Source organism: Stomoxys calcitrans, chromosome 3 (genome assembly GCF_963082655.1).
Source record: "Stomoxys calcitrans chromosome 3, idStoCalc2.1, whole genome shotgun sequence".
Lineage (NCBI taxonomy): Eukaryota > Metazoa > Arthropoda > Insecta > Diptera > Muscidae > Stomoxys > Stomoxys calcitrans.
In genome coordinates, this window is record NC_081554.1 from 178,131,686 (window position 1) to 178,262,144 (window position 130,459).

The 130,459-nt window shown below is 38.4% G+C and overlaps 2 protein-coding genes across 19 annotated transcripts; one reads left to right on the top strand and one right to left on the bottom strand.

Moving 5' to 3' along the window:
- The first annotated feature begins 18,088 nt into the window (after positions 1–18,088).
- Positions 18,089–28,223, top strand: LOC106087034 (UPF0430 protein CG31712). The gene is made up of 5 exons (XM_013251911.2): positions 18,089–18,532; positions 18,640–18,696; positions 18,760–18,960; positions 20,905–20,988; positions 27,427–28,223. The coding sequence occupies exons 1-5, from the start codon at positions 18,221–18,223 to the stop codon at positions 27,592–27,594; spliced, it is 822 nt and encodes a 273-aa protein (XP_013107365.1). The 5' UTR covers positions 18,089–18,220; the 3' UTR covers positions 27,595–28,223.
- An 8,700-nt stretch (positions 28,224–36,923) lies between these two features.
- On the bottom strand, positions 36,924–119,598 carry LOC106091193 (uncharacterized). Of its 18 annotated transcripts, none has more exons than XM_059364565.1 (9): positions 119,486–119,597; positions 119,062–119,159; positions 70,133–71,435; positions 63,798–64,012; positions 54,563–54,837; positions 54,361–54,497; positions 52,309–54,274; positions 38,748–38,948; positions 36,924–38,617 (listed from the first exon to the last, which is right to left on the bottom strand). In XM_059364565.1, the coding sequence occupies exons 3-9, from the start codon at positions 70,417–70,419 to the stop codon at positions 38,531–38,533; spliced, it is 3,168 nt and encodes a 1,055-aa protein (XP_059220548.1). In that variant the 5' UTR covers positions 70,420–71,435; positions 119,062–119,159; positions 119,486–119,597; the 3' UTR covers positions 36,924–38,530. The 18 variants fall into 18 exon arrangements, with proteins under 18 accessions (XP_059220548.1, XP_013113095.2, XP_059220547.1 ...); XM_013257641.2 differs by lacking the exon at positions 119,486–119,597 and adding an exon at positions 119,344–119,459; XM_059364564.1 differs by lacking the exon at positions 119,486–119,597 and adding an exon at positions 119,298–119,314.
- Positions 119,599–130,459: the final 10,861 nt, after the last annotated feature.

Consider the following 130,459-nt stretch of genomic DNA (forward strand, 5'->3'; position numbering starts at 1 on the left):
TTTCTCGCCATTCTCAAACGGGTGCGAACCTTTGCTGCAACAAGGTAATGTTTCGATTCTATATTCGGTCGACCGTACATCCAACACGCTGGATGAATGCCTTCCATCTTTTACAACTTGATCAATTTCGGTTTTCGTGTTTTGATCGGGAGACAGCCATGTGGCTTTCTGAATTTTCTTATGTTGAAATCTGGTGCCACTAACTACCATGTTTTCAGCCTCAACCCATTGCTGGACGTTATCTCGTGGTGAAGGAGGAAACTTTCCGACTGTTGGTCCAAAGGAGTCTTCTTTCCCTATCTTCGCATTAAAATCTCCCCGAAACGATTTATTATCATGGGCGGGGCAGCGGTCATATTCTCTCTCTAGGCGCTCGTACACAATGTCCTTGATCTGCTCGTCCTTATCTTCCGTCGGAGCATGGGCACAAATAAGACTGATGTTCAAAAATTTTTCTTTTATGCGGATTGTAGCTAGCCTCTCATCCACCGGAGTAAAGCTGGAGACAAGCTGTTTCAGTCTTCGACTAACCACAAATTCACATCCAAATTCATGCCTCGTGTCATGGCGCTTTAGTGTAGTTCGTCACCGTTTGATGTTGTTGTGAGGCCATTCCCAGTCCGTCGTTTTCTCTCACTATACGCTTGTAGAAAATATCCTTGTCTGCTCGTCTTTGTCTTCTGTCGGGGCAAAGGCACAAATAAGCCTGATGTTGAAGAATTTGCTTTTATGCGGATTGTAGCTAGCCTCTCATCCACCGGAGTAAAGCTGGAGACAAGCTGTTTCAGTCTTCGACTAACCACAAATTCACATCCAAATTCATGCCTCGTGTCATGGCGCTTTAGTGTAGTTCGTCACCGTTTGATGTTGTTGTGAGGCCATTCCCAGTCCGTCGTTTTCTCTCTCTAAACGCTTGTAGAAAATATCCTTGTCTACTCGTCTTTGTCTTCTGTCGGGGCAAAGGCATAAATAAGCCTGATGTTGAAGAATTTGGTTTTTATGAGGATTGTGCCTAGCCACTCATCCGCCGGAGTAAAGCTGGAGGCATGGTGTTGCAATCCCCGACTAACCACAAATCCCCAGCCAAATTCATGCCTCGTGTCATGGCGCTTTAGTGAAGTTCGTCACCGTTTGATGTTGTTGTGACGCCATTTCCGGTCCATCACACTTCCTGTGAGGCGGTAATATCTGCCTTGTACTTCTCCCATACATCCGCCAATGCGTATACTGCACCTTCTCTATAAAGAGTCGGGACATTTCAGGTGCAGGTATGCAAATAATTGTCCTTTTTTAGTTTTTTTAGTGGGTCGTCAACGTTAGGGGAGTCCGTTCTTAGTATTCTTTTGTTTCTGTGTTATTGGCCCAGCGACCCAACCGCATGGGTTTTTTGGGATCGCACGAGTTTCCCTCGAAGTCGAGATTCGCTAGCTCTAATATCCGACACACGCCTCTAGCCACTCCTAACCTGGGAAAAGACGCTGATGGCGGCAATTGTTTATTTAAAGGCGCCAATAACCCGCCTTGTCATCTCGAGTATCATTGGCACTCAGTATTTAAATATGAGCCAGTGCCACCTGACACCTCACTGAGAATCTCCTCTCAAAAATCACTGACTGCCCGCAGCTACATTTACAGCTACTCCGCATAAAGACGAATATTTCCACTATTCGCAACCTGTGGACGGGTTCGGTAACTTTCAGCTAAGATTCCTGTGATAACGATTGGTTTACCCAAAAAGTAATTGCGGATTTTTCATATAGTCGGCGTTGACAAATTTTTTCACAGCTTGTGACTCTGTAATTGCATTCTTTCTTCTGTCAGTTATTAGCTGTTACTTTTAGCTTGCTTTAGAAAAAAGTGTAAAAAAAGTATATTTGATTAAAGTTCATTCTAAGTTTTATTAAAAATGCATTTACTTTGTTTTAAAAAATCCGCAATTACTTTTTGGGCAAGCCCATATAAACACACCTTTATGTGAAACAAATAATTTTTCCCTGTAGATAGTACTCTTAAAATCCAAACTCTTTTCGTTTCTTCTTCGGTTTCAAATGATTGTTAGTCTGTACCAAAAAACACACTGCAGACAACACTATCTGCAGTAATAAATCTTATGCTACACTTTATACCTGAGGACATCATGCCAAATCAATTTAATCGGACAATTCCTTTGTTCAATAAGCTTTTGCAGACTCTGTGCTATCCTTCCCAGGATAACACATTATCTTGGGCGCTATTTGATGAGAATTATCTCTATTCTTGGTAGATTGATATTATTTCTATTTCTGCGGAGAATAGGAAGACCGTCGAACTTCAGACAACAATTCGACATCACAAATCTTCACCATCTTAATTTTCAAGAACAAATAGGCCTTACTAACCTAATTCTCCGTCCCTGTTTCGTTGCGCATGCGCACCTCCTGCATATATCGACACTCACTCACTCACACATTATCGAGTATTATTGGCGATTTCGATGTTGGAGGAGAGATAATAATCTTGCTACGGTATGCCTTGCTTTGGAGGTTTCTTTCATTCCTTACCAAACGTAAAAAAAAAAATCGAAACAATTTCTGCGCCGTCATCGTTTGCACAGTCACTTCAATTGGATCAAAAACAATAAGCCGCCACCGCGGCCGCAGCACAAACCATCGAACGCAAACGAACGAACGACCTCGCTCAATTGCTAGCTCGCTAGCTCGCTCGCTTGCCAGCTTAGAGTTGCAGTAATAATTATTATTGGATACAAAACCTCCCCACAAATGAAGAAATAATATTCGACTAAGCTCCAAAATGTCTAACACAGCAAGATCTCTTAATGGACGAAATAAAAAAAAAACACAACAACAACACTCCAGTGCGAAAACATCAAATACCAAAAATTTGGAGAAAAAAAAAACTTAAGCACCGGCACTGGCTATCCAAAAGTGATAAATAATAAAACGTCCACAAACACATAAAAAAGTACTAGTAAAAGTGCTGGCTAGTCCAGTCTGCCCTCACCAAATTTACCAAATGCGATTAGGAAACACTTAAAATGCCAGTGATGGGGCAAAAGGGGTCCTTGTAACCACTTCTTCTACTTTGAATTAAAAATTTTAAAATGTTGCCATAAACCATTTTACAAAAATTAGAAATTTTATAAAAATTTATTTTTAAAAGACAAAGGGCGGACCCTCCTCCATACCTTCATTTTCAAAAATGCCAGATCTCGGAGATCGGTGCACCGATTTAAGCGTAATTTTGCATGCTCCAAAAACACGAAATTGGTACCAAATTTTGGGGTCCAATCATCTGGGGGGACGTCCCACCCAAAAACCCACACGAACGGACATGTTTACCGATTGGGACAATATCGATATCAAATCAAAGGTATTTAAGAGTAGAGTTCGAACTTGGCATTAAAATGTAACCATAAGTGCCACGGGGGTCCCCCACCCAACATGACACTTTTACCGCTTTGGGCTTTCAAATGAAAGAAATTTAAAAGTAGAGTACAAATCTGACATACAAATTTATTCCTTGGTAGCTGAGCTGAGGGGCCTCCCCATCTCCCAATATACCCCAGCAGGACATATTTACCGATTGGGAGAATATGGATATCAAATGATAGGTATTTGAAAGTAGAGTAAAAAGCTGATATAAAAATTTATTTCTTGGTGAATTAGGAACATGTAGATTGCGACTATAAAGGACTCAAATAAATTGTCTTTTGGAGGCCAATCAGGATAGAATAGGACAGCAATAAAAGGTCTTTGACAGTAGAGTACATTTTTATACCCACCACCGAAGGATGGGGGTATATTCATTTTGTCATTCCGTTTGCAACACATCGAAATATCCATTTCCGACCCAATAAAGTATATATATTCCTGATCAGCGTAAAAATCTAAGACGATCTAGACATGTCCGTCCGTCTGCCCGTCTGTCCGTTGAAATCACGCTACAGTCTTCAAAAATTGAGATATTGAGCTGAAACTTTGCACAGATTCTTTTTTTGTCTATAAGCAGGTTAAGTTCGAAGATTAGCTATATCGGACTATATCTTCATATAGCCCCCACATAGACTGATCTGCCGATTTAGGGTCTCAGGCCCATAAAAGCCACATTTATTATCCGATTTTGCTGAAATATGGGACAGTGACTTGTGTTAGGCCCCTCGACATCCTTTGTCAATTTGGCCCAGATCGGTTCAGATTTGGATATAGCTGCCATATAGACCGACCCTCCGATTTAGGGTCTAAGGCCCATAAAAGCCACATTTTTTATCCAATTTCGCTGAAATTTGGGACAGTGAGTTGTGTTAGGCCCTTCGACGTCCTTCGTTAATTTGGCCCAGATCGGTCCAGATTTGGATATAGCTGCCATATAGACCGATCCTCCAATTTAGGGTCTTAGGCCAACAAAAGCCACATTTATTATCCGATTTTAATGAAATTCGGGACAGTGACTTGTGTTAGGCCCATCGACATCCTTCGTCAATTTGGCCCAGATCGGTTTAGATTTGGATACAGCTGCCATATTGACCGATCCTCCGATTTATAGTGTTAGGCCCATAAAAGACACATTTGTTATCCGATTTTGCTGAAATTTGGGACAGTGAGTTGTGTTAAGCCCTTCAACATCCTTCGTCATCCGATTTCCCTGAAATTTGACACAGTAACTTATTAAGCTTTTCGACATCCGTGTCGTATATGGTTCAGAAACAGGAGGACCCGTATCCTGAGTGGTGCCTTTGGAATATGATTTTGAATGTAGATAATCAATACAAAAACAAGTAAAAGCGTGCTAAGTTCGGCCGGGCCGAATCTTATGTACCCTCCACCATGGATCGCATTTTTCGAGTTCTTTTCCCGGTATCTCTTTTTAGGCCAACAATGGATTAAAGAAAATAATTGCTATACTAATGGAGCTATTCAAGTTATGCTCCGATACGGACCATAATCGAATTAAATGTTAGAGACCATAGTAGAAGTCAGCCAATTCGAATAAGAATTGCGTCCTTTAGGAGTTCAATTAGTAAATTAGCCGATCGGTCTATATTGGAGCTGTATCAGGCTGTAGACCGATTCAGCCCATATTTGGCACGTATACTGAAGATTATGGAAGAAGCCGTTGTACAAAATTTGAAATTGGGTAATAATTACGCCCTCTAGAGGCTCAAGATGTCAAGATCCAAGATCGATTTATATGGAAGCTATATCAAATTATGGGCCGATTTGAACCATATTAGGCGAAGTTGTTGAATTACAAAACACGTCATGTAAAATTGCAGCTAAATCTGATATTTGCGCCCTCTAGAGGCTCAAGAAGTCAAGACCCCATATCGGTTTATATGGCAGCTATACCAGGTTATGAACCGATTTGAACCTAATATAGCACAGTTGTTGGAAGTCACAGCGAAACAAGTCGTGCAAAATTTCATTCCAATCGGATAAGAATTGCGCCCTCTAAAGGCTCATGAAGTCAAGACCCAAGATCGGCTTATATGGCAGCTATACTAGGTTATGAACCGATTTGAACCTAATATAGCACAGTTGTTGGAAGTCATAGCGAAACACGTCGTGCAAAATTTCATTCCAATCGAATAAGAATTGCGCCCTCTAGTGGCTCATGAAGTCAAGACCCAAGATCGGTTTATATAGCAGCTATATCAAAACATGGACCGATTTGAACCGTACTTGGTACAGTTCTTTGAAATTATAACAAAACACGCCGTGCAAAATTTCATTCCAATAGGATAAGAATTGCGCCCTCTAGAGGCTCAAGAAGTCAAGACCCAAAGATCGGTTTATATGGCAGCTATATCAAAACATGGGCCGATTTGAAAAATACTTGGCACAGTTCTTTGATATTATAACAAAACACGTCGTGCAAAATTTCATTCCAATCGGATATGAATTGCGCCCTCTAGAGGCTTATGAAGTCAAGACCCAAGATCGGTTTATATGGCAGCTACATCAAAACATGGACCGATTTGAATTATACTTGGTACAGTTCTTTGACATTATAACAAAACACGCCGTGCAAAATTTCATTCCAATCGGATAAGAATTGCGCCCTCTACAGGCTTATGAAGTCAAGACCCAAGATCGGTTTATATGGCAGCTACATCAAAACATGGACCGATTTGAATTATACTTGGTACAGTTCTTTGACATTATAACAAAACACGCCGTGCAAAATTTCATTCCAATCGGATAAGAATTGCGCCCTCTAGAGGCTTATGAAGTCAAGACCCAAGATCGGTTTATATGGCAGCCATATAAAAACATGGACCGATTTGAACCATACTTGGTACAGTTGTTGGATATCACAACAAAAGACGTCGTGCAAAATTTCATTCCAGTCGGATAAGAATTGCGTCCTCTAGAGGCTCAAAAAGTCAGGACCCAAGATCGGTTTATATGGCAGCTATATCAAAACATGGGCCGATTTGAACCATACTTGGTACAGTTGTTGGATATCATAACAAAAGACGTCGTGCAAAATTTCATTCCAATCGGATAAGAATTGCGCCCTCTAAAGGCCCAAGAAGTCAAGATCCAAGTGCGGTTTATATGGCAGCTATATCAAAACATGGACCGATATAGCCCATTTACAATCCGAGCCGACCTACACTAATAAGAAGTATTTGTGCGAAATTTCAAGCAGCTAGCTATACTCCTTCGAAGGTTAGCGTGCTTTCGACAGACAGACGGACGGACATGGCTAGATCGACTTAAAATGAAATGGCGTTCATTCGTTCAGATCGAATATATATGGGGTCTCAGACGAATATTTCGAGTAGTTACAAACAGAACGATGAAATTAGTGACCCCAATCCTATGGTGGAGGATATAAAATATTTATAGTAAAAATTCAACGAAACATTTCTGATACAAAATGTTGGCCAAAATATTCTATTGGGTTGCCCAAAAAGTAATTGCGGATTTTTTAAAAGAAAGTAAATGCATTTTTAATAAAACTTAGAATGAACTTTAATCAAATATACTTTTTTTACACTTTTTTTCTAAAGCAAGCTAAAAGTAACAGCTGATAACTGACAGAAGAAAGAATGCAATTACAGAGTCACACGCTGTGAAAAAATTTGTCAACGCCGACTATATGAAAAATCCGCAATTACTTTTTGGGCAACCAATAAATGGCAATGAAATTTTTTATCTCCTTAACATTTCCTCATATGTTTTATTTCTACGCCACTGCCAGTGGTCATTGCAAATCTTTGGGTTACTTTTTTTTTCGATTGAGTTATTTCCATTAAGCAAGCGGTTGGCCAACAGGGCACGGCAGTTGATTTTGGTCTACAATTGACTTTTTCGTGTGTGAGCGACTTGTATCTGTATCGAACGACCGATCGATCGATTATTGTGATCTAATTAATCATCTTCACAAGTATGTAGGAGATTTTAACATAGGGAGAGGTAAAAACGTTCGCAGACAGTAGGTATTTTTTTTTTTTTGTTTGAGAGGGTCTTTAAAACCAGCTAATCGTTTGACATGTTATCGGAGATGTGATAAGCTCCCCCACCACTACACCTCTACTCCTGGGCTCATTTAAATGGCTTCTATCACAACAGAAATTAAGCTGAAATCAAATTGGGGGAGAGAGGGACTGAAAAAACTGTCATCTGTGTCACAAATCCGGGTTAAGCAGAATGTAATTTGGAAACTGTAGGTAATTGTTCGAGTGTGAATATGGAGGAAATTGATGGCTGAGGGTGGGGCGATCGATTTGTGACAGTCAAACAAAATACCAAAACAGACTACGGGTCTGCAGCCAAAGCTGCCACTGTTGGCGATTCAATTCACTGATCGATGTCCCCAAAATGTGAAATGTGTCTCCATGTCTGTCCCTTGTGAGTAGTAGCACTTTCAGTTCTTTTTTTTTTAAATTTGGACTTTTGCCACCATTACATTGCCTGTTGCCTCCAAATTGTGAGGGGTTTGTTTCTTGTAAAAATTATGATAGTGCCACCACGGGTGCGTAGATAATTGTCCAAATTGATCGATTGTCTCGATTCAATTGTCAGGCTACAAGAAAGAACTTAATATGCGTACAAAATGTTTGTCCATTGTGGCTGTTTGATCGGCGGCTGATCGCTTTCCAAGTATTTGTCATAATACGCGTGCGCATAGTTTCTTCGAAACAGGTTAACAATGTCCAAATTGATAGAAACAAAAATACAAGAGAAGGCGGGCAGGGAGAGATAGAGAGGACTATGATTATGGTCTTAGACGACAAATATGCGCATTTGCCATAATTGCGTGTTATGTCAAAGACAATGGCAAAGAAAATACCTGGTTGAATTCCTTGCTAAAGACTTTTACTTTTTTTTCGGCAAATATTTAAATGACTGGGGAATTTTTGAAAATGCGAAAATAATTGTAGGCTTAAGTAAGGCATACAACAAATATGGTTGCAAAACTATGTAGCCATAGCAACATTTGTTGACTATAAATTGACGCATATCCCCATGTGTCCAGTGAAGATGCCAAAGGTCGTTATGTTCTTTTCTCCCACTTTGTTTTGTTACGGTCTAAATCTGTACACAATAAATTTGACTTCCTTCCGACGGCATTTGTTCGTCCATCCCACATGTTAATAATTCGGATTGCAATGCCATGATAAGCTTTGTAGTTTGTTTGTTTAAATAGACAAAACTCTGGCTCACAATGACTTTCTGCCCCATCATCAGTTCTTAAAATCTATCATCGGTCTTTCGGAATCTAATTGTCATTTTTGGGGATATAGTTGTCGTCTATGGGATCATATGATAGTATATGGCGAGATTAAAGTCGATTTTGTGGACGTTAAGGTAGTCTTTGGGCACCTAAAAGCGTCTTTGGGCACCTTAAGGTCGTCTTTAGGGACCTTAAGGTCGTCTTTGTGGACATTAAGGTCGTCTTTGGGGACCTTAAGGTCGTCTTTGGGGACCTTAAGGTCGTCTTTGGGGACCTTAAGGTCGTCTTTGGGGACCTTAAGGTCGTCTTTGGGGACTTAAGGTCGTCTTTGGGGACCTTAAGGTCGTCTTTGGGGACCTTAAGGTCGTCTTTGGGGACCTTAAGGTCGTCTTTGGGGACCTTAAGGTCGTCTTTGGGGACCTTAAGGTCGTCTTTGGGGACCTTAAGGTCGTCTTTGGGGACCTGAAGGTCGCCTTTGGGGACCTTTAGGTCGCCTTTGGGGACCTTTAGGTCGTCTTTGGGGACCTTAAGGTCGTCTTTGGGGACCTTAAGGTCGTCTTTGGGGACCTTTAGGTCGCCTTTGGGGACCTTTATGTCGCCTTTGGGGACCTTTAGGTCGCCTTTGGGGACCTTTAGGTCGCCTTTGGGGACCTTTAGGTCGCCTTTGGGGACCTTTAGGTCGCCTTTGGGGACCTTTAGGTCGTCTTTGGGGACCTGAAGGTCGCCTTTGGGGACCTTTAGGTCGCCTTTGGGGACCTTTAGGTCGTCTTTGGGGACCTTAAGGTCGTCTTTGGGGACCTTTAGGTCGCCTTTGGGGACCTTTAGGTCGCCTTTGGGGACCTTTAGGTCGCCTTTGGGGACCTTTAGGTCGCCTTTGGGGACCTTTAGGTCGCCTTTGGGGACCTTTAGGTCGCCTTTGGGGACCTTTAGGTCGCCTTTGGGGACCTTTAGGTCGCCTTTGGGGACCTTTAGGTCGCCTTTGGGGACCTTTAGGTCGCCTTTGGGGACCTTTAGGTCGCCTTTGGGGACCTTTAGGTCGCCTTTGGGGACCTTTAGGTCGCCTTTGGGGACCTTTAGGTCGCCTTTGGGGACCTTTAGGTCGCCTTTGGGGACCTTTAGGTCGCCTTTGGGGACCTTTAGGTCGCCTTTGGGGACCTTTAGGTCGCCTTTGGGGACCTTTAGGTCGCCTTTGGGGACCTTAAAGTCATCTTTGGGGTCCCCAAAGATGACCTTAAGGTCGTCTTTTTTGGGGACCTTAAGGTCTTCTTTGGGGACCTTAAGGTCTTCTTTGGGTAACTTAAAGTCATCTTTGGGGTCCTTAAGGTCGTCTTTGGGGACCTGAATGTCGACTTTGGAGACCTTAAGGTCTTCTTTGGGGACTTTAATGTCGTCTTTGATGTCTTGATGACCTTAAGGTCGACTTTGATGACTTTAAGGTCGTTTTTGGGGACATTAACCTCAAAGTCGTCTTTAGGGACCTTAAAGTCGTTTTTGGGACCTTCAGGTCGTCTTTGGGGACCTAAATGTCGTCTTTGGGGGCCATAAGTCGTCTTTGGGAACCTTCAAGTCGCCTTTGGGAACCTTAAGGTCCCCAAAGGCCTTCTTTGGGTACCTTAAAATAATCTTTGGGGTCCTTAAGGTCGTCTTTGGGGACCTTAAAGTCCTCTATGGGGACCTTAAGATCGTCTTTGGGGACCTTAAAGTCATCTTTGGGGACCTTAAGGTCATCTTTGGGGACCTTAAGGTCTTCTTTGGGGACCTTAAGGTCTTCTTTGAGTACCTTAAAGTCATCTTTGGGGTCCTTAAGGTCGTATTTGGGGACCTTAATGTCGTCTTTGATGACCTTAAGGTCGACTTTGGGGACCTTAAGGTCGTTTTTGGGGTCATCTTTGATGACCTCAAGGTCTTCTTTGGGGACCTTAATGTCGTCTTTGATGACCTTAAGGTCGACTTTGGGGACCTTAAGGTGTTTTTTGGGGACTTTAACCTCAAAGTCGTCTTTGGGGACCTTAAGGTCGTTTTTGGGGACCTTAGAGTCATTTATGGGTACCTTAAGGTCTTCTTTGGGGACCTTAAAGTCATCTTTGGGGACCTTAAGGTCGTCTTTGGTGTTATTGAAATCGTCTTTGGGGACCTTACAGTCATCTATGGGTACCTTAAGGTCTTCTTTGGGGACCTTAAAGTCATCTTTGGGGACCTTGAGGTCGTCTTTGGTGTTATTGAAATCGTCTTTGTGGACCTTAAAGTCGTCCTTGGGAACCTTAACATTGTATTTGGTGACCTTAAGGTCGTCTTTGAGGACCTTAAGATCGTCTTTGATGACTTAAATTTGCCTTTGGGGACCTTAAGGACGTCTTTGGTAATTTAAAGTCGTCTTTGGGGATCTAAAAATCGTCTTTGGGGATCTTAAAGATGATCTTTCTAGACTAAAAGATCTTCTCTATTCGACTAAAGATCGTCTTAATTGACCTTCTGACGTCTTTGGAGACCTTGGGCCATTAAGATCGTCTTTGGGCCGTTAAAGTCGTTTTTGGGAACCTTAAGGCCTTCTTTGGGAACCTTATGGTCGTCTTTTGGTCACCTAAACTCCTCTTTGGGGACCTCAAAGTCATCTTTGATGACCTCAAGGTCGTCTTTGGGGATATTAATGTCGTCTTTGATGACCTCAAGGTCATTTTTGGGGGACCTTAAGGTCGTTTTTGGGAACCTTAAGGTCGTTTTTGGGGACCTAAAGGTCGTTTTTGGGACCTTTAAGTCGTCTTTGGAGACCTGAAAGTCGTTTTTGGGACCTTCAGGTCGTCTTTGGGGACCTGAAGGTTGTTTTTGGTGCCTTCAGGTCGTCTTTGATGAACTTAAGGTCGTTTTTGGGGGACCTTAAAGTCGTTTTTGGGAACCTTAAGGTCGTTTTTGGGGACCTTAAGGTCGTTTGTGGGACCTTCAAGTCGTCTTTGGGGACCTTCAGGCCGTTTTTGGGACCTTCAGGTCGTTTTTGGGACCTTAAGGTCATCTTTGGGGACCTTAAGGTCATCTTTGGGGACCTTAAGATCATCTTTGGGGACCTTAAGGTCGTCTTTGGGGACCTTAAGGTCGTCTTTGGGGACCATCAGTCGTCTTTGGGAACCTTCAAGTCGCCTTTGGGAACCTTAAGGTTGACTTTGGTGACTTTAAGTTAGTCTTTGGAGACCCAAAGGTCGTCTTTGGAGACCTTAAAGTCGTCTTAAGAGACCTTAAAGTCGTCTTTAGAGATCGTCTTTGGAGACCTTAAGGTCGTCTTTGGGGACCTAAAGACTATCTTTGGAGTCAATAAGATCATCTTAGGAGACCTTATAATCGTCTTTGGTCGTCTTTGAGGACCTAAAGGTCATCTTTGAGAACCTTAAGGTCGACTTTGAGGACCTTATGGTCGTCTTTGATGACTTAGGTTCGTCATTGAGAATTTAAGGTCGTCTTTGGAGATCGTATCTATTCGACTGAAGATCGTCTTAATTGACATTCAGGCGATTTTGGGGACCTTCGGGACATTAAGATCGTCTTTGGCGACCTTAATGTCGGCTTTGGGATTTAAATGTCGTGTTTGGAGACCCTGAGCCTCTATAGAGCGCAATTCTTATCCAATTTGGCTGAAATGTTGCGCTGTGTTATTCAACAGATGTAACAAGTATGGTCCAAATAGGTCCCCTATGTAGTCCCCTTAGGCCTACTGCGGGATCTTTCGATTATACTTCTTGAGCCTCCAGAAGGCTCAATTCTTATCGGATTTGACTGAAATCTACTATGAGATCTTCAATTACATGAAACAGATGTGCCAAGTATGGCTCGAATCGGACGCAAACCTGATATACAATAGCTCCCATATAAACCAACTTCCCGATTATACTTCTTGAGCCTCTATAGGGCAAAAATTTTATCCGTTTTTGCTGAAGCTTTCACAATAACTTCTTCTATGATCTCCTACATGGTAAAGCCCCCTTAAAACCGATTTCACAAAAACAATTCTTGAGCCCGCAGTTTTCGTCTGAGTTGGCTGAAATATTGCACAACGACTTCTCTTACGATCTTTAACATACGTGCTAAACATGGATCAGTCTATAACCAAATATTGCTTCCACATAAACCGAACTCCGGTTTTACTTCATCAACCCCTATAGGGGGCAATTCTTATCTGAATTGGCTGATGACATAATTATGCTCTGGAACATCTGAGCTATGTATGACCCGAATCGGGCCATAGCTCCAGTAGCATAGCAATTTGTATCCATTATACTTAGTTTGCTATAAAGAGATACCGAGGAAAGAACTTGACAAATGCGATCCATGGTGGAGGGTATATAAGATTCGCCCCGGCCGAACTTAGCACGTTTTTACTTGTTTTAATTTTTGGCAGTATTTGGCATTTCATTTTAATTTAATTATTTAATTTTAATTCTATTTATTTTTCATAATAATTTCTATATTCTATTTTCAAATATTTATTCATTTCGTTGAATAAATTTGCAATAATTTACCAATTATTATAAATTTTTCGAATAGACCAAATGATTAATACGGAGTGAAATACAACACAATGATCTAAAATCCGATAGCATGGTATTTAAATTGCCAACTGCATACGAGAAACCAACAAAAATTACTATAGCAATATGAAGTACCCTGTGTTGGCACAAAATGCACTAAAAGAGAACAGATATGTCATGGAAACAGTATGAAATTCAAGTTGCGAATCGCAACATATAATTTTACTTATCATTCGTTATAGGTTTATGTAGCTTTACATTTTGTATTAAATTGATTTTGTTTTGTGATTTTTCTTGTAATTAAGAATAATTAGGTTAATTGAAATTAGATTTACGTTGTTTATTTACTAATTCACTTTTTATTTTAACGAAAACACTAAATGATTAACATATGTTAAAATACAGCGGTATTATTTGCACATCTAGCTACAGCGACATCTATATGTGAAATCTTAACGAAAGTTCTGATTTTCAGAAGCACCCTGTGCTAGATAAAGCTAAGACAGGGTTGTTTTGCTCCTACCAGCTTTTAAATAAACCAGAGATGTTTCGAACAGCATCCGCTCTCAGTAGACAGAGTTGTTTGGAGAGACATCGACTCTGAGTTGCCAATCACATATTTCTTTTTTTTCATTTTAAATTATCTAGTATTTTCAAACAATATAACGATTATAACTTAATGTTGTGACCACGAGTTTACCTTTAAGTGAAATATAAGATTTAGTGTTATGTTTTAAAAATGCTTAAGGACTGTATGCACCTTTGGCAAAATGTTCGTTGCGATAAGAAATGCGTTGACATAGCAAAGCAAAATTTTCGTTGCCAAAATCGTTTCCGAAATTTTCGCTTGCAGGTACGCAACTCAAATGAAATTTTCTTTGCTTAATAGGGCGACATAATACGCATTAGAGAATTTTTGCTTGTAGCTACAAAGGAAAATGTATGTTTTGATATGTCCAGGATTCACTAATAGAAGGTTGGATCACTTGCGAAAGTGGCTAGGCCCCATGAACATCATTACGGATGTCAAATCTGACGATTGAAAATGTCATCAAACGTAAACAAATAGTAAATGTAAAAAGAGAACAAGCTGACATCCTCAATGCCACGTAATGTTAAAAATTAAAACAAAAATGTGTATGTCGGCTGATCGCTTGGCTTAACCTTATTCAGTTCCTGGGTCCATGCAACGTGAAATAATTATATTTGCAATTAAAAAGATAAATTTCAGTTCATATAGACTTTATAAGCGAAATATGTTTAACAATCGGGCACAATTATATATCAATATTTGTTGCCAATTTGTAGTCTAAACAACTATTTTCCAGTGAAGACATAAATGTCTTGCCCTTAACCGAATATTTGGCTAGAGGTGCATAACCCGCTTTATCAAGAGGTGCATAACCCACTCTACCAAGTAACATAATGCGATACCTACCTAGGAAGACCATAGCTACTCTGCCTCACTGAAAATCCGGATATTGTAGCAAACTAAATTCGTATCGTTGGAGGTCAGACGATGCCGTGCCTTATAAAGGGTGATTTTTTTGAGGTTAGGATTTTCATGCATTAGTATTTGACAGATCACGTGGGATTTCAGACATGGTGTCAAAGAGAAAGATGCTCAGTATGCTTTGACATTTCATCATGAATAGACTTACTAACGAGCAACGCTTGCAAATCATTGAATTTTATTACCAAAATCAGTGTTCGGTTCGAAATGTGTTCATTCACCGTAACGTTGCGTCCAACAGCATCTTTGAAAAAATACGGTCCAATGATTCCACCAGCGTACAAACCACACCAAACAGTGCATTTTTCGGGATGCATGGGCAGTTCTTGAACGGCTTCTGGTTGCTCTTCACTCAGGATTCACTGAATAAGGTTAAGCCAAGCGATCAGCCGATATACTTTTTTTTAATATTTGGCAGTACTTGGCATTGAGGATGTCAACTTGTTCTCTTTTTACATTCATTCTTTGTTTACGTTTTCTCCTATATGATGACATTTTCAATCGTCAGATTTGACATCCTTAATGATGTTTATGGGGCCTATCCACTTTGTGTTTTGCATGTGACCTAACCTTCTATTAGTGAATCCTGCTCTTCACTCCAAATGCGGCAATTTTGCTTACTTACGTAGCCATTCAACCAGAAATGAGCCTCATCGCTGAACAAAATTTGTCAAAATTTCGAACCGAACACTGATTTTGGTAATAAAATTCAATGATTTGTAAGCGTTGCTCGTTAGTAAGCAGGATTCACTAATAGAAGGTTAGGTCACATGCAAAACACAAAGTGGATAGGCCCCATAAACATCATTAAGGATGTCAAATCTGACGATTGAAAATGTCATCATATAGGAGAAAACGTAAACAAAGAATGAATGTAAAAAGAGAACAAGTTGACATCCTCAATGCCAAGTACTGCCAAATATTAAAAAAAAAGTATATCGGCTGATCGCTTGGCTTAACCTTATTCAGTGAATCCTGGTTAGTAAGTCTATTCATGATGAAATGTCAAAGCATACTGAGCATCTTTCTCTTTGACACCATGTCTGAAATCCCACGTGATCTGTCAAATACTAATGCATGAAAATCCTAACCTCAAAAAAATCACCCTTTATCTGCCCTATTTACATGTCCGGAAAAACCATATAATCTAAGTGCAGTATAACCAATTGGACTTCCAGCATGAATTGATTTGTATACATACAGCGATCGTACCTACAACAACAATGATTTATGGAAAATGTTGAAAGAAGAAAATGGAAATGGAAATAGGAAAGGCCAAAACACAATGAGCGCGTTGAGCTTTGGTTTTGAGCGTTGCATTGCAAAAATGCAACTCTGCACACAAAAGCAACTCGGAAAAATTTAAAAATTTTCAACTTTGACGCTTAAAACCGAGCGTAATTCGGTGTTTACACACTTGAAGTAGTGTTACTGGCCGTCAAAGTTAAAAGTTGTTTAACTTTTGCGAGCAGGATTCACTGAATAAGGCTAAGCCAAGTTATCAGCCGACATAAAAGTGTCATACCCACCACCATAGGATGGGGTTATACTAATCTAATCAATCCGTTTGCAAAACCTCGAAATATTGATCTGAGACCCCATAAAATATATATATTCTTGATCGCCTCGACATTCTGATTCGAACAAGCCATGTCCGTTCGTCTGTCCGTGTGTCGAAATCACGATAGTGGTCGAACGCAGTGGTCGAATTTTGCGCAGATACTAAATATTGATGTAGGTCATTGGGGATTACAAATGGGCAATATCGGTTCGGATTTGGATATAGCTCCCATATTAACCGATCTACCGATTTGAATTCTCGAACCCCTGGAAGCCGCAATTTTCATCCGATTTGGCTGACATTTTGCACATAGTGTTCTGTTATGACTTTCAACAACTGAGCAAAGTAAGGTCCGAATCGGTCTGTAACCTGATATAGCTCCCATATAAACCGATCTCCCAATTTGACCTCTTGAGCCCCCGGAAGCTGCAATTTTTGTCCGATTTGACTGAAATTTCATGTTCTGTTATGACTCCCAAAAACTGTGCCAAGTACGATCCAAATCGGTCAAGAACATGATATAGCTCCCATAAAAACCGATCGATAAATAAAATGACCCAAGTGTCTTGTATAGTGTAACCTCCGTCTGTCGAGATGTGGCCTTGTTTTTAAACTGCTTGCTTAATCCAAAGTAGCATCTGTGTAGGGCAGTCTCCACACTCTTCGCATTGGCATGCTACATTTAAGCAGTTCGCTGTATGTCCTACTCTTTATCATGATATCCACAATGCGTTCCATGGTTTTGAGTAGAAAGGACGTAAGACTTATAGGTCTGTAGGCCTTTGGTGTCGCATAACGTGCCTTGCCGGGCTTGGAAATACACACCCCACTTGCCTCCTGCCAGGATCGCTGATTGACACAGAACGTGCTACGGAATCAATAAGACTTCCCCTGTGCGTGTTTCTAGGTGGAGGTGACGTGGGCTGCACGGTGACAAATGCCCTGCAGCCGAATATTTCGTGAAACAGGATGTTCCTTACACTTGAATTGAGGAACCATGACTTCGGATGCTGGCAGAAGTCGTGGACTGGTCGTGCAACGACAGGTTGCGTAGCGCGGGATGCAGGGAGAGATACTTTAATGCAGGATGTGCAATGGACCTAGGCACGTTGTAAGGGCAGTGTACAGCGCTGGAGTTTTTCTAGCGGATAAATTTTCTTTTTGAATAATAAAAAATTCATTAAGAAGAAAAAAAATTCTTACACCCAAATCAAATGTAATTTCAAATCAAAATAAATTTGTTGCCATTTCTTCTTTTTATCTATAATTGTCGTTAACTGAACAACAAAAATTTCACTAAGAATTTTTAAAATCAAAATAAATTTGTTGTTGTTTTACCGACATTTTATTTAACGATATCGGTTCGATAAAGAAAAAAAGTGGGAATCGCACCACTGATCTGTACAAGGCGGATTTGACAAGGAGGTCGCAGGCGAACAGCTGTTAACAGCCGGACGTTATTTAGATGTCAGATTTTTGTTTGCATTCTCTTTGTTATCACCTTCTTTCTCGCATATTCTCTACTCATGTACGCACACAAATCTCTTTGTGTGTATTGGCAAACCGTCGATCAGCTTGATGGCAATATGGCTCATTGCACCATAGATTTGTGGTTGTTGTACAAATGAGACCACCTTTAATTGTTTCGCCATGAGGTCTGTGTATATTTTTCGATATCTGTCATTCAAAAAATCTTCACATGTAAAGCCACCATTGCGAACCACTATCAATTTAAGCAATGTTGCATTTTCAATATCAGCGCCATCTATTAAACCTACCCGACCAGACAAACTATCCATCAATCGTTCATTGCGTCAACAATCGATATTGGGTTTTAGAAGAAAAGGCCTTTGCAAAAATTTATCTCAGAACACATCCATGAGTGTAGAAAAGAAAAACATTTTGTTTAAAATTTTATAAAGAAAAGTTATCATTAACATCTCCAACACAATGGGTTCCCGGTCACGTAGTCCAACGCCCAAGCGGCGGCATCACAAAAGTAAACATAAAAAACGCAGTAAATCACATCACAGCGAAAGGAAACGAGAAAAAGATTCTGAGGTATACTATGAGTATGGCCAGGGCAAAAAGGAGAGCAGGGATAGGGAAAGGGATAGAGAGCGTGAACACAATCATCATCATCATAGGTCCAGCAGGAAGAGATCATCTTCAACGACTTCCACGAGTTCATACACAGACAGTGATTCGCACAGCCATAGAAGTAGTCGTCACAAAAGAAGCCGCTACAAGAAACTGGATGAGGTAAGAGTCCTTTAGGACTGATGGTTGATTGTAAGGGATTATGTAAATATGACAAAATATGTTGGGGAAATGTGAGATTTATATCATGTCTCTCCGTATATACTCAGGTGGAACGTTTGGCCGAAATGGAAAGACAGAGAAGGCAAAAGGAAGCCGAACAGAAAGTAAGTGTTGTTTTGTTTAATAGACTGCCAAGGCTTTTGTTTATTTGTAATTGTGGCTTTTAGATAATCGAAGAAGAAGCATCGAAACGCATAGAGATGCTTGTGAAAAAACGTGTGGAGGAGGAACTAGAAAAGCGACGAGACGAAATCGAGCAAGAGGTTAAGCGTCGCGTTGAAGAAGCCAAAGCAGAAATGGAACGCGAAATGATGCTCGAATTAGAGCGTAGGCGTGAGCAAATACGCGAAGAAGAACGCCGCAGAGAGGTAGGTGCTCGTTTTCAGGGATTTAGTAGTAAACTTGGAGCTCTTGTGTCATCATATCTACTCCAAGACTTCATTGAAAACAAGAATAACCCAAAAACTTTTCATATTCCTTGCCATCATCAACATTATACAGCCCTCCCCAACCCCATCCCCCATCCAAAGAAATCCCATTAAGGAAAACTAGTTTCAGTTCCTTTATCATTCCATATCCTTTACATACCCTTATCCTTCTTCTATTTAAATCCTACCACTCTGCCAAACTCTACCACTGTATCTGAGATTTTTTTGTATGCAAAACTATCTTTGATTTTTTTAATTACAAATTTATTTTTCCATAAATTTTGATTTTTGTTTGTGTGGAAACTCGCCGACGAGTTTCTGCAAAATCAAAACAAAATAAACTTTGTGTGGGCTGTAATACTCAGCTCCTACTCCTGGGAGAAGGAGAATGTGCTCCACACATACACGCACACACAAAACCAAACATACAGTTACTCACACTCCAAAAGAATAAGCCTCTCAACACTACAACAAAAAAAAAATAAACAAACACACACACACACACACGTACTCTATCTGCTACTACTACTACTACCACTACTACAAATGATCACAAAAATATAAACTCAAAAGCGAAAAAAAAAGAAAAACAAGCTTAAAAACGCTTTAATGTAGCCGTCAAGAGACTAGACCATGTGTGGACTTTGGAAGTAAGTTTTCAATTTAGCATCATCAAGGCAACCGAACGTACAAACGAACGAAATCAAATCCCAGAGAAAGGCGCTCGCTCCAAAAACTGTAATACCAGCATCTTTATTTTGTAGAAATGCACGCGAATATTCGGTCAACCATACCACACATAAACTAAAAAAAAGAAAAAATATGATCCAAAAAATTGGCATTTAAAGGAAAAGTTGTTGTTCTCGAAATCAAAAAAAAATCATCTAAAAGCTTAATTTCCATAACAATTTGTTTTTGTTGGGCATTTTCCTTTGTATCAATCAAACGATCCTTAAGTGAGGTTTGCTTTCAAATACCAGAAAACCCAGAAGAAAGAACAGCAATAATTGCACCGCTGCGGCCCGCCTCTTCTTCATATATTTAAATGAATTCTCTCTCTCTATATATGAAGCTCATCATCCACCTCTTCTAGATCATACAAAACGATATATTCTATCTAAACCACTTGAATATTTTGTATCTCGAACTCTGTTGTATCTCTTTTTTTTAAGTTAAATGACCATTGTTGCAATGTTCTGTTGTTGTTGTTAATTGTTGTTCAAAATGACATGTTTAGAGTAACTTACTTGTAATTAACATGTACATACCACTACTACTACATACTATTTTGAAATGCAAAAGTACATATTGGAAACGCGGTGTTGAAATAAATGATTGTAAGTAAAATTTTGAAATTTAAATGGATTAAAATGAAAAAAATCAAAAAAAAAAAAAAAAACCAAAAACACACAAAATGGCAATGAAAACATTCTAATATTAATAATAACCTCAAAAAGCCACAAAAACAAAAGAACTCTATCTCTCTCAAAAGAACATTTTAATATTATTATAATTTTTTTTTAACTATTAACAATTATTATCACCAAATAAAAGCCATGAGTATTTGTTTAGTGTTAAGTATAACTATCTTCATCTATTGTTTTTTTTTTTCTCTCTCTCTATATATGTATTCAACTATGTGTATATACAAATTAATATATTTGCCATTAGCCAACGTAAAAAGCCAAAGAAAAAACCCAAGGGTGCTCCCTATGTACTTTCAAAAGCAATTTCCCATGCAATGAAAATTGAGAAATAAATCAATTTGTTTTATTTTTTTTTTTTAGTTTAGTTTCAATTACAATAATGATAAGCTTTTAATGATTTTGTAACTCGAATGCTCTAAATGCTTTAATAACATGCCATCATTTCCCTAATTTATAGGAAGAGGAGAAGAAGAAACGGGAGGAGCTAGAAGAAATTTTGGCTGAAAACAATCGCAAAATCGAAGAAGCCCAGCGTAAATTGGTAAGTTGTTTAAAACATAACCTAAATAATTGAAATCTAGAATATTATTGGGTTGCCCAAAAAGTAATTGCGGATTTTTTAAAAGAAAGTAAATGCATTTTTAATAAAACTTAGAATGAACTTTAATCAAATATACTTTTTATACCCTCCACCATAAGATGGGGGGTATACTAATTTCGTCATTCTGTTTGTAACTACTCGAAATATTCGTCTGAGACCCCATAAAGTATATATATTCTTGATCGTCGCGACATTTTATGTCGATCTAGCCATGTCCGTCCGTCCGTCTGTCTGTCGAAAGCACGCTAACTTCCGAAGGAGTAAAGCTAGCCGCTTGAAATTTTGCACAAATACTTCTTATTAGTGTAGGTCGGTTGGTATTGTAAATGGGCTATATCGGTCCATGTTTTGATATAGTTGCCATATAAACCGATCTTGGGTCTTGACTTCTTGAGCCTCTAGAGTGCGCAATTCTTATCCGATTGGAATGAAATTTTGCACGACGTGTTTTGCTATGACATCCAACAACTGTGCCAAGTATAGTTCAAATCGGTCAATAACCTGATATAGCTGCCATACAAACCGATCTTGGGTCTTGACTTCTTGAGCCTCTAGCGTGCGCAATTCTTATCCGATCAGAATGAAATTTTGCACGACGTGTTTTGTTACGATATCCAACAACTGTGCCAAGTATGGTTGAAATCGGTTCATAACCTGATATAGCTGCCATATAAACCGATCTTGGGTCTTGACTTCTTCAGCCTCTAGAGGGCGCAATTCTTATCCGATTGAAATGAAATTTTGCACGACGTGTGTTGTTACGATATCCAACAACTGTGCCAAGTATGGTTCAAATCGGTCCATAACCTGATACAGCTGCCATATAAACCGATTTTGGGTCTTGACTTCTTGAGCCTCTAGAGGGCGCAATTCTTATCCGATTGTAATGGAATTTCGCACGACGTGTTTTGTTACGATATCCAACAACTGTGCCAAGTATGGTTGAAATCGGTTCATAACCTGATATATCTGCCATATAAACCGATCTTGGGTCTTGACTTCTTCAGCCTCTAGAGGGCGCAATTCTTATCCGATTGAAATGAAATTTTGCACGACGTGTGTTGTTACGATATCCAACAACTGTGCCAAGTATGGTTCAAATCGGTCCATAACCTGATATAGTGCCATATAAACCGATTTTGGGTCTTGACTTCTTGAGCCTCTAGAGGGCGCAATTCTTATCCGATTGGAATGGAATTTCGCACGACGTGTTTTGTTGTGATATCCAACAACTGTGCCAAGTATGGTTTAAATCGGTTCATAACCTGATATAGCTGCCATATAAACCGATTTTGGGTCTTGACTTCTTGAGCCTCTAGAGGGCGCAATTCTTATCCGATTGGAATGGAATTTCGCACGACGTGTTTTGTTATGATACCCAACAACTGTGCCAAGTATGGTTTAAATCGGTTCATAACCTGATATAGCTGCCATATAAACCGATCTTTGGTCTTGACTTCTTGAGCCTCTAGAGGGCACAATTCTTATCCGATTTGAATGAATTTTTGCACGAAGTATTTCGTTATGATATCCAACAACTGTGCCAAGTATGGTTTAAATCGGTCCATAACCTGATATAGCTGCCATATAAACCGATCTTGGGTCTAGACTTCTTGAGCCTCTAGAGGGCGCAATTCTTATCCGATTTGAATGACTTTTTGTACGAAGTATTTCGTTGTGATATCCAACAACTGTGACAAGTATGGTTGAAATCGGTCCATAACCTTATATAGCTGCCATATAAACCGATCTGGGATCTTGACTTCTTGACCCCTAGAAGTTGCAATTATTATCCGATATGCCTGAAATTTTGTACGACGGATCCTCTCATGACCATCAACAAACGTGTTTCTTATGGTCTGAATCGGTCTATAGCCCGATACAGATCCCATATAAATCGTTCTCTCTATTTTACTTCGTGAGCTCCAATGGGCGGAATTCTTATACGAATTGGCTGAAATTTTACACAGGTCTCCAACATATAATTTAATTGTGGTCCGAACCGGACCATATCTTGATATCGTTTTAATAGCAGAGCAACTCTTTTCTTATATCCTTTTTTGGCTAAGAAGAGATGCCGGAAAAAGGACTCGACAAATGCGATCCATGGTGGAGGGTATATAAGATTCGGCCCGGCCGAACTTAGCACGCTTTTACTTGTTTTACACTTTTTTTCTAAAGCAAGCTAAAAGTAACAGCTGATAACTGACAGAAGAAAGAATGCAATTACAGAGTCACAAGCAGCGAAAAAATTTGTCAACGCCGACTATATGAAAAATCCGCAATTACTTTTTGGGCAACCATATACTACAGCTTAATGCAAATTGCAAATTATGCCCATGAAGGAAAAGGGGCAAACTTGTCACATATCAATGAGTGCAGTCCGATTCAAGTTTTAAGCTCAATGATAAGCGACCTCCTTTTTATAGCCGTCACACTGCGGCACACCTCTTTGGAGAGAAGTTTTTGTATGCCATATTACTTTACGAATGTTGCCTAGCATTAGGAGGGGAATATCTACGCTGAAGTTTGTATACCCTCCACCATAGGTTGGGGGTGTACTAATTTCGTCATTCTGTTTGTAAATCCTCGAAATATGCGTCTAAGACCCCATAAAATATATATATTCGTGATCGTCATGACATTTTACGTCGATCTAGCCATGTCCGTCCGTCCGTCTGTCTGTCGAAAGCACAAGGCAGCAGGAGCCGATGGGTTACCGCAAAGTAATTGCGGATTTTTTAAAAGAAAGTAAATGCATTTTTAATAAAACTTAGAATGAACTTTAATCAAATATATAATTGTCATTTTGTTCGAGAACCTTTTGCCATCTTCCTGGCAAATTTTGTATTCCACGCTCATAGAACTTCTGGCCGTTATCTGCAAAAAACTGAACCAAGTGCGATTTTATAGCCTCATCATTGCCGAAAGTTTTACCATTTAAGGAGTTCTGCAAAGATCGAAATAAATGGTAGTGTGATGGTGCAAGGTCAGGGCTATATGGTGGATGCATCAAAAGTTCCCAGCCAAACTCACTCAGTTTTTGGCGAGTGACCAAAGATGTGTGCGGTCTATCGTTGTCCCGGTGGAATATGACACCTCTACGATTGACCAATTCTGTATTCAATTTGTCCAATTGTTGACAGTCAACATTCGAATTAATCCTTGGAAGCAGCTCAAAATATACCACACCCTTCCAATCCCACCAAACAGACAGCATAACCTTCTTTTGGTTGATATCAGCCTTTTAAGTGGTTTGAGCTGGTTCACCATGCTTGGACCATGATCGTTTTCGACTAACGTTGTTGTAAACAATCCATTTTTCATCTCCAGTTATGATTCGTTTTAAAAACGGATCGAATTCATTGCGTTTAAGGTGCATATCACAAGCGTTGATTCGGTTTGTTAAATGTATTTCTTTCAATACATGTGGTACCCAAATATCAAGCTTTTTCAACAGTCCAACACTTTTTATGTGATAATGAACGGTTGATTTTGGTATATTTAACTTCTCTCCTATCTCACGCTCAGTTACATGACGATCCAATTCGATTAATGCTTTGATTTGGTCATCAACAACTTCATTTGGCCGACCTGAACGTGGCTCATCTTTAAGTGAAAAATCTCCAGAACGGAATTTGCGAAACCAATTTTGACACTGTCTTCCTTTTAAGGCTTTATCACCATACACATCTCGTAACTTTTTAACTTTTTTTTTCCTTTACGGAAATAATAAAGTAAAACATGACGAAAATGCTCCTTTGGCTCCATATTAAAATTGACGCCAAACAAACAAATGTAAACAAAATTTTGCGCACTTTTTTTCTAAAGCAAACTAAAAGTAACAGCTGATAACTGACAGAAGAAAGAATGCAATTACAGAGTCACAAGCCGTTGAAAAAATTTCTCAACGCCGGCTATATGAAAAATCCCAAAAATACTTTTTGGGCAACCTAATATTGTTTCTTCTGGTATAATGTCCCTGCACGGCACGGGATAGCTGTGAGCACCACACAGGCTGGAACATTGAGCCCCAATTTGTGTGGTGTTCATTGCTGTCACGAGAAGCTTAGCTGCGAACTACCAGACGCATCCACAGTGGAAGGCTCAATACGGAGTAGCTGCAACGGCAGTCGCTTACGATCAGCGGTAACGAGGTGAGAGTCTCAGTGATATGCCGGGCGGCACCGGTTCTTGCAGAAATCCTGAGTGCCTATGGTGCTCGGTATGACAAGGCGAATCATTGGCGCCTTTAAATAACCAATGACCAATAACAACAACCAATTCGACAATTCACCCAAGTCATCATTAATATATAAAATAAACAGAAGGGGCTCCAATACAGACCCTATACAGCACTCTGCTTCTTACATTAAGAACTTCACTACAATTACCATTCACGCAAACCATTTGTTGTCGGTCATATCAATAAGAATACAACAAACAATATGCACTACTCGAGAACTGATGAAGGTTCTGCAATTTAAATAACAGCTGACCATAATTCACACTGTCAAAAGCTTTTTCCAAATGCAAAGACAAGAGAACACAGAACCTGTCGCCATCCAAATTATTCCGATTGCAATCAGCCCAATTTAACGTTTGGCTTGACTTGACTTTGTATTTTCTAGTGCATCTGATAAAACGGTGTCCAGAGTTGATCCATACGTTTACCCAGAGGGTCTTTGTTGTTATATTCGTCGACACCCAACGAAATACTGTAGACCTAGGTGTAGGTTTAGCTAAATTTTAGAAAATCTAGAATTTATGATTTAAGGCATACTTATCTCAAGTGATGTGGTCGCTTAGGGGTGTTGATTTAAACCAGGGATCCCGAGCGCATACCTATTTTCCGATCCGCTCCGACAAGTTTTTTTTTCGCCCCGCTCCCGCTCTTGCCCTTAAATTGACTTTTTATTTTTAAAAATTCTTCTTGTACATACCGTGCCCTATGAAGTGATATATTAACTTTGTCATTACGTTTACAACATCAAGCAATATTCAACTCCGATTGTATGTATTCTTGATCGCCGTCTATATCGGGCTATATTCCTGAGCCTCTAGAGGGAGAAGTTCTTTGGCTGAAATTTTGCAAACCGATTTCTTTTATGACCTCCAACATTTTTGTAAAGTAAAATCTCAATCGGTCCATAACCGTTTATCCCCCATATAAACCGATTCCCGATTGTACTTCTTTTTGGGTGAAGTTTTGCATAATTTTTCCTAACACCTTCAACTCACGTAAAATCCGACCTCCCGATTTTACTCTCTTAGCTTCTAGAGGGTGTCATTATTAATTGATTTGACCGAAATTTTGAACAGTGATTACTACTATAACCTCCAACATCGATGCCAAGTATGGTCTGAATCCGTGTCTATTGCTCCTATATAAACAGATTATCCGACTTTACTTCCTAAGTATATACCGGAAGCAATTCCTAACCAAATTTTAAAAAACAAGTAAAACTCATTAATTTCAGCCGTGCCTAACTTTGGATACCGATCCGTTATGGTGGATTCATACCCAACTTCAGCCAAACTTAAGACCTGTTAACCTATTTTTTTCTATTAAAACTAATGTTAAAAAAATGTTTCGATATTTTATCGATTTTTAAAATTTAAGTGGCGAGAATGCCGATTTTGTTCTTCAGAAGTTGATTTTCTTCCATATTAATCTGGCAGCCTGACCACTGATTGTCCGCGAATGCAGTTACAGCTACTCCACTCGAATGCTATGGAGCATTCCACTCGTGACAATGATGACCACCACACAGATAGAAGTTCAAAGTTCCAGCTCATAGTTATCCCGTGCCGAGCAGAAACCTGGTTCCGAAAGTGTGTATTCGTGCGCTACTTCAAATCCTTTTCATTTGAGCTACATATTGCCATGGTCGGTAAATATCTCCGCCCAAACACTTGGCCCTACAATTAGATATCGGATTCGCTCTCTCCTCTCACCTTTTATTTGAATCCCATATTGTCATGAATGGTTTTTATAACCATTTGGCAAATTTGAGGAGAGGCCCTCCCGCGCACCCCACTCCAAACTTGGGTGCCAAATTATTTGTCTTTAGGTTACTATTAGAGAGCAAAATCAAGATTCATTTGAATCGCACCATCCATTTCCGAGATCTGGAGTATTTGAAAATTATTGTAAGGCGGAGGGTAGCGGCCGTATGGGACGCCATGTAGTCCGCTTCTCTCTGCCGCTGAAAAAACATTAACTATGGTATCACAAAGGACTAAAAATTGTTTATATGCGTCTATAAAAAACTGCTACCATTACTGAACCTATTTTAGTAGTTGAGACCCCTTTGCGTATAAAATAATATGTTATATCTCAAAATATTCAACTTTTTTTTTTGTTCTCTTTTTCAGGCTGAGGAACGTTTGGCCATTATTGAGGAGCAACGTTTGATGGACGAAGAACGTCAGCGTATGCGCAAGGAGCAAGAGAAACGAGTCAAGGAGGAACAGAAAGTCATTTTAGGGAAAAATAACTCACGACCAAAACTTTCATTCTCATTAAAACCAGGCGCCTTATGAGTTTTTTCTGTTTAGTTGTTTATTCGATTTTCATTATTTTTTTCGTTTCGTTTCCATTTCAAATGTTGTTCTAACGTGTTTTTAAGTTCTTTATTTTTTCCTTTTTCTTCTTTTCAGTTTTAGTTTCATAGGTTTCATAATGTTTAAATTATAAAAAGATTTGACATAATTTTTTCAAATCTTAAAAAAAAAAAACAAAGAAGATGCTTTCTTTTTGAAAATTAAGAAGAAGAAAAAAGATGCCAACTTGTATGTTTATTTTGTTTATATTTTTGCAATTAGAAAATTTTGCATGGAAAATATATTTCTGTGTAAATATAAGGCTCTAGGTAATTAAGACATCCAAAACCAATTGATAAACATTGACAAATAAGCCTGGGTCGTCTTCGAATAACAGTTTTTTTTAATTAAAAAAATATTCCTTTCAAACAAAAACATGAAAAAATTGAGATTGAACTTTTTTAGTCTGAATAAATGAAATCGATTCCAGCATGGGAAATGAAGAAGAAGTATATTTGTAATTAAAAAATTGAATATTTAATTGTAGCAATCAGCAACTTTTGATAATTTCTCACAATAAACATATGAACAATCGTTTTTTAAACACACATTCTTAAATCAAACATAAACTATGCAGAGTTTTATTTAAGCGATTTTCCTAAATTTTTTGAGATTTTGGGGCTGATAACGAATTAATCTTACTTTTGCCCTACGAGTCTTAGTTAAGGAGATATCACCATTTTAAGTTTCTCTAAAGAATAAATTTTTTTGGCTGATTTTCATAAATTATTTAAATTTCAAACTGATCACGAATTAACCCTTGGAAAGAAAAATTTAATTTTTTGACCGATTTTCATAAATTTTTTGAATTTTTGGAAGTGATCACAAATTAACCTTAATTTTGCTCTACGAGGCTTAGTTAAGGAGATATGGCCATTTTAAGTTTTGGTAGGAAAAATTTAATTTTTTGGCCGATTTTCATAATTTTTTTTATTTTTGGAAGTGATCACGAATTAAACTTAATTTTGCTCTACGAGGCTTAGTTAAGGAGATATGGCCATTTTAAGTTTTGGTAGAAAAAATTTAATTTTTTGGCCGTATTTCATAAATTTATTGAATTTTAGGAAGTGATCACGAATTAGCCTTACTTTTGCTCTACGAGGCTTAGTTAAGGAGATATGACCATTTTAAGTTTTGGTAGGGAAAATTTAATTTTTTAGCCGATTTTCATAATTTTTTTGAATTTTTGGAAGTGATCACAAATTAACCTTAGTTTTGCTCCACGAGGCTTAGTTAAGGAGAAATGGCCATTTTAAGTTTTGGTAGGAAAAATTTAATTTTTTGGGTGATTTTTAAAAATTTTTTGAGGCTTAGTTAAGGAGATATGGCAATTTTAAGTTTTGGTAGGAAAAACTTACCTTTTTTGTCGATTTTCATAAATTTTTTGAGTTTTTGGAAGCGATCACGAAATAACCTTAGTTTTGCTCTACGAGGCTTAGTTAAGAAGATATAGCCATTTCAAGTTTTGCAAGGGAAAATTTAATTTTTTGGCCGATTTTCATAAATTTTTTGAATTTTTGGGAGTGATCACGAATTAACCTTAGTTTTGCTCTACGTGGCTTAGTTAAAGAGATAAGGCCATTTTAAGTTTTGGAAGGAAAAATTTAATTTTTTGACCGATTTTCATAAATTTTTTGAATTGTTGGCAGTGATCACGAATTAACCTTAGTTTTGCTCTACGAGGCTTAGTTAAGGAGATATGGCCATTTTAAGTTTTGGTAGGGAAATTTTAATTTTTTGGCCGATTTTCATATTTTTTTTAATTTTTGGCAGTGATCACAACTTAATCTTAGTTATGCTCTACGAGGAGATGTGGCCATTTTAAGTTTTGGTAGGAAAAATTTAACTTTTTGGCTGATTTTCATAAATTTTTTGAATTTTTGGCAGTGATCACAACTTAATCTTAGATTTGCTTTTCGAGGCTTAGTTAAGGAGATATGGCCATTTTAAGTTTTGGAAGGAAAAATTTAATTTTTTGACCGAGTTTCATAAATTTTGAATTTTTGGAAGTGATCACGAATTAACCTTAGTTTTGCTCTACGAGGCTTAGTTAAGGAGATATGGCCATTTCAAGTTTTGGAAGGGAAAATTAAATTTTTTGGCCGATTTTCATAAATTTTTTGAATTTTTGGAAGTGATCACGAATTAACCTTAGTTTTGCTCTACGAGGCTTAGTTAAGGAGATATGGCCATTTTATGTTTTGGAAGGGAAAATTTACTTTTCCAGCCGATTTTCATAATTTTTTTGAATTTTTGGAAGTGATTACGAAGTAACCTCAGTTCATCTCTACAAGGCTTAGTTAAGGAGTTATGACCATTTAAGGTTTTTCAAGTGGAGTGGCTTTATGAATCATAAGAAACCCCAATATTTTTAATGATAGTACTTTTTTGTTTATTTTGAATTTCATTCGTTTTTTTTTCTCATATTTCATAATTTTTTTTTTTGTTGTGTCTGGTTTGGTTGTTTGTTTTGTATTTTGATTACAATACATGTAGTATGTATAATAAATTTTATTTAGTGCTCTTTCCTACCAGGCGAGCTATTTATGAAAGCTAATATTTATATGATTTATGCTATAGAAGAAATTAGTATTTTGTTCATATTATGATTTTTTAATATTAAAAATTTCTTAGATGGGCAATTGCCTTAATTCAGTACCATGCTTCCAATATATATATATCTATGTATATATAATTTTTTAAGCGCAAAAGAAAAATTTTATTATTCCCATTATTATTTATATTAGACAATCAGTGGAGTTTCATTAACGTTTTACAGTATATTTTTGTTTAAAAAAATGCACATCGACTTATGTAGTGTTTGCTTTGTTTCCTTGCAATTGGTTTCGTGACCATGATCATATTTGCTTAAAGATTTTTCATCTATTTTTTCTAATTTCAAAAAAATTTTGATACGTATAAAAATGCGATTAAATTAGTTTTTGTTATAGGTTACTTAGATTGATTAGTTTTTTGTTTTGTTTTTGGGATTTTTTAGACTTATTTAAATTGTTTGCCAATCTTTAGAGTAATTGCACTTGTTTTTCTTAGGGTTGAGGCTTCTTCTTTCAGCAAAAGAGGAAAATAGTGAAGAGCCAAAAAGGTATGTTAGTAGAAAGGCTTGGCTAGCTGTAAGCAAGCCTTAATTTTTCTGTGTAGATTATTTAGCATTTTAGCTCTGAATCAGTTTTTGGTTTAGCCTAAGTAAGAGGGTAAAAAAAGGCCATTTAATTTTTAAAACTTAAAGTTAAGTTGAAAAAAAAAAACTAGAGAAAGAAAATCAAAATTAACTTCAATTAAAGGTACATTCCTCAATAAGGAAAACCATGTTACATATCGATCGATCAATAACTATGGGATAAAAGTGGGACTTAATTCATAATGCATTTTAAAAACAACAGTAAGGAAAGGCAAAAGTCGGGCGGTGCTTTCCCAACCCTGTTGGGTATAGTTCCCAACCCTGTTGGGCATAGTCCCCAACCCTGTTGGGCATAGTTCCCAATCCTGTTGGGAATAGTTCCCAATCCTGTTGGGAATAGTTCCCAACCCTGTTGGGCATAGTTCCCAACCCTGTTGGGAATAGTTCCCAACCCTGTTGGGAATAGTTCCCAACCCTGTTGGGATTAGTTCCTAACCATGTTGGGATTAGATCCCAACCCTGTTGGGAATAGTTCCCAAACCTGTTGGTAATAGTTCTCGACACGTTGGGAATAGTTCCCAACCCTTATGGGAATAATTCCCAATCCTATTGGGAGTAGTTCTTACACCTGTTGGGATAAAATCCCAACCCTGTTGGGAATAGTTACCAACTCTGTTGGGAATAATTCCCAACCATGTTGGGAATAGTTCCCAACCCTGTTGGGAATAATTTCCAACCCTGTTGGGAATAACTCCCAACTCTTTTGGGAATAGTTCCCAAACCTGTTGAGAATAGGTCCCAAACCTGTTGCGAATAATTCCCATCCCCGTTATGAATAGTTCCATACCCTGTTATTAATAGTTATCAAACCTATTGGAAATAGTATCCAATCCTATTGGGAACAGTTTCTAATCCTGTTGGGAAAAGTTCCCATACCTGTTGGGAATAGCTCTCAACCCTGTTGGGAATAGTTCCCTAAACCCTTCGGGAATTTTTCCAAATCTGTGGGAAATAGTTCCCAACCGCTTTGGGAATTTTTCCAAATCTGTTGCCAACCCTGTTGGGTATAGTTGCCTACCCCGTTGGGAATAGTTCCCAACCCTGTTGAGAATAGTTTCCAACCCTGTTGGGATTAGTTCCCAAACCTGTTGGGATTAGTTCCTAACCATGTTGGGATTAGATCCCAACCCTGTTGGAAATAGTTCCCAAACCTGTCTGGAATAGTTCCCAACCCTGTTGGTAATAGTTCTCGACACGTTGGGAATAGTTCCCAACCCTTATGGGAATAATTCCCAATCCTATTGGGAGTAGTTCTTAAACCTGTTGGGATAAAATCCCAACCCCATTGGAATAGTACCCAATTCTTTTGGGTATAGTTCCAACCCCGTTGGGATTAGTTTCCAACCCTGTTGGGAATAGTTCCCAATCCTGTTGGAAATAATTCGTATCCCTGTTAGGAATGACTTGCAAACCTATTGGGAATAGTTCGCAATCCTAATTATATACGGGAGAGATACATATGGTAGTTACTAAGAAACATATTTTTCGCCTGGTGTTAATAATGGTGCATTGGAGCGTGCGGGGTTCAGCTATTCTTTTTTATAAAAATGAAATTATTATGCTTTGTTTGTTTTTTCCGAGTAGACTCAAGAACGGCTGAACCGAGTTTTGGGCCCTCCGTGAAAATAGGATATTTCACCAAGTTTCCCAACGCCAGATCCCGAGGACGGATTCATCGATTGAAATTTTTTATACCTCCATATGATAACACAAATTTGTTTTAAAAAGTTGGGGTCAAATAACTGCTGGGGACGCCCTACCCCAAGTCTCACAAAAACGGGCATGTTTACCGATGGGGACAATATGGGCATCAAATGAAAGGTAATTGGAAGTAGCATACGAAACTTATATTGAAATTTGGGGCCGATTGTATGTATCAATTGCCAGAGGGCCCATCCCATCCCAAAAACCATCCCTATACGGACATGTAGGCCGTTAGGAATAATGTGGGAATCAGACGAAAGGTACTTGATAGCAGAATACGAAAAATTTAGGGCCAATTCCCAGGAGGGCCGCCCCATCCCAAAAACCACCCCCAAAAGAACATTTAGCCCGATCGGGACAATGTGGGACTCAAACGAAAGGTATTTGAGAGTAGAATACGAAACTTATATACAAATTTTGGTTAATCCCGCATGGTTGCCCCATCCCAAATTTATGCTCCAAATGAACATTTACATCAAACGGGATAGGGATAGGGATTTTAATGAAAGATATTTGAAAGTTAAATACGTTTATAAATTATTTTCAAATTAACACATGTCAAAAGGGGGCCACAAACATAGTCAGTATCGTAAAGAACACTCCAATTTGCCTTAAATATTCAAACATTTTATCGATAGAATGGTCTCGGCATTTAATTTTTTAGATTAAACTAACTTCATGGCAAAACAAAACAGAGTAGTTCTGGTTTAATTACGTTCCGGCAGATGCAGTCGCCTCAACTTCTACAGAGCAAGGATTTATGCCGACATGCAAGATGTTTGTCCTCATTGTGGCCAGGGACCCCACGGCACACTGCACCTATTTAACTCCCCAGCCCGACCCACTCGACTCAGACCCAGTTCCCTCTGGACGCACCCCATCGCAGAGTTCCTGAGTCTGGACACTCAACAGAATCAAACAGACGAAATATAGAAGACATCAAACTGCAACTGCAAATAGCAACAACAGCATCGCCGCAAAATCATTGATATTTTTATACCCACCACCGAAAGATGGGGGTATATTCATTTTGATTATTCCGTTTGCAACACATCGAAATAGCGAGTTCCGACCCAGCAGAGTATATATATTTCGGATCATCGTAAAATTCTAAGACGATCTAGCTATGACCGTCTATCTGTCCGTCAGTCTGTTGAAATCACGCGACAGTCTTTAAAAATAGAGATATTGAGCTGAAATTTTGCACACAATCTTTTTTGGTCCATAGGCAGATGGACTATATCTTGATATAGTCCCCATATAGACCGATCTCTCAATTTAAGGTCCTGGGTCCATTAAAGGCGCATTTATTGTCCGATTTCGCCGAAATTTGGCACAGTAACTTATGTTAGGCTTTTCGACATCCATGTCGTATATGATTCAGATCGGTTTATTTTTAGATATAGCTATATAATATAGCTACTGCACTTATTAGTATTTGATCCAAATCGTAACATATTTCGATATAACTGCAATTGGACATAAGGTATGCAATTTTCACCGGATTTTGATGAAAGGTGGTTTACATATACACCAGAGGTGGTGGGTATCCAAAGTTCGGCCTGGCCGAACTTAACGCCTTTTTATTTGTTTTGGATTCAAGAAGTCATGTCGGGATATCGGTACATAGGGGGCCTATATCTCCATATTGACCTATTCGAATAAAACTTCGCACTGGTGTTAAAAGTCTTAACATTGGATTTTTGGCCAAATTTCAATCAAATCAAGTGAAAATTTAGACTTCTAAGGGCTGACGAAGTCAAATCGAAGGATCGGTTTATATGGAGGGGCTAGCCTGTTTATAGACCGATTCAGCTCATACTTAACATTTGTGATGGAAATCATAACACAAGTCTTTCATTAAAATTTCATCCAAATCAGATAAAAGTTGATGCTTCTACGGGCTGAAGTAGTCCAATCCGAGGATCTGTTTTAGTGGGGCCCATAATTTTTTTAAAAACCGATTGGAATCGTACTTGGCATGGATGTTGAAAGTCATGACACAAGGCGGCTTTATCTTTTTATAGCCGGATTCGGATCAAACTTAGCATGTATGTTGGAAGTTATAACTTAAATTCTAAATTTCAACCAAATTGAATGCAAATTGAGGCTTCTAAAGGCTCAAGAAGTCAAATCAGGGAATCTGTTTATGTGGGGGCTATATTTGCTTAAAAACCGATTGGAATCGTACTTAGCATGGATGTTGAAAGTCATGACACACGTCTTTATTCCAAATTTCAGCCAGATCGGTTAAAAATTGGGGCTTCTAAGGGCTCAAAAAGTCAGATCCGGGGATCGGTTTATATGGGGGCCATATCCAAAACTGAACCGATATGGTCCATTTGAAACACCCAACGACCTATATCAATGTAAAGTATCTGTGCAAAATTTCTAGCAGCTAGCTTTACGCGTTCGACCGCTATCGTGATTTTGACAGACGAACGGACGGATGGACGAATGGACGGACATGGCTAGTTCGATTTAGAATGTCGAGACGATCTAGATCAACATTTCCAGGTGATACAAACGGAATGACTAGATTAGTATACGCCCATCCTATGGTGGTGGGTATAACAAACTGCTACAACAACAACAACAATATCGCCGCAAAATCCTTGATATTTTTATACCCTACACCACCACTGTGGTACAGTTTGTGCATTTGTTTGCAACGCTACGAATGAGAAGAGCTAGACCCATTGATAAGTACACCGATCGACTCAGAATCATTTTCTGATTCGTTTTAGCCATGTCCGTCTGTGAGTCCTTGTATTATTGTAATCAAAGTACAGGTCGTATTTAACGTCCAATCGTCACAAAATGTTTGCACTTAACACTTTTTTGTCTCAGGGACGAAAGCTATTGATTTTGGTAAAAATCGGTTTAGGTTAAGATATAGCTCCCATATATATGTATCGTCCGATTTGCACTTAAATGGGCGTAGTAACTACAATTTTGGACCGATCTTCACAAAATTTGGCATGAATTGTTTTGTTACTGATTTTAACATATCTGCAAGATTTCATGAAAATCGGTTAAAATTTAGATATAGCTCCCATATATATGTATCGCTCGTTTGGCACTTAAATGGCCGTTCTAACTACAATTTTCAACCGATCTGCACAATATATGGCAAGGATTGTTTTGTCATCGATCTTAACATATCTGCAAGATTTCATGAAAATCGGTTAAAATTTAGATATAGCTCCCATATATATGTATCGCTCGTTTGGCACTTAAATGGCCGTTCTAACTACAATTTTCAACCGATCTGCACAATATTTGGCAAGGATTGTTTTGCTGCTGATCTTAATATATTTGCAAGATTTCATCAAAATCGGTTCAGATTTAGATATAGCTCCCATATATATGTATCGCCCGATTTGCTCTTAAATGGCTGTAGTGACTACAATTTTCAACCGATCTGCACAAAATTTGGCTTGAATTGTTTTGTTATTGATCTTAACATATATGCCGGATCTCATCAAAATCGGTTCAGATTTAGATATAGCTCCCATATATATGTATCGCCCGATTTGCCCTTAAATGGCTGTAGTGACTACAATTTTCAACCGATCTGCAAAAAATTTGGCATGCATTGTTGTGTTAATGATCTCAATATATATTCTAGATTTCATCTAAATCGGTTCAGATATTGATATAGCTCCCATATATATGTATCGCCCGATTTGCACTTAAATGGCTGTAGTAACTACAATTTTCAACCGATCTTCACAAAATTTGGCTTGAATTGTTTTGTTGCTGATCTTAACATATATACAAGATCTCATCAGAATCGGTTCAGATTTGGATATAGCTCTCATATATATGTCTTGCCCTATTTGCACTTAAATGGTCGTACTAACTAAAATTCTCAACCGATCTGCACAAAATTTGGCTTGAGTTGTTTTGTCATCGATCTTAACATATGTGCAAGATTTCATCAAAATCGGTTCAGATTTGAATATAGCTCCCATATATATGTATCGCCCGATTTGCCCTTTAATGGCCGCAGTAACTACAATTTTCAACCAATCTTCACAAAATTTGGCATGAATTGTTTTGCTGCTGATCTCAACATATCTGCAATATTTCATTAAAATCGGTTCAGATTTAGATATAGCTCCCATATATATGTATTGCCCGATTTACCCTTATGTAGCCGTTGTAATAACAATTTTTAATCTATCTGTTCGAAAAAAGTCGGTTCAGATTTAGATATAGCTCTCCTATACTTATATCTATTGCCTGAATTTATATTCTTAGGGTAGGTGTAGGTCGTATGTATAGTCGGCTCCGCCCGACTTTTGCTTTTTTTACTTGTTTTCTATAAAAAAAAAATTGAAAAAATAAAAATTTCATAGAATTTAAGATGTCTTGCAAATAAATTTTTATTAATAAATACAAAATTTACTAACTGAACAGTTCAAATTCATCATATAACTTAGAAGGACTGTTAACAAAAATCAATAAATAAATAAATAAATAAATTAAGCCGAAAAAAATAATAGTAAGTTTTGTTTTGTTTTGGTTTGAAAATAAATATGTATGTACTAACATAAACATAAATCGATCGATACTTTGAATGCATTTCAGTTTAACATTTCATACAAACTCACTATAATCGAGGCTGTTCGGTTCATTCAACAACTTCTGCATTATAATGATCACATCATGAATGGGTGACAAGGTTACGATGACCAAAATGTATGGATGGAGGGCGATTGTTAGACGAATTTCATATAAAATATTTATATATATGTAAGAGTGTGTATGTATGTAGGTGTATGTGTGTAGTACGTATGTTCATGTTAAGATGTAGCATAGAGTAGTGTAGTATGGTGTAGTTGTATGTTGTGGCTTCAAAAATTGATTTTCTCGTTATTTTTGAATTTGAAAAAAATCTAATTTTGTTTTTTTTTTTGTTTTTTTTTTTTATTGAAAATTTTTGCTAAATCGATATACTAGATCTTTTAGAAAGTATATAAAATTCGTTTTAGATTTTTTGTTTGTTTTGCTTCTCTCTCTTTCATTGATTTGTATACTAAATCTTCGCAAGATAAGTCAAGGTAAGTGAGTGGGAGAGTGGGAGAGGTTTAGAGCATTCTCAAAATGAAATGCTTCTATACTTGTTTTCTTGCTTTCCTTTGCCGAATTATAACAAATTTTGCCTATATGTGTGTTGAGTTTTTCAAAAAGAGGGGGTTTTGTTTTGTTGTTTTTTTTTTAATTTAAAATTAAAATATATACAATGTACATATTATATTTTTTTCTAATTTCCCATATGTGTTGTTTTTTTAAATAACAATTAATAATTTAATAAGTTTTTCAAGTTCTTTTTCTTGTGTTTGACAATTTTGCAGTCTAAGTATTTGAAGTTGGTTTTTGTTTTTGTTTTTCTTTGTTCTTCATGATTTTTTTTTTAAGGGGGATTTTTACAAATATTTACTGCAAATGCTAAATAATATTTATATAGATATATTTATTTATATTTATATATATATGTATGTGTGTTTGTATTGTATATATAGTATATATAAATATAAAATATTTTTTTTTATTTATTTTATATTTAGAAAAATAAATAAAACATTTGTTTAAATTCAAATGATTTACAAAAAAAAAAAATAGTAGTAAAAATAATGGAGCCCCATTCTCTACTCATCAAGCACCCTTTTCTTTCAGTGTCTATGTAAGTTAAAATTTTTTTATATGTATGCATATAGCAGTATGTAGTGGTTGTCTGTTTGTATGCTTGTGTCTAAAAAGGGTGTTTCACTAAAGACCCCTTGACTTGGGTTTTGTTGGCCTTCGATGATGATATCGATGTGGAGCTTCTCCATGGCTAAGAAAAACTGAGTCTAGTCGAAAAAAAGTTGTATTAAAATTTTGCATATTCTGCAACTTTGTCGTCGTCTGTCTGTGCAACAATTGGGTTGTAGAAGGTGGCTGTGATGGCGGCGTAAGTGTTCGCTATGTCAGCATTTTGAAAAAGATTATGGCCAATATGATATTTACAAAAAGCACCAATAGCACCAACTGTTGTCGTGAGAACCAATCCTGAAATATGGCAAAAACAAATGAAAAGAGAGAGGGAGAGATATAAAGGAATACAGAGAAAGAAAATATGTTCCAAATTGGTGGTTTATCTTTTTCCCGATATTGGTTTTTCTTTTATATTTTAACTTACTTTTACTTGTGGACTGACGAGATATAACAATGGATTCGCTTTGAGCTTTTCATTCATTTCGATTTGTCGTCGTACCGCTTCGCGTCTAGCTGAGCCCAAAGCGGATACCTCTTCGCGGCTCATAGCCTCTGTAGCACGTGGCAGTTCTTGGACATCGGGCAAAGATTTTTTACGTTGCAGCGTTACATTGATAGGAACGCTCTGAAAAACAAAAAAAAATTGTCATTAAACATTAAAGCACAAAGTTTTTTAAAAAAAAAAAAAAAAAACAAAAATGATAAAAATTTTGGTTTTGTCAAAAAAACGGGCAAGAGTTTTATGGAGACCACCGTAGCGCAGAGGTAAGCATGTTCGCCTATGACGCTGAATGCCTGGCTTCGAATCCTGGCGAGACTATCAGAAAAAATTTTCAGCGATGGTTTTCCCCTTCTAATGCTGGCAACATTTGTGAGATACTATGACATGTGAAAAATTCTCTACAAAGAGGTGTCGCACTGCGGCACACCGTTCGGACTCAGCTATAAAAAGGAAGCCCCTTATCATTGAGCTTAAACTTTGATATGTGAGAAGTTTAACCCTGTTCTTAAGTGGCAAAATTTGTATAATACGGCCAAACGGAAGCAATAACAAATTGTTATTGCTTTTTACTTAAGCATCCGTTATTTGTGTGAATGCAATGCCCTGTGAGAAGTTTACCCCTGTTCCTAAGGGGCAAAATTTGCATAATACGGCCAAACGGAAGAAATAACAAATTGTTGTTGCTTTTTACTTAAGCATCCGTTATTTGTGTGAATGCAATGCCATATTCTGAGAACAAGAGATAAGTGAGAGTACAAAATGGAGCTGGTAGATGTGCGAGGCGAAGGTTGTTGTGGGGGTGTTATATGCGTGGCCCTATTTTCTATGGAGTAGAGTCAAGTGCTTAAGATGAGTCTGCACTACTTACTCTTGTGAGTCTGCACTACAAGACAAAAACAAAGTAAAAAGGCGTTAAGTTCGGGCCGGGCCGAGAGAGTAAAGAAGGGGCAGCGGAGAGGGTTAGGTTCAGCTAGTATACATATGCCATATGCCAACCAAACCCTTTGGAGACGTTGTTATAAAACCTCTCATTCAAAGGAATGGCTTGCAACTGAAACAGGCATGGGATCTCAATGTCGTTGTTGTTGGATACCCTCCATCACGGGAATACATGTAAACCACCTTTCGTCATAATCCTGTGAAAAATTCACAATTTATGCTCCCATAGCAGCTGTATCGAAATATAGTCTGATTTGGACAAAATTCTGCACGGACATTGAGTCGTCTAATAAGTACAAGTCATTGTTTAATTTTGTAGAATAAAATATTGATCTTTTGATCTTTAGCTTTGATCTTTTAGCCATATCCAAATATAGACTCATCTGAACCATATACTACAAGGATGTCGAAAAGCCTAACATAAGTGATTGTCCCAAATTTCGGCGAAATTGTACAATAAATGTGCCTTTTTGGGGCCAATACTTTAAATCGAGAGATCGGTCTATATGGCAGCTATATCCGAATCTGGACCGATCTGAGTCAAATTGAAGAATGATGTCGACTGGCGTAAAACCACTCACTATCCCAAATTGCGGCTGAATCGGATAATAAATGCTCCTTTTAAGGGCCCAAAACCTTAAATCGGGAGATCGGTTTATATGACAGCTATATTCAAATCTGAACCGATCTGAACCAAATTGCAGAAAGATGTCGAATAGGTAATACAACTCACTTTCCCAAATTTTGGGGAAGTCATACGATAAATGCGCGATTTTTATGGTCCCAAAACCTTAAATCGAGAGATCGGTCTATATGGCAGCTATGTCCAAATTTGAACCGATCTGAGCCGAATTGAACAAGAATGTTGAAAAGCTTAACACAACTCACTGATAAAAATTTCGGCGACATCGGACAACAAATGCGACTTTTATGGGCCCAAAACCTTAAATCAAGAGATCGCTCTATATGGCAGCTATATCCAAATCTAGAGCGATCTGGGCCAAATTGCAGGAATATGTCCGAGGGCCTTACACAACTCACTGTCCCAAATTTTGGCAAAATCGGACAATAAATGCGCCTTTCATGGGCCCAAAACCTTAAATCAAGAGATCGGTCTATATGGCAGCTATATCCGAATCTGGACCGATCTGGGTAGAAGGGACTAACGCAACTCACTGTCCTAAATTTCGGTGATATCGGACAATATATGCACCTTATGTGGGCCCAAAACATTAAATCGAGAGATCGGTCTATATGGCAGCTATATCCAAATCTGGACCGATATGAGCCAAATTGAAGAAGAATGTTGAAAGGCCCAACACAATTGACTGCCCCAAATTTCGGCGAAATCGGATAATAAATGCGACTTTTATGGGCCCAGGATCTTAAATCGAGAGATCGGTCTATATGGCAGCTATATCCAAATCTCGACCGATCTAAGCCATACTTAGCATATATTTAAGATGTCATGGAAAACGTCATTTACGCTCTGTAGATGTTCAAGAAATATACACGGGAAGTCGGTTTATATGGGAACTATATCAGATTTTAAACCTATTCTTACCATACATGACAAATTTCAAAATTTCAGCCAAATCGGAAAAGAATTGCGCCCTCTAGATGTTCATGAAGTTTAATCAGGAGATCGGCTTATATGGGAGCTATATCAGGTTTAAAATCTATTCGGACCATACTTGACATATATGTTTAAGGTCACAAAAAATCCATAATGCAAAATTTTAGCCAAATCGAAGAAGAATAACGACCTCTAATGCTCAAGAAGTATAATCGGGAGATCGGTTTATATGGGAGCTATATCAGGTTTTAGACCTATTCGGACCATACTTGACATATAAGTTAAAGGTTACAAAAAAAGCCATTATGCAAAATTTTAGCCAAATCGTAAAAGAATAACGACCTCTAAATGCTCAAGAAGTATAATCGGGAGATCGGTTTATATGGGAGCTATATCAGGTTTTAGACCTATTCGAACCATACTTGACATGTATGTTAAGGTCATAGAAAAGGCCATTGTGCAAAATTTCAGGCAAATGGGATACCACCAACGCTCTCTATATACTCAAGAAGTATAATCGGGAGATCGGTTTATATGTTAGCTATATTAGGGTTTGGACCTATTCTTACCATACTTGACATGTATGTTTTATGTAATAGAAAAAGTTATTGTGCAAAATTTCAGCCATAACGGAAAAGAATTGCGCCCTCTAGAGGTTCAAGACAAATTCTGTGGAGATCGGTTTATATGAGAGCTACATCAGGATGTAGACCTATTCGGACCATACTTGGCACATCTGTTAAGTGTCGTAGATAACGTCATAGTACTGAATTTCAGCCAAATCGGGTAATAATTGCACCCAGTAGAGGCCCAAAAAACCAAATCGGAAGATCGGCTTATGTGGCAGCTATATCAAAACATTGACCGATTTGGACTGCCACTCTCACCTAACCTAACCTAGATATAGCTCCCATTTTGTACTTAAAGGGTAGGTGTAGGGTACTATAAAGTCGGCACCGCCCGACTTTTGCCTTTCCTTACTGGTTTCTTTCTTTAATAACTTTTCTTGAGAGCTATATTTCTATCGTCGGTAAATAACTTCTGTTTTGGAATGTTTTGAAGACTAGGCGACTTGAGAATTTAAATACGCAGCTTGGTTTATATGGGAGCTATAATCATTTATAGACCTTTTTAAATCATACTTCTTGTGTATGTTAGAGGTCATAACAAAACAACAGCCAAATCGTATAAAAATTGCACCGTCTCGGGGCTTAAAAGGTCAAATCGGAAGAAAAGGTTAAATATAGTTCGATTTGATACCTCTTCAGCTCAGATGTTAGAGAGGCTCATACAAATCATCTTTCCAAATTTCAGCAAAATTGGGTAATAAATGCGCAATTATGGACTTTAGACTCAAAATTGGATCGGTCGATCTAGCAGCTATTTCGAAATATAGTCCGATTTGGATCAAATTCGTTTTAGGTCATCGGAATGCATAGTACAATCATTGTTTCATATTTCATCCAAATCGGATAATAAATGCGTCTCTTTCCATACACTCAGCAGGAATAGAGATAGACGTAATAATAAGTATACGGATGAACTCAAAATCTGTTTCTGGTTCCATTAAGCTATGCCCGTCTGTTCTGCCCATAATTCTTTTTATACAAAGTGCAGGATGCAATCTTCATCCGATCGTCTTCAAATTTGGTACCGGCACCTTTTTTTTTGTGTGGTGACGAAGCCTATTTAAATTGGAAAAAATCTTTTTATATTTGGATATGGGAATGCAAATTTGCCAATGCCAAGGAACAGGGGCAAACTTCTGACATATAAATGAGTGCTTTCCGATTAAAGTTTTACCTCAATAGTGCGACACCTCTTTGGGGAGAAGTTTTTACATGGCAAAGTACCTAACAATTGCCGCCAGCATTAGGAGGGGATAATCAAAGCTGAAAATGTTTTTCGGATGTTCCCGCCAGAATTCGAACCCAGGCGTTCAGCATCATAGGCGGACTTGCTAACCTCTGCACTACGGTGGCTTCCATGGTGGTTTGTATGACGAAAGGTGGATGACATATATACCCGAGGTGATGGGTGTATGACATTTTTCACATAGTGTTCCGTTATGACTTCCAACATCTGTGCCAAGTACGGTTTAAATAGGTCTATAACCTGATATAGCTTCCATATAAACCGATCTCCAGATTAGACTTCTGGAGCCCCTGGAAGCCTCAATTTGCATCCGATTTGGCTAAGTTTTTACATGTAATGTTCTGTTATGACTTACAACAACTGTGCCAAGTACGGTCCGAATCGGTCTATAATCTGATATAGCTTCCATATAAGCCGATCTCCAGATTAGACCTCTTGAGCCCCTGGAAGCCTCAATTTATTTTGTACGGTTCAAATAGGCCAAGTACGGTTCAAATAAGTCTATAACCTGATATAGCTTCCATATAAACCGATCTCCAGATTAGACTTCTGGAGCCTGTGGAAGCCTCAATTTTCATCCGATTTGGCTGATTTTTTACATGTAATGTTTTGTTATGACTTCCAACAACTGTGCCAAGTACGGTCCGAATCGGTCTATAATCTGATATAGCTGCCATATAAGCCGATCTCCAGATTAGACTTCTTGAGCCCCTGGAAGCCTCAATTTGCATGCGATTTAGCTGAATTTTTGCATGTGGTGTTCTGTTATGACTTCCAACAATTGTACCGAGAACGGTCCAAACCGGACTATAACCTGATATAGCTCCCATATAAGCCGATCTCCAGATTAGACTTCTTGAGCCCCTGTTGTGACTTCCAATAACTGTGCAAAATAGGTTTAAATCGGTCTATAACCTGATATAGCTCTCATATAAACCAATTTCTAGATTAGACTTCTGGAACCCCTGAAGGCCCCATTCCAAAATCTATGCTAAGTATGGTTCATATCGGTCTATAACCGGATATAGCTGCCATATAAACCGATCTTGGGTCTTGACACTAGAGGGCGCAATTCTTGTCCGATTTGACTGAAATTTCGCACATAGTGTTTTGATATCACTTCCAACAACTGTGCGAAGTATGGTCCTAATCGGTCCACCTTCTCATCCGATCTCCCGATTTCACTTCTTGAGCCCTTAATCGGACTATAACTTGATATAGCTGCTCCTCCGTCCTTATTCATTATAGTTTGTTTGCCTTAAAACAGATACTGCGCAAAGAACTCAACAGATGCGACCATGGTGGAGGGTATATAAGATTCGGCCTGGCCGAACTTAGCACGCTCTTACTTGTTTTTATTCCAATGGCACATTTAAAATTTCCCTAGAGATAATTTTTGCATAACTTAAAACATAATTAATAATCAACCTCTGTAGGGGGGTCCACAATCCAACTCTCGGATGCTCTGCGGGCCAATAAAGCAGGTGAGAACATCAAATCTTCTTCATCTTCATCGGGATACCACTCCATGGTGTATGTTTTTGTTTTTTAATTACAATCAGTTAATAATATTTTTTTTCAAAATTTAAAATTTGTTTAAAATTTTTGCAAAAATTGCATAACTTTTAAATTTTATTTATTTTTGTTTTTATTGTTATTCACAAAGACTTTTTCTCACACAACACTTGCATGTATGAACACTTGAATAGTTTGAATGTCTGGTTTTGTGGGATGACTAATAAAAATTCAATTTGATTATTCCATCAGAATTCCATTACATGACCTTGGGCGTATTTGAGTTTATATTTATTATTAATTTATGTTCTATTGCCGTTTTGGTGGCTTGGTTTGGTCTATAAGAGGACACACAATTGCTTCCAAATGACACCGCTATTGTTGTTAACAAATTATTGAAATTCTTGCTTGTTTCCGTCGAAATCATCGAATAGGAAAAAAAAATAAATCTTTTAAAAATAGGTTGCTAGTTGAGATCGACTAAGAGCAACAACAACAACAAAAACACAACGAAAACACTGAAAACAAACAAAGTGGGAAAAAAATCCTCAACCAAAGCACATTTCTAAGAGATGATCTTTAATTTTTTTTCATTGTGATGATTTTAGCATTAATTTTGGCCAAGAAACGGAATTCTAAAAAACCCCCATAAGAAAATTTATTTCAAATAATATTTTCTTATGTCGCCAAGTTAAGTGAAGAACAAACGCGAAAAGATGATGGGAGATACAACAACAAAAAAAACTGTGGGGGTTATTGACAATTGCGTGCGGTACACTCGGCCTGAGTGAGTGTGTCTTTGCGTGTGTATGTATGTGTGGAACAAGTGCTAATTTGATTTTTTTGCCGATTTTCGAGGATGTTTTACAATTCGCGTATGTTTACAAACTAAACTTTCCTAGTGTTAGCCATCATTTCGCCATCCTCTTCAAGAGTTAGGTGACAATTTTATTTCATTTTTTTTTCAGACAAGAGACCGACCACCATATGGAAATTTCAATGTTTCATGTTCGAAAGAGTTTAAAGAGCATGGCTCTCTAGGGGTCTCACTTTGTTAGTGTTGGTTGGCGCTTTCGCTCTCTGCCCCATCTCTCTCTCTCTCTCTCTGTTTCGCTCTGATGAATTGTGGCAGCGTTGTTTTGTAGCTTTCCATTTTCCACTTTCCATTTTCGAAAATGCCAAGCAACAAACACTTGTGAACGATTCATCCGTTTACCAAGCATCTGGGATCTATTTTTAGGATCTCAACCAATGAACACTGTGCTCTCATTTTCTTATCTCTTTATTTTTTCATGCTCTGAGTGCGAATGTGTGTTTTCTCCCCCTCAAGACTCATATTGAAAAATAATGATGGACAACCATTCAAAATTGCAAGCTTTTTACATGGAATTATGCAGATGCAGTCCAAGTAATGGAAAAAACGAGAAGAAGAACCAACGCGTAGGAATAGAAGACCTGTAAACTCCTTAACCATGCATATGGCATATGACTGGGCTAGACTCAGAGGTCTCAATGTTCACACAGAGAAGACTGAAATATGCCTGTTCACGAGGAAGACGAAGGTGGGTCAATTTAAGGCACCACGTTTCCTCAATAAGACGATTTCGATATCTGACAAGGTCAAATACTTGTCTTGGACAGGAAACTGAATTGGAAGTGTCACATTCAGGAGCGTACAGGAAAAGCTCACAGATTTTGGGCATTATGTAGACGGGCCGTAGGCTCGAAACGGAGCCTCAATTCGAGGATATTCCACTGACTCTACAGGAGCGTGATTAGACCAATACTTACTTACGCCTCAGTAGTTTGGTGGACTGCTATGGAGAAAATGTGCAACATAAGGACCATACAACAGGTTCAGAGAACATGTTGTCTTGGCATAGGCAGGGCTATGAAGACCACGCCCACTAGGCCACTGGAGACTATTCTAGATATCCGACCCATTGACATATAGACTAAGTGTGAGGCAGCCGTTGCGGCTATGAGACTTAAGGCGATGGGGGAATAGATTGAGAATGGACGTAGCATACCAGAACATCGCATGCAAAATCGGTTATGTACCGATTCGAACCGGGCTTGGTATTGTTGTTAAAAATCATAATAGAACACTAAAATCAAACCAAATCAAAATCAAGAAGTCAAATCGGGAGATCGGTTTATATGGGAGCTATATCAGATTATAAACCGATTCGGACATTACTTAGTACAGTTCTTGGAAATCATAACAGAACACTACATGCAAAATTTCAGCCAAATCGAACAAAAATTGCGGCTTGCAAGGGCTCAAGAAGTCAAATCGGGAAATCGGTTTATATGGGAGCTTTATCAGGTTATAAACTGACTTGGACCGTACTTAGCACAGTTGTTGAAAGTAAGAACAGAACACCACATGCAAAATTTCAGCCATATCTGATAAAGATTGCGTCTTCCAGGGGCTCAAGAAGTCAAATCGGGAGATCGGTTTGTATGGGAGCTATATCAGTTTATAAACTGACTTGGACCGTACTTGGCACAGTTGTTGGAAGTCGTAACAGAACCACATACAAAATTCCAGCTTAATCGAACAAAAATTGCGGCTTCCAGGGGCTCAGAAAGTCAAATCGGGAGATCGGTTTATATGGGAGCTATATCAGGTTATGGACCGATTTAAACCAAACTTGGCAAAATTGTTTGAAGTCGTAACATAACATTAACTGCAAAATTTTAGCCAAATCGGACAAAAATTGCGGCTTGCAAGGGCTCAAGAAGTCGAATCTGGAGTTTGGTTTATATGGGAGCTATATCAGGTTATAGACCGATTTAAACCGTACTTGACACAGTTGTTGGGAGTCATATTCGAACACGGTGTGCTAAATTTCAGCCAAATCAGATGAAAATTGCATCTTCCAGGGGCTCAAGAACTCACATCGGAAGATCGGTTTATATGGGAGCTAAATCTAAATCTGAACCGATATGGCCCATTTACAATCCCCAATGACTTACATCAACGTAAAGTATCTGTGCAAAATTTCTAGCGGCTAGCTTTACGCGTTCGACCGCTATTGTGATTTCGACAGACGGACGGACATGACTAGATCGAATCAGAATGTCGAGCCGATCCAGAACATATATACTTGATGTGATCGAGGTCAATATTTCGAGGTGTTACAAATGGAAAGACTAGGTTAGTGTACCCCCCATCCTATTGTGGTGGGTATAAAAAGTAACTTAAAAAAAGAAGTCTGAGCCAGGAATTCTGTGCTATTCAAAAAATTCCTCAAGGTTTTCCCTACCACGCCCCTAAGTTAGTTCATATATGGTAGTGTGTTCCCACCGTCACTAAATTGGAGACACACTACCAGATATGATCCAACTTAAAGGCATGGTAGGGAAAACATTAAGGAATTTTGTGTATAGCACGGAATTCCTGACTTAGACATCTGAAAGCCGGGCACTGACACAAGAAATGCTTCAACGCACAGTGGGATAGAATTGAACAAAAACTAGTAAAAACCTGTAAGGAAGGCTTTCCCCTCCTTATGCTGGTAACATTTGTGAGTTACTATGCTATGTAAAAACTTCTCTCCAGAGAGGTATCGCGCTTCGGCATGCCGTTCGGACACGGTTATAAAAAGGAGGCCCCTTAGCATTGAGCTTAAAGTTGAATCGGACAGCACTCATTGATATGTAAGAAGTTTACCCCTGGTCCTTAGTAGAATGTTCATAGGCAAAATTTGCAATACTGCCCTCCTTCCTACATCCTTTCAGTAATAGCCTCGTCCTCTCACGATCCGAATCTGCCCATAGGATATCACCCCACCGATCGTTTCGGTATTCCATAGTGTTACATGCGGGTTCGTTGCCTACGCCCTAAACTCAGACTCTGTCATACCGAAAGGCTTCGGGCTAACCAAGTTTACTGACGGCAATCCTCTGGCCCACTGCCAAATCGTCTGCCCTTTCATTCCCCCTTATTCCGTTATGGCCTGGCACCCAAACGATTGCGGATTGTGCCATTCTCAGAGAAGGCGTTAATCTCCTTCTAGCATTTCAAGACTGTTCGTGACCTTACCGTCCTGGTTTTTACCTTTGCCTTATGGCTCGTTTACTGTCCGTAAAGATGTTAACACCACACCATCTCACGCATTCTGTGATCGCCCGGATCTCCGTCTGCAGGACCTTATTATAGTTAGGCAGTCTAAAACAGAGCTCATTCCCAGGGTTCTCAATGTAGATTTCCAGACCCACTTTGTCCTATAGTTTTAATCCATCCAGGTAACATGATTTTCCAGATGACAATACTATTAGGGTTCCGTCAGTCCAAAACTGTGCCGCTGAAGATGAATAGTATAAAACAGAGTTTATTCACGATATGGCTAGAAGAACATGTTAGTGTCGGTCATAGGGGTTCCGCAGAACCGAATGATTGAATTCAGCGTAGCAGTAAACTGGCTAAAAAACTACAAGGCGGCGGGAGCCGATGGGTTAGCAGCAGAACTTTTAAAGACTTTAGGCGACACCTGTTAACAGCAGAACCGTTGAAGACTCAGTTTCGTCAGCACAATTTGGCCAAGAGGCTGCATACATGATGATTGGAAAGAAAAAAATTTCTAGATGTTGGTATCAAATAGTGGAGTCTATAAGGATACCACAAAACTCTGCTGAAGAACAAAAAGGCAGCAAGAGCCGATGGGTTACCAGCAGAAGTATTTAAGACCGTAAGCAACACAGCCGTAGGTATGAGCTCGTTGGTGCAGTGTGCCTAGAAGAACCGCCATCGCCACTACCGGATCCCAACAACTAGATTGGTAGGCTAGAAATACGCATACACGATAATTGAAAAGGAAAATTTTCCCAGATGTTGCTATCCAATTGGAAAGAAAAAAATTCTCTGTCGTTGGTATTCAATAAAGGTGGTGACGGAGGAGGGTATAGATAGCTAGGCTAGAAGTACACATACACAATGGTTAAAAACGAAAATTTTCCCAGATGTTGGTATCCAATCGTCGAGGCTATAAGGATACCAGAAAACTCTGCTGAAGAACAAAAAGGCAGCAAGAGCCGATGGGTTACCAGAAGAACTATTTAAAACCGTAGGCAACACAGCCGTATGCATCAGCTCGATTGCGAAATCTGGCTAGAAGATCAGATATTTGGAAAGAAAAAGTTTTTCAATTGGTGGTATCCAATAGTGGCTGAGGATAGAATGTAGTTACCGTAGAAATAACACAGATACGTGGCAGTAAGAGCCGATGGGTTACCAGCCGAACTGGTAGAAACTATAGAAGACACCCTGATGAGGCGTATGCATCATTCCCTCCATTCATTTTGATTAGAGAACGCATACCCAATGATTGGAAAGAACTTTTTTCTCATCTTTTTTTTTACCGCGTAACCGATCTCGATGACGCCACAGAATGTATATCGTCTGAAGAACAACAAAGCAGCAGAAGCCAATGGGCCTATGGGTTACCAGCACAATTGTGTAAAACTATAGTCGACACGCCTATGAGGCGTATGCATCACTTTAAGCTTTAATTTTGATTAGAGAACGAATATCAAATGATTGGAAATAAATTTTTCTCATTTTTTTACCACAGAACAGATCCTGATGAAGCCACAGAATGCATATCGTCTGAAGAACAACAAAAAACAAGTAAAAAGGCGTTAAGTTCGGCCGGGCCGAACTTTGGATACCCACCACCTCGGGTATATATGTAAAACACCTTTCGTCAAAATTCGGTGAAAAAAGCATACCTTATGCCCCATAGCAGCTATATCGATATATGTTTCGATTTGAACCAAATACTACGAAGTACAAAACATTGTTGGATGTCGAAAAGCCATAAGTCACAGTGTCAAATTTCAGTGAAATCGGATTATAAATGCGCCTTTTATGTGGCCAAGACAATATGGCAGCTAAATCCAAATCTGCACCGCTTTGGGCCAAGTTGCAGAAAAAACTCGAAGAGCCTAGCATAACTCAAATTTCTATGAAATCGGATTATAAATGCGACTTTTTTGGCCCTCAAAACCTTAAATCGAGATATCGGTCTATATGACAGCTATATCCAAATCTGGACCGATTTAAGCCAAATTGAAAAAGAACGTCGAAGGGCCCAATACAACTTTCTGTCCGAAATTCTGGCGACATCGGACAATCAATGCGCCTTTTATTGAATCAAAACCTTAAATCTAGAAATCGGTCTATATAACAGCTATATTCAAATCTGGACCGATCTGAGCCAAATTGAAGAAGGATGTCGAAGGTCCTAACACTACTCACTGTCCCTAATTTCGGAGACATTGGATAATAAATGCGCCTTTTATGGCCCCAAAATTTAAAATCGAGAGATCGGTCTATATGGCAGCTATATCCAAATCTAGACCAATCTATGCCATATTGCAGAAGTATGTCAAGGGCCTTGACTTAACTCACTGTCCTGAATTTCGACGACATCGGACAATAAATGCGCCTTTTATGGGCGCAAGACCTTAAATCGAGAGATCGGTCTATATGGCAGCTATATCCAAATCTGAACCGATCGGAGCCAGATTGAGGAAGGATGTCGAGTGGCTTAACATAACTCTCTGTCCCAAATTTCAGCAAAATCGGATAATAAATGTGGCTATTATGGGCCTTAGACCCTAAATTGGCGGATCGGTCTATATGGCAGCTATATCCAAATCTGAAGCGATCTGGGCCAAATTGAGGAAGGATCTCAAGTGGCCTAACATAACTCTCTGTCCTAAATTTCAGCAAAATCGGATAATAAGTGTGGCTTTAATGGGCCTTAGACCCCAAATTGGCGGATCGGTCTATATGGCAGCTATATCGAAATCTGGACCGATCTGAGCCAAATTAAGGAAGGATGTCGGGAGGCCTAAGATAACTCTCTGTCCTAAATTTCAGCAAAATCGGATAATAAATGTGGTTTTTATGGGCCAAAGACCCTAAATCGGCGGATCGGTCTATATGGGGGCTATATGAAGATATAGTCCGATATAGCCCATCTTCGAACTTAACCTGCTTATGGACCAAAAAAAAATCTGTGCAAAATTTCACCTCAATATCTCTATTTTTAAAGACTGTAGCGTGATTTCAACAGACAGACGGACAGACGGACAGACGGACGGACATGGCTAGATCGTCTTAGATTTTTACGCTGATCAAGAATATATATACTTTATAGGGTCGGAAATGGATATTTCGATGTGTTGCAAACGGAATGACAAAATGAATATACCCCCATCCTTCGGTGGTGGGTATAAAAAGATGACGATGGGCCTATGGGTTACCAGCAAATTGGTAAAAACTATAGGCAACACCCTAATGAGGCGTATGCATCTGTTCCTCTGCTTATACCCAATGAATGGAAAGAACTTTTTTCTTATATTTGTTTTACCCCAGAACAGATTTCGATGATGTCACAGAATGTATAACGTCCGGAGAACAATAAAGCAGCAAGAGCCGATGGGTAACCAGCAGGATAATTTAAGAGTTATTTGAAGATGAACCTGATAGTAAACTCTTAAGGGAAAATCCAATATTCCAATGGAAAGACTACAAATAATGTGTTAAGTTTTAACTCCACCTACCTTCAACTTCTTATTGCCACCACCACCACCGGCGGCGGCCAAAGGCGATGCCGGCTTGGCTGGCATATACAGACTCTCGGTGCGCTTGGGCTGCGAGGGCGAGGGAATGATATCCTGTCCCAGCGTACGCTTAGCCAGGAGTATATCTTCAAATGGTTGATTGGGTTTGGAAAACATGCCATCCGTGCCCATGCCAGGCCCCGTTGTGATGCTCGCACTAAAACTGGGTGTACCGGCACGCGACAAACGTCCCGAACCAGTTGGAACCGATCCATTGCCCGTCGTAGCCGTGGGCGTATTACCAGCCGATGGTACCGGCGTGGAGCCACGAAATACCGAACCAGCCCGTGGCCTCTGCTCCTGCGTTACAGAGTTCGAGTCATTGGCCACGGTGGCTGTTGTGGCTGCTGCCGAACGATCCACAGAGGCTTGACGTGATGCAATACCACCACTCAGACGGCTGGCGGCACGAGCATAACGATCTATGGATGAGTCTCTACTGGGGGGACGTTTGTAATGATCGAAATGATCGATTGATGATTGTTGACTACTTTGTCCCAACATGGGAGCTTTGCCCGATCTGGGCATACTATCGATTTGGTCCTGTTGCATTTGATGGTGCTGCTGCTGTTGCTGTTGTTGTAATTGCTGTTGATGGTATAACATTTGCGAGGGTCGGCGAGCTTGACTGGCATTGTACATGGGTGAGTCCAAATTCGTTTGCGATTGATGGAGTTGATTTCTGGCCGCTTGACTCGTATTGTACATGGGAGAGTCCAAATTCGTTTGGGATTGATGCAATTGATTTCTCTGTTGTTGCTGTTGCATTTGCTGCTGCTGCTGTTGTTGTAATTGCTGTTGTTGCTGCAATTGCTGTTGCAGTTGCTGCTGCTGTTGCATTTGCTGTTGCCGCAATTGTTGCTGCTGCTGCTGCTGTTCTTGTTGCTGCTGATATGCCTGCTGTTGTTGTTGCTGCATATTGGTAAAGGTGTGCGTTGCCTCTGCATTCTGGAAGGTCAAGTTGTCCGTCTGCATTTGCTTCATTCCCGGGCTGCCACTACTGCTCAAATTACTGTGCGCCGAATAGCTTTGATTCAAATTCATTCTACTTCCTGCCCCGCTCAGGTTGCTTCCGGGCGGCTGTTGTGGCTGATATTGATATGCGGGATTCATTTGAGGATTGCTTTGTTGCTGATGATACATCTGATTGATGTTATTGATGGCACTCAGTTGTGAGGACTGATTCACCATTGATGACAGATCGGTTTGCGGAGCAACTGGCAATTGTTGCGAGTACATAGAGCTGGGTACCGGAAACTCGGCAGCCTGTTGAGCCTGCATGCCCTTGTGTTGGGCCATGGCCCTGTGGGCAGCTGTATTGCCGGCAAACATATCGCCTGCACCTCCAGCCGCCGGATAGATGGGTGACTTGTAGCGTTCGCGATAGCGTAACTTATCGAAACGCTCCAGCACAGTGGGCTTAAAGTCTGGAGCAAAATCACGAGCCATTTGCACGGCCATGTCGCAATCGACACGGGCCTGTTCGGCAGCCACATCGGCGCATTGAGCTTTGGCATTGGCTGTGGCGGTGCGCGAGACCGCTATATCGGAACGTTGCATGGCCATTTTAAGGGCCCTTTGGGCCGACGACACGGAGGCGGTAATGCGTTCCCGGAATTTGCGGGAGCGGGCTATAAACAAATGCTTCTTCTTTTGGCTGGTGATTAGGATGTTGTTCTTGTATTTGCCCTCCTCGAAGGTGCCATCACGGAAGGTGGTCACACCATAGCCGTGCTTCTTATTGTTATACCATTCACCCTCGTATTTGAGGCCATCGCTGCGTTCGGCCACACCAAAGCCACAGCGTTTATCCTTCTTCCACTCACCCATGTAGGTCTCCACGGTGGTGGGATCCAGCTGATCATCCTCCATGGTAAAGCTGGCATTAGATTCGGTGTGAACGGATCTGCAAGAGAAGAGAAGAGAACGAGAGAGAGGAAGGAGTCAGACAAAATTCAATTGAAATTTGATTTAGAAAAACATTTCCCCTACCTGGCTGTCAAATTGGATTGCTCGGATCCTGTACTAAGCCATGAGGCGGTGGACATGGTCGAGCGTATGCTGCCCGAGGCCAAAGTACCACGAGTGGCTAAATCACCAGTGCTGCGTTGCTTGCGCATTTTCAGACCCTAGAAAACAAAACACAGATAATTTTCCAATATTTTCTTCATGTTCAATACTCATTTCACATTACCGATAAGAAACCCTTTTTCCCCGTTTTGTCCGTCAAGCTATTGCGCCTTTGTGGCGTTTTGTCTGAACGAGCGGTAAGCACAAAGCCCCCTCGCACCTCTTCGCCACGTGCACTGCCCTTGGTTGTACCGGGACCGGTATTCTCTGTACTCCGTAGTGAGGCCATGGAGGCATGCACATCTTTGCGTCGATGATGTGAGGCCAAACCAAAGGGAGCCGATGTTCGTATACCATAGCCATGTCGTTTGCCTTCTTGCCACTGTCCTTGATATTTACCTGTAAATAAACAAACAGAAACGCAAACACCAACATTACACAATGTGCGTTTTAAAGTGATTGCAATAAATAACAAACAAACTCTGTGCTGTCACGACTGTCTAAAATAGCTCTATAGAGGAAATCCTAGCGCTGCACTACAACGCACTGGGAAAGCAAATGCCAGTGTTGTGTTGACAGGACCCCAGTGCATAGCTGTACCTACATACATTCAAATGCATACACAATGAAGCCAATTAGGATAGTGTGTATTTAACAAATTTACAGCAACATCAAACAATGTCGCATAACGACACAAAGTGTCCTTCAAAAGTGATAAACCAAGCAAATATACTCTCCATGGAGAATATGTGTATAGGAACATTAGAAGGAGTGTACAAATTGGCGTAAAAAAAAGAACTAAAAAAATCGTTTGGTTTAAAAGCTAACATATAAAACAATCCGGGTGTCGTATGAGTATTAATAATAGCTTTGTTGTATTAAAATCACTCATACGCTGAGATAAATTAATATAAACGTAAAAATTCTTTAAAAATAAGCATTATTATACTCTTCACCTTAGGATGGGGGTGTACTAATTTCGTCGTTCTGTTTGTAACACCTCGAAATAAGCCTCTGAGACCGCATAAAGTATATATATTCTTGATCGTCATGACATTTTAAGTCGATTTAGCCATGTCTGTCCGTCCGTCCGTCCGTCTGTCGAAAGCACGCTAACTTCCGAAGGAGTAAAGCTAGCCGCTTCAAATTTTGCATAAATACTTCTTATTATGTAGGTCGGTTGGTATTGTAAATGGGCCATATCGGTCCATGTTTTGATATAGCTGCCATGTAAAATGATCTTGGGTCTTGACTTCTTGAGCCTCTAGAGGGCGCAATTCTTGTTCGATTTGACTGAGATCTCGCATGAAGTGTTTTGGTATCACTTCCAACAACTGCGCTAAGTATGGTTCAAATCGGTTCATAACCTGACAATGCTGCCATATAACCGATCTTGGGTCTTGAGAGTGCGCAATTCTTATCCGATTTGAATGAATTTTTGCACAAAGTATTTTGTTATGATATCCAACAACTTTGCCAAGTATGGTTTAAATCGGTTCATAATCTGATATAGCTGTCATATAAACAGATCTGGGGACTTGACTTCTTGAGCTCCTAGAGGGCGCAATTCCTATCCGATTTGGCTGAAATTTTGCGTGACGTATTTTATTCTTACTCTCAACAACTGTGTCAAATAAGGTTCAAATCGGTTCATAACCTGATATAGCTGCCATATAAACCGATCTGGGATATTGACTTCTTGAGCCTCTAGAGATCGCAATTATTATCCGCTTTGCCTGCAATTTTGTACGACAGATCCTCTCATGACCATCAGCATACGTGTTTATTATGGTCTGAATCTGTCTATAGCCCGATACAGCTCCCATATAAATCGATCTTTCTATTTTACTTCTTGAGCCCCCAAAGGGCGCAATTCTTATTCGAATTGGCTGACATTTAACGCAGGTCTCCAACTTATAATATAATTGTGGTCCAAACCGGACCATATCTTGATATCGCTCTAATAGTAGAGCAAATCTTTTCTTATGTCCTTTTTTGCCTAAGAAGAGATGCCGGGAAAAGAACTCGACAAATGCGATTCATGGTGGAGGGTGTAAAAGATTCGACCAGGCCGAACTTAGCACGCTTTTACTTGTTTTATTTTCTTTTATTTTTTTATTATATTTCATTTTATTTTATTTTATTTCATATAATTTCATATCATCTCATATTATTTCATATCATTTCATATTATTTCATATCATTTCATATTATTTCATATCATTTCATATCATTTCATTTCATTTATATCATTCATTTCATTCATTTCATTCATTTCATTCATTTCATTCATTTCATTCATTTCATTCATTTCATTCATTTCATTCATTTCATTCATTTCATTCATTTCATTCATTTCAATCATTTCATTCATTTCATTCATTTCATTCATTTAATTCATTTAATTCATTTCATTCATTTCATTCATTTCATTCATTTCATTCATTTCATTCATTTCATTCATTTCATTCATTTCATTCATTTCATTCATTTCATTCATTTCATTCATTTCATATCATTTCATATCATTTCATATCATTTCATATCATTTCATATCATTTCATATCATTTCATTCATTTCATTCATTTCATTCATTTCATTCATTTCATTCATTTCATTCATTTCATTCATTTCATTCATTTCATTCATTTCATTCATTTCATTCATTTCATTCATTTCATTCATTTCATTCATTTCATTCATTTCATTCATTTCATTCATTTCATTCATTTCATTCATTTCATTCATTTCATTCATTTCATTCATTTCATTCATTTCATTCATTTCATTCATTTCGTTCATTTCATTCATTTCATTCATTTCATTTCATTTCATTCCATTTCATTCATTTCATTCATTTCATTTCATTCCATTTCATTTCATTTCATTTCATTTCATTTCATATCATTTCATATCATTTCATATCATTTCATATCATTTCATATCATTTCATATCATTTCATATCATTTCATATCATTTCATATCATTTCATATCATGTCATTCATTTCATTCCATTTCATGTCATTTTATTTTATTTTATTTTATTTTATTTTATTTTATTTTATTTTATTTTATTTTATTTTATTTTATTTTATTTTATTTTATTTTATTTTATTTTATTTTATTTTATTTTATTTTATTTTATTTTATTTTATTTTATTTTATTTTATTTTATTTTATTTTATTTTATTTTATTTTATTTTATTTTATTTTATTTTATTTTATTTTATTTTATTTTATTTTATTTTATTTTATTTTATTTTATTTTATTTTATTTTATTTTATTTTATTTTATTTTATTTTATTTTATTTTATTTTATTTTATTTTATTTTATTTTATTTTATTTTATTTTATTTTATTTTATTTTATTTTATTTTATTTTATTTTAATTTATTTTGTTTTATTTTTTTTATTATAATTTATTTTTTTTTTTTAATAACGAAAAATTTCTCGTGCCCCACTCTAATGTTTATAAATAAAAACTTTGTAACGCATTCGCTTTTTCGTTGCTGCATTAATGTTTTTGTTGTGTCCTTGAGCAAAACTGTTTTAATGGCGTTGAGCAAACTTTTCTCATGGCATAGGGATATCAAGTGGGTTATTCCCAATTTACAAACACATACATAAACATACGTCACACACACACACATGTATATAGAAACATGCGCGTGAGATTTTAACATAAAGGTAGGGTAGTAGCAATGGTAGTTTGTACTAACTAATTAACTTTTATTTAATAATGACTGCGTCAAATCGTTTGAGTTAAGCGTTAACATACATAACGAACCGGGTGTCGTATGAGTATTAATAAATGTTTAGTCTAAGCTATTAATATCACTCATACGCAGGTCATACATTGAAAGTACTCATAGCATAATAAATTTCTTCCTACTCGTATTGAAACCTTTGCACACATCAAAAAAATATAATTGAGATAATTTCCGAATTAAAGAAATGCAGCTGCAGGCACTTGTTAAGATTTTTTTCTGTTTTATTGGAAATATTTACACAGAGAGCAAATGAAAGAGCAAGAGAGAGGGAAAGAGCAGTGAAATATAGCAAAAATTAGAAATGAAACAAAAGCGGCATCATTTCACTGTGGCTTGAGAAGGCAGTTGAGGCAGTAATTGAAACAAAATGACGTCATGGTTGTTCAATAGAATTGCGTGCGATGAATACGACGAGTGAGTGTAGCTGTGCTTTTAAATATTTAATAATATAATTAAAATAATTTAAGCAAAAATATCTATAAAAATATTTAACAAATATCTACCAACAGAAAAACAGACACACGGACAGACATTTTGTATTTATGGTTGCCATGTATTTATGTATATACATTAAAATACGAATGTGCATAAGTTTTAGACATTAGTTTTTCGCAACTGCTGTTGTTGCTGTTGTTTTAATTCTTTTGTATGTCATTATGTATTGTATGTGCTGCTTTAAACCCCCGCCAACAAAACAATGTCGTTTTGATGTTTTGAATATGAGCCAAAAAAGTAAAGAAAAGTAGAAAAAAATGATCTCATGCATACTCATGATACAAGAACAACAACAAACGGACAATAGTACATGTTGAGTTCGTTTTATTTATTTTCCTTCAAACTAAGATATTAACTAAAAGGAAGACAAACGCACACACACACATACTATAAAAAAAGCATAGAGATACTAAGTCATGCTAAAATCTGGGACATATATCTAGCACTGTATGATACTCTCTTGGTATATGAAAAGCTTTTGTGCTTAAACCAAGTTTACTGTTTGATGTCGGCATGCATGTTGGGTTCAAGGTTTTCCTTAAATTTTGGGGAAAACCAACTGTGGTTTATTATTTGTATTTTATATCAACCATCCATCCATCCTCTTTGATATAAACGACTATCAACTACAAGTTAAGGTCAATGTTCCCAATTTATGATTTTTCTTTTTTTTATGTACATTTTATTGTAGCAGTAGCTATTTTAATATATTTTGCATTTTATATATGAACTCGCTGGCCTGGTGGGCTTCGCGCTGTAAATAGATTGTTGTTTAAATATTTTTAAGCTGATGCCCAAATGATCCAGACATCTAGTCCATGGGTCCTTCTCAGATCTGTTTAGTATATGTGTTATTTACTCTCAAACCCATATCATGAAAACACCGCATGTTATACAACATTTTTAAAGACCCACAGACAGGTCTTTTGCGCATAGACTTGTCGGTCCCCTAGACACTTAGTCGTAGTCCACTCCCTAAGACCCTACCTCCCCTGAGCTATAATTTGTATCGTTCTTGGCTTCTTGTCCAAGAAGTTAAATCGGGAGATCGGTTTATATGGGAGCTATATCAGGTTCTTGACCGATGTTAACCGTACTTAATCATTGGAAGTCGTAACAGAACATCATTTGCAAAATTTCTGCCAAATCGGACAAAAATTGTTGCATCCATGGGCTCAAGAAGTCAAATCGGAAGATCGGTTTATATGGGAGCTATATCCAAATCTGAACCGATATGGCCCCGATATGGCAATCCCTAACGACCTTCATCCACACTAAGTATCTGTGCAAAATTTCAAGCGGCTAACTTTACACGTTCGAGCGCTATCATGGTTTCGACAGACGGACATGGCTAGTTCGAATCAGTATTTCGAGACGATCATGGGGGTCGTAGATCAATATTTCCAGGTGTTTCAAATGGAATGTCTAGATTAGTATACCCCCATCCCATGGAGGTGGGTATAATAAGAAAACTTAAATATTTTTTACACCTTAATCAATAACAAGTAAGAGCGTGCTAAATTTGGCCGGGCCGAATCTTATATACCCTCCACCATGGCTCGCATTTGTCGAGTTCTTTGAGCGGTATCGCTTTTTAGGCAAATAGGAAATAAAGGATAAGAATTGTTATGCTGTTGGAGACATATCAAGTAATATTGGGTTGCCCAAAAAGTAATTGCGGATTTTTCATATAGTCGGCGTTGACAAATATTTTTCTGTAATTGCATTCTTTCTTCTGTCAGTTATCAGCTGTTACTTTTAGTTTGCTTTAGAAAAAAAAAATATAAAAAAGTATATTTGATTAAAGTTCATTCTAAGTTTTATTAAAAAGGCATTTACTTTCTTTTAAAAAATCCGCAATTACTTTTTGGGCAACCCAATAGTTCGATTCGGACCATAAGTGAATTGAATGTTGAAGAACATAGTAGTAGTCATTGGGTAATATTTCAGTCCATTCGGATAAGAATTGCGCCTTGTAGGGGCTCAAGAAGCATAATCGGGAGATCGGTTCATATGAGAGCTGTATCAGGCTATAGATCGATTAAGACCATATTGGACTTGTATGTTGAAGATCAACATTTCAGCAAAATCGCATAAGAATTGCAGCCTCTAGAGGCTTAGGAAGCCAAGATCTCAGATCGGTTAATATAGCAGCTATATCAGGCTATGAACCAATTTGAAACATACATGACACAGTTGTTGGAAGTAATACCAAACAAGTTCATGCTAAATTTCAGCCAAATCGTATAGGAATTGCGCCCTCTATTGGCTCAAGACCGGTTTATATGGTAGCTATATCAGGTTATAGCTCGATTTTAAAAATACTTAGGACAGTTGTTGGAAATCATAACAAAACACGTCATGCAAAAGTTCAGTCAAATCGGATGAGAATTGAGCCCTCTAGCGGCTCAAGAAGTCAATGCCCAAGATCGGTTTATATGGCAGCTATACCAGGTTATGAACAATACTTAGCACAGTTGTTGGGAATCATACCAAAACGCCATGTGCAAAATTACATCTAAATAGGATACAAATTGCGCCCTCTAAAAGCTGAAGAGATCAAGACACAGATCAGTTTGTATGACAGCTATATCAGGTTATACACCGATTTGAACCATACTTAAAACAATTGTTGGAAGTCATAACAAAACACGTCATGCAAAAGTTCAGCCAAATCGGATGAGAATTGCGCCCTCTAGCGGCTCAAGAAGTCAATACCAAAGATCGGTTTAAATGACAGCTATATCAAAACATGGACCCATTTGTCCCATTTACAATCCCAACCGAACTACACTAGTAAATAATGTTTGTGCAAAATTTCAAACGCCTAGCTTTACCCCTTCGAAAGTAAGAGTGCTTAAGAGCACCCCTTCGAAAGTAAGAGTGCTTTCGATAGACAGACGGACGGACTTTGCCAGATCGACTAATAACGTCGATACGGTTAACAATATATATACTTTATGGGGTCTTAGACTTAGTATTAGTCGCAGTTTTCATTCGATTGTCTTAAAATTTGGTACTGGCATGTTTTTCGGCCCAGAGCCTATTGAAATTGGGAAAAATCGGTTCAGATTTGGATTTAGCTCCTATATATATGTTCGTCCGATTTTGAGAAATACTGCAATAAAGTGCCCGTTTGTTAACCGATTCTCTTGAAATTTGGTAGGAAGGATTTTCTTATGACTCTCGACTTTACTAGTGAATTTCACAGAAATCGGTTCAGATTTAGATATAGCTGCCATATATGTATATCGCCCGATTCTCACTCCAAGGGTCACTACAAGCGCATTTATTGACCAATCATGCCATAATTTTGCACAACGCTTTCATCGACATCTGCCATAATGTTTGAGAAGTTTGCTCGAAATCGATTCAGATTTAGATATAGCCCCAATTTATATGTTCGTCCGATTTTGAGAAATACTGAAATAAAGCACCCATTTGTTAACCGATTCTCTCGAAATTTGGTAGGAAGGATTTTCTTAAGACTCTCGACATTACTGGTGAATTTCATAGAAATCGGTTCAGATTAAGATATAGCTCTCATATATATATATATATATATTGCCCGATTTTAACTTCTAGAGTCAAAGCATGCGCATTTATTTACTAAACTTGTCAGAATTTTGTATAACGCTTTCCTCGGCAACTACCATAATATCTGAGAAATTTGCTAGCAATCGGCTCAGAATTAGATATAGCTCCCATATATATTTTCGTCCGATTTTGAGAAATATTGCAATAAAGTGCCCATTTGTCAACCGATTCTCAAGAAATTTGGCACGAAGGACTTTCTTATGACTTTGAACATTACTGGTGAATTTCAAAGAAATCGATTCAGATTTATATATAGCTGTCCTATATGTATATCGACCGATTTTCACTCCAAGAGCCACTGCAAGCGCATTTTTTGACCAATCTTGTCAAAATTTTGTATAACGCTTTCCTCGGCAAGTACCACAATATGTGAGAATTTTGCTGGAAATTGGTTCAGAATTAGATATACTTCCCATATATATGTTCGTCGGATTTTGGGTAATTTGCGATAATGTATTTATTACAGTTCGAACATATTTGCTCGAAATTTGATACGGATGACTTAATAACCCATCTAAAAATATCCGCCGAGATCCATCAAAATTGGTTCAGAATTATATATAGCACCTACATTGTACTTTTAGAATAGGTGTAGGGTATTATCAGTGGGCACCGCCAGTTTTTTGACCTGCATTACTGGTTCTAAAATAAAAATAAAAAATTATGCGTATATCGCTGCGAGGTTGATTTGTTGCTGTCTGAATACCGGCTGAAACAAAGAATATGTGTGACTTGCCATCAACGGTACCGTAAAGGGCTGGTCATAGTTGATTTATACTCTTCTTCCAAAAATATGCCTTTTATTTAATGCCCATAATGTCCCAGCGATAAAAAAGATTCTGTTGGGGGATTTTCAGGGAGTCGGGCTATACAACATACGCTTAAAACCAAACTTGTTTGAACATTTCTACCCTGCTCTTGAGTTTTCTTTTTATATAGCGTCGACATTTTGCAAATAAATTCTGGGCTAGGAGGGTATGCTTAAGTAACTATCATTTGATACTCAAATTACCCCAATCGGAGTACATGTCCTGTAAGGAAAATTTTCAGAAGGTGAGTCCTTTCTTTTACACTTGGTGCAACATTTTTATATCAGATTCGTAATCTATTCTTATATTGGGTTGCCCAAAAAGTAATTGCGGATTTTTTAAAAGAAAGTAAATGCATTTTTAATAAAACTTAGAATAAACTTTAATGAAATATACTTTTTTTACACTTTTTTTCTAAAGCAAGCTAAAAGTAACAGCTGATAACTGACAGAAGAAAGAATGCAATTACAGAGTCACAAGCTGTGAAAAAATTTGTCAACGCCGACTATATGAAAAATCCGCAATTACTTTTTGGGCAACCTAATATATAGTTCATTTGATACCCACACCAGTTTTCCGATTTAATATCTTTAACCTCTATAGAGCCCTTGTTTATATACGAATTAAGGTCCTTGCCAAGATAATTCATTGCTTTTGTATCAATCCATTTCAATTATAACTTACCTCCATCGGCATACGATTCACAACCATAGCCATCTTGGTAGCCCAAATTCCAGGTACCTTCATAACGGGCCGTCGACACAGTGCTCTCTCGTACACCATAACGACCCTTGTGACCTTCTTTGGACCATTCGCCGCGATAAATTTGACGACCCACTTGTTCGACACCTAAGCCATGGCGACGACCATTTTGCCATTGGCCCTCGTAGTGGGAACCGCTGTTGAAAAAAGAAAACAATGGGGGAAATTTTCAGTGACATGAAATAGGAAAATTTTTTCAATAATAAAAAAATTAAGTAATTTATATTTATATCAAAAATAATTTTATAATTATTTGTTTTTATACCCACCACTGAAATAAAAAATATTTCAGATCATCTTGAAATTCTAAGATGGTTAAAGGATGTCGGTGTGTCTGTCCGTCTGTCGTAATCACTCTACAGCATTCATAAATGAAGACATTGAGCTGAAATTATGCGCAGATCTGTATTTTTTACCACGCTGCTTAAGTTTTTGGAGGTCACCGTAGCGCAGAGGTTAGAATGTCCGCCTATGATGCTGAACGCCTGGGTTCGAATCCTGGCGAGACCATCAGAAAAAATTTTCAGCAGTGGTTTTCCCCTCCTAATGCTGGCAACATTTGTGAGGTACTATGCCATGTAAAAATTCTCTCCAAAGAGGTGTCGCACTGCGGCACGCCGTTCGGACTCGGTTATTAAAAGGAGGCCCCTTATCGTTGAGCTTAAACTTGAATCGGACTGCACTCATTAATATGTGAAAAGTTTGCCCCTGTTCCTTAGTGGAATGTTCATGGGCAAAATTTGCAATTTGCATTTGGTTAAGTTCTTGAACTGGCCAAATCGGATCATATTTGGATATCGCTGTCATATATATATAAGGATCATATACTTATAAGGATCTTTCACCTATAAAATATGCATTTAATGCCCGATTTCGCTGAAATTTGAAAGAGTAGAATGAACGGAGAATGATTCAGCTCGGACCATATTTGGATATATTGGGTTGCCCAAAAAGTAATTGCGGATTTTTTAAAAGAAAGTAAATGCATTTTTAATAAAACTTAGAATGAACTTTAATCAAATATACTTTTTTTACACTTTTTTTCTAAAGCAAGGTAAAAGTAACAGCTGATAACTGACAGAAGAAAGAATGCAATTACAGAGTCACAAGCTGTGAAAAAATTTGTCAACGCCGACTATATGAAAAATCCGCAATTACTTTTTGGGCAACCCAATAGCTGTCATATAAATCGATCTGCGGATTAAGGGACTTAAGCCCATAAAAGGCGCATTTACCACTGTATTTTTCTTGAAACTTGACACAGTGAGTTGAAGAAGGCCACTCGTTGTCTGAACCATGTATGCACCCACATCAGACCACACTTGGATAGCTGCCTTTTGGACCGATCTATCGACTTAGGGTTTTAAAAGTACTATCTATTATCCCATTTTGCTTAAATTTGGCTCTGTGAGTTGAATTACGCTACCCCATGTTCGAACCGAGTATAGTTAACATCAGAACTTATTTAGATATAGCTTCTACATAGACCGATTAAAGGTCTTAAGCATACAAAAAGGGCATTTAGTACCCGATTTGGCTTGAATTTGGAACAATCAGTTGCGGGAAGCCAGCCGATATTCGAACCAATTTTGCTCCACATTAGACTTTATATGGTCTAGTCCGTTGCCGTAGACTAGTTGGGTTCTAGTCCTGCCAAAACATCAGAAAAAATTTTCTGCAGTGCCAATCCCCTCCTATCGCTGGCGACATTTGTGAGGAACTATACCATTTGAAGAAATGGTACGGCAGCCATGTAAAAACTTCTCCCAAAGAGGTGTAGCTCTGCGGCACGCCGTCCAAAAACCCAGCTGTAAAAAGGAGGCCCTTGAACTTGAATCGGAAAGCACTCATTGATGTGTGAGAAGTTTGCCCCTGTTCCTTAACATTCACAGGTCCAAAGGTTTTTATGTACGTTGTCATCTGAAACCCACCCGGGAGGGTTGGAAGAAACTGTCATATATTTCCCAAAATTTTATACTCGTGGAAAGTAAAACTGAAGAAGACAGCAAAAAACAACATCCCTTCCAACCATTCCCCTCCCCCCCCAAACTAATAGGTTAAAAAAATAAAGCGTGCTAAGTTCGGCAGGGCCGAATCTTGGGGAATGGGTTATGCCCTAAATACATGATCCTACATTTGGATATCAAATTCGTATTCTACTTCCAAATACCTTTATTTGAGTCCCATATCGCGATAGTCAGTAAAACTTGCTGTTTGTGGGGTATTTTCGGAAAGGGGTAGACCCCCAGAAAATTGGTCCAGAAAGTGAGTATCAATTCTTGCTCTACCCCCAATAGCTTTCATTTAAGCTCCACATTGACATGGTCGGTAAATATGCCCGATTTAGGGGGGTTTTGGGGATTGGGGTGGTTCCCGGAAAATATGTCAGCAGCGTGCTCTATTCTCATATTTCTATATATCATTTATTTGAACCCCATATTGCCATTGGCCTCAAAATTGGATATCAAATTCGTTTTCTAATCTCATTTAAACTCTTTATTGCAAGAGTCAGCAATTATGTCCGGTTTGGGGTATTGGCCCTAAAAACTATAAATATTTAGTTCCACTCTCTTTTAGACCCAAATTGTCTTGATGAGTAAATACTTCCTATTTGGTGGTTGTTATAGTTGTGGGACGTCCCTAGACAGTTGGTCCCTAATGTTGATATCAGATACGTGGTCTACTTGAAAATACCTTTAATTTGAGCCCCATATTTCCATAGTCGGCGAACATGCCCGGCTTGGGGAGTGTTTTGGGGGATGGGCGGCCACTCAGTGAGTTGGTCTTGAAAATATATATCGGATTCGTGTTCTACTCTAAAAAAAACCCTCTTATTTGAGCCTCATATAGCAATAGTCAGCAAAAACTTCCTAATTGGGTGGTGTTGTGGGGGTGGGGTGACCCCATAGACACTTTTCCCGAATATTAATATCAGATTCGTGCTTTACTCCCATAGACCTTTCATTTGAGCCCCATATGGCTATGGTCGTAAATTTGTCCCCTTTGGGGGATGTTTTTGGGGAGAAGCGGCCCCCAATCAATTGGTACCATATTTGGATATCAGGTTCGTATTCCACATTCAAATACCTTTTATTTAAGCCATATTCCCATGGTCAGTAAATAAGTCCTGTTTGGGGGTGTTTTGGGAAAGGGGTGGACCCCCAGAAACGTGGTCCCACGTTTGGATAGCAGATTCGTATTCTACTCGCAAATACCTTTCATTTGAGTCCCATATTGCCATGGTCGGTAAATATGGCCGATTTAGGTGTGTTTTTGGGCTTGGGGTGGTCCCCCTAGCACTTGGTCCGACATTTGGATATCAGATACGTTTTCTTATCCTAAATACCTTTCATTTGAGTCCCATATTGTCGTGATTGGTCTAAATATATGTTTAGTAGTTTTTAGGGTGGGGAAGCCCCCCTAGGAACCCCATCAGAAATTTGGATATCAAATTTTTATATTTAAGGTACTATATGAGAGCACACCAAATTTCGCTTAAATTGCACCACCCATCTCCGAGATCTGGCGTTTCTGAAAATTAGGGTAAGGGGGAGGGTCCGCTCCCCTTTCAGATATCAAAAAATGTAGTACCCTATTTTTACCACGGGCTCATTGTGCACCATCTGTGAAAATTTCAACGAAATCGGTTCAGCCGTTGCTGAGTCTATAAGGAACACACAAACATACAAACAAACAAACAAACAAAAATTGATTTTTATATATAAGATTATTACCCACCACCGTAAGAAAGGGGGTATATTCATTTAGTAATTCCGTTTGAAACACATCGAAATATAAATTGTCGACCCTACAACGTATATATATTTCGGATCGTCGTAAAATTCTAAAACGATTTAACGATGTCCGTGTGTCTGCCCGTCCCTCTGTTGTAATCACTCTACAGCCTTCAAAAATTGAGATATTGAGCTGAAATTTGGCACACATACATCTTTTGGACCATATTTGGATGTAGCTGCTATATTGACCGATCTGTCGACAAAAGCTCTAATGCCCATAAATGCTTTACTTTTCATCCGATTTCACTGAAATTTGACCCGAAATCTGACCTAAATATGGTTCCGATCGGACTATATTTAGATGTAGCTGCCTTATAGACTGATCTCCCGATAAGGGGACTGAAGCCCATAAAAGCTTTATTTATTACCCGATTTCGCTGAAATTTAAAATAGTGAGTTGTTTTAAGCCTCCCGACATCCGACTCAAATATGGTTCAGATCGGTTTATAATTGGATACATCTGCCAAAAATACCAATGTTTTGTTCTAGAAAATTGAACAGTGACATATATATTAGACCACTCAATATCCATGCCGAATTTGGGTGCTTAAGTTATCCAATTTTCACCGGTTTGTGACGAAATGGGGTTTACATACATACCCGAGGTGGTGGGTATCCAAAGTTCATCCCGGCCGAACTTAATGCCTTTTTACTTGTTTTATTTTATTTTATTTAATTTTTCTTTTCATTTTATTAATTTTTTCTTTTCATTTTTTATTTTATTTTATTTTTTTTTTTTCATTTCATTTTATTTTACTTTACTTTATTTTATATTATTTTATTTATATTTTATGTTATTTTATTTTATTTTATTTTATTTCATTTTATTTTATTTTTTATTTTATTTTATTTCATTTTATTTTATTTTTATTTTATTTCATTTCATTTCATTTAATTTTATTTAATTTTATTTTATTTTATTTTATTTTATTTTATTTTATTTTATTTTATTTTATTTTATTTTATTTTATTTTATTTTATTTTATTTTATTTTATTTTATTTTATTTTATTTTATTTTATTTTATTTTATTTTATTTTATTTTATTTTATTTTATTTTATTTTATTTTATTTTATTTTATTTATTTTATTTTTTTTTATTCATTTTATTTTTTTTTATTTTATTTTATTTTATTTTATTTTTTTTATATATTTTATATATATATTTTATATTATTTTTGTATTATTTTATTTTATTTCACTTCGTTTTATTTTATTTTATGTTATTTTTATTTTATTTTATTTTATTTTATTTTATTTTATTTTATTTTATTTTATTTTATTTTATTTTATTTTATTTTATTTTATTTTATTTTATTTTATTTTATTTTATTTTATTTTATTTTATTTTATTTTATTTTATTTTATTTTATTCTATTTTATTTTATTTTATTTTATTTTATTTTATTTTATTTTATTTTATTTTATTTTATTTTATTTTATCTTATTTTATTTTTTTTATTTCATTTTATTTTATTTTTATTTTATTTTGTTTTTATTTTATTTTTATTTTATTTTATTTTATTTTATTTTATTTTATTTTATTTTATTTATTTTATTTTATATTTTTTATTCATTTTATTTTTTTTTATTTTTTTATTTTATTTTTATTTTATTTTATATTATTTTTGTATTATTTTATTTTATTTCACTTCGTTTTATTTTATTTTATGTTATTTTTATTTTATTTTATTTTATTTTATTATTATTTTTTTATTTTTATTTTATTTTATTTTATTTTATTTTTATATTATTTTATTTTGTTTTATTTTATTTATATTTTTTACTTTATTTTATTTTACTTTATTTTTTTATTTTATTTTTATTTTTATTTTATTTTATTTTATTTTATTTTATTTTATTTTATTTTATTTTATTTTATTTTATTTTATTTTATTTTATTTTATTTTATTTTATTTTTATTTTTATTTTATTTCATTTTATTTTTATATTATTTTATATTATTTTATTTTATTTTATTTTATTTTATTTTTTTATATTTTATTTTATTTTATTTTATTATATTTTATTTTATTTTATTTTATTTTATTTTATTTTATTTTATTTTATTTTATTTTATTTTATTTTATTTTATTTTATTTTATTTTATTTTATTTTATTTTATTTTATTTTACTGTACTTTATTTTATGTTATTTTATTTTATTTTTTTATTTTATTTTATTTTATTTTATTTTATTTTATTTTATTTTATTTTATTTTATTTTATTTTATTTTATTTTATTTTATTTTATTTTATTTTATTTTATTTTATTTTATTTTATTTTATTTTATTTTATTTTATTTTATTTTATTTTATTTTATTTTATTTTATTTTATTTTATTTTATGTTATTTTATTTTATTTTGTTTTATTTTATGTTATTTTTTATTTTATTTTATTTCATTTTCCTAATTTTGTTAAATTTCCTTAAATATTTGAACATAAAAATTTGTTACTCACCTTGGCCACAAATACGCTCCAGACACTTCAAAGCCATAATTCCAGGCACCGGCATAGGCACCCTGATGTTTGGGCCCCGTACACACGCCATGTCCATGGGCTTTGCCCTCATCCCAGCCACCGCAATAGGTGCCGCCATCTTCAAAATCAAAACGGCCACCACTTACAGTTGCTCTCTTGCCGGCATTTTGATTGTTGGCATTGTTGTAGGCATTGGCAGCATCTGCTCCCAGACCAATACCCCCATTTGCCTGCTGCTGTTGATGTGTGGGATCAGCTTGTTGCATGACCTATGCTTCCCTTCGCTATTTGATGTTTTGCTGTTGTTTGATGTTTTTTGTTTTTTTTTTGTTGTTGTGGTTTTAATTTCAAAATTTGTTTCAATTGTAGATTATAATCGTAAGAGGATCCTTGGGTCCTTGGGATCTTTGGGTTCTCTGGAATACTTTAGTCTTTTATGTTTTCGACAATTTTTCATTGACTTGTTCAGTTGCAATATATCTTGTATGTTATCTACGTCTATAATGCTGGGGGGCATTTGAGATAGCTACTCGTTGGCGTTTGATTCCTCTGTTTTGGCTGCGAGCGTGTGAGCGTAGTAGGGCTATATGGCTTAGATTTTGGGGCTATGTGAGATGGAATTTCATAAAAATGATGTTGTATTCTAAATGATCTGCCTTTGCTCTCCTTGTTTCAGTTGGTTTCGTTAGAAAAATCTCTTAATCGTTTTGCTTGTTTTCTTTTAACTTTATATTTAATATTTTTTCTTATATATATTTGTTTTTGTTTTTTGTTTTTTATATATGTATACAATTGGCTTATAGATGTATGCACTTTTTATTGCTGATTTTATGTGTGGTTATTTAAACTTTGATACTTTCTTGTATGCTTCTCTTTGGTTTTATTGGTTTTTATTTTTTGTTTTTTTATTTAGTCGATGTTTCTTAACCTTTGCATTTGACGCTTGATTTTCACTGTAACGCGAACAATTTTTAAAAATTGATTTGTACGGCATTCTATGCGCGGCGCTTCCTTAATTCAGTTATTATTGTGTCGGTGTGTCCTCGCTCTCTTTCTTGCTCGATTTCGCTCTCTTGCTTTCCTCTCTTTTTCGTTGTAGTAGGGGAGTGAGTTTTGTGTGGGGGTATTGTTTTTGTTTATTTCCTTTCGACCATACGTATTGCTGGGGACACAATAGTTGTAAAGAAAAATTCTAACTGCGGCTTGCAATTCTCGTCGTCTTCATCATGCGCATGGACATCGTCATCATTATCCTCAACATTGTCATCAATGTAAATTATGACTGGAATGACACAATTTTATTTGGTTTTCAATTACTTTTGGCTATGGGTTTCTTTTTGTGGTTTTTGTTTTTGTTCGTCTTTACACTTAGGTTACTTTGTAATGCACCGGAAGAACTAAAGCTAAAGGGAAATACATGGATTTCGTATAGTTTCCGTGTGTAAGTGTGCCTCAGATGATTGAGTGTGCGTATGCTTTTATTTGTGTGGGCAGTAGTATGTGTGTGTGCGCGTGGATATTTTATAGCTATTTCTTAACTTAATCAATCGCTGTGTGTGTGGGGGGGGGGGGGCGGGGTTGTATGTTAGACCGGCAGACTACAGGAGACGGAAGTCAGTTAGGAAGGAAGTGAGAAAATGGGTTAACGCAAACATTCACTTTTTATTATTTCTTTTTTCAACATTCATTCATTCATTCACTTTCAGAGGCTAGGTCAAATGGTCACCATTAAGACAGGCAAAAAATACTACAAACATTATTGTATCTCTATGGAATAGAGCAAAACCAATGAACCGACGGAAAGACGGACAGACGGAATTGCCAAATAGCAACCCAGACTGCGTGTTGTACAATGATTCACCTTTTAAACTATCAAAACTTGCACGTCAAGCGCTATTTTCGATTGAGAGCCTTAGAAGAAAAACAGAAGAAAAACACTTTGATTCATGAAATAAGGTAAACAAAATACAATTTAAATTCGTTTCGTATGACTCAAAAATTTAATTTTATTCATAAATAAAAACAAGTAAAAGCGTGCTAAGTTCGGCCGGGCCGAATCTTATATACCCTTCACCATGGATGGCATTTGTCGAGTTCTTTTCCCGGCATCTCTTCTTAGGCAAAAAAAGGATATAAGAAAAGATTTGCTCTGCTATTAGAGCGATATCAAGATATGGTCCGGTTTGGACCACAATTAAATTATATGTTGGAGACCTGTGTAAATGTCAGCCAATTCGTATAAGAATTGCGCCCTTTAGGGGCTCAAGAAGTAAAATAGGGAGACCGGTTTATATGGGAGCTGTATCAGGCTATAGGCCGATTCAGACCATATTTGACACGTATGTTGAAGGTCATGGGAGAAGCCGTTGCATAAAATTTTAGTCAAATCGGATAAGAATGGCGCCCTCTAGAGGCTCAAGAAGTCAAGATTTCAGATCGGTTTATATGACAGCTAAATCAGGTTATGTATCGATTTAGACCACACTTGACACAGTTGTTGAAAGTCATAAAGAAACACTTCATGCCAAATTTCAGTCTAATCGGATAGTAATTGCGCCCTCTAGTGGCTCAAGAAAGCAAGATTCAAGATCGGTTTATATGACAGTTACATCAGGTTATGGACCGATTTGAGCCATACTTAGCCCGCTAGTTGGAAATCATAACGAAACGTGTCGTACAAAATTTCAGCCAAATCGGATAAATATTGCGCCCTCTAGAGGCTCAAGAAGTCAAGACCCCAGATCGGTTTATATGGCAGCTATATCAGGTTATGTACTGATTTGAACCCTACTTAGCACAGGTGTTGAAAATCTTAACGAAACATGTAGTGCAAAATTTCAGCCAAATCGGATAAAAATTGCGCCCTCTACAGGCTCAAGAAATCAAGACCCCACATCGGTTTATATGGCAGCCATATCAGGTTATGTACCGATTTCAACCATACTTAGCACAGTTGTTGAAAATCAAAACAAAACATCTCGTGCAAAGTTTCAGCCAAAATGGATGCGAATCGCTCTCTCTAGTAGGTCAAGAAATCAAGATCCAAGATCGGTTTATATGGCAGCTATATCAGGTTATGGACGGATATGGTCCATTTACAATACTAACCGACGTACACTAATAGTCAGTATTTGTGCAAAATTTCAAGCGGCTAGCTTTACTCCTTCAAAAGTTAGCATGCTTTCGACAGATAGACGGACGGACAGACGAACAGACGGACGGACAGACGGACGCACAGATGGACGGACAGACGGACGGACGGACAGACGGATGGACAGATGGACGGATAGACGGACGGACGGACGGACGGACAGGCGGACAGACGGACAGACAGACAGACAGACGGACAGACAGTCGGACAGACAGACGGACAAACAGACTGACGGACGTGTATGGCTAGATCGTCTAAAAATTACATGCCGATCAAGAACATATATACTCTATGGGGTCTTAGATGGATATTTCGAGAAGTTACAAACAGAATGACGAAATTAGTATACCCCCATCCTATGGTGGAGGGTATAAAAAGAGTTTCGTCCAATTAACAAAATAAGATGAACAGAGCAAATGGGCAATGTTCGCTTAATTGTTTTGTTCTACCCACCCCCATTGGACGGGGTCTACATTAATTTTGCCTTTCGTTTGCCACACATCACAATATCCATTTTTATACCCACCACCGAAGGATGGGGGTATATTCATTTTGTCATTCCGTTTGCAACACATCGAAATATCCATTTCCGACCCTATAAAGTATATATATTCTTGATCAGCGTAAAAATCTAAGACGATCTAGACATGTCCGTCCGTCTGTCCGTCTGTCTGTTGAAATCACGCTACAGTCTTTAAAAATAGAGATATTGAGCTGAAATTTTGCATAGATTCTTTTTTTGTCCATAAGCAGGTTAAGTTCGAAGATGGGCTATATCGGACTATATCTCGATATAGCTATATCGGACTATATCTTGATATAGCCCCCATATAGACCGATCCGCCGATTTAGGGTCTTAGGCCCATAAAAGCCACATTTATTATCAGATTTTTTTGAAATTTGGGGTAGTGAGTTGTGTTAGGCCCTTCGACATCCTTCGTCAATTTGTCCAAGATCGGTCCAGATTTGGATATAGCTGCCATATAGACCGATCCTCAGAATTAGGGTCTTAGGCCCATAAAAGCCACATTTATTATCCGATTTTGTTGAAATTTGGGACAGTGAGTTGTGTTAGGCCCTTCGACGTCCTTCGTCAATTTGGCCCAGCTCGGTTCAGATTTGGATATAGCTGCCATAAAGACCGATCCTCCGATTTAGGGTCTTAGGCCCACAAAAGCCACATTTATTATCCGATTTTGATGAAATTCGGGACAGTGAATTGTGTAAGGCCCATCGACATCCTTCGTTAATTTAACTCAAATCGGTCCAAATTTGGATATAGCTGCCATATAGATCGATCCTCCGATTTATGGTGTAAGGCCCATAAAAGCCACATTCATTATCCGATTTTGCTGAAATTTGGGACAGTGAGTTGTGTTAGGCCCTTTGACATCTGTCTTCAATTTGGTCCAGATAGGTTCAGATTTGGATATAGCTGCCATATAGACCGATTTCTTGATTTATGGTTTTGGGCCCATAAAATGCTCATTTATTATCTGATGTCGCCGAAATTTGGAACAGTGAGTTAAGTTAAGCCCCTTGACATACTTCTGCAATATCGGAACATATTTCGATATAGCTGCTATGGGGCGAAAGGTATGCATTTTTCACCGGATTTTGACAAAAGGTGTTTTACATATATACCCGAGGTGGTGGGTATCCAAAGTTCGGTCCGGATGAACTTAACGCCTTTTTACTTGTTGAATCTACATTGTATACATATACCTAATCATTGTACAATTCCTAGTCGATTTAGTGCCTATCCGTTCGTCTGGCTGTCTGTTGAGTAGCTATTACTTCACAACCTTTGTATATTTGAATGTATCTGCTGCTTTATAGACCAATATCCCGATTTAATTTTTGAGCTCATTGGATGTAAACAACTGGCTTCGCTAATATTTGGAAGAAAGTTTTGTTATAAGAAACAAGTAAAAGCGTGGATCGCATTTGCCATTTTGCCCCATGGATCGCATTTGCCATTTTGCCCCATGGATCGCATTTGCCAAGTTTTTTACCCGTATCTCTTCATAGACAAACAATGGCTAATGGATAAGAATTACTATGCTGTTGGATTCAGGGCTGCGGAGTCGGAGTCGAGCAATTTTCTCTGGAGTCGGAATCGAACAAATTACCTCGACTCCTACCCCAGACAAAATAAAAAAAATTGTTTCAAAAAAAAAAAATATTATATTAAAAAAACAAAGAAATCCACAAAAATTAGTCTATAGAAACAAATTATTTGAAATTTTGTCTTAAGCAATATTTCATTACAATTTTTTTCATTGAAATTTTACCTTTAGAAAAACTTCATTAAAGTAATGTCTTCAGAGAACATGTAAAAACCGTGTTAAGTTCAGACGTGGCCACTATGCATATGTTATTCATCCTATGTGTTTATAACTTATTTTTTGTGTTTTGTTAACCGCTTCTTTCAAAATTCGACAGGAAGGATTTTCTTACGACTCTCGACATTACTGGTTAATTTCATGGAAATCGATTGAGATTTAGATATCGCTCTCATATATGCGGTGCAAGCGCGGTTCCGAATTAGATATAGCTCCCATATATATGTTCGTCAGATTTTGGGTAATTTGCAATAACGTTGTCATTCGTCAACGGTATTTATTACAGTTTGAACATATTTTCTCGCCGAGGTCCATCAAAATTAGTTCAGAATCGGATATACAATGGGTCCCACATTGTACTTATAGGTTTGGTGTAGGTATTATACATCTCCCGACTTTTGCCCTTCCTTTTTTTTCTTAGAAAAACACGCTAGAATTTTTGAAAATGAGATTTAAAAGAAAATTTGGAAGAAAATTCATCCAAATATACTTTTAACAATTTAATAAAAAAAATGTTTTGAAATTTTTTCTCATATCATATTTCCTCAAAAATTTACTTTCACAAAATTTTTAGAATTTTTTTATTAAAGCAAACAAGGCACAAAATGTTGATAAATCTTAAGGGAACTGGTTTTCAGTTACTTAGGACATTTAAGTCGATTTCTTTTTATGACATTGTTATGCATTTCTATCGAAATTCTAATAAATATAAATAAATTGTGATGTTTTAATGTACACATCACATTTAAATACTATTTATAATACCTTCGAAAGACGCCTTTTCGCATTTCAATTGTCTTAACTAAACAACTATAAATAAACCAATTTGTGAGGGCAAAAGAAAAAAACATCACAACTCTTACGATAAGATCCCTTTCAATAGATATTGGGTAAACGATATACATCTGTATAGAAAATAACTTCCCACAAACGGTTTCCAGTTATCCTACAGAGAATAAATCCCAAGGAATTTCATACGAAAAAAACACCTGTTACTCTGTCTTTGTCAATAGCTTGTATTTTGGGTCAGTTTCTTTAGAGCGTTCATTTGCCCTGGTGATAATGTTCCAATTTCTAGTGGCATGCCTGTGCCCAGACAACAGCATATATAAATATGTATGAATATTAGGGTGGAACTGAGATTGTGGGATAGGAAAAACATGTATAAAATACAAAAATTAGTAAAAACGTGCAAAGTTCGGCCGGGCCAAATCTTATATACCCTCCGCCATGGATCGCATTTGTCGAGTTCCTTTCCGGCATCTCCTCTTAGGCAAAACAAGTAAGAAGGCGTTAAGTTCGGCCGGGCCGAACTTTGGATACCCACCACCTCGGGTATATATGTGAACCACATTTCGTCAAAATACAGTGAAAAATGCATACCTTATACCCCATAGCAGCTCTATATATATCATCCGATTTAGACCAAATGCTTATAAGTAAAAGTCATTGTTCAACCGAGAGAACGGTCTATATGGCAGCTATATCCAAATCTGGACCGATCTGAGCCAAATTGAAGACAAATATCGAAGGGCCCAACACAAGTCATTGTCCCAAATTTCGGCGACATCGGACAATAAATGCGCTTTTATGGGCCCAAAACCTTAAATCGAGAGATCGGTCTATATGGCAGCTATATCCAAATCTGAACCGATCAGGGTCAAATTGAAGAAAGATGTCGAAGGGCCTAAGGAAAATCACTGTCCCAAATTTCAGCAAAATCGTATAATAAATGTGGCTTTTATGGGCCTAAGACCATAAATCGGAGGATCGGTCTATATGGCAGCTATATCCAAATCTATACCGATCTGGGCCAAATTGACGAAGGATGTCGAAGGGCTAAACGCAACTCACTGTCCCAAATTTCAGCAAAATCGGATAATAAATGTGGCTTTTATGGGCCTAAGACCATAAATTGGAGGATCGGTCTATATAGCAGCTATATCCAAATTTGGACCGATCTGAACCAAATTAACGGAGGATGTCGAAGGGCCTAATACAACTCACTGTCCAAAATTTCAGCAAAATCGGATAATAAATGTGGCTTTTATGGGCCTAAGACCATAAATCGGAGGATCGGTCTATATGGCAGCTATATCCAAATTTGGACCGATCTAAGCCAAATTGACGAAGGATGTCGACTGGCCTAACGCAACTCACTGTCTCAAATTTCAGCAAAATCGGATAATAAATATGACTTTTATGGGCCTAAGACCATAAATCGGAGGACCGGTCTATATGGCAGCTATATCCAAATCTGGACCGATCTGAGCCAAATTGACGAAGAATGTTGAAGAGCCTAACACAACTCACTGCGCCAAATTTCATCCAAATCGGATATAAAATGTGGCTTTTATGGTCCTAAGACCCTAAATCTGAGGATCGGTCTATATGGCACCTATATCCAAATTTGGACCGATCTGAGCCAAATTGACGAAGGATGTCGAAGGGCCCAACGCAACTCACTGTCCCAAATTTCAGCAAAATCGGATAATAAATGTGGCTTTTATGGGCCTAAGACCCTAAATCGGCGGATCGGTCTATATGGGGGCTATATCCAGATATAGTCCGATATAGCCCATCTTCGAACTTAACCTGCTTATGGACAAAAAAAGAATCTGTGCAAAATTTCAGCTCAATATCTCAATTTTTAAAGACTGTAGCGTGATTTCAACAGACAGACGGACAGACGGACGGACATGTCTAGATCGTCTTAGATTTTTACGCTGATCGAGAATATATATACTTTATAGGGTCGGAAATGGATATTTCGATGTGTTGCAAACGGAATGACAAAATGAATATACCCCCATCCTTCGGTGGTGGGTATAAAAAGGATATAAGATTTTCTCTGCTATTAGAGCGATATCAAGATATGGTCCGGTTTGGCCGAATCAGACCATAATAAACACGTATATTGATGGTCATGAGAGGATCCGTCGTACAAAATTTCAGGCAAATCGGATAATAATTGCGACCTCTAGAGGCTCAAGAAGTCATGATCCCAGATCGGTTTATATGGCAGCTATGTAAGGTTATGAACCGATTTGAACCTTATTTGTAAAAAAATACGTCATGCTAAATTTCAACCCAATCGGATAGGAATTGCGCCCTCTCAGAAGCTCAAGAAGTCAAGTCCCCAGATCGGTTCTACGCCCTCTAGTGGCTAAAGAAGTCAAGACCCAAGATCGGTTTATATGACAGCTATATCAGGTCATTGACCGATTTGAGCCTAACTTAGCACAGTTGTTGAAAATCATAGCGAAACACGTCATGCCAATCGGATAAGAATAGCGCCCTCTAGAGGCTCAAGAAATCAAGTCCCAAGATCGGTTTATATGGCAACTATATCAGGTTATGAACCGATTTGAACCGTACTTGGCCCAGTTGTTGGATATCATAACAAAATACCTCGTGCAAAATTTCATTCCAATCGGATAAGAATAGCGCCCTCTAGAGGCTCAAGAAGTCAAGTCCCCAGAACGGTTTTGCGCCCTCTAGTGGCTAAAGAAGTCAAGACCCATGATCGGTTTATATGACAGCTATATCAGGTTATTGACCGATTTGAGCCTAACTTAGCACAGTTGTTGAAAGTCATAGCGAAACAAGTCATGCTAATTTTCATTCCAATCAGATAAGAATAGCGCCCTCTAGAGGCTAAAGAAGTCTAGACCCAAGATCGGTTTAAATGACAGCTATATCAGGTTATTGACCGATTTGAACCTAACTTAGCACAGTTGTTGAAAGTCATAGTCAAAGACGTCATGCAAAATTTCATTCCAATCGGATAAAAATAGCGCCCTCTAGAGGCTCAAGAAGTCATGACCCAAGATCGGTTTATATGGCAGCTATATCAGGTTATGGACCGATTTGAGCCTAACTTAGCACAGTTGTTGAAAGTCATAGCGAAACACGTCGTGCAAAATTTCATTCAAATCGGATAAGAATAGCGCCCTCTGGAGGCTCAAGAAGTCAAGTCCCCAGATCGATTTATATGACAGCTATATCAGGTTATTGACCGATTTGAGCCTAACTTGGTACAGTTGTTGAAAGTCATAGCGAAACACGTCATGCAAAATTTCATTCCAATCGGATAAGAATTGCGCCCTCTAGAGGCCAACGAAGTCAAGTCCCCAGATCGGTTTATATGGAAGCTATATCAGGTTATGAACCGATTCAAACCATACTAGGCACTGTTGTTGAAAGTCATAACAAAACACGTCGTGCAAAATTTCATTCCAATCGGATAAGAATTGCGCCCTCTGGAGGCCCAAGAAGTCAAGACCCAAGATCGGTTTATATGGCAGCTATATCAAAACATGAACCGATATAGCCCATTTACAATCCCAAGCGACCTACACTAATAAGAAGTATTTGTGCAAAATTAACAATAGAAGTTTGCTGTTACAGCAAACTTTGTTTTGGAAAAGAAAGAAAAAACTGTTTAGAAATTTCTTTTACAGCAAATTTTGTCTAATAACAAAAATTTTGTTAAAAATAAGGCTAAAAGGATATCTTAAGCCTGATAATGATATCCTGCCGAATCAGTACCCACCTTGAAACCCCTTTTGCCCATAAAACCAGAAAAACTAATTTAATTGAACACTTAAACTTTGCTACTCTAGCAAACTTTGCCTTAGAAAATTCCCTGTCGAATGGTAACAATTTGTTTATGTTCTTCTTTAATTTCCTTTTTTCGGCCCACCCTAATATCTCAGTATTTTGTTTTGCCTTCAAGAAAAATGTGTAATAAACCCCCGAAGAAAATTTTTTCAGGTTGTTGTACAATTGTCGAGCACAAAAAAAGACACCGAGAGTAAAAAAAAAACAAACAAGAAAAAAAAAAAGAAAATAGAAAACAAAAATAAAATAAAATTGTGATGTGCAAAAGGAAAACTCAATGGCAAACATATATGCATGTGGGTGGTTGGATGGTAGAAACGTTGGCCAGCCATACGGTCGGTCAGCTATACAGTCCGCAGTAAAAGTTTGCTACCAAATGCAAAACAATTTGTTTAACAACAATGATATCCACAACAACAAAAACGAAACCAAAGAAACAATTAAAAGGGAAAATATCTGGGGAACAAACACGAGTGAAATATAAAAGTAGCAGTGGAAGATTGTGAGCATGTGAGGGGGCGTTAAGGGGCCAAGACGTCTAATCCCAGGCAGTGATGATAAATAGGATAATTATAATGGCACCAAATGGACTATGACGAAGTAAACAAAAAAACAGAATATTTCAGAAATTTTTAAGGAAAACATTTGATTAAAATAATTTTAAATGAACTCGAGAATTTGGATTTTGTAGAAAATAATTTTTTTTTGAATTTTTTCTTAGAAAATTTAATAAACATGGCATGTCCGTCCGTCTGTCTGTTGAAACCACGCTACAGTCTTCAAAAATAACGATATTGAGCTGAAACTTTGCATAGATTCTTTTTTTGTTCATAAGCAGATTAACTTCGAAGATGGGCTATATCGGACTATATCTTGATATAGCTCCCATATAGACTGATCCGCCGATTGAGGGTCTTAGGCCAATTAAAGCCACATTTATTATCCGATTTTGCTGAAATTTCGGACAGTGAGTTTTGTTAGGCCCTGCGACATCCATCGTCAACTTGGCTCAGATCGGTCCAGATTTGGATATAGCTGCCATATAGACCGATCCTCCGATTTAGGGTCTTAGGGCCATAAAAGCCACATTTAGTGTCCCATTTTGCCGAAATTTGTAGCAGTGAGTTTTGTTAGGCCCTGCGACATCTATCGTCAATTTGGCTCCGATCGGTGCAGATTTGGATATAGCTGCCATATAGACCGATCCTCCGATTTAGGGTCTTAGGCCCATAAAAGCCACATTTATTATCCGATTTTGCTTAAATTTGGGACAGTGAGTTTTATTTGGCCCTACGACATCCTTCGTCAATTTGGCTCAGATCGGTCCAGATTTGGTTATAGCTGCCATATAGACCGATCCTACGATTTAGGGTCTTAGGCCCATAAAAGCCAAATTTACTATCCGATTTTGCTGAAATTTGGGACAGTGAGTTGTGTTAACCCTTCGACATCCTTCGTCAATTTGGCTCCGATCGGTGCAGATTTGGATATAGCTGCCATATAGACCGATCCTCCGATTTAGGGTCTTAGGGCCATAAAAGCCATATTTATTATCCGATTTTGCTGAAATTTGGGACAGTGAGTCTTGTATAGCCCTGCGACATCCATCGTCAATTTGGCTCAGATCGGTCAAGATTTAGATATAGCTGCCATATAGACCGAACATCCGATTTAGGGTCTTAGGCCCAGAAAAGCCACATTTATTATCCGATTTTGCTGAAATTTGGAACAGTGAGTTGTGTTAATCCTTCGTCATCCTTCGTCAATTAGGCTCCGATCGGTGCAGATTTGGATATAGCTGCCATATAGACCGATCCTACGATTTAGGGTCTTAGGCCCATAAAAGTCACATTTATTATCCGATTTTGCTGAAATTTTGGGATAGTGAGTTGTGTTAACCCTTCGACATCCTTCGTCAATTTGGCCCCGATCGGTGCAGATTTGGATATAGCTACCATATAGACCGATCCTCCGATTTAGGGTCTAAGGCCCATAAAAGCCAAATTTATTATCCGATTTTGCTGAAATTTGGGACAGTGAGTTGTGTTAACCCTTCGACATCCTTCGTCAATTTGGCTCCGATCGGTGCAGATTTGATATAACTGCCATATAGACCGATCCTCCGATTTAGGGTCTTAGGCCCATAAAAGCCACATTTATTATCCGATTTTGCTTAAATTTGGGACAGTGAGTTTTATTTGGCCCTACGACATCCTTCGTCAATTTCGCTCAGATCGTTGCAGATTTGGATATAGCTGCCATATAGACCGATCCTCCGATTTAGGGTCTTAGGCCCATAAAAGCCACATTTATTATCCGATTTTGCTGAAATTTGGGACAGTGAGTTGTGTTACGCCCTTCGACATCCTTCTTCAATATCACCCATATCGGTCCAAATTTGGATATGGCTGCCATATAGACCGATCTCTCGATTTAATGTTTTGGACCCGTAAAAGGCGCATTTATTGTCCGATGTTGCCGAAATTTGGGACAGAGAGTTAGGTTAAGCCCCTCCACATATTTCTTTAATTTGGTCTAGATCGATCAAGATTTGCATATAGCTGCCATATAGACCGATATCTCGATTTAAAGTCTTGGCCCCAAAAAAGGCGCATTTATAATCCGATTTAACTGAAATTTGACATATTGACTTATGTTAGGCTTTTCGACATCCATCTTGTATATGGTTCAGATCGGTTTATTTTTAGATATAGCTACTAAAAAGACCAATATTTTGTTATACACATAATTGCACAATGACTTGTACTACTAATAAGTTTGGTGCAAATCGAATCATATTTTGACATAATTGCTATGGGACATAAGGTATGCAATTTTCACCGGAATTTGATGAAAGGCGGTTTACATATTTACCCGAGGTGGTCGGTATCCGAAGTTTGGCCGAACCGGGTCCGCCTCGCTGGGCCTTCTTTAACTCTCTTACATCTTTTTAGAGAGGGGATACTTCGCCTTGAATGTAGATATCCAATTCGTGCCACTGTAGCCTATGTCCGCCTATGACGTTGGACGCCAGCGTTCGAATCCTGGCGAGAACATCGGAAATATTTAAGCAGTGGTTATCCCCTCTTAATGCTGGTGACATTTGCGAGGTAACATGCCATATATGATCATGTAAAAAAATCTTCGCAAAGAGGTGTCGTAATGCGGCACGCCGTTCGGACTCGACTATAAAAAAGGTCCAAATTCATACGCTTCTCCAAAAACCACATTTGAGCTACAAATTGCTATAGGCGGTATATATGTGTGGTTTAGGGGGAGTTTATGAGGTTAGGCGTTCCTGAAACATTTGGCTATAAAACAGATATCAGATTTGAGCCCCTTTTTGTCATTATCACGGTTTGAAGGGAGTTTAGGGGGCGGACCCAGAAATAATATCAGCATCGTTCTAGAACACGGTTGTGTTTGAGCCCCATAATGTCAAGCATTTCAGGACCAGAAACGTGGTCCTGAAAGTGGATATGAATTTCGTGCTCTACTCCCAAATGCCTTTCATTTGAGTCCCATATTGTCATGAACGGTAAGTACGTATGTCTTATTTAGCGGTTTTTTCGGTGAGGTGAGGTAGTCCCCCAAACACTTAGCCCTACTCTAATATACCAAACCGTTTATTAAAGCCCCATATTGCCATTGGTTTTAGGATGAGGCGTTCCCCCCCCCCCCAACACTTGGCCCCAAAGTAAGTTATCAAATTCTTTTTCATATCTCAAATACCTTTCATTTGAGCCACATATTGGCATGGTCGGTAAATATGGACTCTTGGTGTTTGAGAAGGGAAGGCGAATACGTTTATTTAAGCCCCATATTGCAATGGCCAGTAAATAATTTCTGTTTGTTTTGGGGAAGGGGTAGACCCCTAGAAAATTGATCCCGAAAGTGGGTATAAATTTCATGCTCTACTCCTCATTACCTTTCATTTTAGCCCCACCCTGACCTGGTCGGTGAATATGTTTTACTTGTGTTTTGGGTTTTGGGATGGTCCCCCAAACACTTAGCCCCGAAAATAAATCTGCATCGTGCTCTACTCTCAAATATCTTTATTTGAACCCCATATTGCCATTGGCCTCAAAATTGGATATTAAATTCGTTTTATAATCTCAAATACCTTTCATTTAAACCCCTTATTGCAAAGGTCAGCAAATATGTCGGGTTTGGACGATAACGTCCTATGTAGGGGGTTGTTATGAGGTTGGGACGTCCCCTAGACAGTTGGTCCCGAATGTTGATATACGATTCGTGGTGTAACCCGAAATATCTTTCATTTGAGCCACATATTTCCACAGTCGACAAACATGTTCGGCTTGTGGGTGTTTTGGGGGATGGGGCGGCACCCAGTGACTTGGCTCTGAAATTTTCTATCAGATTCGTGTTCTACTCTAAAATATCTCTTAATTGAGCCCCATATTGCAATGGTCAGCAAATACGTCCTATTTGGGAGGTGTTACGGGGGTGGAGTGGCCACATAGACACTTCCGAATATTGTTATCAGATTCGTGCTTTAAATCAAATCAAATTGGCATATTAAACGATTTTCTGTGGTATAGAACTAATTTGCCACTCTATGTATTTGGTAAGGTGGCTATAGTTCTTACTATAAAATCTTGTAAAACTTTTGAACAAAAAAGTGTTGCCCAGCAGACTTGGACTTGTCTAGGAAAAAAGGGGTGTTATAGATGAGCTAAAAATGGTGGCAACTTTAACGTTGAGGTTTGCAACTCTTTCTACTACGCTGAACGTCATAAGTTTGGGGGTATGGCGGCCAACATTAATTGATTTGCCCAAACTAATTAAATAATACAGTGTCCTGTTAGGTCATTATGATTGATCGACTGTTTTGGGACGAGGTGGTCCACTAGGTATATGAGCATACCTTGCATTTGAACCCCATTTTGTCATGACTGCTGTATACAGCCGTTTGGGGCGGGATGTCTCTACGAAGATTGTGCGCCACACTCCTTCTGCCACTTGAACACAAATTAGAATGTCGAACTCCACTCAAAAATATCTATCACTTGGTCCCTTATTGTCTTAATAGGTCAATTAACCTATTTGAGGCGTTTTTAGAAGTTAAAGCGCCACATATATACTTGGACACAAATTTCAATGTCATACTCGTAATCTACTCCCAAATACCTTTCATTTGAATCCCACATAGCCATGATTGTCTTATATGCCCATTTGGGAGCTTTTAGGGGTTGGGACGACCACCAATTGCTTAGACCTCATTTTTTATGTCATATTCGTAATCTACTCTCGAATATACATTTCATTTGAATCCTGTATTGATATGTACGTCATATATGTTTGTTTGAGAGAGTTTTCGGGTTGGGATAGCCCTCCATTTACTTAAACCATTTCTTAATAACATATTTGTATTCTACTCTCCGATACCTTTCATTTGATAGACATATTGGGTGGTGTTTTTTGTGCCGGGGGGTCCGCTCCCTTCCGATATCAATAAATTATATAGTCTATTGCTTCTTCCACACCATATTCGTAATCTACTCCCGAATACCTTTCGTTTGAATCCCATATTGTCCCGATCCGTCCACTTTTATTTTTGTAGTGCTTTTGGAGTAGGGGGAAGGGCCCGCCCCCTTGCGATAACAAAAAATTTTAAAAAATTTTTATAAAAACAATAATTTGAGATTTTATTTTTAATAAAAAATTTCAGTTTTGATTATATAAAATATTTTGTTTTAAAGCTTTCAAATTTCATTCCACTCGCAAACGTTTTCGTAATGTTTTTTTTTTGATAAAAATTTATTCTCAAAAATTTTAGTTTAGATTTTATTTCCAAGAAAGTTTTCTCAAAAGTTTGTTTCCAAAGACCAATTTGTTTTTCTTAATTTTGCTGATAAAAATTTCCTCAAAATTTTATATTAAAGAAAAATTTTTTTTTTGGAGTAGGGGGAAGGGCCCGCTCCCTTGCGATAACAAAAAATTTTTATAAAAACAATAATTTGAGATTTTATTTTTAATAAAAAATTTCAGTTTTGATTATATAAAATATTTCGTTTTAAAGCTTTTAAATTTCATTCCACTCGCAAACGTTTTCGTAATGTTTTTTTATTTTTTTTTTTTTTTTTTGATAAAAATTTATTCTCAAAAATTTTAGTTTAGATTTTATTTCCAAGAAAGTTTTCTCAAAAGTTTGTTTCCAAAGACCAATTTGTTTTTCCTAATTTTGCTGATAAAAATTTCCTCAAAATTTTATATTAAAGAAAAATTTTCTCCAAATTATATCCTCACAAAAAAATTCCAAAATTTTAGTTTTCATGGAAAAATTCGACTATATTTTATGTCGTTTAAAATCTCTATTCTCAATGAAAATTTCTTTAAAAGTCTTTTTGGAAATTTATCAGCTTTATCATCTCTAATACTAACAATTTTCTTGTACCAAATATCGTACACACCAACAATTTGCAAAAATCATCTTGGAATGGGTGCTGGGAGTGGTGGGACTATGGTTTCTGCATGCCTTTCATCAACACCTACCCAAGTTTCCAGCAAGATTTCCATCAACTCCCTGCCAGAGTCAGTGTGGCCTTTGGTGTACGAACTGCTGGTAGTAGTAGTAGAAAAGTACAAAAGCCACATAGAATGATAGAAACATGCCACAGAAGAGCAAAGAATTTTTGACAAATTGCATTTTGTGTTCTCTCCAAACATTTGTGTCGAATGATTTCTATGATCGATTAGGGGTTTGTTGACTTTGGCCTGTTTAGCCAATGCAGAGGGTAAAGCACAACGTAAGGGGTTAATTAAATTATATTGAATTTTGAACACGGTAACGTCACTTACAAACGACGACGGGCCGAAGCACAACGATACGAAACGAAGCGAAGCGATTTTTGAATGATGAACGTGGATTTTCTTTAATCACTTGATGAGCATAAAGAATAAGTCAAAGCAGAAGTAGAAGAAGAAGATGGAGGAATGTAGGACTGTTCTCGTATTATCTCTAATGCTCTAAATGTATTGGTGTTTTGGTGATGGCTGTGGCACGCCGAATGTCTCTGTATTCGATGGGGTAGTGGGAGATGTTTTTTCGTCGGTGGTTTGAAGAAGCCAACAACAATTAATCATGTTTGGCCATTTTTCTTTTGTATGCTAGTTTGCTTGTTGTCTTTGTTGTTGTTGTCGTCGTTTTTTTTTGCACAAACCGAACAAGTAGCAAAAATAATGATTTAATTTAGTTTTCTGTTTCTGTGATTTGTTGTTGTTGTTGCTGCGTATTTCAATAGCTCGGGCCAGTCAGTCACCGCAAACATTGAACACAAAAATTATCTAAAATTGTGTAGTTATTCAAGAAAAATAAACACATAAAAATAACAAAAAGTTAAAACGAAAGAAAAATAGAAAGTTTTTTTTTGTTTTTAATTTAGCAGCCTTGTGTATTGAAACAACCGTCTGCCTACGAGCCGAGCCAACTTTCAACCTAAGGTACAAATGAGACACATTGTTATGGGGTGTAGAGTCGAGGACTAGAAAGCGAACAACAACAAAGAATTTTTGTAGCAAAAAAAGGTCGAATGTTTTAATAAAATAACACAAACAGCAGGAAAACAAATAAAAATAAATTAAAAGTATTTGATATAAAATTAAAAACAAATATTAAATGAAAAATTTAATGAAATGAAATAAAATAAAATAAAATAAGTTAAAATAAATTAAAATAAAACAAAATAAAATAAAAGTAAATTTAAACAATAAATAATAAAAATAAAAAAAAAAATAAATATACTCCAATAAATACTCCAGTGGTCTAAGGCGCACTTTTAAAATGCTCAATTAATACAGAAGAACCGAAAATTAATGTCACTGAAAGATTTTTTTAATATTCTCCAGTGGTCTAAGGCGCACTTTTAAAATGCTCAATTAATACAGAAGAACCGAAAATTAATGTCACTGAAAGATTTTTTTAATATTCTCCGCTGGATTTTAACCTAGTTGTATAGCGCCATAGGCACACATGACAATTGTGCCACTGAACGAACTAGTTCAGTGAGCTCATAGGCACTGAAATGAGCGATAACTGATTGTCCAGTGAACGACAGAAGAGAAACAGCTTAATGAACTCGCAGAGTCGTAGGCGGACTAATGTTTGCTTCACTAAACGAACTAGTTCACCAAAGAAACTAGTTCACCTCTTAACAAATTTAGTTAGCATTAGTGAGGGTACAACCACGTCTGAAAAATTGTCTGATGTTCTCGCCAAGATTTAAACTCAGACTTTCAGCGTCATGGGTAGATATGTTAACCTCTGCGCAACTGAACGAACTAGTTCGTTGAGCTGAAATACATTAAAGTGGGCACTTTGAATATTGCTGAAAGATTTTTCTTATGTTTACCCCAGAATTTCAATATAGGTGTTCACCGTGATAGGTGGACATGACCACTTATGTGCCACTGAACGAACTAGTTCACAACAAGAACTAGTTCAGTAAGCTCAAATGCACTGAAATAAGAGGTAACTTTAATGAATTATTGGTCGTTGAATAAAAAGAGACAAAAACAATAATAAAGACAATATGTTCGAACAGGCCGAATTTGGATACCCACCACCTCGAATATATGTAAACCATCTTTCGCCATAATCTGCTGAAAAATTCAAAATTTATTCAACCAAAGCAGCTATATCGAAATATAATCCGAGTTGAACCATATAGGACAAGGATGTCGAAAAGTCTAGCATAAGTCACTGTGTCAAATTTCGGCGAAATCGGATAATAAATGCGGGTTTTCTGGGGCCAAGACTTTACATCGAGAGCGATGTATATGGCAGCTATATCCAAATCTGGACCTATCTAGGCCAAATTAAAAAAGGCTGTCGAGTTCTTAACACAACTCACTGTCTAAAATTTCAGCGAAATCGGACAATAAATGCACCATTTATGGGCCGAAGACCTTAAATCGGCAGATCGCTATATATCGCAGCTATAACCAAATCTTGACCGATTTGAACCAAATTGAAAAAGAATGTCGAGTGGTCTAACACAACTCATTGTCCCAAATTTCGGCGCAATCGGACAATAAATGCGCCTTTTATGGGCCCAAAACCTTAAATCGAGAGATCGGTCCATATGGCAGCTATATCCAAATCTAGACCGATCTGGGCCAAATTGAAAGATAATGTTAAGTAGTCTAACACAACTTACTGTCCCAAATTTCAGCAAAATCGTATAGTAAATGTGGCTTTCATGGGCCTAAGACCTTAAATCAGCAGATCGGTCTTTATGGGGCCTATATCAAGATAAAGTCCGATATAGCCCATTTTTGAACTTAACCTGCCTATGGACAATAAAGAGTCTGTGCAAAGTTTCAGCTCAATGTCTCTATATTAGAAAACTGTAGCGTGATTTCAACAGACAGACGGACGGACGTACTGACAGACGGACATGGCTAGATCGTCTAAGATTTTTACGACGATCAAAAATATTTAAAGAGTCGGAAGGGGATATTTCGATGTGGTGCAAACGGAATGACAAAATTAACATCCTGCCTCTTTGCACCATCTCTTTGTAGAGCAGTTTTTGAAAGTTAAATAACTCACAAATGACTCCATTATTTGTGAGGACCGAAACATTTTTCTAAAGATTTCGCAAGAATTTGATGCCAGCCTTTCTGCTGGCATCATCTGCAAAGCAGACGGGTTCAAATCCCTCCTCACTCAGCATCCGTAATAGGTTATTTATGGTTGTCACCCAAAGAAATGGCGATAAAATGCTCCCCGTTTTATTCATGTCATGGGACCCGCAATTTATTCACCTGTTCCTTAGCATATGGTTTATCCAGTCTTTAAGCACCCGGGCCCACCCAATACTGGTTTTTTTATACCCACCACCGAAGGATGGGGGTATATTCATTTTGTCATTCCGTTTGCAACACATCGAAATATCCATTTCCGACCCTATAAAGTATATATATTCTTGATCAGCGTAAAAATCTAAGACGATCTAGACATGTCCGTCCGACTGTCCGTCTGTCTGTTGAAATCACGCTACAGTCTTTAAAAATTGAGTTATTGAGCTGAAATTTTGTACAGATTCTTTTTTTGTCCATAAGCAGGTTAAGTTCGAAGATGGGCTATATCGGACTATATCTTGATATAGCCCCCATATAGACCGATCCGCCGATTTAGGGTCTTAGGCCCATAAAAGCCACATTTATTATCCGATTTTGCTTAAATTTAGGACAGTGAGTTGCGTTGGGCCCTTCGACATCCTTCGTCAATTTGGCTCAGATCGGTCCAAATTTGGATATAGGTGCCATATAGACCGATCCTCAGATTTAGGGTCTTATGACCATAAAAGTCACATTTTATATCCGATTTGGATGAAATTTGGCGCAGTGAGTTGTGTTAGGCCCTTCAACATTCTTCGTCAATTTGGCTCAGATCGGTCCAGATTTGGATATAGCTGCCATATAGACCGGTCCTCCGATTTATGGTCTTAGGCCCATAAAAGTCATATTTATTATCCGATTTTGCTGAAATTTGAGACAGTGAGTTGCGTTAGGCCAGTCGACATCCTTCGTCAATTTGGCTAAGATCGGTCCAAATTTGGATATAGCTGCCATATAGACCGATCCTCCGATTTATGGTCTTAGGCCCATAAAAGCCACATTTATTATCCGATTTTGCTGAAATTTGGGACAGTGAGTTGTAATAGGCCCTTCGACATCCTTCGTCAATTTGGTCCAGATCGGTCCAAATTTGGATATAGCTGCTATATAGACCGATCCTCCAATTTATGGTCTAGGCCGATAAAAGCCACATTTATTATCCGATTTTGCTGAAATTTGGGACAGTGAGTTGCGTTTAGCCCTTCGACATCCTTCGTCAATTTGGCCCAGATCGGTATAGATTTGGATATAGCTGCCATATAGACCGATCCTCCGATTTATGGTCTTAGGCCCATAAAAGCCACATTTATTATACGATTTTGCTGAAATTTGGGACAGTGATTTGCCTTAGGCCCTTCGACATCTTTCTTCTATTTGGCCCTGATCGGTTTAGATTTGGATATAGCTGCCATATAGACCGATCTCTCGATTTAAGGTTTTGGGCCCATAAAAAGCGCATTTATTGTCCGATGTCGCCGAAATTTGGGACAATGACTTGTGTTGGGCCCTTCGATATTTGTCTTCAATTTGGCTCAGATCGGTCCAGATTTGGATATAGCTGCCATATAGACCGCAGAAGCATTTGGTCTAAATCGGATGATATCTATAGAGCTGCTATGGGGCATAAGGTATGCATTTTTCACTGTATTTTGACGAAATGTGGTTCACATATATACCCGAGGTGGTGGGTATCCAAAGTTCGGCCCGGCCGAACTTAACGCCTTCTTACTTGTTACTTTTGGGGTTGTATTTCATTATGAAATAAAGCGCCATTTTTGGGTTTTTATTTCATTTTCCGTTTGGGGCTTTATAGCATTGAACCCATATTTCATACCGCAGGAGGGTATAAAGACAGGCTTTAATTTGTGTGAATGATGGACTATTCCGTCATTCCGTTTGTTTTACCTCGAAATATCGATAAGCGACCCTTTCAATTATCCAATGTTCGTCTCTCTATCCGTCCGTCAGTCCATCTGTACGTCTGTCCATCCGTCCTTAAGTTCATCGGTCCGCTGTTTTTCCGTCCGTTAAGCTGTCCGTCTGTTTGTCCATCGGTTCATCTGTTCATTGAATCGTCTGTCCATCCGTCCTTCTGTCTATCAGTCCGTTTTTTCAATCGTCCTACCGTCCAACTGTCCTACCGTCGAACTGTCCTACCGTCCATATGTCCTACCGTCGATCTGTCCTACCGTCCACCTGTCCTACCGTCCACCTTTCCTACCGTCCACCTGTCCTACCGTCTATTTGTACTACCGACCATCTATCCTACCGTTCATCTGACCTACCGTCTATCTTTCCATCGTCCATCTGTCCAACCATCCAACTGTCCTACATTCCGTCTGTCCAACTGTCCTACCATCCATCTTTCCATCGTCCATCTATACTACCGTCCATCTGCCCTATCTTCCGTCTGTATTTCACATATCCTCCTTCTGACTATTCGACCGCCTTCCCTTGTTTCAAATGCTGACATAGACATTGCAGTAGTCTTGGCGCCGCTTCAAGGAAGGGAACATCAAGGATGGGAATGTCATTGGTACTCAGCGACACCTCTTCATACAGTTTATGTTTTATATGGCTGTTGGCCTGAAAATTGTAGCCAGTATTTGTGAAGCGATAGCCATTGCAGAAAAATTGGTTTGAGGTGATCGCCAGAATGTGAGCCTAGACGTTCATCATCATAAATGAGATGGATGTGTAACCAAAGAGTCACGCCGGTATTTATCATGATTTTAAGAAAAAATCAAAAAACTTGTTCTATAACCAAAAGTTTTCGACTTTTAGCCGATGGGTGTCTATTCTTGACTTCTGGGCTCTGTTAGACTAAAAGCCATAAAAGGGAAGCCTCTTATGATTGATTCTTGCACTACTTGCTACTAGACGGAAATTTTATCTCTAATCCCTTGTGGATTTTTTTTTTTTTTTAATTTGCCATTAACTTTGACTTAACCCTCCATCTATTTGCCATCCAAGTAAGGAATGGAGAAAATATATCAACGTCAACAATGATGTCGAAGACATTGTTAAACACCAACTCGATTTCAATGCTAACCGCCAATTTTATGTTTTGGCAGCGAAGGATTCTTCTATTTTATGCACAACCTCGTGCAGGTAGTCTCCACCGACTGTCCACAGTACGTTTCATGGTTTTCAGCAGAAAGGAAGCAAGGCTTATAGGTCTGTAGCCCTTTGGTGTCGCATAACTTGCTTAGCCGGGCTGGGGTGTAAATACCACCCTTGCTTTCTGCCAGGCTTTCGGAATACATGCAAGCCAAAGGCACGCTGTGAAAATAGTGGCCAGATGAGGCGCCACATAGTCGTCCTCCTTTTGTATGAACGCCCGAAATATTCCATCAGGTCTAGGTGACTTAAATGGTTTGAAGCTCCTCAAAGATTCCTTCACCATAAATTCCTTCGATCAACGTCTTCGTGAGTCACGTCGAGCCCGAGAAAAATGCGTTTTCTTCAAAAGCCTCAACATGTCCTCCGTTGTCTCTGATCTCACTCCCATGTCGTCTAATAAAGTTTCAGTTTGCACATGGGTTTATGGTGTTATGTTACGACTTCCAATAACTGTAGTTTGTACACAAATTAACATGGACAGACGGACAGACGGACAGACAGACGGTCAGACGGATAGTCAGACAGACGGACAGACAGACGGACAGACAGACAGACGGACGGACAGACGGACATAGCTAAATCGAATCAGAAAGTGATTCTGAGTCGATCGGTATACTTATCAATGGGTATATCTCTCCTCCTTTTGGGTGTTACAAACAAATGCACTAAGTTATAAAACCCTGTACCACAGTAGTGGTGTAGAGTATAATGAGTTTATTTGACAGTTATATAAAGGAAATCTGTCAAAAAAAACCTATTTCAAATCTACATTAAGTTTTGGGAATACCGGTGTATTTGTATATTCTTGATAGTTCTGATAGATAAAGTCTATCTAGTCATGTACGTCCGTGTGTCTGACTGTCTATCCGCCTGCTTGTCTGTCTGTCGATCTGGCACCTCGACACTAAGGATGATAATTATTGGTCCCTTGTCTGATAAATCACTAACATAAAACCACTCCCTCTCTTTCTCTCTGTCCGACCATTTTTCTGATAGGTCATGATTGTATCAAGTGACCATATTTAACCCTTTCTTTGACCTTACTTTTTGAACTTTTTGAGTTCATTTCCAAAAAAGGATCAATCGCTTCAACCACTTAGATATAATCAAAGTTTTGACTCTTTCAGCCAACTCTAAATTATCAATAAATTATTTCAGAATAACATTTTCCTCTTTTCCAAACACCATTTTGCTTTTTTCATCTTCCGTAAAAACCTTCTTCGGCCTTCTCTTATTCATATGACAACATATTCATGTTCAAACATTTCGAATATCGAATAAAGTTCATTTAAATTCGGTCATTTTCATTCATTTTGGGTAGAACACATCTCTCCCATAATTTTGTTGTATTTTGGGTGAATTGGCCTGCTGTTTGTTTAGCTAGCTGGCTCTTGTCTATATATCTCTACTATAGCGGAAAATCTCGAGCAACAAGAGCAACGGTACACCAACATCACACCAGTACAAGAGGTGTATACAAACACTCACATAGGCAAACACACACGCGTGAAAATAAAAATTTTTGGGGGTCTCTGAGGTTTTTGATGGGAAGCAAAACGCAGGAAGAAAAGCAAATCGAAAATCTAACGAAACTAAATGAATTTTTTTTTCATTGCTTTTTTTTTTGCTTTCTTCTTTGCCAATGTTCGAAAAATTTTGAAGTAAATTATGTCACAGATAAACAGGGATTTTTTTTCAGCCACCATCAAATAATAAAAAAAAATAAGAAAATAAAGCCAATAGCTGGCAAAAGCTATTGTATTCGTTATAGCTGGGTCCCCGGTCTGGAAGATCTTTGCTTTAGCATTTCCGAGTGGGTGGTATGGCCAAGAGATATGGGTAAATTGTGGGCTATTAAACACTTTTTTTCTTTCTAACCACTTTCCAGGATCGTTGTGTATATGGGAAGTATTTTCTTTTTTTCTAGATTTTTAGTTTCTGTTCACTTTCTGCATCAAAGTCCACTGATTTCATTTCATTTTTTATGAGATTTCAAGCACACGAGTTATATTTTTAGCTGCGGCCAGTAGTAGTATCCAACATAATATATGGGCCTTTATTTTTAGGTTCACCAATTTTTTTTTTTTTTACATTAATAAAACAATTATTTTTCTTTACATTTGTAGTTTTTTTTGTGTAAAATCAAAATATATAAAATATTTTTTTTTATTTTTTTTTTCTATAAAGATTTAGATTTTTTTAAATTTTCCATACACTGTTTATTTAATTTTTTTTTTTCTTTTCATTTAGGGCAGCAAAACGGAACTTTTTTATCCCAGCAGATTTGTCTATTCGTTCGTTGTTAAAAAAAAAAAAAAATTCCAAACGGCTATATCGCTTCTTTGGCTCGCTGGCTGGCTGGCTGCCTGGCAGACAGCTGACACAGTCTATGTGGGCTGAGAATCTATGACTTATGTTCACCAAAAGTAATAACGAACACGCACACACACACACACACCCCAACACACTCAAAGCGTTTAAATCAAGCCATCTGAAATGAGCTGAACTGAACTAAACAGAACACTACTAAGAATGTACGAACCGTGCCACGGAACTGCGTGCCGCACGCCTTACGTTATTAAACGAAATGAGAGGAAAACTAGCTCTGGCCCACTAAACGACCATTCGACCAATACCAATTACCAATTTCGCTGTGCTGAGACCATAAACTCCTCTCTCTCTCTCTCTACTGCACTACACTCGTGAGTAGTGATCAACACAAGCAACAGCCAGAAGATGTTTGGACCCACCGAACAATCGATCGACCGACACAGCAAAAACCTATAGTTATTGAGATGGATCTACAACTGGCCACGACTGCAGATCGCTGCTGATGATCTTTTTGATCGCACACATTTTTATATTCGAAAGAAACTAAAAACAAAAATTTAAAGAGAATCTCGAAATTCCCAAAAAAACAAAAGTTAGAATAATTCTCTCAAGGAGCGTAGCAAATGAATTTTCCAATAAGAATTCATTGTCAAAACCAAACACAAACACTCTCTTTCTCAATTCGAAAATCGAAATTCATCACTCTCTGTGAAGAGTGTGTGGAGAAAGCAACAGCGTGAGAAAAAGAGAGAGAGATAGAGTGTGTTAGTGAGACTCATTTTCTATTCATTCAAGTTAATTGTTCCCCCATGTTTACTTTCGCTGTGCATTTCTCTGCTATATGACAAGTGTTGCCACTTGCAAGAATTATAATAACCACCACCATAATGGGGTGAATAATACACTGGTACACCTCTAGATGTTATTCACCATAACATTGAAAAAGCAAGTAAAAGGGCGTTAAGTTCGGCTGGGCTGAACTTTGGATACCCACCACCTCGGGTATTACACCTTTTGCCATTGTCCGAAATATATCGAAATATGGTCCGATTTGGACCGAATTCGGCACTAACATTGAGTGGTCTAATAGGTACAAGTCATTGTTCAATTTGGGGTTTTTGGTAGCTATATCCAAATATAGACCGATCTGAATCATTTATTTTCGGTGACATCGGACAACAAAATCGAGAGATCGGTCTATATGGCAGCTATATCCAAATCTGGACCGATTGGAGCCAAATTGAAGAAGGATTTCGAATGGCCTTATACTAATCACTGTCCCAAATTTCAGCAAAATCGGATATTAAATGTGGCTTTTATAGGCCTAAGACCCTAAATCAGCCGATCGGTCTGTATGGCAGCTAATCCAAATCTGGACCGATCTGGGCCAAATTAACAAAGGATGTCGAAGGGCCTAACGCAACTCACTGTCCCAAATTTCAGCAAAATCGGATAATAAATGTGGCTTTTATGGGCCTAAGACCCTAAATAGGTCTATAGGCAGCTATATCCAAATCTGAACCGATCTGGGCCATATTGAAGGAGAATTTTGATGCCCCTAACACAACTCACAGTCCCAAATTTTGACAAAATCGGACAATAAAAACGCCTTCTATGGGCCCAAGACCTTAAATCGAAAGATCGGTCTATATGGCAGCTATATCCAAATTTGGACCGATCTGAGCCAAATTGAAGAAGTATTTCTCTGTCCCAAATTTCAGCAAAATCGGATAATAAATGTGGCTTTTATAGCCCTAAGATCCTAAATCGGCGGATCGGTCTGTATGGCAGCTAATCCAAATCTGGACCGATCTGGGCCAAATTAACAAAGGATGTCGAAGGGCCTGACGGAACTCACTGTCCCAAATTTTGGCCAAATCGGACAATAAATACGCCTTTTATGGGCCCAAGACCTTAAATCGAATAGTCGGTCTATGTGGCAGGTATATCCAAATCTGAACAGATCTGAGTCATATTGAAGGAAAATTTTGATGGCCCTAACACAACTCACTGTCCCAAATTTCAGCGAAATCTGACAATAAATGCGCCTTTTATGGGCCCAAGACCTTAAATCTAGAGATCGGTCTATATGACAGCTATATCCAAACTGGGCCGATCGGAGCCAAATTGAAGAAGGATGTCGAATGGCCTTACACTAATCACTGTCACAAAATTCAGCAAAATCGGATAATAAATGTGGCTTTTGCAGGCCTAAGACCCTAAATCGGCGGATCAGTCTATATGGGGGCTATATCAAGATATAGGCCGACATAGTTCATCTTCGAACTTAACCTGCTTATAGACAGAAAAAAGAATCTGTGCAAAGTTTCAGCTCAATATCTCTATTTTTAAAGACTGTAGCGTGGTTTAAACCGGTGGACGGACGGACAGACGGACGGGCATGGCTAGATCAACTTAGATTTTTACAACTATCAAGGATAAATATCGGAAATGGATATTTCGATGTGTTGCAAACGGAATGACGAAATGAATATACTCCCATCCTTCAGAGGTGGGTATAACAATCACGTGATGTCCAAAACTAATTTCTTATTAAGCCAAAGACCTTTCTATACCTACCACCATAGGATGGGTGTATACTAATCTAGCCATTCCGCACCTACAAATATTGATCTGCAACTTCATATAGTTTTTAGGATCTTAGACGAATATTTCGAGGAGTTACAAACAGAATGACGTAATAAGTATACCCCCATCCTATGGTGGTGGGTATAATAAAATAAAACAAGTAAAAGCGTGTTATATTCGTCCGGGTGGAATCCTGGGTACCCACACCCTTAGATTCCGCTTAAAATGTGACCTTACTAACTGAGTTTGTATTTGAATTATTTTCGTCTCAAGATGCCTATATCATATTGACCGATTTGGATAAAACTCGGCATTGATATCATAAGTTATAATATAGGGTTTTGGGGTAAATTTCATTCAAATCAGGTGACAATTTAGACTTCTAGGGGCTAAAGAAGTCAATAGCCTATATCACCATATTGACCGATTCGGATAAAACTCGGCATTGATGTTAAAAGTCATAACATAGGGGTTTGGACTAAATTTCAGTCAAATCAGGTGACAATTTAGCTTTCTAGGCTCTAAAAAAGTCAAATCCTAGGATCGTCTTTTATAGGGGTTATATCTGTTTATAGACCAATTCAGATCCAACTTGGCAAGACTCAAGTCTTGGATCCAAATTTCAGCCAAATCGGACGAAAATTTGGGCATCTAAGAGCTCAAGAAGCCAAATCCGGGGATCAGTTTATATGGGGGCTATATCTGTTTATAGACCGATTTCGATCATATTTGGCATGGATATTGAAAGTCATAACACAAGTCTTTGTTACAAATGTCAGCCACATCGGATGAAAATTGCGGGGATCGGTTTACATAAGGGCTATATCCAAATCTGAACCGATATGGCCCGTTTGCAATTCCCAACAACCTACAACAATAAGAAGTATCTGTGCAAAAAATCAAGCGGCTAGCATTACGGATTTGACCGCTTTCATGATTTCGAGTTCGACTCAGAATGTCGAGACGATACAGAAAATATAAAAACATATTCTTGACATTTTAGGTCGATTGAAATTTTGCACAAATACTTTTTATTAATCTAAGTCGGTTGAGATTGTAAATGGGCCACATCGGTCAATACCATATAAACCGATCTAAATCTTGATTTCTTGAGCCTCTTGAGGACGCACTTCTTATCCGATTTGGCTAAAATTTTGCATGACTTGTTTCGTTATGTCTACCAATAACTGTGCAAGGTATGGTTTAAATCGGTTCATAACCTAATATAGCTGTCATATAAACTGATCTTGTATCTTGATTTCTTGAGCCACTAGAGGGCGCAATTTTTATTCGATTTGGCTGAACTTCTGCATGAGGTGTTTTATTGTGAATTTCAACAGCTGTCCTAAGTATGGTTCAAATCGGCCTACAGCCTTACAAAGCTGCCATGTAAACCGATTTCGGCTCTGGACTTCTTGAGCCGCTAGAGTGCTCAATTATTATCCGATATGGCTGCAATTTAGCAGGAAGTGTTTTGTTTTAACTTTCAACAACTATGTTAGATATTGTTAAAATTGGTTCATTCCCTGATATATAACCGATCTCGAGACTTAATTTCTTGGGCCTCTGGAGGGAGGAATTATTACCCGATTGGGTTGAAAGTTTGCCCAAGTGTGTTGTAATAAATTCCAACAGTTGTGCATGGCCTAGATCGGTTCATAACCTGATATTGCTCCCATATAAACCGAACGCCCGATTTGACTTCTTGAGCCTGTACAAGGCGCAATTTTTGTGCGATTTGGTTGAAATTTTGCATGTAGTATTTTGTTATGACTAACAACTACTGTGCCAAGTACGGCCAAAATCAGTCAATAACCTGATATAGATCCCATGTAAACCGATATCTCGATCATCCTTGCTCGGTTCATAGAAGCTTTCATTTTTACTGGCTCGACAAAAGTTTGGTTTATAGGATAAAATTATGCCCTACAACTAAATTTATTTTGTATACATTTTTAGCAGAATTCATGGTGGTGGGTTCCCAAGATTCGGCCCGGCGGAACTTAGCACGCTTTTACTTGTTTTTAATTTATTTTATTTAATACTTGCTGAACCGGGCCCGCTCTGCTGCCCTTTCTTTAACTATATGGGAACAAAATTATCCTGTTACTATTTATTTTCGACAAATAAAAGGCTTTTATTGTTCTAAAAGTTTACTCCTAGGGTTTAGGGTCGTTTAAGTTTTGATGATAGACGTATTCCATTCTTCAAAGACTTTATTTGAGCCTGATATTCTTATGGGGATTTTGGGAGTGGGAAGGCCTCGAAGGTGATGGTTGATGGGTTTAGGGAGTGGAATGGACCCCTAGTGTGGACTCCCGAAAGTGGGTATGAATTTTGTGCTCTACTCCCAAATACCTTTCATTTGAACCCCATATTGCCATGATTGTTAAATATGTATATCCGATTTAGGGGTGTTTTCGGGGGTGGCGTGGTTCACCAGATACCTTATTTAAGCCCCATATTGCCATTAATTGGCCTTAAAATTGGTTATCAAAGTCATATTCTACTCTCAAATACCTCTCATTTGAGCCACAGATTGCTATGGTAGGTAAATTTGTTCTCTTTGGAGGATGGTTTGTGAAAACGGCGGTGCCACAAATACATGGTCCCACATTTGGATATCAAATTCGTTTTTCACTCCTAAATACCTTTATTTGAGCCCCATATTGCGATGGTCGGTATACAATTGCTGTTTGTGGGGTATTTTGGGTAAGGGGTAGACCCTCAGAAACTTGGTCCCTAAAGTGGGTATCAATTTCATGCTCTACTTCCCAATACCTTTGATTTGAAGCCCACATAAACAGGGTCGGTAAAAATACCCGATTTAGGAGTATTTTGGGGATTGGGGTGGTCCCCCAAAAACTTAGCTCTGAATATATATCATTATCGTGCTCTACCCTCAAATATCATTTGAACCCCATATCAAATTCGTTTTCTAATCTCAAATACCTTTCATTTAAATCCCTTATTGCAAAAGTCAGCAAATTTGTCTGGTTTGGTGTATAGGCACAACAGCTACCAATATCGAGCTAAACTCTCCTTAAATTAGTCCTAGACAATTAGTCTCGAATGTAGATATGAGATTCGTGGTCAACTCCCTAATACCCTTCATTTGAGCTAAATTTTTCCATAGTCGGCAAACAAGTGCGTTTGAGAGTGTTTTGGGGGATGAGGTGCCTACTCAATGACTTGGTCCTGAAAATATATATCAAATTCGTGTTATATTCTAAAATACTTCTTAAGTGAGCCCTACATTGATATCAGATTTGTGCTTTACTTACAAAGACCTTTTATTTGAGCACCATATTGCAACGGTCGTAAATTTGTCTTCTTTGGGGGATGTTTAAATACTTGGTCCGTATTCAACACTCAAACACCTTTAATTTGAGCCCCATATTGCCATATTATCAGTATATATGTCCTGTTGTGGGGAAGGAGTAAACCTCCAGAAACTTTGTCCTACATTTGGATACCAGATTCGTATTCTTCTCGCAAATACCTTTCATTTGAGTCCCATATTGTTATGATTGGTCTATATATCCCTTTTGGGGATTTTGGAGGCCGGGCGGTCCCCTCAAGTACGCCACCCCAAATTTAGATAACTAATTTTTGGTTTTAGGTTCAGCCGTTTTTGAGTCTATACGGAGCATAAATACAAACAAACAAACACGATTTACTTCTTATATATAAGATATTTTAATTTATTTTTTTAAATTATTTTATTGTATATATCTTATTTTATTTTATATTATATTTTTTATTTTATTTTAATTTGATATTATTTTATTTTATTTTATTTCATTTTATTTTATTTTATTTTATTTTATTTTATTTTATTTTATTTTATTTTATTTTATTTTATTTTATTTTATTTTATTTTATTTTATTTTATTTTATTTTATTTTATTTTATTTTATTTTATTTTATTTTATTTTATTTTATTTTATTTTATATTATTTTATTTTATTTTATTTTATTTTATTTTATTTTATTTTATTTTATTTTATTTTATTTTATTTTATTTCATTTTATTTTATTTTATTTAATTTAATTTTATTTTATTTTATTTTATTTTATTTTATTTTATTTTATTTTATTTTATTTTATTTTATTTTATTTTATTATATTTTATTTTAATCAAAGAGAATTCACACAGCAACATTTGCCTTAATTTGCCATTACATGTTTAAAGCTCTCTCTCTCTCTCCCTCAATTTCTCTCACTCTCTTTCTTCCAATACTCTTGCCACCATATCACCACCCCCAGCAAACATTGTTATTGTTTACGTATCATTCCGTTGCTTTCGGTAATCGTTTGAATTTTCCTCAATGAGTTTAAAATTGAAATGTTCTGTTGCCCGTTTTTTTGTTGTTTTTTCCCCCTTTTTTTTGTTATTGGGCAGCTGAAAAAAGTTTATATAAACATATCAGGAAAACGTACCAAAATTACTTCCTAATATGCAGAGATGCTCCGGCTATGAGTCAGTTTGGTGTGCTGAGGAGGAGAAAACAACAACAACAAACCCATAAAATATCAAGTGGCTACGAAATATTGCAAAATATTGGGAACGCCCTTAATTGTATGGTCTGCTTGATTGCATGGGAAATAGCCAATATGTCAAAACCAGGGAATTGAAAAATTTATTAATTTCTAAATTCTTGTTAACTTGAAAAAAAACAGAAAAAGGTTATGAATACTAAAATCAAGGCACTAGCAAAAAACGTTAAGTGAGGACGGGTCGAACTTTGTATACCTACTCCACTATGGATTCATTGAATCAAGTTGTTGTTTTATTGGTGCCATTGTTCCATTCCGATTCAAAGTCACCCATTTCACATATACAAATTAGCTTCGATTTAAAGGTGAATAATCATAATGGAAGCTAAATTCTGGAAAAATTTTATGTTCGAAACGTGATTACGAGATTAGTGGTGGGCTTTATCATAGAGGTTAAAGCTGCACTGGGTGGCGTATGAGTGTCGTTAATCATACAAACCCCTGTACTGTGCAACCAATTTAAAATTTCCACATTTTGCTGAAAGTTTAGACATTTTATTTAGACATTCAAAAACAATCCATGTTTAAGCCTTTAAGAGGAATGGGGGCATGTACACAAATTCCAGTTTCTGTTGAATGTGTAAAGTATTACCTATTTCTGCAAACTCTTCTTTATGGAGAAAATAACTTTAACACGGACTGGTTTTTTTGTGAAGTGTATACAGAGATCAGCAAACATGCTTAGATGATGATATTATGGCGTCTTTACAGGCCTTAAGGTCATTACTTTACCATCTCTACAAATGTTGTTGTTGTTGTAGCAGTTTTTTGTGTTCTATCTTTCGTCTGCTTGATTCTGGAGTGTCAAGTCCCAGGAACTCTGCGATTAACATGGGGTGCGTCCCCAGGGATCTGAGTCTGAGTCGAGTGGTTCTTGCCGGTCTGTTAAACAGGTGACGTTTATCATGCGGTCCCTGGTTACAATCGGGACATACGTCTTGCTCGTCGGCATCAATCCTTGCTCTGTAGGTGTTGAAGCGGCTGCATCTGCCGAAACGTAATTGGGCCAGAACTACTCTGGTTTGCCGGGCTAAGTCAATTTCTTCAGGTGCAATGAGAGGCGGTCGTTTTCCAAAGACTACATTCACCCGATAGCCATTTACCGCATCTGCTTCTGCGTCTGCATGAATGTAACCTAGACCTGCTTGATATGCCGCTTGATCTAGAGGTTCTCTCTTGTAGCGCCGAACCTCTTGCTCTAGATCATGTAGATCTACCCTAAGGCTTCTGGGGTTTGGCATATGGCATATGACTGGGCTAGACCCAGAGGTCTCAATGTTAACCCAGAGAAGACTGAAATTGCCATAATGGCGATAACAACCAGGACGGTAAGGTCACGAACAGCCTTGCAGTGTAAGAAGGAGATTAACGCCTTCTCTGAAATATGCCTGTTCACGTGCAGACTGAAATATGCCTGTTCACGAGGAAGACGAAGGTGGGCCAATTTAACGCACCACGTTTCTTTAATGAGACGATTTCGATATGTGACAAGGTCAAATACTTAGGTGTGAACTTGGAGAGGAAACTTAATTGGAAGTGTCACATTCAGGAGCGTACTGAGAAGGCTCACAGATGCTGGGCACTAGGTAGGCCGTAGGCTAGAGGACAGAGTGGGCCTGGGGGTTTACATTGAGAACCCAGGGACTGAGATCTCTTTTAGACTGCCTGACCATAATACGGTCCTGCAGGCGAAGATCTAGGCGATCACGGAATGCGTGAAGTGGTGTGGTACTAACGCGAGGATGTCGAGTATGAACATCTTTACCGACAGTAAAATTGCTATAGGGGCGATAACAACCAGGACGGTAAGGTCACGAACAGTATTGCCGTGTAAGAATGAGATTAACGCCTTCTCTGAGGATGGGAAAATCAGCATCGATTGGGTGCCGGGCCATAACGGAGTAAGGGGAAATGAAATGGCAGACGATTTGGCGGTGAAGGCCAGAGGACTGCCGTCAATAAACTTGGTTAACCCGAAGCCTTTCGGGTCGACGCAGTCCGAGTTAAGGGAGTGGGCAATGAATGCGCATGCAACATTGTCGAACAGCGAAACGGTCGGTAGGACGGTAGGAAAATCCTATGGGGGGATCCAGATCGTGAGAAGACGAGGCTATTACCGAAAGGAAGTAAGAAGGAGGGCAGTATAGCTATTGGTATCATAACGGGGCACATAGGACTACGAGCTCACTTATCGGTGCGGCAAGTGATAGCATGTGTAGGGCATGAGGGGAAGGTGATGTGACGTTGGAGCATTTCCCTTATCATTGCCCGGCATTTGTGTCCAACAGATACCGGTGCTTAGGTGGAGACACAATATCAGACATGAACCAACTTAGAGAAATGGTATTGAAAACAATTAAGGATTTTCTAAGTAGCACGGAATTCCTGACTTCAAATTTTCTTTTAAGAGGTTACTTTATAGTTTTTAGAGCGCACAACAAGCCGATTACTGGCTTAGGTGTATGTCCACAGTGGCATGGGGCGGATTAATATCTGCACCCTCTTGTCAACCTAACCTAAGGCCTCTGTGCGGGGAATGATGAATTGGATGGTCTCTGCGATAACAGCCTAAAAGGTATTGCTTAGACAGCATGTAGGATAGGATCTTTGTCTCCTGATGGAAGTGGTCGACATGAGAACTGAGGAGACAGCCCGTTGCAGTTTGGAGGGCGACATTCTAACATATCTGAATACTATTCCACTGCGTGTCACAAAGTTGACGAGATCACACTGGCGCTGCATAAACTACCACAGACCGGCCAATTGCTTTGTACGTGGTCAGCAAGGTTTCTTTGTCTGCACCCCAAGTGCTACCAGCAAGTGACTTAAGGACCTTGTTTCTACTTTTGACTTTATCGCAAATTGCTGTGGCATGTGGCATGTGGGGAGAATGTGAAAGGGCTGTCAAAGGTGACACCAAGTATTTTGGGACACTTGATGGTCGGAGTCATTTCTCCATCGATCATCACAGTCTGCTCAGTATTCACCTCACGCGTGTTTGTAGTGACTGAAGATTTGGTGGCAAATACCTTCAGATTTCTTGCAGCGAAATGTGAGGCAAGTTCGTTGAGGTGGACGTTCAACCTATCGCAGATGTCAACAATGGGTGGGGGGCCTGATGCCATGATCGTACAATCGTCCGGATATGATACGATCTCTATGTATGTACTATCGAACTTGACGCAAATTGCTGAAGCATGTGAGGAGAATGTGTCAAATGTGACCATCACAGTCAGCTCGGTATTCACCTCACGCTTATTTGTAGTGAACAATGTGGCTGAAGATTTGGTGGCAGATATCTTTAGATTTATGGCAGCGAAATATGAGGCAAGTTCGTTAAATTAGATGTTCAACCTATCGCAGATGTCAACAATGGCTGGGGGGCCTGATGCCATGATCGTACAATCGTCCGCATATGATAGGATCTCTATGCCATCTGGAGGGGGTGGTAGAGGTTAAACAGTGCCGGAGATATCACCCCACCTTGGGGAACTCCCTGTTTCATTCTACGGTGCTTCGATTTCTTATCCCTAAATTCCACAAATGACTGGCGACCACATAGATAATTCGCGACCCAGCGTTTCAGGCCTGGTTGGAGGGACGTGTTGGCAATGTCCCCCAATAATTTGGCATGGCTGACCATGTCGAGTGCCTTCGGTTGGTCCACTCCCACGAGGACCGACCTATCACATGGCCTGGGCTGATTGAAGCCACGGCAACTCTGTTCGGTGATTGCATGCAAAACTGTTGTTGTGCTATGGAGTCTTCGAAATCCATGTTGATGCTCGGCGAATGGAAATTCTCCTACGAGGCTCGGGAGGAGTAATGCTTCAAGCGTCTTTGCTACTGGTGAGAGAAGGGAAATCGGTCTTTACGACTCCCCCAAACTCGGGTCCTTACAAGGCTTCAGTAGCGGGATCACTCTGCCCATTTTTTATACCCACCACCGACGGATGGGGGTATATTCATTTTGTCATTCCGTTTGCAACACATCGAAATATCCATTTCCGACCTTATAAAGTATATATATTCTTGATCAGCGTAAAAATCTAAGACGATCTAGACATGTCCGTCGGTCTGTCTGTTGAAATCGCGCTACAGTCTTCAAAAATAGAGATATTAAGCTGAAATTTTGCACAGAGTCTTTTTTTGTCTATAAGCAAGTTAAGTTCGAAGATGAGCTATATCGGACTATATCTTGATATAGCCCCCATATAGACCGATCCGCCGATTTAGGGTCTTTGGCACATTAAAGCCACATTTATTATCCGATTTTGCTGAAATTTGGGACAGTGAGTTGTGTTAGACCCTTCGATATCCTTCGTCAATTTGGCCTAGATCGGTTCAGATTTGGATATAGCTGTCATATAGACCGATCCTCAGATTTAGGGTCTTAGACCCATAAAAGCCACATTTATCATCCGATTTTGCTAAAATTTGGGACAGTGAGTTGTGTTAGGCCCTTCGACATTCTTCGTCAATTTGGCCCAGATCGGTTCAGATTTGGATATAGCTGCCATATAGACCGATCCTCCGATTTAGGCTCTTAGGCCCATAAAAGCCACATTTATTATCCGATTTTGCTGAAATTTGGGACAGTGAGTTATGTTAGGCTCCTCAATATCCTTTGTCAGTTTGGCCCAGATCGGTCCAGATTTGGATATAGCTGCCATATAGACCGATCCTCAGATTTAGGGTCTTAGGCCCATAAAAGCCACATTTATCATCCGATTTTGCTGAAATTTGGGACAGTGAGTTGTGTTAGGCCCTTCGACATCCTTCGTGAATTTGGCTCAGATCGGTTCAGATTTGGATATAGCTGCCATATAGACCGGTCCTCCGATTTAGGCTCTTAGGCCCATAAAAGCCACATTTATTATCCGATTTCGCCGAAATTTGGGACAGTCAGTTATATTTCGCCCTTCGACATCCTTCGTCAATTTGGTTCAGATCGGTCCAGATTTGGATATAGCTGTCATATAGACCGGTCCCCCGATTTTGGGTCTTAGGTCCATTAAAGGCGCATTCATTGTCCGATATCGCCGAAATTCGGGACATTGAGTTAGGTTAAACCCCTTGACATAGTTTTGCATTATGGCACGGATCGGTTAAGATTTGGATATAGCTGCCATATAGACCGATCTCTCGGTTTTAAGTTTTGGGGCCAGAAAAGGCGCATTTATTGTTTGATGTCGCCGCTATTTGGGACAGTGAGTTGTGTTGGGCCCTTTGACATCCTTCTTCAATTTCACTCAGATTGATCAAGATTTGGATATAGCAGCCATATAGACCGATATCTCGATTTAAAGTCTTGGCCCCAAAAAAGACGCATTTATAATCCGATTTAACTAAAATTTAACTCATTGATTTATGTTAGGCTTTTCAACATCCATGTTGTATATGGTTCAGATCGGTTTAGTTTTAGATATAGCTACTAAAAATAGCAATATTTTGTTATACACAATTGAACAATAACTTGTACTTATTAGTATTTGGTCCAAATCGGATCATATTTCGATATAACTGCTATGGGAAATAAGTTATGCAATTTTCATTGGATTTTGATGAAAGATGGTTTACATATATAACCGAGGTGGTGGGTATCCGAAGTTCGGCCCGGCCGAACTTAACGCCTTTTTACTTGTTAGATATCGGGAACTATGAGAGTGTTCAAGGACAGGTTGAGGATAGTAGTAAGGTACTCAACTCCTGGTGAATCCAGATTCTTCAACATCAATGTAGAGATTCTCTTGGGGCCCAACGCCTTAGATGACTTGTAAAAGTGTTCAAGGACAGGTTGAGGATAGTAGCAAGGTACTCAACTCCTGGTGAATCCAGATTCTTCAACATCAATGTAGAGATTACGTTGGGGCCCAACGCCTTAGATGATTTGGCGCCACGGATGACATTCGTAACTTCTCGGGTCCTTTCCAGGCTTCAGTAGTGGGATCACTCTGCCCATTTTCCAGATATCGGGAACTATAAGAGTGTTCAGGGACAGGTTGAGGACAGTACTAAGGTACTCAACTCCAGGTGAATCCAGATTCTTCAACATTAATGTAGAGATTCCGTCGGGGCCCAATGCCTAAGATGATTTGGTGCCACGGATGACATTCGTAACTAGAATGTCTTTGCTGAAATTTGTGACAGTGAGTTGCGTTGGCCCTTCGACTTTCTTCTTCAATTTGGCTCAGATCGGTCCAGATTTGGATATAGCTGCCATATAGATCGATCCGCCGATTTAGGGTCTTAGGCCCATAAAAGTCACATTTATTATCCGATTTTGCCGATTTTAGGCCCTTCGACATCCTTCTTGAATTTGGTCCAGATCGGTCCAGATTGGTATATAGCTGCCATATAGACCGATCTTTCGATTTGAGGTTTTGGGCCCATAAAAGACGCATTTATTGTTCGATGTCGCCAAAAATTGGGACAGTGTGTTGTGTTGGGCCCCTCGACATACTTCTGCAATATGGCACAGATCGGTCCAGATTTGGATATAGCACCCATATAGACCCATCCGCCGATTTAGGGTCTTAGGCCAATAAAAGCCACATTTATTAGAACATTCTGTACCGCTAAGATCAACAAATCGAAAGTTATGAACCTTTTTCTATTGTTTTGCCTTTGGACACTTTGCAATGTCTTAGAGCTACCAAAGAAAAAATCAAACCTTTACAAAACCTGTAGACTAATTTCCAAAATCGTTATTCCATGATGGTGGTGGCAATCAAATGAGTTTCCATCGCCCAGTCATACTTTATACATCTTCAACCAGCTGATCACACACAGCAATATTTCTCAATGTAAACTTCCATGTATTGCGTATTTTACTTTCCCCACGAAATTCCATTGATGTAAAAGTTTTATTGACATTCCACATATACTTTGATATCAACAATTTTATTGAATTTAATAAAATCATATGGTGTATCTGCACTACTTCTGCTGCTGTTGCCTTCTTGCTGCCATCTTGCCCCTGTTTCGATGTACATACATACGAATACATTTCATTTAAAATTAATGGTTATTTTGCCTCGAATATTTTCATGAATCAAATCAACATCGAGTATAATAGACACAATACATTCCTACAAAAGGCAGACAGACAGACACACACTCACCTTCTCAGAAACATGAACATATAAACATCCTATTTATCCCAAGAAGTAGTGTTGCCAAATTTGGAATTTTTGGCTATAATGCATTATTCTTGACAGCCAAGAGATTGGTCAAATTCAAGTACTGTGAACGGACATGGTGGACGTCACATTTCTAATAGAATATGCAGACGAATTCGTTGCCTCTATCATGGCATGAAATAAGGAAAGGAGAGAGCGCCATCTACCGCAGGTGATGATAAGAGGAAAGGACTGGTTGGACTTTCAAGGTTTGCTACTACAGAACTAACAGCACATGACGGAGTTGCTCCTCCTAACCTAAGCATGAGCGCAACCACAAAACGATGACTGGCTCCTTTCAACCTAATCTACCAATGACGACCAAGAGATCGTTGAAATGCCTAGGAATTAGACCAGTTACGAAGCTCACTTACAAATTTCCCTTGACTATTCCTTTGAGAAACAGAGGATACTTCTCTCATATCAATGAGTGCAGTTCCATTAAAGTTTTAAGTCAATGATAAGGAACTTGATTTCGTATGTTGAGCCTAACGGCGTGCCCCTAAGCGATATCACCTCGTATACGAATTGAAGGATAGCCATGGTCAAAAGTTTTTTCTGATGTTCTTGCCGAGATTTGAACCCATGCGATCAGAGTCGTGCTCTACGCCTCTCTGTTGGTCTCCAAAAGCTCACTTATGCGGATAAAATTTGGCAAGCGACCACAAAGTCCGCGAAGTAGCGGCGCAATTCAGTCTTGATGACAAACATTGGTGGACCTCTCCCTAACATGTGCAGACTTTCAATGGATATGTGTTAGAGATGTGCGCGTGATATACCCTCGACCATAGGGTCGAGGGTATAATGACGACTAATTTCGTCATTCTGTTTGTAACTACTTGAAATATTCGTCTGAGACATTTTATGTCAATCCATGTCCGTCCGTCTGTCCGTCCATCCGTCCGTCTGTCTGTCGAAAGCACGCTAACTTCCGAAGGAGTAAAGCTAGCCGCTTGAAATTTTGCAAAAATACTTCTTATTAGTGTAGGTCAGTTGGTATTGTAAATAGGCCATATCGGTCCATGTTTTGATATAGCTGCCATATAAACCGATCTTGGGTCTTGACTTCTTGAGCCTCTAGAGTGCGTAATTCTTATCCAATTGGGATGATATTTTGCACGACGTGTTTTGTTACGATATCCAACAACTGTGCGAAGTATGGTTCAAATCGGTTCATAACCTGATATAGCTGCCATATAAACCGATCTTGGGTTTTGACTTCTTGAGCCTCTAGAGTGCGTAATTCTTTTCCGATTGGAACGAAATTTTGCACTTAGTATTTTGTTATGATATTCAACAACTGTGCCAAGTATGGTTCAAATCGGTTCATAACCTGATATAGTTGCCATATTAGCCGATCTGGGATCTTGACTTCTTGAACCTCTAGAGGTCGCAATTACAGTATTATCCGATTTGCCTGAAATTTTGTACGGCGGATTCTCTCATGACCATCAACATACGTGTTTAGTATGGTCTGAATCGGTTTATAGCCCGATACAGCTCCCATATAAATCGATCTCTCTATTCCACTTTTTGAGCCCCCAAAGAATGCAATTTTTATTCGAATTGGCTGACATTTTACACAGGTCTACAACATAAAATTTGATTGTGGTCCAAAACGGACCACATCTTGATATCGCCCTAATAGCAGAGGAAATCTTTTCTTATATCCTTTTTTTGCCTAAGAAGAGATGGCGGGAAAAGAACTCGACAAATGCGATCCATGGTGGAGGGTATATAAGATTCGGCCCGACCGAAGCACGCTTTTACTTGTTTTCAACTCACGCAGGGTCATGAGAAAAAAATGTTACTCATGCACGCTCAGGCACAACTTTTTTATTTCGACACACGTTCATGAGACCAAAATTTAACTCACGCACGACTGACGAGTCACTCACGACTCACTAGAAAATCACGACTCACCAGAAAATAACGACTTACGAAAAATTAATACTCACTAGAAAACTTGCACACGCTCAAGCACAACTTTTTTATTTCGACACACGTTCACGCACGCCCATGAGACGAAAATTGAACTCACGCACGACTGACGAATCACTCACGACTCACTAGAAAATCACGACTCACCAGAAAATAACGACTTACGAAAAATTAATACTCACGAGAAAACTTGCACACGCTCAAGCACAACTTTTTTATTTCGACACACGTTCACGCACGCCTATGAGACGAAAATTGAACTCACGCACGACTGACGAATCACTCACTACTCACAAGAAAGTCACCACTCTCCAGAAAATAGCGACTCACGAAAAATTAATACTTACGAGAAAACTTGCACACGCTCAGGCACAACTTTTTTATTTCGATACACGTTCATGCACCCTCATGAGTCGAAAATTTAACTCACGCACGACTGACGTGTTACTCACGACTCACAAGAAAATCACGACTCACCAGAAAATAACGACTCACGAAAAATTAATACTCACGAGAAAATCACGACTCACGAGGCACTCACGAGAAAATCACGAGGCGTTCAGGACTCATCAGACACTCTCTAAAAGCTTACGAGCAACGGTTAAACAAATAATAATACAAACGACCTACGACCAACTAAGATCGGTGGAGACTGGAGCACGAGGTTTTGCATACAAATACAAATTTTGCCCATGAACATTCCATTAAGAAACAGGGGAAAACTTCTCACATATCAATGAATGCAGTCCAATTCAAGTTTAGGCTCAATGATTAGGGGCCTCCTTTTTGTAGCCGAGTCCGAACGGCGTGCCGCTGTGCGACACCTCTTTGGAGAGAAGTTTTTATATGGCATAGTACCTCAAAATATTGCATGCATAGGAGGGGAAAATCACCGCTGAAAATTTTTTTTTCTGATGGTCCCGCCAGGATTCAAACCCAGGCGATGAGCGTGCTAACCTCTGCGCTACAGTGGCCTTGCACCTCTGCACTACGAGGTTTTGCATAAAATAGAAATGTTCGGATCGACACACTAAGCCTATCCTTAGACCAATACTGGGTAAACTGGGTCCTTAGAGACTGAATAAACCATATGGTAAGCAACAGTTGGCTAAATAAGGGGAGAAAATGATGCAGGCATTTTTGCGTAAGTCGCGATTGTCTCGAGAGTCGTAATTTTCTCGTGTGTCTCGATTTGTGTCGTCAGCATGATTTCACTCACTCACTCTCACGTACGAAGAATTTCAATTCAATCACACTCTCGCACGATTGGATTTGGATCTCACTCACGAATCACGTGCACTCCTCTACTTTGTGTAACAGTAATGACGTAGTTGGCAAAATGTCGAGCGAAATCCCTACTATCGGACAGTTGCAGAGCCCGCAGCGCACAATCCCTGTACATATCTAAAATAATGCCGACATGCGTGCAGACTATAAAGCGGGGCAAGATTGACACCGCGAGCTGTAACGCCTAGATGGGAAAGTTTCAAAGGGATACACAGGCCATTCGAACATACTCAGGCCATAGAGATATGGCAACAAAAGTGGTTGTATAAGATTCGAAGGTGGCTGAATATTTCCAATAAACGGACGTGGAGAGATAAGAGGCACGACGATATGAATTATTACCTAACTCTAATGTTATCCGATCATGGCCCGTGAATGAGAGAAATCATTCTACAAAATTTTAGCCTTATCGGATGAAAATTGAGCCCTCTTTGGGCGCAGTGTGTCTTAAAGGATACACTCAGTGTGGGATCGCTTATTTTTGTTCGCTCTTCCACAATGTTACATTTCGTCGCCCACGCTCTTAACTCGGACTGAGACGACCCGAAAGGCTTCGCTATAACCAATTGTATCGATGGCAGTTTCCTAGCATTCTCGTCTGCTTTCTCAATGCCACTTAATCCGCTATGGCCCTGCATCCAAACGATGAGGATGGTGCCATCCCCAGAGGATGGTGCCATATCCTTCTTACATTCCAAGACTTGTCGTAACCTTGCCGTTCTGATTATTGCCCTGATAGCCAATTTACTGTCCATAAGGATATTCACATTCAACATCCTTGCGTTAACAACCCGCCACCTCACGCATTAGGGTGGTCGCCCAAATATCCGACTGCAGAACCGTATTATGATCAGGCAGTCGGTAACAGATTCCAATCCCTGGATCCTCCATGTAGACTGCCAGAACCAATGTGCCCTCTATCTATGTGTAGCATAAACTTCCAGATGGCAATACCAAAGTTCCGTCATTCCAAGACTGTGCCGCTGGCAGCAATGCCTCGCACTCGACGTCAAGTATCGCCTCATGTATCCGATCGAAAACCTCTTCCATTCCTTCAAGGTTTCCTATCGTCGCCTCGATTATACCACGATGGTAAGTGGAGCTCCCATCGCCTTAAGTCTCATAGCCGCTGTGGCTGCTTCACACTTAATCTGTATGTCTATGGGTCGAATACCTAGAATAGTCTCCAGTGCCCTAGTGGGCGTGGTCCTCATCGCTCCGCTTATGCCATGATAACATGTTCTCTGAACCTGTTGTATTATCATTACGTTGGACTTTTTCTCCATTGCAGTCCACCAAACTATTGAGGCGTTAGTAAGTATTGGTCTAATCACGCTCCTGTAAAGCCAGAGGACAATATTCGGATTCAGGACCCATTTCGAGTTTACGAGCCTACGGCCAAACTATTGAGGCGTAAATAAGTGGTCACGTTCCTGTAGAGTCAGTGGACTATCCACAGATTCAGGTCCCAATTCGAGCCTACATAGGGCCCAATATCTGTGAGCCTTCTCGGTACGCTCCTTAATGGGACAATTCTGATTAAGTTTCCTATCTAAGATCACTCCAAAGTATTTGACCTTGTAAACTATCGAAATTGTTCTATTGAGGAAATCTGGTGCGTCAAATTTGCCCACCTTGGTCATCCTCGTGAACAGGTAGATTTCAGTCTTCTCTGGATAAACACTCTATAGGAGTGGGTAAACACTCTATAGGAGGGTAAACACTCTATAAAATGCTCCCTAAGGCATGCTTATGGCACTTTCTCCCTTATACGTATGTTATGGGACTCACAATTTATCCACCTGTTCTTTATCATATGGTTTTTGCAGTCTCTAAGGACCCAGTCCCCGAAGAACCCAGTCTAAGGGTAGGATCAGTGCGTCGGTCCGAACATTGTTAAAGGCCCCCTCGATGTCAATGCTTACGGTTGGCATCGAGGGATTCTTCTATTGGGTGCCCAAAAAGTAATTGCGGATTTTTCATATAGTCGGCGTTGACAAATTTTTTCACAGCTTGTGACTCTGTAATTGCATTCTTTCTTCTGTTAGTTATCAGCTGTTACTTTTAGCTTGCTTTAGAAAAAAAGTGTAAAAAAAGTATATTTGATTAAAGTTCATTCTAAGTTTTATTAAAAATGCATTTACTTTCTTTTAAAAAATCCGCAATTACTTTTTGGGCAACCCAATATTTTATGCACAACCTCGTAAGGAGCAGTCTTCACCGACCTTCCGCTGCCCTAGGCATGCTGTTTGTATTTAAGCAGTTGATTATAAATCCAACTCTTTATCATGGTGCCCACAAGTATTCCATCCGGATACTTAAATGGTTTGAAGTCCATCTACCATAAAATTCCATAATCTACTATAGCACTACTATAACCCTAAAATATGCGCTCAGTTTTAACCAGGGCTGCAGAGTTGAGCAATTTTTACCAATTTTAGACTGCCGACTGCTCCGACTTCCGAGTAACAAAATTTTTATTTAATTTTCCCTAAGCCAATATACTTTTGTAACAAAACAAAATAGTTTTCTTAACATTTTATGACCATTTTGCGAAGAAAAGTGATTTCCATGACTTTGTCATAAAACCGCACCTGCTTTCAAAAAACGTAGACTTATCGCAATTAATTTATGTTTTTAAAATATAAACCATCCAACGCAACAAGTCTCTGAAAAGGTTTCCAGAAATCTCACTCCTTAGAATTTCGAGAAATTTGTTTCTTTGATTTTTTGAGTTATAAAAAATTGCCGACTTTCGACAACCTTATTTTCCTCCAAAAGCATGACCTTGTATAACGGAACATTTTCTTTAACTAGATTCATTCGTCCACTTTACTTCAAATTGTATTAGGATTGGTCTTTCCCAACTCGAGCTAGAATTTTTCAAAGACAAAAAATTCTTGGGAATTTTTCTACTCATTCGTCGTTAATCGGTAAAGTCAGTCTACCCATAATCGTCCATCCGTTCAACAGATAGGCAAAATCACGATAGCATTCGATCGAATGAGGCTATCCGCATAAAATTTTTCATAGATACTTCTTACTGATGAAGGTCGTTGTCCAGATTGTTTTTTTAGTTTATAATACTAAACAATTTTAAAACACTTAAAAATTTCGTTTCTGAGTATGGACTTTCGTTTCTGAGTATGGACTTTCAAAAGCTGAGCTTTTAAAAAAAAACCGGTGCAGGTTTTAAATATATTTATATCCTACACCACTACTGTGGTATGAAGCATACCGGTCAGCTCAGAAACATTTTCTGATACGATAGCCGGAATGGTTCCAACAGAACTAGAGACCATGGAGCGAGCCAGTATCTACACCGCGAAGTGCAACACACAGAGAGGACAAGGTGAGATTCAAACGGATCGTAAATGGGCCATACGAGAGGAGACTATCGCGATGGCAACAAAGGTGGATAAATGAGAATCGGGCCAGGTGGACGCGACTAGTAACCGAGGTACATTTTTCCACTGCGAGCGCTGGATTAAAAGACGCCGGGAATTGGAAATAACCATTGGCAACGTTTCGCCTGGGACAATAATCCAGAAGATGCTAGAAGACAATGAGGCGATGATGGGATAAGCCAAACAAGTACTGAGCAAGAAGATGGTAGACCAGGGCGCAGCGGAGTGTATGAAAACGGGGGTGTGTACGCAGACACAATGAAGATGATATGGAAAATCCCCAGGTATGGGGACCACCTCGAAGTAATGTGAATGCGGTTCCGAGTTGGAATTAATCCAAAGGGGTGGGGTTTTAGCCTGTTCCATTGACAACGGAGTCAGGCATAAGGCGAGAGATGCAGTCGCCACATGCGTAAAGTATTCTCCCATACTGATCCGCAAAAAAAAAACCAAAAATCCCACAAAGCCCTGTAAACCAGGAAGAAGATACACCTGGACGCAGCGTTGTAGAGTATGAATGTGAAGGTCGGAACGCAGACACAACGAAGATGATATGGAAAATCACCAGATATGGAGTCCACCTCGAAGTAATGGGAAAACGGTTCCGAGGTGGAATTAATCCCCAGGGGAGACACAGGATGGGGTTTAAGCCAGAACCGAGAGACGCACTCGTCACATGCGTAAAGCATTCCCCCTTACTGATCCGCAAAAAAAAAAAAACTCCCACAAAGCCCTCTTAACCAGATAAGATAAAGAAAATGGAGAAAGTTAGAAACTACAGCTTTGAGATAGTCAGCAACTTTATCTACCTCGGCACCGCCATTACCGAAACAAATGACACCAGTTTAGAAATAAAACGAAGAATAATATTGGCTCACAGATGCTACTTTCGATTAAGCCAGCATATGAGGAGCAAAGCCATCTTTCGACAGACGAAGAGTTCACTATAGAAGCACTACTACCCGTGCTGTTCTATGACTCCGAAGCATGGGTACTGGCGAAAGCAGGCGGTACTTGGAGGCGATACTTGGAGTGTTTGAGAAAAAAATCCTTCTTAAAATATATGGACCAGTCTGCGTTAATGGAGAATATATGCGTCGTATGTACCACGAGTTGTATGACGACGGTAGCATAGATTAACGCATCATAAATCAACGGATGCGTTGGGTAGGTCATGTTGTCAGAATGGATGAAGAAGCTCCAGCAAAGAAGTCTTCTGATGGCTACCATAATAAAATACGCATAAGGAAACGAATAAAACTCTGATGATGAGGGGCCAAGTGGAGAGCGACATCACGAAACTGTGTGTCAGAGATTGAAGAAGCAACGCAGAAGATCGAAACGAGGCGTTCGACTGGAGGAACAAATTTTCTGTAACGGCGTATTAAGTATTAATAAGTAAAGTAAGTATTCAGTAGTTCCCAAAAATTTAAAAAAAAAAAACTTTAATTTTGTTCCAGAATATTCCACATTTTTTTTAATATTAAATTTCCGTTATGTTTATAAAAAATTATAAACATTTTTAAAACATTTTTGTTTCAAAATTGTTTTGCTTATTTTTTGCTACAATCATTCATTGGCCACACTGATCTTAACTGTATGCTTGCCTTATTGCACAATGGGGATGTGAAGATATCTTCTGCTAGGCTGTATAAGTACGCTGCAGAGTGGGTGTGCTTGTGTGTGTGTGTGCCAGTATTTGTTTACGGGGGGTTTTGTAAATCAAAAACAAAAAAGAAAATCGTATCGTTTTGGGCATTTTTCAAAGGAAATCTATGAATCATTTAGCAGATATTAAGTAAAAATGAATGACACACTAGTGACAAAGAGGCGACGAACACAAAACACAAAATGAAGCGTATGTGTAGTATGGATGTGACCGCCTTAAAATCCTATGGTCTGTCACTGAACTCCCCCCGAGCAACAAACCACCCCATAGAGAAGGTAGCCATTAAAAATCGTATAGGCCATACGCGTATCATACAATAGGGTCGTTGGTATGTCCGGTTCTCTGTCTGTCCGTCCGTACATCTATGCAATATATTCGATTTTCAAGTAGATGTTTATGTACAACAACAATAACAACAACCATGAGAACAATAATAATGACAAACAACAACAAGCGGTGACATTGTAATGTGATTGTCATTGTGATTGTGATTGTGCTTTAGCTGCTTAATGTCGTTGATACCGTTGTCAGTCGGTTCTTGTTGTTGTAGTTATTGTTGCCACAGAAAATTATTATTTGATGACCATTCTCTCTATAACGCTCAGAGAAATGACACATATTTCGCTTTCATGTTTTTGTTGTTTTATTATTTCATTGCGTTTGTTTGTTTGTTTGTTGTTACCTTTTCTTTGTTTTTGTCCAAAAATAAAGTCCTTACCACCATGAGCCAGCCTTCTGCCATGGCTTCAAAAACACAAAATCCCACACACACACGCACAAACACATTTATACGCACTCAAAAGCACTCTTACACACACAGATAGCTAAATGTTAATGTGAGTGCGTGTAGATGGTTGGAAGTTCAACTAAATGTTGTTGCTGTTGTTTTTGTGTTGGGACAAGGATAAAGTAGCTGGGTTATAAAAACAATTTGGGTTTTTGTTGTTGTTTAGATTTGTGTGAGGAGGGTTTTTGGGGGGGAGGGGAGGCACTAACAAAACATTTCCTTTTTCTAGTCACTTCAACAACAACATTGAAGGCAAATCTGCTGCTTACACTTATTTAAGCCTTATCCCACTTTTAATAGAAGTTTTTGTTGTTTTCTTTTTGTAGTAGCTATAGTAGTTGTAGCTGTTGTTGTTATCGTTGTATTGCTATGATGTTAATGCGAATATTAAAAATAATATTAAACACAAAATGTTAAAAAATTCTAAAAATTTAAAATTTCTTAATATTTTACTTGGATTTTTTTCAAATTTTTGTTATTTTTATTTCCACACTCTCCCAAATACCTGTAAGAGAGAGGCTTTTTTTGATTTTTTTTTTTTCAATAACAACCTTAGCTAGATGTTGTTGTTGGTTTCTTGTTTTATTATTATTTATTTTATTTTTATTTATTTTTTTTTTTTATGAACTTGCAATTATTCAAGTGACCGTCGAATAATTTCAAAAACACATACACACTTTCGTACACACATACACTTGTTTAGATATAGGGTGCCTGCCACTCTCAGTTTGTTTGGTTGGTTGAAAGCAATGCGCGCGCGAGTTGATTTCGTAAAAGTCGTTCGTTTCATACTGAGCCCCTTGTGCTTGATTGCAGCAACATCAACCTGAAGCACCAAGCACCGCTGGCGGCGTAAAGAGCTTTTTCTTTTAGACTTTTGCTGGTAATGTGGGGTGTAAGGGTTGCCAGATGAAACAATTTTGGAGATTTACAACCAAAGGAGATTTACAATAAAAAACAAAAACATTGGTTTTTTAAAGTTGATGTGAAAAAAGAATTTCCGAAGAATTGAGGGACAAATAAGTTTCTTTATATGAAGCCGTTCTCACTTACACTCAGAGAAATACGAGTGCCGATATTAGCAGACACTGTCTGCTGTCTGTAAATAGTTTATTTTGCTGCTTTTACAGCAGTAATTTTAAGACCAGCCAGCTGCCTGCTAAAAAGGTTGTTGTTAGCTAAAAATGTCAGTTTCTTCATTTATGAAAGGGTTATTAGGGGGGAGTAAAATAAAATCGAATAAACTGAAACAAGAAAGAGCGTGCTTAGTTCGGCAAAATCGAATCTTATATACCCTAAACCATGGATCACACTTGTCGAGTTTTTTGCGTGGCATCTCTTTTTAGGCAAACAAAGAATAATGGATAAGAATTGTTATGCTATTGAAGCTTTATCAAGTTATAGTCCAATTAGGACCATTAATGAATTGAATGTTGAAGACCATTGTAGAAGTCATTGTGTAATATTTCATTCCATTGGGATAAGAATTGCGCCTTGAAGGAGCTCAAGAAGCAAAATCGGTTTATATGGGAGCTATATCGGGCTATAGATCGATTCAGACCATATTGTACATGTATGTTGAAGGTGATGGGAGAAGCCGTTGTACAAAATTTCGGATGAGAATGGCGCCCTCTTGTTGCTCAAGAAGTCAAGATCTCTGATCGGTTTATATGGCAGCTATATCAGGCCACAGACCGATTTGAACCATATAGTTAGCACAGTTTTCGGAAGTCAAAACAAATAACTTAATGCAAAATTTCAGCCAAATCGGATGACAATGAAGCCCTCTAGTGGCTCGATCGGTATTCTTACCAATGGTTCTATCTCTCTTCCTTTTAGGTGTTACAAACAAATTCACTAAGTCATAGTACCATGTACCACAGTAGTGGTGTAGGATATAAAAACTTCCTGCAAAGTTTGAACCAAATCGGATGAGAATGGAGCCCTCTAGTGGCTCAAGAAATCAAGGTCTCTGATCGGTTTATATGGCAGCAATATCAAGTTATAGACCGATTTGAACCTTACTAGGCACAGTTGTTAGAAATCAAAGCAAAACACTTCAAGCTAACTATCAGCCAAATCGGATGAGAATGGCGCCCTCTTGTTGCCCAAGAAGTCAAGATCTCTGATCGGTTTATATGGCAGCTATATCAGGCCACAGACCGATTTGAACCATACAGTTAGCACAGTTTTCGGAAGTCATAACAAATTACTTAATGCAAAATTTCAGCCAAATCGGATGACAATGAAGCCCTCTAGTGGCTCGATCGGTATTCTTACCAATGGTTCTATCTCTCTTCCTTTTAGGTGTTACAAACAAATTCACTAAGTTATAGTACCATGTGCCACAGTAGTGGTGTAGGGTATAAAAACTTCCTGCAAAATTTAAGCCAAATCGGATGAGAATGGCACCCTCTTGTTGCTCAAGAAGTCAAGATCTCAGATCGGTTTATATGGCAGCTATATCAGGTTATAGACCGATTTGAACCATACTAGGCACAAAGCGGATGGGAATAGCGCCCTCTAGTGGCTCAAGAAGTCAAGATCGAAAATCGGTTTATATGTCAGCTATAACAGGTTATCAACCGATTTGAACTATACTAAAAAACAGCTGTTGGAAACCAAAGCAAAACATCTCATGCAAAATTTCAGCCAAATCGGATAAGAATTACGCCCTCTAGAGACTCAAGAAGTCAAGATCCAAGATCAGTTTATATATGCCAGCAAAATCATCCGATTTGGCAGAATGAATTTTTCTATAATTTGCAATATACTTGTCAAATATGGTCTGAATCGGTCCAAAACTTGATGTAGCCCCTATATAAACCGATCTCCCGATTATATTTCTTGGTCCTCTACAGAGCGTAATTCTTATCCGATTTGGTTGAAATTTTGTATTGCTACTTTTTTATGACCTCTAACATATGGTCTGAATAGGTCTATAACCTGATATAGATCCAACATAAACAGTTCTCCCGATTATACTTCTTGAGCCTCTAGAGGGCGCAATTCTTATCCCATTAGGCTGAAATTTTGCTCAATGGCTTTTTCCATAACTTTCAATATACTTGGCAAATATTGTCTGGCAAATATTGTCCATAACCTGACATAGCACCCACACAACCCTATCTCCGATTTTACTTCTTGAGCCTCTAAAGGGCGCAATTCTTATCCAATTAGTTTGAAATTTTGCACAGCGACTTTCTCTATGACTTTAAGCATACGTGTCAAATATAGTCTAAATCGTTCTATAAGCTGATATAGCTCCCAGATAAACCGTTCTCCGATTTCACTTCTTGAGCCTCTAAAGAGTATAATTATTATCCAATTTGGCCGAAATGTTCCACATTGTCTTTTTCTATAACCTTTAACAAACGTGTCAAGTATGGTCGACAATAACTTCATATAGCTCTCATACAAACCAATCTTCCGATTTTACTTCTATAGGCGCAATTCTTATCCAATTTGGCTAACATTTTCCACAATGACTTAAACTATGGTCTCCAAAATCCAAACCAAGTATGGCCAGAAACGGTCCATAATCTGATATAGACCCAACAACATAGCAATTCTTATCCATTATTTTTTGTTTGCCTATAAAGAGATATCAGACAAAGAACTTGACAAATGCGATCTATGGTGGAGGGTATTTCAAGCACGCTTTTACTTGTTCTAATTTACCTTTAAAATGTATCTTCTAGAGCCGATTTAATTTCTTTCAAATTTAAAGTGTTTTTATTTTTGCTATTTCCCTATTATGTAATCTGGCAACCCTGTTTTACATAGCAGCAAACACACATTTTACATTATTGTAGTTGTGTGTGGTGGTCTTCTTTGAAAAGCTCTTTTATTTATTTATTATTCATGTGTAGTATTTCATATTCATTTGTTGTTTTCTTCATACTTTTTTATTGCTGTTTTTGTTGTCTTCGTTTGTTGTTATTTACAGGCTGCTTGCTTGGTGTGTGTGTGTGTGCTGCATTCGCTATTCTCGCACTCAGCTGTATAATGTTGGTGGCCAACAACAAACAGTGAGACCCTAACATTAGTGGAATGGGGGGAAGGGTGTCAAAAGGGGAGTAACTCACATAGCACATAGTGGTGTGGTGTGGACCATGGGAAGGACACACACAGGCGAGGATATCTTCACATTTTTATTTCCTTTTGCCTTTGGGAAATGGGGACAAACGTTATGAAACAACAAATGCAAAAACAAATAAACAGAAGAAGAAAAAATAACAACACAAATGAATTGCTGCATTCACTGAGGTTCACACACACACACGAACAAATGCAAACTTTACATAGCAAAACTTGCAGCAATTTGCCTGCGACCCTTGCTCTCAGTGTACCAGAGTATCTACTATGGCTGGCAAACAAACAACAAAAATTAATTGAGTGACGGTCTGGTTGATGAAGATGAGGAAATGTATACCCTTCTACCTATCCACCTACCTCTTCTAATGGCTTATGCCTTAGCATTGTCCATCGCTTGCTAAGAAATTTTAATTGTTTGCTTTTTTACTTTTGCGTGCAAAAATATACCCACTATAAACTTAAGGAATTTTTCGTATAAAAAAACACAAAACACACCAAGTACTTGGATTTTTCCCCGAAAAAAAGTTTTACGCACAAGCACCTATCTTAACATATGGACTAGCATATATATATACATATTTCACTTGATTTTATGAATTTCTGTTTGTTTGTCGCTGCTGAGTCTGTACGTTTGAATTTATGTACCCCTGAATTTGCTTTAAATTTGTTTTACATATATCTACAGGTAGCTGTAGTAGCAGCGGCAGCAACAGCAACATCATCGACACCAGCTCCCCCCCCCCAATGAAGTATGAAAATCAAAAGTGAGAAAGAGGTTCACACGCACCCGCACATTTCATTATTATCGTCTTCTTTTGTCTCTATGCAATGCACATTAATCGATTTTTGCTCATGTGCTTTAGCCAATATACAGCAGAGTTGCCACAGTTCAATAATTATCAAAAATAATGCAATTGTAAATTATAGAATTTCCCCCAAACATCTAATGAAAGAACAGCGGGAAGACTTTTTCCCATATCAATGAGTCACAAGGGATCTACCCATTTACACCCTATTCCAAAAAAACGTGCCACTAACCAAACACAAGCTGACGAAGCTCACAGAAAGTCAAAACAAAACACCCCATACAAAATTTCAAATCGGATAAGAACTGCGCCCTCTAGAGGCTTTGGAGGCTCAAGAAGTCAAGATCCGAGATCAGTTTATATGCCAGCTATATAAAAACATGGACCAATTCGGCCCATTTACAATCCCAACCGACTTACACGAATAGGAAGTCCTGACGCGGGATAGCTGTGAGCACCACTCAGGCTGGAACATTGAGGTCCGATCTGTGTGATGCTCATTGCTGTCACACGAAGCTTAGCTGCGAGTTACCGAGCCTACTACCGCCCAAAGGTTGCGGATAGTAGAATGCTTCATACGAAAGCAGCTGCAGCGGCAGTCGCGGACAATCAGCGGTATCGAGCCGAGAGTCTCAGTGAGAGGCCGGGCGGCACCCGCTCTTGCACAAATTCTGAGTGCCTATGATGCTCGATATGATAAGGCGAGTCATTGGCGCCTTTAAATAACCAATGGCCACCTTGTTCCCGAGGCTATCGCCCCTTTGGACCGGAACAAACTTGCTCACATAGCTGCTTGACGAGGATCGCCACCTCCGCATAAAAATGTGCCTACAACAACAACTAATAGGGAATAATTGTGGAAAATTTCAAGCGCCTAGCTTAACTGCTTCGAAAGTTAGCGACAGATAGGTAGACGGACAGACATGGCTAAATCGACTCAGACTGTCAGGACTATCAAGAATCTATTATAAAGGGTGATTTTTAAGAGCTATAGGAATGTTTTTCCAAAAAAACACATAAAATTCAGAAAAATGCATGAAATCTTCATTTGATCGATCCGGTCCATATAATTTAATGATTGAATATTATTTCACGCAAAAGTTGACCGCGGTTGCGCCTCAAATGATCCATCCGCTTAGTCCAATTTTGGCATAATCTTTCCAACATTTCGAACGGTATCTTACGAATAAATGCTTCAATGTTATCTTCCAATATGTCAATTGAAGCGGGCTTGTCTATATAGAATTGAGCTTTAATATAGCCCCAAAAAAATAGTCTAAAGACGTTAAATCGCGCGATCTAGGTGGCCAATTGACCGGTCCCGAATGTGAAATAAAAGGTTCACCGAACTCGCCTCTCGCTAAGTCCATTGTTACGCGTGCTGTGTGGCATGTGGCACCGTCTTATTGAAATCACATGTCAAGCAAGTCAAGTTCTTGAATTTTATGCAAAAAAAAGTTGGATATCCTTTCACAGCAACGCTCACCATTCACAGTTATGTTACGATTCGCATCATCTTTAAAGAAGTACGGTCCAATGATGCCACCAGCCCATAAGACACACCAAACTGTGTCTTTTTCTGGACGCATTGGAAGCTCATGCAATGCTTCTGGCCGATCTTCACTCCAAATCGACAATTCTGCTTATTTACGTAGCCATTGAGCCAAGAATGAGCTTAGTCGCTGAACGCAATTCGAACACCATGAACTTTCTGATGTTGGTTTGAGCCTCCGTTGAAAATAGGGTACTACATTTTGTGATATCCGAAGGGGTGGCGGACCCTCCCCCTTACCCCAATTTTCAAAAACGCAAAACCTCGGAGATGCGTGAACTGATGTAAGCGAAAATTTGTATGGTACCCCAAAAACTTGAAGTTGGTATAAAATTTTGAGGTTAAATAACCTAGGGGAACGCCCCATCCCAAAACTCACCCGAACGAATATGTTAACCAATTGGAACAATATGGGTATCCGATGAAACGTATTTAAGAGTAGAGTGCAAACATGGCATAAAAATAGCACCCTAAGTGTTGAGGGGGTCGAGGGGGTCCCCCACCCCCAGAAACATCAAACCACAGGACACTTATAATGCTTTGGGCATTATGGGTATCAAATGAAAAGTATTTAAAAGTAGAGTAAAAATTAATAGCGGTCGAATGCGCAAGGCTAGCCGCTTAAAATTTTGCATAGATACTAAGCATTGATATAGGTCAATGGAGATTTCAAATGGGCAATATTGGTTCAGATTTCGATAAAGCTCCCATATAAACCGATCTCCCGGTTTGACTTTTTGAGCCCCTGGAAGGCGCAATTTTTTCCCAATTTGGCTGCAATTTTACACGTAGTGTTCTGTTATGATTTCTAATAACTCTGCCGAGTACTGTCGAAATCGGTCTGTAACCTCATATAGCTCCTATATAAACCGATCTTCCGATACGACTTCTTGAGCCCCTGAAAGGCACAATTTTTGTCCGATTTGGCTGAAATTTTGCATGCGGTGTGCTGTTATACTTTCAACAAGTGTTCTAAGTAAGGTTCAAATCGGTATATAACCTGATATAGCTCCCATATAAACCGATCTCCCGGTTTGACTTCTTGAACCCCTGGAAGCCGCTATTTTTTCCGATTTGTCTGAAATTTTGCATGTAGTGTTCTTTTATAACTTGTAACAACTGTGCCAACTACGAAACAAATCGGTATATAACCTGATATAGCTCCCATATAAACCGATCTCACGATTTGACTTCTTGAACCTCTGGAAGGCACAATTTTTGTCCCATTTGTCTAAAATTTCGCATAGGGTGTTCTGTTATGACTTCCAACAACTGTATCTAGTACGGTCCAAATCGTTTTATAATCTGATATAGCTCCCATATAAACCAATCTCCCGGTTTGACTTCTTGAGCCCCTGGAAGGCAAAATTTTTATCCGATTTGGGTGTAATTTTGCACATAGTGTTCTGTTAGGACTTCCAACAACTGTAACAAGTAGGGTACAAATCAGTCTATTATCCGATATAGCTCCCATACAAACCGGTCTCTCGATCATCCTTGTTCGGTTCCCAGAAGCTTTAATTTTTGCTGATTTGACAGGAGTATGTAGAATAAAATTGTGACCTTCAACTAAATTTTTTGTATAACTATTTAACAGAATCCATGGTGGTGGGTTAGGCCCTTCCGAACTTAGAACGCTTTTACTTGTTTTTTCCCCATATGTCCCCTAAACCCATACAAAATTTTTTTTGCATCTAACATTTGTAGGCTGCACAGCAAATGTTCTAAAAAATTGTGATTTTGAAACCATCTTTGGTTTCAAAATCATTTTGGGGATATTGTAGACCTCAAACGGACTCTTTTTGGATTTTGAAATCAGACCATAAATGAAGATTTGGCAGCACAAATAATTGTTAGAAATACCGAGGTGACCAATTTTAGGGGCATGTCAAAAGGCGCACGGACAACCTAGGGCCTGAAAATTTTCCACACGACCTCGTTTACACCTTAGCTCCAACCATTTCATATATCAAAGAGATATCTCTACTCTTTCTCACAGGGTATATTTTTTACTAGTTTCTTTCGATTTTCTCCCACTGTGCAACGACTGAAAGTCTATATTCTTCTCTAGAAATGTCTACAACATATTTTACCGCTCAGTTCAACAGATAAAAAGTTGTGGACTTATTGCGAGAAGAAGGACACTAATCAGAATAAGCGAAAGTGAATAATCGAAACTTTTAAGCCCCTTTTAAGTGATTTGGCTGTCTTAATGAAAGAAACTAGATAACATTCTTCCTTTGGTTGTTCCCTTAGTATAACGAAAACTATTTAAAGAAAAATTTTATTTAAATTTTTAAATAAACTAAAACCAACTTCAATTCCATAGATTTGCCTGCATAAAATCATCAAAAAATTCCCAAAAAACACACATAAACGGCAACGCTGCCCCAACACACTGCCAGTGGCCCGTGGTGGCTCTCCTTTCACCACCATTACCATCGCCATTCCGTGTTTCATTTAATGGAAGTCTCTTCTACACATTGTTTTCTATTTGTTTACATTTTTGCACTTGACTTTTTTTCTGAACAGATTTCACTGTTAATTGTGGTAATTTTCGTGTTTTCTCTTCACTATTTTACTTTGTTTTTATTTTTTTTTTTTTTTTAGTTACGAATATTTCCCACAACCTGGGTAGAATATGTATTGCCATGTGTTGTTGCCTTCGTTTTATGCCTTCTCATTTACACTTGACTCGGAAGCACATACACACACCAACACAATCACGAATTATATGCACCATTTTAATGGGGCTCGACTTACTAACTAAAGTGGCGGTTAGGGGCTTTTCTTTCTTTGAGTTGGAGAATTGGATTTGCCACAAGTCCTTTTGCCTTCGAAAAATATAGGGCAGTGTTTTCTACGTTACTACATACATGCATATACATAGATATAATACGTAAAAACATACATACACACAGAGAAGAACTTTGGCATGCACATAAACTCCAGAGAAATGTGCTCGCTCTCTATCTCTCTCTCTCTCCGTTTTTTTACATTTTCTCTTTGCCCGCAGTGAATGTTTTTACAAAACGTGAGTAGTCTAGGGGTTGCCATGTAGCAACAAATATCTGACGACGATATCGAGTAATTATAAGGCTTACCACAATAAGTTTAGAATATTAGTAAACCGGCTAAAGACTAAAGGCACAGAAGCCGATGGGTTTTTTGCTGAGCGAATTAGGACCTGAGGTGGCATGCTGATAAGGTATATAAATCTGACTTGAAGACAAACTAGTATGTGCTTAACATAGGGCCAAAACACCATAAGCGCATTAAGGAATTTTGCGTTGAAAAGTGCAACTCTGCAAACAAATCCCATAAAACAAACAGCCAGCCAAAAGTTACGGCTTAAGTTAAGTTAGGTTAGGTTAAAAAGAGGGTACAGATATTAATCCGCCCCATGCCACTATGGATATACACCTAAGCCAGTAATCGACTTGTTGTGCGCTCTAAATAAAACAAGTTATAGTGCGATTCGGACCATAAATGAATGCTGAACATTGTAGAAGTCATTGTGTAATTTTTCAGTTGATTCGTATAATAATTGCGCTTTGTGGAGGTTAAAGAAGCAAAATCGGGAGATAGGTTTATATGGGAGCTTTATCAAGCTATTGATCGATTCAGACCACATTAGACACGTAAGTTGAAGGTTATGAGAGAAGCCGTTGCAAAAAATTTCTGCCAAATCGGATGAGGATTGCGCCCTCTAGAGGCTCAAGAAATCAAGATCCAAGATTGGTTTATATGACAGCTATACCAGATTATGGACTGATTTGAATCAAACTTGCGTCTGAGACCCCATAACGTATATATTAAGTCGATCTAGCCATGTCATCCGTCTGTCCGTCCTTCCGTCTGTCAGTCCGGCGAAAGCACGCTAACTTTCAAAGCAGTAAAGCTAGTCGTTTGAAATTTTGCACAAATACTTTTTATTGTACAGGTCGATTAGGATTGTAAATGGTTCAAATCGGCCATATAAATCGATATTGGGTCTTGACTTCTTGAGCCTCTCGTCCGATTTTGTTGTGGTGTTTTGGTATATCTTCCAACAACTGTGTTGGAAGTGATACCAAAATCGGACGACAGTTGCGCCCTCTAGAGGCTCAAGAAGTCAAGACCCAATATCGGTTTATATGGCAGCTTTATCAAAATATGGACCTATTTGAAACATTTACAATCCTAAATTTTATGTTATGATTCTCAACAACTGTGCCCAGTACGGTCCAAATCGGTCTTTAACCAGATATAGCTCCCATATTTTAGCAGAATCCAAGGTGGTGTGGTCCCAAGATTCGGCCTAGCGGAACTTCTACTTGTTGTCACTCGATTCGTTCGATAGTGATGGGAATCAGCTGATTTTATACAGGGAAAACAGTTGTTTTCAATGATTTGGCGAACGAATCGAGTGACAAAAAGAAAAAAAAGTTAGTGGTCTAGGCCATTAAAGAATTTTCGACTTTGACGACTGAAATCGAGCATCACACAGTGGGATAGAACAGAAATTTGGAGTGGTTAGGGCTGAGGTGTAAGCGAGATCGTGTGCAATTACCTAAGGCCCTAGGTTATCCGGGCGTCTTTTGGCAGGCCAACTCGGTATTTAAAAAATTTATTGGGCCTGTCAAATCTTTGTTTGTGATCCGATTTCCAAAATCGGACTGCGTCCGGTACAAATATTATTTGAATCAGTTTATATACCGATAAAGACCCCATAAATACCGAATCCCCGATATGTCAACTTGTGACCATAGCAGCCGCAATTCCCGTTTTGATATCAAGGATAGTAAATAGGATTTGCCATGATATAGGAGCTATACCAAGTTATAAACCGATTTGAGACAAACTTGATTTGGCTATTGGAGACCAAAGTGAAAGTTATTGAAATTTCAGCCAAATCGAATAAGAAGTGCGCTCTCTAGCGGTTCAGGCAGTCAACATCCGAGATCGATTTATAAGGGAACTATTTTAGGGTATAAACCAATTTGGACCAACCCGGCTGAGCATGGAACAGTAGGTGGAGTTTTGGAACGCCGTCCACCAGACTACGAATTAAAAATTTTCTCATATACATTCCATTAACGAACAGCGGTGGTGCTTCTCTCATGTCAATGAATGCTGTCCGATACAATTTTAAGCTTAATGATAAAGGACCTCCTTTTTATTACGAAGTCCTAACGGCTTGAGCAGAGCGACTCCACTTAAGTTTACACA

What these genes read in the sequence shown, in the direction of transcription:
- LOC106087034 (XM_013251911.2), top strand. Translation starts at nt 18,221, where the DNA reads ATGGGTTCCCGGTCACGTAGTCCAACGCCCAAGCGGCGGCATCACAAA. An exon ending in GCTACAAGAAACTGGATGAG is followed by an intron (nt 18,533 to 18,639) that starts GTAAGAGTCCTT and finishes GTATATACTCAG; the next exon opens with GTGGAACGTTTGGCCGAAAT. An exon ending in AAGAAGAACGCCGCAGAGAG is followed by an intron (nt 18,961 to 20,904) that starts GTAGGTGCTCGT and finishes CCTAATTTATAG; the next exon opens with GAAGAGGAGAAGAAGAAACG.
- LOC106091193 (XM_059364569.1), bottom strand. Translation starts at nt 70,419, where the DNA reads ATGCAACAAGCTGATCCCACACATCAACAGCAGCAGGCAAATGGGGGT. An exon ending in GGAGCGTATTTGTGGCCAAG is followed by an intron (nt 64,013 to 70,132) that starts GTGAGTAACAAA and finishes TTTTTTCAACAG; the next exon opens with CGGTTCCCACTACGAGGGCC. An exon ending in CAATCCAATTTGACAGCCAG is followed by an intron (nt 54,275 to 54,360) that starts GTAGGGGAAATG and finishes CTTCTCTTGCAG; the next exon opens with ATCCGTTCACACCGAATCTA.